Source organism: Moschus berezovskii, chromosome 20 (genome assembly GCF_049115385.1).
Source record: "Moschus berezovskii isolate FMDL1 chromosome 20, NW_MosBer_1.0, whole genome shotgun sequence".
In the NCBI taxonomy this organism is placed as follows: Eukaryota; Metazoa; Chordata; class Mammalia; order Artiodactyla; family Moschidae; genus Moschus; species Moschus berezovskii.
Window position 1 is genome coordinate 56405791 of NC_142479.1, and position 128840 is coordinate 56534630.

A 128840-nucleotide genomic window follows, 5' to 3' on the forward strand; every position below is an offset into this window, starting at 1 on the left:
AAAGATCTTGCATGCTGCAACTAAAAGAGATGTTGCATGCTCCAACTAAGACCTTGTGCAGCCAAATAAATAATTTTATTTTTAATTTTTTGAAAAAGAATCAAAGATTGGTGTATATAAGGGAGACAGAGTCTTGAGCAAGGGCGGTGGGGGGGGGCATTCCAGGTAAAATTGAAAGCACCCAGGCCCTGAGGAAGAAATGTAAAATCATGTGAGGGAGCCTTGTGAAGGCAAGAGGGTGCCAAGATGAGGTTGGAGAAGCAGAACAACTCTACCATCACACCCTTGTATATCATGTTCAGAACTGGAGCTTGATCCTAACTTAAGGAGAAGCCAGTTTAAGCAGGGGAGTTATATGATTCAGCTGATTTCTCAGAAAGTTCATTCTGGGATTTTGTATGGAACAGGATTAAAGTGGCCAGGATGGAGCAAATTGCAATTGTCTTAGAAGGCTGGTGACAATTTGGTTGGGGCTGGAAATGTGCCTTCCCTGGAGGGCATGACAGCCCATTCCACTATTCCTGCATGGAGAATCCCCATGGACGGAGGAGCTGGGCGGGCTGCAGTCCATGGGGTTGCACAGAATCAGACACAACTGAATCGACTTAGCACGAAAGCACACAGAAATGTTTCTTAGGAGTAGCAGTGTGAGGTCAGTCTTGATGACGAATTGGCTGTGAGAAGGGTGAGGAGAACATGTTGTCAAGGTTGACAGGAAATGTCATTTCTAAAGTGGAAGAACTGAAGGAGGCGGAGATTTGGGGCAGCAGGGGATAGATCGGGGTTGACAGCAATGTGGGCCCAGAGAAGACTATAATGTCAATTTACTTTGAGACTGTTCAATCCTGCTATGAAAGATAAGTGTGTAGTATGTAAAACACGAGTGAAATATCTTAAGGTGTTTTAAGGATAGATAGTTAGCTAGTAAGCAAAATGTTTGTTAGAGAGAAGGCAATGGCAACCCAGTCCAGTACTCTTACCTGGAAACTCCCATGGAAGGAGGAGCCTGGTGGGCTGCAGTCCATGGGGTCGCGAAAAGTCAGACACGACTGAGTAACTTCACTTTCACTTTTCACTTTCATGCATTGGAGAAGGAAATGGCAACCCACTCCAGCATTCTTGCCTGGAGAATCCCAAGGATGGAGGAGCCTGGTAGGCTGCCGTCTATGGGGTCACACAGAGTCGGACACGACTGAAGCGACTTAGCAGCAGCAGCAGCAGACATCATCATTAGCGCTTAGTTAAACAGCAAGTAAAACATGTGTGTGTGCGTGCGTGTGCAATGTAGATAGGAAGTAGTTCATATTCATTTATTCTTTCTTTGAATTACTAGACTATAAGAACCTGAGGGCAGAATCATGTCCCTTTAGAGTGTCAGTTTTTTAGACTTTTGAAAACCATAACCCAGACTTCCCTGACAGTCCAGTGGTTAAGACTCCATGCTTCCATTGCAGGGGGTGTGGGTTCAATCCCTGGTTGGAGAACTAAGATCCCACGTGCTGCATGGCAAGGCAAAAAATAAATAAATGGATAAACAAAAGCCGTAACCCACAGCAAGAAATATGTCTTATGTATGTCCCGGGTAACATATATTTATAAAAATATGTAAGTGCATTGGGCTTCCCTGGTGGCTCAGACAGTAAAAATCTATAAGTGCGTCAAAAGTTTCTCAAGGCAATATGTACTTATTCTTCCTACTGGTTATGCACTCTGATCTTTCCTATTTGATTCTGTTCTTTTTTCCCAACAAAAGATCTCACGTATTTATTACTGAGCCAAAGTGCTAGTGCAGAAACACTAACAAAAAGAAAAATCATTTTCCAATAAAACATGTCCAGCTGTTCAGAAAGTAGTGATGTTCTTGGAGTAATATGGTAAGATCTAAGTGACCTTGTGTGTGCTCACGCAGTCGTGTCCGACTCTTTGCAGCCCTCTGGACTGTAGCCCACCAGACTCCTCTGTCCATGGGATTTCCCAGGCAAGAATACTAGAGTGAGTTCCAATGTCTTCCTCCAGGGGATCTTCCCAACCCAGGGATCAAACCCACGTCTCTTACCTCTCCTGCACAGGCAGGCAGATTCTTTACCACTAGTGCCACCTGGGAAGCCCCAAGTGACCTTGACACAAGCATAAATATGTGTTCCACCTCATGTGCAAGGCTCCTTAGAGACACAGCTTGGTTCTTCTCCAATGTCTTCCCTTGGAGTTGTACCTGATTCTGTTACCAGTTTTGATTCCAATTCATTGGGGAAAGCGACGACTCTGCTTTTGTTTCTTGGCCAGGAATCACTTGATCCTGAAAGTCTTGTGAGAAGACATGGTGAGGAGCAAATTCAACCATACACAGGATGGGAAGGAAGAGAGGAGGAAGCAGGTAGGGGGACGTGTGTAGAACCTATTCTTTTTCAGCGCTGATTACATCTCTAACCGATTCTGCGACTCACCGGGTTGTAGAATGGGTTGTAACTTGCAGTCTGGGAAACTGCTAACAAGTGTGTGGGGCTTCCCTCATGGCTCAGTGGTAAAGAATCCGCCTGCCAATGTAGGAGATGAAGCTTTGATCCCTGGGTTGGGAAGATCCCCTGGAGAAGGAAATGACAACCCACTCCAGTATTCTTGCCTGGGAAATCCCAGAGTCAGAGGAATCTGGCAGGTTGTAGTCCATGGGGTCGCAAAACAGTCAGATGCAACGTAGCAACTGAACAATAACAAGTGTGTGAAAAGAATGAAAAGCTGAGTCTGAATCCTACTTCAGCCATTTGCTGTATGACCTCAGGCAAATTACTTTGTCTCTCTGGGCTTCATTTTTCTGACCTGGAAAATAAGAAAATTGGACTTAATGATTTTTTATCTTCCTTCCAGCATTAAGGTCTTTCAGCTCGTTACTACTCCCAATACTACACACATACTCCCACCCACCAAGTACACTCACGCATAGCCCCCAGGATTGGGTTCCTGTTATTATTGACGGAGTATGTCACCTAGGAGGCCAGTATGAAGGGTCATCTAATAAACATAGTTATTGAAATTAGTGTTTATCTAAATTCTCCATGAAAAAAAAATCTTATAGCCATTTTACAAATTGTCAGCGCGTTTTTTTCTTATTTTTTGGCCATGCTGCTTCCCTGACCAGGGATTGAATCCATGCTCTCTGCAATGGAAGTGTGATTGGTGTCTTAACCAATGGACCATCAGGGAAGCCTCAAATTGTCAGTGCATTTGACCAAATTTGGTCATTATCGTTACTCATTATCTCTCCAAAGTCTTTATCATGCAGCTAAATAATACTGACTTAATAATTTACAGCAAATTATAACCTTTGCCGACAGAGATCCATCTCGTCAAAGCTATGGCTTTTCCAGTAGTCATGTATGGATGTGAGAGTTGGACTATAAGAAAGCTGAGCGCTGAAGAATTGATGTTTTTGAACTGTAGTGTTGGAGAAGTCTCTTGAGAGTCCCTGGGACTGCAAGATCAAACTAGTCAATCCTAAAGAAAATCAATTGGAAGGACTGATGCTGAAGCTGAAACTCCAATACTTTGGCCACCTGATTCGAACAACTGACTCACTGGAGTAGACCCTGATCCTGGGAAAGACTGAAGGCAGGAGGAGGAGGGGATGACAGAGTAGGAGATGGTTGGATGGCATCACTGATGCAATGGACATGAGTTTGAGCAAGCTCCAGGATTTGGTGATGGACAGGGAAGCCTGGCGTGCTGCAGTCCATGATGTGGCAAAGAGTAGGCCACGACTGAGCAACTAAACTGAACTGTAACCATGATGTCATAAAAAACTTCATCAAGTAAGAAAGATCCTATCATCATAAGCCTCCTCTTTGTTTAACAGACAAGGAAATGTACTAGGACCAGGTGTAGTGCAGGTCATAAAGGTCACATGGGGTTCTAAGTGGTGTCACTGCACCATGAACCCACACCTCCTGCTTTCACATCTGGGGCCTCTGTCTCCTGAGAACACGGACCCAGGACCATACCAGCCCAGAAGTGGGCTTTCTTTCTGTCCCTGTGGGGGTGGGGGGCCAGGGCTGTGTGATTAGGATTTGCTGATGTACTATAACCCTGCCTTGCAATACTCCAAGCCCAGCTGATTGTTGTCCCATTTATTTTTCTTTCCACTTTAAAATGTGAATTTCTTCTGAGGGAAGCCAGTCCACATGTTTCTGATTTGTTTACACTTAATTTCTCCAAATAGTGCTCTCTGACATCCCTGAGCTTCACACCTTTCCTAGAGGATGCTGGGTGAGCAGATTGAGAATGATGGCACTCCCAAACATCCCCTTTGGCAAATGATTTCTCCCAGGCTTGCAGTTGAGGCTGTACCTGGCTTCAGCTGCAGATAGCAGCTCCAGCTCTAGCCAAAGAGACAGTTAAAACATCTGGCCAGGGACTTTCTGGTGGTGCAGTGGCTAAGACTCTGTGCTCCCAATGCAGGGGCCTGAGTTCCAACCCTGGTGAGGGAAGTAGATCCCACATGCTGTAACCAAGGTCCGCCATGCCACAACCAAGACCCAGCACAGCCAAAGAAATAGAAAAGAAAGCAAGCAAACAAAAAACCACTGGGTCAGCCAGCACGGGACTCCATTCAGAACACAGAATATTATGAAGCAAGGGTGACATTGATCCCTGATAGCTTGGTCAGGGCATGAGGTAAAGTCCTGTATGAGGAAAGAGGTGTTTCTTTGGTACTCCCTGGGTGTCCTAATCATATACCTCAGGAGGAGTGCTTAGATACAGTGGAAGTGAACTGGGATGGGTAGCCATTCCCCTGAAGGAGGGTTGATCTGTGGGGACAACACAGCATGCTAGAAAGTGCTAGATAGACAGGGGAACCTGACATCCAAGCTTGACTCTGACATTCAGCCCAGGGACTTGAGGTAAGTTGCTTTACCTCTGTGGATATATATCATCAGTAACCCCCCACTGCAGATTGTTGTAAAGATTAAATGAGACAATGTGTACGACAGGAGAGTAAATAGGCACTTAATAAATTGCAGCTAATGGTTTCATATTATCTGAAAGTAAAAGACTGTATGTTTAATTCCCTCTTGATTCTCATTTAAATCATGCTCCAGACAGCCTCCAGGCACCCTGCTGAGTTCAATATGGACAATTTTATAACAATCAATCAACAATAATTTAATGAGAATGTGGCTGTAAATCCAGGGCTGGATTCTCTGAGGGTGGACTGGAGAAGAGAAAAACAGTGGGTTTACAAGGTTATTGAGGAGTTGCTTGAGAAAAATGTCACAGATGCTTGAGAAAAATCACAAAGCAGTTTAATAGATCAACAGAATCCAAGTTGAGTTTGGGAGGCTGGGGATGAAAGAAGCAAGCTGGGGGGATGCAGAGGCATGCTGGAGTAAGGCCTTAGTCAGGGAAGTTTTCTCCATGATCCTGAACTTGGGCTTGAATTTTAAGCTTCCTTAATACACAGTAGACAGGAAATCTGAGGTTGTATAATAAAAGATCAATTTTTTGTGTTAAGAATTTATGGATGGGGGAAGGAGGGAAAACTGCTTAGTAGGATGGGGTTTCCTTTTAGGGTGATGAAAATGTTTGGGAACTATTTAGAAGTGGTGTTTACTCAACAATGGAAATCTACTAAATGCCACTGAATTTTTCACTTTAAACTGATTAATTTTATATCATATGAATTTCACTTCAATTAAAAACTTATGAAGTTATAACCTAAATGAGAAAAGAATTTGAAAAAGGATACATGTGTATATATATAGCTGAATCACTCTACTGTACATCTAAAACTAACACAACATTGTAAATCAACTATACTCCAACATAAAATAAATTTTTTTAAACTTGCGGAAATAAAAACTAGTATTTTTAAAGGAGTAGCCCTACCAGATGCTAGATTTTTTTTTTAACCACACCACACAGCTTGTGACATCTTATTCCCCCTACCAAGGATTGAACCTATGCTCCTGGAAGTGGAAGCCTGGAGACCTAACCACTGGACTGCCTGGAAATCCCCTAGAAAATATTGTTAAGCTACAGAAATTAAAACAGTGTGTTATTGGCACAGGAATTAAACAGTAGATAAAACAAGGGAACAGAACGGAGTCCAAAGTAGACTCAAATGGCTCTCCTGTCCATGGAGTTCTCCAGGCAAGAATACTGGAGTGGGTTCCCATTTCCTTCTCCAGGGGATCTTCCCAACCCAGGGATCAAAACTGGGTCTCCTATTTTGCAGGCAGATTCTTTACCATTTGAGCCACCAGCAAAGCCTATTTGGGAAATTAGTATTTGCTAAATAAGACAGTAAAAATCAGGGCAGAAAATATGAATTATTCAACTGTTCAATAAATGTTGGGACAAGTGCTAACCATTTGGGAAAAAATTAAAGCTAGACTCATACCTCACAGTTTATACCAAAATTAATTCCGGATGGATTAAAAGATTAAATGCAGAAGAATGGAAGTGTGAGAGTTCTGGAAGGAAAATATGGTAGCACTTTGTATAATCCTGGGGTGAGGGGTCTCTTTTTATAGGCTTGACATGAAGCCCTGGAACAACAACAAAAAAGGATTGGTCAATTTGACCAAACACAAAAAAACACAGAAATGAAGGCAATTTCTGTGTGTTCTATATGGCAAAAATTACTATAAACAGGTTTGAAAGACAAATGACAAATTGGAAGAACATTTGCAGCTCATATGATAAGTAACTAATTTCTCCGATATAGAAAGAACTTTTACAATAAGAGAAAGACAATCATTTCTAGTGAAATGAGTGTAAGAAAAACTGAATGGTCACGACATATGAGAATATGTTTAACCTTATTAGTAATCACAGAAATAGAAATAAAATCAACAAGGAAAGTATATTTATTGCTGACCAAATTGATGAAAAAAAAATTATTCCCAGACAATAGATCCTCTCTGCATTTTTGTAAAGATATGAAATAGTACATAGAACTTTCCCGGAGGGCATTTTGGCTTGTTTATCAGTATATTAAATGAACTTGCTCTTCAATCCAGAAATTCAACTATTATGACTTTATCATTGAGTTAATAAGTCAAGTGAACAAAAATAAAATGTGAAAATTGGAGGGAAAACCTAAATGTTAAGTCAATAGAAGGCTGACCCATACTACTGAAATACTATGAAGTCATTTAAAAAGACTATGTACCCTGATATAAATTGTACCATGATATTGGCTGGATAAAGTAAGCTGCAGAATCATCTTACACCTTCAGCTCAGTCGTGTCCGACTCTTTGCAACCCCATGAACCACAGCACTCCAGGCCTCCCTGTCCATCACCAACTCCCGGAGTTCACTCAAACTCACGTCCATCGAGTCGGTGATGCCATCCAGCCATCTCATCCTCTGTCGTCCCCGTCTCCTCCCACCCCCAATCCCTCCCAGCATCAGAGTCTTTTCCAGTGAGTCAACTCTTCATATGAGGTGGCCAAAGTATTGGAGTTTCAGCTTTAGCATCAGTCCTTCCAATGAACACCCAGGACTCCTTTAGAATGGACTGGTTGGATCTCCTTGCAGTCCAAGGGACTCTCAAGAGTCTTCTCCAGCACCACACAATGGCCTTATTTTTGTAAAAATAAATTAAAAACTGTATATTACTTGCTTTTTTTTGTATCAAAAGTAAAAAGTCTGGAAGGATACATACCAAACTATTAACAGTGGCTACTCCTAGAAGGGAGTGGAGAAGATTGGGGGAAGAAACTTACCTTGTATATTTCTGTAGTGTCTCAAAATGTTTTACTTTTATAATCAAACAAATTTGAGGGTTAATTATAAATTATAGAACCCTTGGGTAAGGGAATGCTTCAGAGGACTATAGATCTCTACAGGTAGCTAGATATAGACATAGGAAGATAGATAGAAATCCTTCTAAGTCTATAGATAGAAAGATAACTATAAAATATTGTCTGGTGAAAATGGGATGCATGCTCAGTCACTAAGTCATGTCTGACTCTTTTTGATCCCACGGATTATAGCCCACCAGGCTCCTCTGTCCATGAGATTTTCCAGGCAAGAATACTGAAGTGGGTTGTCATTTAGATCACAATGTGTCCTGATCTCTTATAATATTTTTCGAAGAAACAATGTAGTAACCAAAATCCCCAAAGGGAGGATAAAATTTTTATAAATTCTGAATCTAATGAAACACACGTACACAAAGATGTACATGAATGTGATAGCATATGAACTCGCCTACATAAATTGTGAATTGTAATTTCACAATTGTCAAAACAGAAACTAAAAATAATCTTTAAGCACCATCTCATGGAGATAGTACCACTACCATTTTCAAATATGCCCCAGTGTTTCTATTTTTGTGATCTGGGGAAGAAAATTAGCATGCATGCTTATGTGTGTGTGTGTGTGTGTGTGTGTGTGTGTACACATATCCATAGAAGAGAGAGATTGACAGCTTTGATAGTATGATGGAATTTCTGGGGATATTTTTCCTTTTCTTTCACCTATTTGGCTAACTGCTTTACACCAAGCAGTGTTATCTTTGTAAACCAAAAATAAACATTTTAAAGAAAGAAGTGAAAATTAGGGTTAAATGTATATATTTCATCAGTTTTTTTAGTAACTACTCCCAGCATGGGCAATTCCTGAAAATGTTTTCTAGTAGTGCACTGGTCAACGAATACATCAAGGTCATGATCCATACAACTCCCTTCTCCCTGCCCAGTGTTTGATATTTCCCTAGAGCCAAAAAGAAAGCTCAACAAACAAATAATCAAGATGGGGGGTATGTGAGGCTGGGCGTACTGGGTAAACAAAAGCAGTTGAACTCTCCAGGCGCAGTTTGATCTTAATATCCAGTGGGGGTGACCTGCAAACCACATCATCACAATCCCCTTAATTCCCTTTGAAGATCATTGAGCAGCGCTCACTAGTACAGAAAATAGCTTCCCACCGGGGCTAATCACCAGGAGCCTTCCTTTCTCCTAAATCAGAACAGATGACCAGACAAAACCACATCATACGTGGGCAAGTACTACCCAAGTACTGTTAATTTGAGGATTTTATCTGTCTACCAAGACTGCTCCAAAATTGGTGGAATTTACTCCACTCACAAAAATAAAGTTAGTTAGGCATAAAGTTAGTAAGTAAAATATCAAGATGATCCATTAAAAAGTAAGAAATTTTCAGGAACAATGGAGAGGGGAAAAGAGAATTTTTTTTAAGGTAGAATTTTTTTTTTAGTTTAACATTTTTAAAAAATTTAACATTTATTTGGCTGTGTCGAGTCTCAGTTGTGGCATGCAGGCTCTTCTTTTCATCTTGCAACACATTGACTCTAGTTGTGGCACACAGGTTTAGCTGCTGTGAGGCATGTGGGATCTTAGTTCCCTGACCAGGAATTGAACTCGTGTTCCCTGCATTGCAAGACAGATTCTTAACTACTCTACCACTAAGGAAGTCCCTAAGGTAGAAATTTTTTTTACCAGAGTCTTGATTTTTTTTTTAAGGTGGAAAAAATTTTTAAGGTGGAAATCTTTTATACCAGAGTCTTGATTTACTCTGAAGTGAAGTGAAGCCACTCAGTCGTGTCTGACTCTGCGACCCTGTGGATTGTAGCCCACCAGGCTCCCTTGTCCATGGGATTCTCCAGGCAAGAATACTGGAGTGGGTTGCGATTTCCTTCTCCAGGGGATCTTCCTGACCCAGGGATCGAACCCAGGTCTCCTGCATTGAAGGCAGACGCTTTAACCTCTGAGCCACCAGGGAAGCCCATAATAATTGACTTTGATTTTCAGTTCAAGAGATCATTACTTCTCTTTTCTTCTAGTAACTATTACTAGGTTTCCTAAATCAATCAGCTGTTTTTATATTGTATGCACATTAATTTAGTGGGCAAAAAAGCCCCCCAGAAATATAGTTTGTAGGAAAAATTATTGTCTCAGAGTCATACTTACGTTAGCAATTGCAACTGGCTCTTGTGAGCATTGATGTAAAATCCCCACCATTGATCTGTACCACATTAAAAATTATGATCTTCAGTAAATAATTTTTTAAAATAATTTATTCATTTATCTGGGGCTTCCCAGGTGGCGCTAGTGGTAAAGAATCTGCCTGCCAAAGCAGGAGATGCATGAGACATGGGTTCGATCCCTGTGTCAGGAAGATTCCCTGGAGGAGGTCATGGCAATCCACTCCAGTATTCTCGCCTGGAGAATCCCATGGACAGAGGAGCCTGATGGGCTACAGTCCAGAGGGTGGAAAACAGTCAGACATAACTGAAGTGACTTAACACTCACACCTTCCCTTACTTATCTTAGGTTGCTGTTCGTGGGCTCTCTCCAGCTGGGGCTAGTTGGGGGTTACTCTTCACTGCAGTGCACAGGTTTCTCACTGTGGTAGCGCCTCCTGGTGTGGAGCACAAGCTCCAGGGAGTGCTGGGCTCAGCAGTTGCCTCCCAGGGGTTCCCTAATTGTGGCTCGCAGGCCCTAGAGCACAGGCTCAGCAGTTGTGGCCCTTGGACTTTAGTTGCCCACAGCATGTGGAATCCTGTTGCATCAGGGACCAAACCCGTGTCCTCCATTTTAGCAGGCAAACTCTTATCCAAGGTGCCACCAGGGAAGTCCAAACCTTTTTGTAAAAAAATTTATTTTTGTTTGTTTATTTGGCTGTGTCAGGTCTTAGCTGCAGTTGTGGTAAGTGGGATCTAGTTCCCCGTTCATAGATCAAATGCAGGTCCCCTGCACTGGAAGCCAGGAGTCATAATCACTGGACCACCAGTGATTTGGAAGTCCCTCCAGGAAATCTTTAAGAAAAAAAACCCGTGGAAGATTTCATTCTTAACCACATTGTCTCTACATATGAAGTCTTTACTTTCCATCCTTATTTCATACCCAGTTTCATGCAGCCTCAAAGCTATGCCATCTTTTTTCAGGAGTGGAGAAATTGAAGAAAGGGCTGCTAAAACATTTATTTCACAGGACAGTTATTATGAGTTAGTTAAGTTTCTGGTTATATAGTTACCATGACTACTGTGAGAATGGCCATGATCTCTCCCTGTTACTTGAAAGGTTTCAGGAAGCCAGGCTTGTCTGTCTTTAAGATGCAGAAGCTAAGAAGTATGGGGTTTTATTTCCAACTAGGAATCTTACAAAGCTGAAGTGAAATCTGTGGTGGGATCAGAGTCATAATTATCTCAACTATTAGGTGAGAAGCTTCCATCAGGATATTTCCTAGTTTTTCATCCTTAGACCAGAAGAGGTAAAATTGCATAATAGTTAACCTTTTGTATATGATGATAGTGTTTAAATGCAATAGACACTTGTTTTCTAAAAGTGTAGACAGACTTGCATTGCTCTGTCCACATTCTCTCATCTACTAACACTTTGAATATATTTGAAAAAGAGCTGGCTGGCATTATGAGGACATGTTGTGGTTGAAGAGCAGTGATGTTAAGGGAAAGTTCTAGTCCTCTCAGCCAAATGAACACTGAAGAATATTCATCGTTTGAAATCAAGCAGACTTTTGCTGAGAAGATTGTTCTAAGAGCAAGAAGGATACATTCACTAGCAAACCATGTTGATTTCATTGTCATGGAAAGCATTGGGAGGCTGGAAGTCAAAGTTCTGGTCCTGGGACTGCTGTTAACAGCTATGTGGTCATGGACAAAGGAAATCACCTCTCTGAGCCTTGGAATAAGAGGAGAATAATACCTTTTCTGATCTCAAAATTCCCTGTCCAAAGCTCTGGGAAGCCCTGGTCTCAGCTGAGGTAGTGTTTACTGTGATAATAGGATGGCGAAATTCTTGATCTGGCTTACAGGGAGCAAAAATAACAGCAATCAAATACATCCCATCAGTAAAGAAAAGGGAACTCTCTTACACTGCTGGTAGGAATGTAAGTTGGTGCAGCCACTATGGAAAACAGTATGGCGGTTTCTCAGAAAACTAAAAAAAGAACTACCATATGATCCAGCAATCCCACTCCTGAGCATATATCCAGGGAGGAAAATGTACCCTTATGTTCAGAGCAGCACTATTCTCAATAGCCAAGATGTGGAAACAATCTAAATGTCCATCAACAGATGAATGGATAAAGAAGATGTGGTACATATATAAAATGGAATATTTCTCAGCCATAAAAAAGAACAAAATAATGCCATTTGCAGCAACATGGATGGACCAAGAGATTATCACACTAAGGGAAGTAAGTCAGAAAGAGAAAAACAAATACCATATGATATCATTTATATGTGAAATCTAAAATATTACCCAGGGACTTTCTTGGCGGTCCAGTGGTTAAGATTCCATGCTTCCACTACAAAGGGCACAGGTTCCATCCCTGGGCAGGGAACTTAGATCCTGCACACTATCAGTGTGGTTAATAAATAAATAAATAAAATATGACACAAATGAACTTATCTATGATACAGAATCAGACTTTTGGTTGTGGGAGAATGGTAGGGATGGACTGGGAACTTGAGGTTAATAGATGCAAACTTTTGCATATAGAATGAATAAACAATAAAGTCCTACTATATAGCACGGGCAAGGACTGATGCTAAAGCTGAAACTCCAATACTTTGGCCACCTCATGCGACGAGTTGACTCACTGGAAAAGAGTCTGATGCTAGGAAGGATTGGGGGTGGGACGAGATGGGGACGACAGAGAATGAGATGGCTGGATGGCATCACCGACTCGATGGACATGAGTTTGAGTGAACTCCGGGAGTTGGTGATGGACAGGGAGGCCTGGTGTGCTGTGATTCATGGGGTTGCAAAGAGTCGGACACGACTGAGAGACTGAACTGAACTGAACTGAATATAGCATGGGGGACTATATTCAATATCCTGGGATAAACCATAATGGAAAGGGATCTACATGATGCTAAAACATCTAGGTAAAAGATGAAATTGTATGCAAATGAAATATTTGGTACCCTGTATGTTTTAAAATTTTGGTTTCAAAAACTTAAATTTTATCTCTTAAAACAAAAAAAAAGTACTGTGAATTCCCTGGTCGTCTAGTGATTAAGGTTCCGGGCTTTCACTCCTGTGGCCCAGATTCAAGTTCTGTCTGGTCAGGGAACTGAGATCTTGCAAGCCTTGAGGCACAGTCAACTAAATAAATACATTTCAAAAAATAAAAATAACAACAACAACAAAAAAAAAACTGCACTAATGTAGTCCCATCTGACCCACATTTTACTAATGACTTCCAAAAAGATAGCAGCACTCTGCTTCATCAGTTCAGTTCAGTAGCTCTCTGCGACCCCATGGACTGCAGTATGCCAGGCCTCCCTGTCCATCACCAACTCCCGGAGTTTACTCAAATTCATGTCCATTGAGTTGGTGATGCCATCCAACCATCTCGTCCTCTGTCATCCCCTTCTCCTCCTGCCTTCAATCTTTCTCAGCATCAGGGTCTTATTTCAAATGAGTCAGTTCTTCACATCAGGTGACCAAAGTATTGGCGTTTCAGCTTCAACATCAGTCCTTCCAATGAATATTCAGGACTGATTTCCTTTAGAGGAAAACTACATTGCATAGTAGGAAATTATCTCAGGGATCTATGATGATGATTACATGAATAGATAATTATGAGATTATTAAGAGGCTTAACTACAGACTGAGAGTTAAAAACAAAGTGACTGTGATCTTATAAACATCCCTTTCTCCAGGAGGCAATCTTTGTGGGAAACGTGAGTTTTGTCTTTTGGGTTTTTTTGTCTCCCTCCACCCCACGCCCACCACACATGTGGGATTTTACCCTGACCAAGGATCAAACGCATGCCCCTGCTGCAGAAACATGGCATCTTAACCACTACACCACCAGGGAAGTTCAAATAAACGTGAGCTCTAGAGGCAGCTCTGGTACCACTCGCTCTGTGATTTGGACTTCTCACCCATATATTTGCTGCTGGAGAAGGCTCTTGAGAGTCCCCTGGACTGCAAGGAGATCAAACCAGTCAACCCTAAAGGAAATCAACCCTGAATATTCATTGGAAGGTCTGATGCTGAAGCTGAAGCTCCGATACTTTGGCCACCTGATGTGAAGAGCCAACTTATTGGAAAAGACCCTGATGTTGGGAAAGTTTGAAGGCAGAAGTAGAAGGGGATGACAGAGGATGAGATGGTTGGATGACATCACTGACTCAATGGACGTGAATTTGTGAAAGCTCCAGGAGTTGGTGATGGACAGGGAAGCCTGGTGTGCTGCAGTCCATGGGGGTGGCAAAGAGTTGGACATGACTGAGTGACTGAACAACCTATACATTTGAGGATTTAGTGAAATGATCTTCAAGGGCCTTTACAGATCTAAAATTCTGTGATTCTATGGTTCTAGTAACTTGAATTGTTCTATATTCTAATTTTGTGAAAAATAAAAATTGTTAACAAAGCTTTCAAGAAGTAATTTTAATTATATATTCTTAACTCTCCCCAATCTTATCTATAACTCCAGTGCTGTACAATGATTATAAGAATTTGGAATCTATTCTGAAGGCATTATAAGAGGGCAAACCAAAACCTTATTTTATGGTTGGGCATTCTAATTGCATAAATATTTGCTAATGCATAAATGGTATATAACTATTTCCATTTAACTACCATATGGAAAATAAGTATAATACTCCATTACCTACTCTGATTAAATGAATCTCTCCTGGGGAACTCAACAAGTTTTTATTTCTGGCAGTTCATTAACATTACTCAATCTTTGAATGACAAGGACAGAGATTATTGTTTCTAGGTTAAAGAGGGGGATGTGGAGGCAGGATAACTCAAGAGTTGGAAGGAAGCTTAAAGGTTATCTAACTAGACCCTTTTTTTACAGATGAGAAAAGTGAAACCAAGAGAATGTAAAAGCCAGAAATTTGGTGATCATCTTGGACAAGAGCTGGAATAAAACACTAGGCTAGGAACTTCCCTGGTGATCTGGTAGTTAAGAATCCACCTTGCGATGCAGGGGATGTGGGTTCCATCCTTTGTCAGGGAACTAACATCCCATGTGTTGTGGAACAACTAAGTCCAAGCACCACAACTAAAGAATCCATGCACCACAACGAAAGATCCCAAGTCCCACACCTAAGACCAGACACAGCCAGATAAATAATAAATAAATAAAAGCAAAAACTAAACCACTTGATCCCCCGGCTTATTTTCCAGCAGAAACCCTTGATAGATTTCTCTCTTGATGCCCAATATTTAAGGTGAGTTAAATAAGAAAAGCCAGGATTTTTTAGGGTTCATCTCACATGCTAGTAAAGTAAAGCTCAAAATTCTCCAAGCCAGGCTTCAACAATATGTGAACCGTGAACTTCTAGATGTTCAAGCTGGTTTCAGAAAAGGCAGAGGAACCACAGATCAAATTGCCAACATCCGCTGGATCATTGAAAAGCAAGAGAGTTCCAGAAAAACATCTATTTCTGCTTTATTGACTATGCCAACACAATAGACTGTGAAAAATTCTGAAAGAGATGGGAATACCAGACCACCTGACCTGCCTCTTGAGAAACCTATATGCAGGTCAGGAAGCAACAGTTAGAACTGGACATGGAACAACAGACTGGTTCCAAATAAGAAAAGGAGTACGTCAAGGCTGTATATTGTCACCCTGCTTATTTAACTTATATGCAGAGTACATCATGAGGAACGCTGGGCTGGAGGAAGCACAAGCTGGAATCAAGATTGCCGGGAGAAATATCAATAATCTCAGATATGCAGATGACACCATCCTCATGGCAGAAAGTGAAGAACAAAAGAGGCTCTTGATGAAAGTGAAAGAAGAGAGTGAAAAAGTTGACTTAAAGCTCAACATTCAGAAAACAAAGATCATGGCATCCGGTCCCATCACTTCATGGGAAATAGATGGGGAAACAGTGGAAACAGTGGCTGACTTTATTTTTCTGGGCTCCAAAATCACTGCAGATGGTGATTGCAGCCATGAAATTAAAAGACGCTTGCTCCTTGGAAGGAAAGTTATGACCAACCTAGATAGCACATTAAAAAGCAGAGACATTACTTTGCCAACAAAGTTCTGTCTAGTCAAGGCTATGGTTTTTCCAGTAGTCATGTGTAGATGTGAGAGCTGGACTATAAAGGAAGCTGAGCGCCGAAGAATTGGTGCTTTTAAACTGTGGTGTTGGAGAAGACTCTTGAGAGTCCCTTGGACTGCAAGGAGATCCAACCAGTCCATCCTAAAGGAGATCAGTCCTGGGTGTTCATTGGAGGGATTGATGTTGAAGCTGAAACTCCAATACTTTGGCCACCTGATGCAGAGAGCTGACTCATTTGAAAAGACACTGATGCTGGGAAAGATTGAGGGCAGGAGGAGAAGGGGACGACAGAGGATGACATTGGTTGGATGACATCACCGACACAATGGACATGGGTTTGGGTGGACTCCGGGAGTTGGTGATGGACAGGGAGGACTTTTGTTCTGTGGTTCATGGGGTCACAAAGAGTCGGACACGACTGAGCGACTGAACTGAAGTGAATATGGGAAAGGATTCCTACCTCTTCTTATCCACATCCAAGGGCCTCAATTCAGCTCAACTACAGAATCTAAGACACTTGTCTAGAAGAGAGATTTCTTTTTTTTTTTTTTTTAATTTTTTTTTTTAGATGTGGACCATTTTTTGAAAAGTCTTTATTGAATTTATTATGATATTGCTTCTGATTTATATTTTGTTTTTTTCCCCCAAGGCACATGGAATCTTAGCTCCTTGACCAGGGATAAACCTGCATCCCCTGCATTGGAAGGCAAAGTCTTAACCACTGGACCACCACAGAAGTCCTGAGAGAGTTCTTAAGTAAACAAAGATACAAGACCCCTTCTTAACTTTGACAATGACCTGTGGTTGAAATGGGGAGCAGTACCTCTCAGTGAGTCCCCTTTTAGTCGTTGATATTCACTTCATTACAATGTCCAGGGAGCTTGCTTAGAAACCAACTCATATTGAAAAGTTAAAAGGTCATAGGTGTAATCCGTAGAGCAAAGAAAAAAGGAATGAAGGACGAGTGAGGGAGAGACATACACAGAAAGAGATACATGGCGTTATATATTTGTCAAAACCCATAGGATGCACAACACCAAGGATGAACCCTCATGTAAACTGTGGACTTCGGTTGACAGTGATGTGTCAGTGTAGGCTCATTGATTGTAACAAATGTTCCACTTTGGTACGGATGCTGATAGGGAGAACATTGTGCATGTATGGGGGCAGGGAATATTTGGGAACTCTCTATACCTTACATGCAATTTTGCTGTGAACCTCAAAATGTTTTGTTTTTTTTTTTTAACAATATCTAGGACCTCCCTGGTGGTCCAGTGGTTAAGAATCTGCCTGTCAGTGCAGGGGGCACAGGTTTGATCTCCAGTCCCAGAAGATCCCACATGTGGCAGGGCAACTAAGTCCAAGCACCACAGCTACTGAATCCAAGGGCCTTAGAGCAACAAGAGAAGCCACCATGAGAAGCCCGAGTACTGCAACTGAAGAATGCCCCCCACTTGCCGCACCTAGAGAAAAGCTTGTGTGCAGCAATGAAAACCCAGCACAGCAATAAATAAATAAATAAAAATTTAAAAAATAATGTCTATGAAAAAGAGAGAGGAAGAGAGAGAATCAAACCATCAAGCCAGACAAGCAGTGGGACTACAGATCAGAGGTAAAAACCTTGAAACAGAGGTAGAGCCTTACACGTGGGGAACCTCCCTTACTCCACTTTCCAAAGCAGGAGTCAAGGAAGTAGCTTTTCTAGGTTTTAATTTTGTAGGTGCCCTAGGAAACGACAGGCTGGAGAACTCTGCCTACTTAGGGATCAGTTCAGAACCTGAGTAGAATTTAAAAGCTTTCGCAATAAAACAACGATTGAATATTTCCAGCCTCTGACAGATTTTGATAAGGACCCTCAACTTCATTATTTAACACAATGGTTTGCAAAACATCCAGCTTTCAGGCTGACCTGTTAGTAAGTATGTCCTGTCATAGTATTTTAGACTGCACAGATAGAAGGCAAGACAGATAAAATAATATAGGAAAATAACCTGCTGAAAAATTGCAACAAGGAGGTGGGCTGTGTGTTTTCAGGAAGATTCTATATATTCAGAATCTATTTCCCACCTCAACGGTACATAATCATTCAACTTGAAAACCACGTCTTTCAGGAATGTTCTTTTAATTTTTTACCTTTTGGAAGGAAGCTTGCTTGCAGCAGTATATCACAACACAAAGCTTTAATGGATCTTTAAGTGCCCAGATTAAGAGAGAATGACCTGGAACCCTAACTGAAAGGGGAAAGGCAGAAACAACGAAATCTTTTTAAAGTTCTCAAACTCTGTGGTCTAAAACTGCGGATCCTAATTTAAAAAGAAGAAGCTGTTTTCCAGTCCATTGGTGTCAAGAGATCCTTCATTCTATATCTCGGGATCCCTCAAATTTGGGATTTTCCATGTTCCAGAAAAACAAATACATCTGCTTTATTGACTACACCAAAGCCTTTGACTGTGTGGATCACAACAAACTGTGAAAGCAGAGAAGACATAAAACAATTATTTGAGTATTTCCAACTTCTTACTGTAGTCTGAGGTTTGTGTCTATCTTTAGGCAGTTGTGAAAACAATCCCATCTGCCTCTCAACATACCCATTCAGAATGAGATCTTCCAAAAAAGAAATGCAAGAGATGAAAGAAAGAACTAACTATACACTAAATACTTGTTTCTACTCCATAACCAAAATGATCCCTTTTCTAATGTATTCACTTGAGTTCAATGGGGTGTTCCATTTTCCTGTAACCTCCATTTCCAAAACAAACCATATCAATACTAAACAAGACAATACAATCTCAAAAAAAAATGAGCAAAGGATTTAAAAAAATTTTTTTCGAAAGAACATACACAAATGGTCAATAAGCACATGAAAAGATGCTTAACATCGTTAGTCTTAAGGGAAATGAAAATCAAAACCACAGTGATATACCATATCATAATTTCTTGAAAGGCTATTAAAAAAAAAGGAAAGAAAAATAACAACTGTTGGCAAGGATGTGAATAAACTGGAACCCTGGTGTATTGCTGTCGGGATGCAAAATGGTGCAGCTTCAGTAGGACAGTTTGGTGTGGAAAATGTTGAACAGAATTACCATATGACAGCAATTCTACTCTTAGTTAAACATATATCCAAAAGAATTGAAAAGGGAAATCAAATAGACATTTGTACACTAATGCTCATTACACCATCCTTCATTACAGAGAAAAGGTGAACACAAGCCAAGTGTCCATCAACTGACTAATATTATTCAGCCATAAAATGGAGTGAAGTTCTGACATGCACAACATGAATCTTGACATTATGTTAATGAAATGAGTCACGGAAAGGACCAGTATTGTATGATTCCACTTATATGAAATACCTAGAATAGGTGAGTTCACAGTAACATAAAGTATAATAGAGGTTCCCAGAGAGTGGAAGAAAGCGGAAATGGGAGTTTATTTCTTTTATTGGGTACAAAATTTGTTTGGGGTAATGAAATATTTCTAGATATGGATAGTGGTGATGGTTGCATAACACTGAGTATAATGTCATTGAATTATACATTGGAAGGTGCTTAAAATGGCAAATCTTATGTATATCTTACTACAATAAAAAAGATACATAAGAGGACTCATAGTTTTGCAAAATCATTCTGGGTGTTATGGGAGAGAGACAAAACAGTATGCTCTAAACGTAAGGAGGGAGTAAACTCCAGGTTAGCAACTTTAACGGTGAGGTAGGGAAATAAATATAACGAATTGGTGAAGAAGTGAAGTCGCTCAGGTGTGGCCGACTCTTTGCGACGCCAAGGACTGTAGCCTACTAGGTTCCTCTCTCCATGGGATTTTCCAGGCAAGAATACTGGAGTGGGTTTCCATTTCCTTCTCCAGATCTTCCCGACCCAGGGATTGAACCTGGATCTCCTACGTTGTAGGCAGACGCTTTACCGTCTGAGCCAGCAGGGAAGTGAATTGGTACAGCCAGGTCAACTAACAAGCTTTCTTAACTCAAAGCTGAGTTGGGATCCAAAATATCCATCAGGGCAATATGGGCCAAAAAGACATGTCCTCCTATCCTATTTCCATTTATGCTTGAGTTAAAAAAAACACCTCCTACTTTATTGCTTCTCAAATTTTAAATACACATGCCCTAAAGGTGGTAACTGTGTTTACTTTGATCGTCTTCAATATTTCAGTGCATACAAAATTGTTTAGCATTTTCTGGGGACAAAATCTTGAGATATCACATCCTCGAATGGGACCATCTATGTGAATGGCCTGTTTGGTACAGGTCAGAGTGAAATTTGTTCAGGGGTTCCATAAGCACCAAAATGCCTTCACCCCCACCGGAGCGTGGGGCCTAGGACAGACAACAGCTCTCTTCCTTCTCGGAAGGGACTTTCCCAACAACCCCCAACTCTTTAACGGGTTCCTCACGCTCCGTAAGCGAGCCCAAGTCTATCATTCTCTGAGGCAGCTCCAAAGGATTCTGGGAGTTAGGGGCAGGACCAAGTGCAAAAAGAAATGTTGGAGCAAGGTGAACAGCCGGTAAGTTTAGGATCATCCGCCGGTTGCTGAGCGACTTCTCAAATCCTCCTGACCACTTCCAACACTTCTCCCACCTGGTAGGCTCGAGCTCCTAATCTTCCTTCCACACCCCGCCCCTCAGCTGCTCTACTAGCCAATCATCAGGCGGGTGCTTGACGGACTGGGCCAATCCGGAACACGTTCACTTTGAGCGGGAAAGGCTCAGAAACGCAGAGAGAGCGAGGTCGCCTTAACGGCTGGCTCTTGGCCTTGTCTCTAGTGGGTAACAGGCCTCGGAGGCCGCCGCCCATTGGCCGGGCAGCGGGCCAATGAGGGGTGCGAAGTTGGAGCCGGGCCTCCCAGGAGGGGGCGGGGCGGGCCCGTGCCGGGTCGTGTGCCGGGTCGCGAGCCCCTGGTGGGCAATGTAACGGCCTCTCCCCTGCCTCTCCCTCCCAGCTCCTGCCCCCGCACCCACAGACCGGCTCCAGGCAGCGCCCGGAGCAGAGGCAGCAGCGGCGGGGTGCGGGTTGAGGGAGCTGGGCCTCGACGCCCCTCCTCATCCCCGTACCCCAGGAGCGGTGCCTAGTCCGGGAGGGGCTGGGAGGCCCATGGAGGTGAGCTGCGGAGACCCGCGTCCGCCCCCTCACCCCCCAGGCCTGAGGGAGGGACTTGAGGTAACTGGCGGGGACTGTCGGGGCCTGGGTGGCGGCCGGGCTAGGAAGACGGCGACCGTGAGGAGAGACAGAATGGGCGCGTCCCTGGACGCGGTTCTTTGAAGCGGGAGAGGCCGGGTCGCCAGCGAGGAGCCCCGACGGGGCGCCCGGGCTGCGCCGCGGGGGTGAGCCTGGGGCTCGGCGGCCGGTGGGGTCGGGCCCTGGGGACGCGCCGTGGGCTGACAGAACTGGCGGCGGGGCGGAGCAGGTGCCTGGCCGCGACGCGCAGGCTGCCGCTGCCTCCCCAACGGCGGGCCGCGGAGGCAGGCAGGGAGGGCCCGTCAGGCGTGCCTCGGGGTCCGGCCGGAAAAAGGAGCGGGAACCCCGGGGACGGAAGCGCGGGGTCCCCAAATGAGTGTTCTGGGAACGGATTCCGGGTAGAGCTAGGCGCATAGCCGACGTAGAACCGTAGAAGCCGTCGTCTGGCCGTATCGGTCCGACTCTGCCCTGCGTGACGTGTCTCTCCTGTTTCCTATCCCCGTTTCGTGCAGCCGAAAGTCGCGTTCCGTGGAGGTGCGAATCGCTGCTGGAACCTTAGTGCGGACGCCAGCAGTCGACTAACAGATGTCTTCAACAGCGTGATGCTGACTGGCTCCCCTTCCTTCTATGATTGCTACAAATCGCAGGTCCGTTTCTCCGCTCTGCCCTTTGTTAGAGGATTTATTCTCCTTCAAATCCGACCCTAACCCCAGCAGCCAGCCCATTCACGTTGCCGTTTAAATTGCTCCACGTTTAGGACCAGACAATATTTTAAATACAGAGTTTGCAGAATACAAACTGGTTTTGAAAGCAAGTTAAGAAATAAGATTTTTCATTAATTCTTGCTTTTGCTTTGTCCTCAGCGTGACATGATGCCAGAAATGTAAGAAAATCCGTATTTGCTTATACTGTAAGATAATTTTCCCTTCCAGCCTTTATTGGAAGTCGGTACAAACATACGTTTGATCATTTAAAGGGGAAATTTTTCTGTACTTTTTATTCTCTGGCTCTAACAATGTCTTAGATGACGTGGTACCTTTTACCTCACCTAAAACATTTAGTTTTGTTAATCGTGTTAAATTAGCTTAGGATAATATGTCATTTCCATTTGAAATTATTTAACCAGCACATCGCTGTTGACATTGTTATATTTTGAATTATAACAATGTCCTGAAGTAATTTTATTTAATTCGCATAACAGCCTTGTATAGTATTATACCCATTGTACAGATAGAGAAACTGAGGCCCAAAGAATTTGACTTGTGCTGTAAGTGACAAAACTCAAGTTGACTCCAGGTCTTTTCACTGCCAAGACCAGCATTCCCCTGCTCTATATAATGTTTACCTGACTACTGAAATTTACTTGGATTTAATTTCAGTTGATTAAGCATAACAAGAGTAAAGTGAGACATTTTGCAATTATCTAGACTAATTAGTGTACCAACCCTAAGCATTCACATATTTAACTTCCAGAAATGTTTTGACTGAAAAGGATCTAGATAGCCACCATATTACTTTAGTTGCTTGTATTATCCTAGAATATTAAATTTAAATCAATCTTTTAAAAGGATTTAATTTTTCTAGTACTCAAATATTTAAAATATAAAATATACTTGAAATAATACTTATATATTTTGTTTCAAATACTGTTTACCTCATTTGGTATTATATAATCTGAAAATGCTCATTTTGTTTGAGCAACTCTTTCAAAAAGATGAACAATTATTTGTATCACTTTGGATACTTCACACCCAAAAGAGAGTTAGGTTGGGCCTTTTTGTGAAAGGTTCTAACCATAACAGCTTCTGTAAAAGTTACTGCTAACTAACAGAAATTTTGGAAAGACAGTTTTTAGTGGCACTTTTAGCAAAATCTCTCCTGTGCCTCAGTTTCTCCAACTTCAGAATAGTCAACAAAATAATAAGCTATAAACAAGAAAATTATAATATGTAGGTTTCAAATAGTATTCATAACTAGAATTTAACCAAATGGCTATAAAATTTGTGAAGATTTGTGATTAGATGATATTAATTTTCATATGTTATTGGTATAAACTCAGTGAATGTTTAAAATGTTACTTTTCGGTTATCATGTCCATGAACAAAAATTTAGGAATGTTTTGATCTAAACATGTTTTATCTCTTTTCACATCAATTTTGATTGAGAATAAAAGCAATTAGAAAATATTTTTAACCAGGCTTATATACTTTCTGGGGCTTCCCTGGTGGCTCAGACAGTAAAGCATCTGCCTGCAATTCGGGAGACCGGGGTTCAATCCCTGGGTTGGGAAGATCCTCTGGAGAAGGAAATGGCAGCCCACTCCAGTACTCTTGCCTGGAAAATTCCATGGATGAAGGAGCCTGGTAGGCTACAGTCCATGGGGTCGCAAAGAGTCAGACACGACTGAGCGACTTCACTATATACCTCCCTTCTATAAGAAAATACCCTTTCTACTCTGTTTATGTCTGGATATTTATAGGTTTTAGTAGCTCCTTATTTGGAAAGTTAAAAATTGTGAATCTATATTTTCAGACTATTTTAAGTATTTAAAATTTGAGGTGTAGTATTTTCATTGTACTTCAGTCGCTTTTTTGGAAGGAGACAGGACTTCAAATAATTCATTAAAATCTTAAAATTCAACCCTTTTACCTTCTTTACTCAAAATTCATTATAGAAGTATAAAGAAAAAAAATGAACTCATCTTTTCTTCTAACTATAATATCTTTAAATTTCTTAAAATATTTTATGTATTGTCTCATTTTTATACTTCCTCTTGGAAGTAAACTAAGCTGAAAATTAAAGATACTGTTTTAAAAGACCCTAGTGTAGGAGTAAGACAGCCTTGAGTTTGGGTTTTAGTTTTGTCACCTCTTAGCTCAATAATTTGTAGCCTCATTTTTAAACCCATTATAAGACACCCATTTCCTCATTTTTAAAATACAGAGAATATCCATGTCATAAGGTGACTGAATACAATGTGTGGAATTTCTTTGAAAATTCAATGTAAATGTACATTCACTTGTTTTTCACCGATTGGGGGCATTAAGACTGAATTTTTTAAATGATTTATTAAAAATAATACTAAAAATAACACAGCTATGGTCCACATAGTGCTCATCTGTTCAAAAAATTAAAACAGCAATAATTGTAGGTGTTCGTGTCCTATCTCAGGGATAAGCAACAGCTATTGGACAGGGGCCAAATCTGCTGAGTGGCTGTTTTTGTAAACAAAATTTTATTGGAATAGCCGAAGCCTCTAATTTACACATTATCTATAGTTGCTTTGGTGCTAGGAGTTTCAACAGAGACCTTAACACAGCAAACCATAAAATATTTATTATCTGACCCTTTACAGAAAAAAATTGCCAACTCCTACTGTTAAAGTAAGCTTAAGTGGCTAAGTCTAGATTTGTCTCCCAACTTTTATGCATGTGTTATTTCCTCAAATTTCTTATTATTTCACTAATATTCTGTAATAAATGTAGTTTTGATTGTATCTGATATACAAACATGTCTTTAAAATTTCAGAATGAAGACAGTGTTGACCTAAGGCAGACCTATGCTCCACTTTCTTCATCAACGGAATATGCAAGTTCTGTAGATTCTTCACTTTTCTATGCACCATGGTCTATATATGGAGATGATATTAAACAGCCCTCTAGTTCTCAGATCAATGTAAAGAACAGGTAAATTAATAAATTAGATTTCTCAGGCTAAACAAAGTGTTCTTAAGTTTGATTACGTGGGAACCTAGTTATGTTAGCTCTTTGTTCCCTATGTCAGTATTTTTATGTTATGACACTGTAATTTTATTTATTAAACTTCTAGGAAATCTTAAAAGTTATGTGTCTATAATTTTTTTCTTGCTACTTTCATTAATTAGAAGCAACCCTAAGTGAGTACATCTTAAGTTCCTCTTTCTAAAGATAGAATATGAATGAGTTATAATTTTTCAATCTATTTTTCAATCAAGTTCTAAATTTTCAGTAATTCTTCCCTTACAGGATTATATAAAATATAAGATACTTATTTTCTATTCAGTTCCACTAATAATGAGGGCTAACTCTATGTCAGATTCTCTCCTATTGGGGATATTAAAATTAACATGGCAAATATTATCCCTGCCTTTATAGATCTTACAGTTGCCATTTCCTTCTCCATTTAACAGTTTAGTATATATTACATTGAATATTTTTCTAGATATGTGCTAACATATTATTATATAAAAAGTTTATATCGAATCTTTTTGAAATAACAAGATGTAGTGAGAAAAGTATTAGACTTGTAGGTAAACCATTTATTCAACAAGTGTATAGTAAAGCATGGCAAATGATAAACCTTTGCAAAATTCACGTTTTTTTAATATCATGATCATTTATTCAGTTTAATGATTACTAATACCTCCTTTTCCTGTGTTATGAAGATCAATGAAATATTTGAATGTTATGCAAGTATAAGGTATTTTTATTTCTAAAATGTCCTAACACTATGAAATGTTAGACATAAAATATTAAAAAACAAGAAGTTACAATTTAAAAACAACATACTACTTCTAGGAACAAATTACCCAAAATCCATAAGAGGTAAAAAGGGACCAGTATATTCCATCTCATTGTCGTTTTTTACATTTTGTATTGTTTAGATAGTGTTGGTCATTTAGGTGGGATTTCATCTACATGGAGCACCAGTCACTTCTTTGGCAAAGACTTAGGGATAGCCCCCAAATCTTTCACATTTAAGGGACAACTGCCACATTCTTGTGATATTTAGGATGACCATATCACTGTACTTTTTAATCCAACTTTTAGTGTAAGAGTCACAAAAATAAGAGTAACAGGTTCATATGGTTTTCAAATCACAAATGAAAAAACTTAGCAAGTGTCGATGTAATGATGTATAATAGGACTAGACATGCTTTCAGAAGCAGCCATGGTACTAATCATGTCTATAACATCATAGATTAGAGATTTATATCTTGGTCACCTAAAATTAATAGCCTGTGTTTTGGAGAAATAAGAGGTAAGCATTCATTGAGAACTAGACATAAGATTTGGAATGAAGGAGAAATATTTATGTAGGAATAATACTATGCTAAAGTAGAAAATATTCTTGATTTCCTATTCCCTCTTTATTTGAAATGAAGGTATAGAGTTAATCCAAATATTTTATAGAAAAATAAGTCAGAATAAGTCTGGAAAAAGAAATATATTATGTTTCAATACGAGCAAAAGAATTTACATGTGATATTCGTTTATTTTTAGGATTCAAACAGAAAGAAATGACTATGGTAGTGAAACAGACTTATATGGACTTGTCTCTAACATTTTGGAAGAACAAGATAAATCACAGCCATACTTTGCTGAGGGGTTAGTATATTACATAACTTATATAGTGTGTAATAAACTTTTAAATTCCCAGGTACTAGATTGTTAACTTTTATTTTTACTTAATAGAGGATCATCTGACATTCGACATCGTAATTCAGATATTTGTTTCTAGGAGCCTTGATTTTCCTGAGGTGCTTGCCATACAATTGAAAGTTTAATTTGCTGTTAAGAACTTTCATTTGAAAAATTATTCTTCCATAACTCAAAGCTATTTACGTTGAGTTCATGAGCTAAAATTTGGCTTAAAGAGTATAAATTCAAATGACTTTTATACTTATACCTCCAAAAATAAAACTGTCATTGCTTCTGACTAGAAATATGTATGGATTTTATTCATATAGTAAAAACTTTTGAAGTATGCATTAATTGTTTTACTTGGGTGTAGAAGCCATATTATCCAGATTTCCTATTTCATAAATAGGGAAATACGTAGCATACATCTAACCAATGAAAATGTTTTCATTTCAATGAGAGTACATCTTTTTTAATTAAAAAAATTGTGGTCAACAACACTTTTGTATTAATCTTACATAATAACGTAAGAAAAAACTTACCTGGTTTCTACTTACTACATGTAAACAGTTCATGTAAGACCATGTAATCACCAGCCTCAGGCTTTAGTTTATGTCTCCTTGAAAAGTATACTGAAGACATATTAAGACAAAATGCATATTTATGCAGCATATAGCACATTTTAAGTGGCAGAAAGTTATTTGGATGTAATGGCAGCTTATAAGGCAAAGTTGGAAAGGATTAGAGAATGGTGAAATGGGGCAATATAAATGTTTTGAAAGCCTTTTCTCTCTTCTCCACTAAGGAAATAAAGACTTTTAAAATCTAAATTGTAATTAAATATATTTGCTTGTTCCAGGACCTGTTCCTCCAATTTAAAGTCAGTTTGGCCAATGAACACAAGCAGGTTTGCAGATCACCATGACCTCTTAACAGAAACCAAAAGGCCAGTAGATACAGCCATCTCTCAGCAAGCTTTTTATACTGGTGAATCTGTGTCAGCAGTGGAAAAGCAGTACCTACATAACAGTAATCTCATACCACAACAAAAAATAGATGAACTTTATCATGGATTTACTGGTTTAGACCTTGAAGAACAATGGATGTACCCCTCACGAAGTGATCATTCTAACTGTTACAATATTCAGACAAATGATACAGCTAAGACAGCATTTCAAGAATATCCATTTATCAAAAATTGTTTTACACCACAGACTGGTCTGTCTGACATCATGAAAGAATCAGGAGTTGATACTTACTCTTACGGAAGAGAGAAAATATGTGCTAAAGGTCTTGAAGCACCATTGCAGCAAAAGAGGGCAGAGATATTTCTTTCCCAATTTAATAGGTACAATGAAAATCCAGATTATTGTAGATACCCAGAATATGCTCATCCCAATAAGGCTAAGCTGAGTAAATGTTTGAATTTTAGTGTCCAAGATAATAAAAAATTAGCTAGTGCCACACCTGAAACACCAACTGTAGAAGCAGACACCTACACAAAGTTATTTCAGGTAAAACCAGCAAATCAGAAAAAAATGGAGGAGACAATTCCTGACCAGCAGAATTTCACATTTCCAAAAACTACACCACATCTGACAGAAAAACAGTTTGGAAAGGAAGCAGCATTTACTGCTGATTTTGGCTTAAAATCAGAATACGGAATAAAACCTCATACGACTTGTCCAGCTAATAATGATTTTGCTAATGTCACAGAAAAACAACAGTTTACTAAACCTGATCCCCCAAATTCTGAGTACTTTAAATCAGTGAATTTACTAGCAAATTCAGCAACATCTTCAGGGGGTATCAACTTAAACAGACCAACATGGATGAATGTCCAAACAAAAAATAACACTCCTATTCTTTATCGAAATCAAGGTAACTTGATGAAATTAAATTCTCATTTAAGTGCAGCTTCAAAAGGTTCTAACCATTCTTCAGATTTCCCCCAGCTATCATCTACAAATTTAACCCCAAATAGCAATTTATTTCAGAAGTATTGCCAAGAAAACCCTTCAGCATTTTCTAGTTTTGATTTTGGTTACAATGGTGCAGAAAGAATCCAATCTGTCAATCACATGGAAGGACTGACAAAGACTGGAGAAGAAAATCTCTTTGAGTCTATTACCGATAAAAAAATAAAGCAGCCAAATGGATTTTGTGATAATTATTCAGCTCAGCAGTATGGGATCATTGAAAGTGTAAACAAACATAATTTTCAAGCTAAGCCCCAAAGTGGACATTATGATCCTGAGGAAGGGCCAAAGCATTTAGATGGCTTATCTCAAAATACATATCAAGATCTGTTGGAGTCACAGGGTCATTTTAATAGCCACAGACAGGGAAGTGGAGACAACAATATTAATAGCCGTGTGAATCGCACACAGGCGTCATGCTTTTCTAATAATTATATGATGGGAGATTTAAGGCATAATCAGAGTTTTCAACAACTTGGGTCAAGTGGGTTTCCGCTAAGATCCACTCATCCATTTGGCCATTCAGTTGTTCCACTGTTGGATTCCTATGATTTGTTTTCTTATGATGACTTAAGCCATTTATACCCATATTTTAATGATATGATGTATGGTGATAATTCCTTTCCTGGTTTCGTGCCAACTTTTGGATTTCAAAGACCAATTAAAACCCGCAGTGGACCAGCCAGTGAACTTCATATTCGTCTAGAAGAGTGCTATGAACAATGGAGAGCATTAGAAAAGGAGAGAAAAAAGGTAATACAAAACTAACCATTTGGGCATAACTTAGTATATCCCCTTTGCCTATTTTCATTTTGTTTACCCTAGTGTAGTTTAAGAAAGAGTACTTAAGTTGAATTCTTCTATAATGTGTAGTATTTGTTAAGTCCATGACTATACAGAATTAATTAGGTTACTTAAGAGACTAAAAATGCTTGGGGCTTAAAAAATTTTTTAAGTTTATTTTGCCTGTTAGATAGACTTTCCTTAATGGGTTGAAAGTTTATTTATTTGAATTTTCTAAGTATTAAACTATTGGAGTGTTCAGGCATTTTATGCAGTAAGTGTGACAGAAAAGTACATGGTACTGTGGTTTGTATTTATTTTCTTTTGATACCAAAACACTTTTTATCTAAAGGAGTAATTTTCAATTTTCTTTTTAGGCCTATGAGAAATATTATTCATGATTGAATCATATTTAGAAAATTTAGTATTTAAAAGTTATATAATTTTTTTACAGACTGAATTGGCCCTTGCGAAGAATTATCCAGGGAAAAAAGTTTCCAGTACTAACAATACTCCAATTCCACGGTTGACCTCCAATCCATCTAGAGTTGATCGGTTAATTGTGGATGAACTTCGAGAACAAGCCAGAGTAAGCTGTGAAAATATCTAATAGATTTTTTTAACTGTTCCATAAAATTTTTAAATGCCTCAGCAAGTTAGAGTTCTGAAGGATTCTTAAATCACATTTATGTGTAACTCTCTGAAATGTATTCTTTCCCATGTTTGGACCTAGAACTATTAGTTATTTAGGAAAGGGAAAATAGCCCCACTCAGTCATTAAAATAGTAAGTTTAGTAATCTAAGAGATTCCTCTTCAAGAAGTCTAGATTAGTAATGGAACTAATCCACAGAAGAAAAAATTTTAAAGCAAAACCATTTTGAATATTATTTATAGGGAAAGTTCCATTTCTTAATCACAAACATTTGTTTTCTAGCTTCATTTAAAGCTTTGCTTATATTATACAAGGTAGTAAATTAATAGGAAATTACCTTATTTCATTTTCTTGGCCCTGTTCTCTTGAGTTATTTAACAAACATTAAGTATATCTAGCAATGTATTTGGAGAAGGCAGTGGCAACACACTCCAGTACTCTTGCCTGGAAAGTCCCATGGATGGAGGAGCCTGGTGGGCTGCAGTCCATGGGATCACTAAGAGTCAGACATGACTGAGCCGCTTCACTTTCACTTTTCACTTTCACGCATTGGAGAAGGAAATGGCAACCCACTCCAGTGTTCTTGCCTGGAGAATCCTAGGGACGGGGGAGCCTGGTGGGCTGCCGTCTATGGGGTCACACAGGGTCGGACATGACTGAAGCGACTTAGCAGCAGCAGCAGTAGCAGTAATGTATTAATTACTAATAAACTGAAGTTTGTAGGTATATGCATAATTCTATAAAATAGCCTTATTTTGGAAAAGTAGTATATCACTTCAGATCAAATGTAAAGAATCCTGATGTTAATTTAAAATTATTTTCCTATTAATCTCCTTTGTAATTTCAGAATTTTCTAAGCAACTGTAATAGAATAGGGTAGTTTTTTCTTTCTGACCTTCCTCTTTTAAAAACTTCTGTTTTCTGGGACTTCCCTGTGGTCCAGTGGCTAAGACTCCATGTTCCCAATGTAGGGGGTCCTGATTCCATCCCTGGTCAGGGAACTAGATCCCACATGCTGCAACTAAGAGTTCTCATGCTGCTATGAAGATTCAATATGCCAAGTGCTGCAACCATGACCTGGTGCAGCCAAATAAATAAACAAAATAATTTTTAAAAACTTCTGTTTTCCAAATAAAATTTGATAACGATTCCTAGGAAAAGTGAAACAGATTGCAGTGAAACAGTGAAACAGATTGCATCTATGATTGAATAAAAGCCATTTAAGGAATTAAAAATCAGCACAACAGTGTCTTATTTTATTGATCATTAGTTTCTTACCTATACCATGCTGTCTTTAAAATGCAGATATGAAATACTTCAGTGGAAAAATATTGATTTTTACCTAGCTTTCAGCCTTGATCAGTTGTAAATTTTAATCAAATTCATAAATTTGTACAATGGAATTTATCAGTGGTGTGGTCATATATAGCCAAATGTTATAAAAACTTAAGTCTTTTTTTTAAAACTTCCAAGTTAAAATTTTTCTCAGTAATGCATTTCTAGGCAATAAATCAAATAATTGCTAATGTGAATGTTAAGAAATATACTTTTTCCAGCCTTATTTAGGCTTCACCTTAGTTTAGCATATTTATAGCTGTTATAATAATTTTGTTTATATTTAGCAACATTAGACTAGTAATATACAAAGGGCAAAAATATTTTTATGTGTACTCCTTCTAGTTTGCTGGTTTTATAGAATTCTGAAAAAAACTTTTAAAAGTTTACTAAAAATCACTTGTGTAAATTTTTTCTTTACACTTATTCAAAATAACTATCTTATTTTAAATATATATAATTTATAGTTCACTGGAGTTTTTACTGTGGTATTTTTTTCTTGTGTTGTCTTATTTTCCCCCTCAAGAATCTGGCTGGTTGTACAGTTGGGAGGAAAATATTTAATACCTGTGTACTTGTGTTTTCTCCATGGGCTTGAACTGACCTGGACTTATACCAAAGAAATTTGGTAGGAGTGTGAGGTTAAAGGCATTCATTCAGGTGCTTATTAATTGAGAGGTATTTTTCTGTTCTTTCCAGTCACTGCATTATGTGAGTTTTAAATCATTTGGCTCCCAAAGGCAGTTACTGTATTTATTAAATGTTCAAATCCTATCTACTCAAAAGTTCTCCTTCCTTACTCCTTCCAAGTGTAGAATTTGAAACTTTAGGCATACAATATGAAACATACTCCCCTTACTGATCTAAGATATATCGTGCCCTTTTTTAAGCTTAATTAACCAGAAGATTCTTCTAGCACCAGAAGATTCAGTTCAGTTCAGTTCAGTTGCTCAGTCATGTCCAACTCTTTGCAACCCCATGAATCCCTAGCAGTTTTGACACTTATAGGATTTATTTTGTTACTTTAGCATAAATTTAAGTCAGTATTTTCTGGATTATGGACTCCTTAAAACTAACACTAGCCAATATTATTTCTGACTTCCAAAAGGGAGAACATTGAAGGCCCAGAAAGGAATTGCTGAGGTCAAGATTAATCAGATCTAGAGACTGATTAACCCTTTTTAGCTCAATTTTTTTCTTTTAAATACAGTAATTCTTAATAATGCTCTTTTGGCAGGCTATTCTCTTATTTACCAAAAATAATGTCAGATTTTATATTTGCACTTACTGTTAATAATATGGATATATTTGAATGTTTGGCTTTTTCATTGTCACTTATTCTCAGTAACTGACTACTTTTAAACCGTCTAGAATTAACATATGTACAAAATACAGACCTTCCACCTTTGTTTCCCCCAGCATGGTGTCAGGATATAGTAAGCTAGTGAAGTGAAAGTTGCTCAGTTGCATCCAACTCTTTGCAACCCTATGGACCATACAGTCCATGGGATTTTTCAAGGCAGAATAATGGGATGGGTAGCCTTTCCCTTCTCCAGGGGATCTTCCAACCTAGGGATGGAACGGTAGTCTCCTGCACATTGCAGGCAGATTGTTTACCAACTGAGCTATGAGGGAAGCCTAAACATTTACTTATTACTGAATGAACATTATTCCTCTCATCTCTATTCTGCTTCACTGAAAATTTGTTTTAAATTAATGACAGGACAATGTAGTTAAATTTTAAATGCCTCATCAAAATTTAAAATGTTTCCCTCAGGTTGTGACTCTACTGGGCAAAATGGAACGTCTTCGAAGCTCTCCCCTTCATGCCAATATCTCTACAGCTCTTGATAGACACTTGGAGTCCATTCACATTGTACAGTCACGTAGAAAGGATGAAATTGTTAATGCTTCAAATCGGCAAAGGCAAGGAGTTCCTAGATGCCAAGATGACAGAGGTACAAACATTAATACATATCCTTTTGATAAGGCAGAATTAATTTGAATGTTAATAAAATCAGATTCTGAAGTTAAAATGGTTGGATTTCTAACATTTACACTTATCCAAAGAATAAATTGTTAAATGGTGCCTACATAATTTACTGTGAAAGTGAAAATACTTTTATTTTGCTAATTTTACCCATTTAATTGTAATAACTCTGTCAAAATCTGTGTTCTACCCAAAGCATAGTCATGGTCATACAAGTCAGAAATAAAATACAAGTGTAACACTATTTTTTACATTAGTATTTATATTTAAGGTATAACACTTTTAAATATTAAGTCAAGTACTTTGACTAGCTCAGTCAATAGACATCTTTCTTTTATAAAAAATAACGATGTTTGATCATTTAGTAGCACAGATTGGGTTTTGTAAGAGTTAAGTAGCACTTAAATGATATTTAATTTGAACTGACCACAAATGTTTCTTTTACAGATGTTTTTGCGCTTGCTTCAGCAATTAAAGAGATGTGTGTAGCTACTCGGAAAGCGCGTACTACCCTGTGGTGTGCACTGCAGATGACCTTGCCAAAAACAGCCAGTACAGCTGGCCAAACAGATGTAGAGAAGGCTTTACAAGATATAATAAACTGTGAAGATAAAGTCCATGAAAGCCTAAATAGTAGCAATCCAATGAACCAGAGAGGTGAAGCAAACAAACATTAAGGAAATGGCAGCAGAAAGAAGAATAAAAAGCTGATAAGTAAATGTATCAAGACATGCTGAAAAATTTTAATGAACTTGTCAAACTTGAAAATTTCATTACATTAATTGTCTTTCAGATTTAAAGTTAATAATACCTTAATGAAGTCTAACTTCTATTTAAAAATCTATTTGGAATGAATCAGATGTAGTTGAAAGTGAGTCGAATGTAAAGTTGACTATTCTAGGGCAACTAGGAATTCCCAGGTAGTCAAAGATAACAAGTTTAAATTAAATTTTTCCTAACAGCTGAAATATTGCTGAAACTCATTCTGCAGTGCAGGGAAATGCAAATATGAAATTCCTCTGGAAGATAAGTTTCATTTAGGTCTGCCTTAGTAAGTGTAATTCCAAATAATGAATCTTAAGTGACTGTAACCCAATTATGGCTACAGTCTAGTAACCAAAACAAGTTTTGATTGTGATATAAGAATGTTTTCCTTACAAAACTGGATAATACCTAGGGAACAAAGGAAAGAAGGGTGAACCCAATATTAATGTAAAAATTTAATATTTAAAATACTACCATAAATTTGAAATCTTAGTGCCTAAGTATTTGGAGGGAAGTGCATCTGATTCTCCTAAATTAGTGATAAAAGTGCCAGTGTAAAAACCATGCAAGTTACTGAATATAAAACCTGTTCAAATCATTTGTGTATATTATTTAAATTTTAATTACACTATCAATTATTAAATATTTCCAGTTTTAAAGTATTTTAATTGAATCAAAAAACAAAACATTTTCTTTACCTGGATCTTTTAGACTTGATGCATAACTAAAATAATGACTATTGTTTTAATACCCTTAGTTTGCTGCCTTTTTGAGGGTATCACGAAGTTCTAAAATGTATTTTTTTAAGGTTAATCTTTTACTAGTTTAGTTTGCAACTGGTTAGTGTATATTTTGTGTAGTTATGTTCATTAGTTTGCTTCTGAATTTTTTTAAAAGAGCTCTTGAAAGCTTGGCTTTTTCTGTTTCTCATCACTTAATATCTTTGTATGGAACCCAAGTAATTTATTCAGTAATATGAAATGTTGGTATTATGTGACTCAGAAGATCTTGGGTTTTAACATTAGCATGAGTTAAACTATAATATAATGTACTGATGAAATTTAATTGAACTACCCTTGACTAGAAACACTAATGTTTTAAATGTTGGTGTTTTTCTTAGTTTTAGAAATCCTGGTATTAAAAAAAAAAAGAGTGTAATCACACCACATAAATTTTCTTTAGATGATGTGCGGAAGAAACTGATTGAAAATGCAGGAGTAACTGTAGGGAGAAACATTTTGATCACTGAAATGCCTTAAAACTACCCAAATGAATTACATTGAGGGTAGTCAGATAAAATAGATCATCCACCACAGTCACTGCATAGAAAGTGGTTAAGCTTGATATAAGACATGTTGGATGTTATGGAAACAAATATTGTACTGAACTTAGTCTCTCAAGAAAAGTAAATAAATTGCTTTGTTGAAAATAGTTTTTTTTATGAGTTTGTATTAGCAACCCACTCCAGTACCCTTGCCTGGAAAATCCCATGGACAGAGAAGCCTGGTAGGCTACAGTCTATGGGGTCACAAAGAGTCGGACACGACTGAGTGACTTCACTCACTTCACTATTAGTTTCTAACATTGAGTCACTCGTCAGAAAACCAATTAAATTTCATTTAACTGATAAGAATGGGTGCTAAGTTTTAAACTTCATTCAGTTCAGTTAAATTCAGTCGCTCAGTCATGTCCGACTCTTTGCGACCCCATGAATCGCAGCACACCAGGCCTCCCTGTCCATCACCACATAAATAAAGTTGGTAGATAATAAACCAACACCATTCAGATTTCCTTGGATTTAACCTGACCTCCTTCAAATATGAAAATTTTCTTCTGCCTTTGTGCTAATCCAGGAAAACCATAATAAAACTTCCAGGGAAACTTTTACATACAGTGGTCAGAAATGAAACACTATTAAAAAACACACAAAAATTATTACAAATTTTGTTAATCAAGTCACGCAGCAGATAACTCTCAAATTAGTTGGTTGTCACTTTCTATTAAATACCCTCTAATGGACGGTTCTTATGTATTATACTTCTGAATTACAACTTATGAAAGTGTTATAAAAGTTATGATAAGATTTAGTCTGATCAAACTGATGCTTCCATCACTTCTAATCCAAAAGAATTTGGAATACTCAATTTTTTTTAAAATAGAAAAAGCAGTTTTTTATAAAGGTGGTTGAAAATTAGGTACTTTGAATTATATCAGTGTCTTTCCCACTTGAATAGTCTGGTACTGTAAGGTTTTAGAAGGTTGAGGAATTAATGACTGAAATTCCAAATTTGGCTAAAATGTCCATCATATCGTAGAAAACATAGTTGTTTAAAATTTGCCTTTTCCAGTACTGAGTATTTTAGACATAAAAGGTTTATTAGCACCTGAGTTATGTGGATAACCTTACTCAAAGCCTAATAAGTTGATCCTTTTCTTCTGTTTAAACATTAGTTCAGGTGTACATTTAACTGTGACCTGGCTAATAGAGTCCTGGAAGAATGAACTGACTACTCGTAAAACAGACTGAAACTACTACCCTTCAGGGGTCTATGGATGTAACCTGACTCTGCTTCAGAGACCAAAATCAAGGTGAAAACAAACCAAAAATCCAAAATAAGGGTTATTAAAACAGGCTCTCTCACATGCCAACAGTAGCCACAGCCCCATATAAAACTAAAATGCCAGCAGTACTCGAGAGATTTCAAAGCCAACCTACTGTCCAAAAAAGAAGGTAATCTTTCTGATCTCCTAATATCCAACCTCACAGAAAGGAAAACTGAGGCAGAGAACTTATGGATTCCAGGAAGAGGGTCTACTAGCAGAAGAGATTATTGGGCTAATCAAAATGTAAGTAAAATTCAAACACATTCCTAAGGGACTATCCACACAGAACTCACTTCCAGCTGGAAGGAATCAGAATAAATCAAGATACTGATTTAAATAGTTTATTTTTTAAAAAGGTGGTTATTTTTAAAAAAATTTTACAATGACACGGCTGTAGGGTGTATAGAGGCGACACATCATTTCCTTAGCCATGCTTTTACCGTCTGTGGAACAGTGAGAATTTTTTTGTTAATCTCATAGTTAATGGTATAAAACAGGTCAGCAGACATTTTCTCTGAAGGGCCAGGTAGTATTTTATGCTTTATAGGTCACATAAGGTCTCTGTCACATGTTCCTTCTTTTATAACCCTTTAAAAATGTGCAATCCATTGTTAGCTCGAACCATACAAAAACAAACTACCAAATTTGGCAGTAGTTTGCCCACCCCTGGTATAATGTATCTACTTTCTGTCTTGACAGAGAAATTGCTCTCTTCAGACTTCTTGACAGTCTGCTTCCTGAAGTAGAGAAAGGGCTGCTTACAACCAAATGTGGTTTGTGACAAAAGTAGAAATGGAGGAGAGTTCCTACTCACTTTCAACTCTCCCAAGCAGTTTTTCCACTCACTCACTCATTCAATAAATTTGCTGAGCACCTACTATGTACACTCTTAAATATCTTTCTGTTAGCAGAGATTTTCAGTGTTTTTCCTTAAAAGGGTTTCTCTAAACCTGTAATTATCAGGTCCTTGTATGTTTTAGGGCAGATCAGGGTTAAAATCTCTACTAGGGCTCAAGAGGATTCATGATTATAAAAAAATGAATCTAGCTAATGATGATTCCCTGCACTCAATACTGACACATTCTTAAAATCACAGCCTAGATGAGGAAAAATATATAACTATCTTTTACTAAAAGAAACTTTGTTTCCTATCATAGGCTGAAACTTTTTAAAAAAAATCTCAAATGCAGAACATCCACCAAATAACCTTTTCTTATTTTCCTATTTTGTCGCCATGTAACATAAAAGTCTGGATCCGGGTAGGGCTCTTCATTAGCTTCCTATTTCAGCCATAAAACCATTTATTTAGATGTGAATAATACTTCTGAAGCAATTGACACTCCTACAATTCATCTCAGGGAAGGAGTGGTCATGATTCAGCTCCTTCAGGACAAAAACTCAGTTTTCTGAATATTCCTGCCATTTATCCAAGGTAAGGGAAGACTTTAAAGTGGTCAAAAGGAGTACAGAACTTCAATATTAAAATATAAAGGCTGTCCCCATCCCAGATCTTTGGTTCAGACATCAGCTACAATAATCCGATTACCCACACCAGAGAGACATGGCACATTTTGTAATTAGAATTGTTTGTGATTTTCCTTGTGACCATGTAAACAAAAGGGGAAATGCCTTGGGAAACTACCTGGCAATGTTCTCTCATTTCTCTTAAATATACAAATGCACAACCAGGTCTCCCTTTGACCAAGTTCATTAGGAGAAACAGAGTGGACCAAGGTTATCGCTTTCGCTCCCCTCTTTGTGTCCTTTTCTTTTCCTTTTCCTTGCGTTCCTGCTTGGCTAGTTTGTCTCTCTCCCTCTGCAGCTTGTCCTGTTCCTTCTTCCTCTGGGACTCATCCCGAAGCGTGTCTCGCTCTAGTTTTCGGGCATTTAGGACATCTTCCACATTGGTGTTTCGGAACAGAGCTATAGGTGAGTTAAGGGATAAGGGTCCAGGTCACACAGGTCTCACTCCTGCTCTCCTCATTCAAGCCAAGTTTCAAATACTCTCTATCTCTCATTTTTAAAAACAAACAAACCAACTTTATGTTTAGTCCAATGGAAAATCCTACAACTGCCATTAGTTAAAAAAAAGAATAAAAATTTCATTCAGACTTGCCTAAATCTGAGTGTAAATATTTTATGAAAATGAAATCTCATTCTAGAATAAGTACTCATATCATTCACTGGCAGAATATTGTTGGGAGTATCCAGGCTAGTTTTAGTGACTAGAGTATTAATGTAACTGGCAAAATTTTCCTGTACTCAGCACTATTAAAATGCTTGAAAAGAGTTTAAAAAAGTTGTTTAACCTTACTAAACTTTATCAATTTGCTTCTTTTCCTAGACCGCTAAAGCTTAAGTGAAAATCATGTTCTAAAGAAATAACTTTAACCACAGGTAAAAAATAGGTAGCCAAAAAATTTACCCCTCATTTATGACTTTAAAACATAACCTGTTACTACCAGACAAACTCCTTTTTACTCTTTCCACATAATTTTTTTCTGCTTTAGTACTTTAAAATGAAGTAAGTTTCCCTGAAATAACCCCCCTTTCTCAGAAAATAACCTCCCTTTCAGAAAATCCACCTTACTCCTCACCTTTAAGAAGGTGGATTTCTAAATCCACCTTCTCTATAAGCTTCTCATAAGTGATTTTGTTGGTAGGGACTTTCTACAGCACATATGTTTCAATTTGTCCATATTTTCACTTAAAGTATTCAGCGCTTTTATTCTCTTTCCAATGAGTTCCCCAGGTCTTTGAGGACAAGGACCAAAACTGCAATATTATTCTAATTGCTTCCACATTGCTAGGAAACCCAACACTATACACAAGGAGTACAGATTCTCATTTTCCCTTAGAAATCCTTTTTCTAAACTAACCCCTTCTCAGTTCATGTCAGTGTATTTTCTTTGGGGGGAAATTCTTGCTAAATTAACTATTTAGCAGTCCAAGGACTGGGGCTCACAATGTTGACCTAACATGTGTTCTTGGATGTAGAGGGAGCCCCCAACAATGACAGTGAAATACAAACTGACCCACAAGAAGATCCTATGGAGCAACACCTGGAGATGGACACAGAGAAGGATACATTTGTCAGAACCAATGCTCATCGTGGTGGTGCCCGAGTCGTCCTTCTCATCCGCTTCGGTGAGTGGCGTTAAGGAAAGTCACATGTAAAACAAAGGTTAGCACATCCCATCACAACATCAGAAAACAGTGATTAAGCTGATGGGAAGGAAAAGCAGACTTCATGGAAGGACTCTGACAGGGATGTGATGGTAAATCCAGGAATGTCACCTTTAGAAGTCTCAACTTGGGGAAGACTGCTCAGAGCTCCTGTAGGATCCTTATCTGTTAGGGTCTGAAAAGAAACTGAAGCTGGTCTGGGTGGACTGCCACATTATCTGAGAGCCAGGGGATGGTGAGATGACCTCTGAAACAGTGGTTCTCTATCTGTGGTGCCCAGAACTCCCTAAGAGCTTTTGAGAAATACACACCATTGGGCCCCCCTCTGTATCTACAAAATCCAAAACTCTGTGTCACAGGGCCCAACAATTTGTGTTTTAACAAGTCCTCCAGGAGAACTACTGTTTAAAATGTTTTTTTCTAGCGCAGGAAACGAGATTTTTGTAATTGGAACCCGAGTTCTGCCAAACCTAGCAAGAAAAATCATGACAGAAAACAAGAAGTTGACCCCAAAGAGCCTAAGAATTCTTTCCTAACCTAGTGATTAGATAGCAAACATTTCTGATACAACAGCCACTCCATTCAAGCAGGCTCAGTAAGCTAAGTATTCCCTAAACAAATTTCAGATCCAGGTTTGGAACCAAACCTGGTTTCAGGGAACCAAACCTGTTCCGACCAGCAACACTTTCTTTTTACATAGTCCTCACTCAAATTCCAGGTTTATTTTGGTGTCACTTTTATTAATTATGTAGTCACTGGAATATTACTCATTCATCTCTTATTTCCTCCATTCCCTTATCAACTATGATAAAAATTACAAAGATGTATTAATACACATAACACTACTTCACAGAAAGGTATTATACAAATATGAAGAATCATAATTGTAAATCAACTATTTCAATTTTTTAAAAAAAGAATCATAGCTAGATCTTATTTTCCTAAAACACAATAAGAAATGGTCCATTCAGGCATTATTTGTTTCACACTGAAGTTTTCAAGAACATATACATTGCAATAGTCCAGTATCAACCATTCCAGCATCATTCCTCATGTCCACAAAGGGCTACAATCTCTGCCATTTTAGAGGAGAATATTAAGCTCTGGTGGGGTGGGGGTGGAGGGTGCGCTTCCCTGGTGGTCCAGTGGCCAACATTACGTGTTACCGTTGCAAGGGGCTGGGGTTCAATGCCTGGTCAGAGAACTAGATCCCACATGCTTTAACCAAGAGTTCGCATGGTGCAACTAAACAAATCCCACATGCAGCAACTAAGACCTGATGTAGGCAAAGAAATAATTTTTTTTTAAATAATAAAGCTATAGAGGGGGACTGGCAACTTCCCAGAGTTCAGTGAAAACCAGCAAAGGCTTTTGACTTTCTTGAGCCTCAGGGAATGGCGCCAAGACTCCAGAAAGGATATTCCTCTTCATCTGTCACATCAGCATACTGGGCCAGGAGGGCAGCTTTCCTCTGCTTCTCCTCTTCTGACACCATTCTGGGCTTCACCACGATCTGCGCCTGCTTCTCAATGAGGGTGGCAATGGCCTGGACCTCATCTGGGAGGTGGTGGGAGAGAATGGGGGGACAACAAGGTTGTATTTGAAAGGAAACATGCTTCCAAACCACCAGTCCACCCCGGCAGTGCTTGGAGCAAAGGCAACGGCAACTGCTGACTCCTGAGAGCCCTGGGGTGCAAAGGAGGTGCCTTGGGGGCCAATGAGAAAGGCAAGGAAAGGTCATGCAGGCCAGGATTTAGGTCTCATATCCATCTTCAATCAGCCCTGCTTTTACTTTTATGATATACTGAAGTTCTGCTGCTTTAAGAAAAAAAAAGTTGAAAAGTACTGCATTAGAACCAGAGAAAATCAAGCTTCCAAACATGCAACTTTCTCTAGTCTCAAACCAGAAGCCTAAGAAGGAATCTAGCATTAACTTAGGCTGGTCTATCCCATGTTGATAATTATGCCAGGTGAAACTTAGATTATTTTAAAAATAAAATTATCTTTTGACTTCTCTATGCTCAAAGAAAGGAGGCAATGATGTCAAGCAGTGACTCTCATGCCTGGTTGCATATTAGAATCATCTGGGGGAGTTTTTGAAAAAATAACAGTGCCTGGGTCCGCACCCCAAAGAGGTTTATATAATTGGCCCATGGTGTGGCCTGGGCACTGGCACTTTTAAACATACAGCAAGCAATTCCAGTGTACAGCCACGACTGAGAACCAGCATGTGAACAGCTCAGAATAGATTCTATTCAAGTTTGGTTTTCTGTTTTGAGCTGTCTGTAGCTGATTTTTCATCCTAATGGGATCTCTCTTTTATTTGAAAGGATGGAGGGTTTAGCTGAATGAAGCAAAAGACCAATCACAGTCTGTGTTATGAAATGAGATTATGAAAAGGGTGGGAAAATATAGTTGACCCCATACCTGCAGAGCAAATATACACGGGGGAGGGTAAAAAGGAAAGAGAAAGAAAAAAGCAAGAACCACAGTGAATATAGATATGGTCAGCTGAAGTGGTAAAATGTAAAAGAAAAGAAAACCAACCTTCAGTTAAAAGTTAAAATAAGCTGCCAGGTGTTTACAGGTTTAGCACACCTGAGTGAGGAAAACTAAAGACTCTTAACAGCTGTACAGAAAAAGTGGTTGGAGGTTAGACATAAAAACTCCAACTCTACCTTCTTTTTTCACTTTGGTGACAACATTCTGAGTTTCTGACCATCGTTCCACAATCTCCTTGCAGATATTAAGGAGGGAATCTTCTTCCTGGTTGAAAAAGTAGACCAATTAATTTCCTGAGAGCCCTCAACCTAATGCAGAAGGAAATGGCAACTCACTTCAGTACCCTTGCCTGGACAATCCCATGGACGGGGAACCTGGTAGGCTACAGTCTATGGGGTGCAAAGAGTCCAACACGACTGAGGGACTTCACTTGCACTTTCTCAACTTCATCAAATCTACGCAAAGGGCAGAGCTCCCCCTGCTGGTGATGGGAAGAAATCACAGGGCGGGTTTGGGACCCACAGAATAGAAATGATGATTCTCTTCTGAGGCTCCCAACACAGAGGGAATCCTATGTGAGTCACAGAAGCCTACCTGCTAGAGCACCCACTCCATCCTGCCAAGCTCCAAAGGAGAGGATTCCCACCAACTCAGGGCAGTCCTTCTTTTGGAGCAAAAACTTATTGAGTCAAAATGCTCCTCTATGAAATCTTCCTTGGCCAGTATTCTCAATTCAGTACATTCTCCAATGTACTCACTGATCCATAATAAAGAGAAGTTAAGTGAGTAGATGGTTTCCTATCCAGCCATCCCTCTGTCCATTTTACATAAGCAGACATATTCTGCACACCAACCAATCTTCCTCTTTAGCATGGTATGACCAAAAGGATGTTGGCTTTGGTGTCAGACTTCGTTAAATTCAAATCCAGATCTACAAGCAAGTTTCTTTTCGTAGAAAAAGGCTGGTATATGAACAGCTGCCACAAAATGTAATATCCTGCTCACTAAACTCATTGTGATAATAATTTCATGATGTATGTAAGTCAAATCATTATACTGTACACCTTAAACTTATGTAGTGCTGTATGTCAATTATATCTCAATACAACTGGAAGAAAAAAATGTAACATCCTACTTAATGTAATGACCCTACTTAAAATTGCTCGCCCTCCATTCCACTCCCAATTCTCTCACAGTGCTTCTTTTTCTCCTAGCACTATCATTTTCATAAATACCCTAGATAATTTACTGATTATGTTTTTCTTTACTGGAATATAACCCCTCGAGGACAGGGATTTCTGTCTGTGTTGTTCCCTGAAGTACCCCCCAAGCAGTTAGGGCAGTGCCTGGCAGAAGAGTAATCCATCAATAAAAATTTGAAGAATCAATCAATCAGCATAAGTGGAATCAGAAGGAATAAAGAATATGACAGGAAGCTTTTGTTTACTGTCATTTTCCCCCAACCATACATACTGTTCTTAAGTCTTACCTCAAATTGTTGCTGATAAGCTTCTAAATTCCTAGTAATGAATCCTAGCCCAATATGGCGACTAATTTGGCTATCTTTTGTTTTTCCTAAAATGGGATTCAGTATAATAGTTGGGAGCTTTTATACCCAGCCCAACTGACTAACAGTAAGTAGTGCTATAAGTGATGTTTGGTGTCTACCATATTCATTGGCCTTGCTGCTCTATAAGGTTGCTCCCAAGTTGTTTCATGGACAGGACCCCTGCCTCACCATATTGTTCCTGGCCAGTTTTTTTCAAAGTTATTTTCTACACAGAAGGAGCTGGGAAAATTACAAGAAAGTTAAGTAGGGTTTGTGAACTGGGCAGGGGGAGGAAGGAAAGTCACCTTAAAAGTGAGTTTGTCTTGGAACTTCCCTGGTGGTCCAGTGGCTAAGACTCTGTGCTCCCAATGCAGGGGGCTTAGGTTCTGTCCCTGGCCAGAGAACTAGATCCCACAAGCTTCAACTAAGAGTTTACGTGCCATAATTAAAATGATTCCCAAGCCTCAACTAAAGGTCCCACATGCTGCAATGAAGATCAAAGATTCTGTGTGCCCCAGTTAAGACCCAGAGCAGCCAAATAAAATGACTCGATTATTAAAAGTGAATTTGTCTCTGCAGTTTATGCAAATAAGAGATACAAAAAACAAAAACAAATCTGGTCTAGATAACTCTTCTACTAAGAGACTGTTAACAGTCTTGGGCAAAATTCAGGTCTACCTTTATCAGCAGACATACAGTTCTAAATAATGATACAATGAAAAGAACAAGTCAAGGATCTATAGCAATGAGTACCCAAGTTACCTGAACTTCTTTTTCACGGACTGTTTAGTAACTTCCCAGTGGGAAATTTTTTTAAGGTAACTTAAATTGTGTGCCTCCTATTCTTTCCAATTACAACCTGCAATGTAAGGATTCAGGAAAAGAATTTATTTCTCTGTGTTGTATTTCCAGCAAACTTATGAGCTGCATCACAAGCTGTGTTAAGGCTTTCCCATTTATAGATCAATCTCACCAGAGCAGGTTCTGGAATTAAAAAGGGGGCCCTTGCCAGGAGGCCCTGGGACAGCTGCACTAGTGTTAGATTTCAACCATGCTGAAATCAATGAACTGCATTTTCACCAAATAAGTGTAAGTAGAGATGAAGGCAGCAGAAATGGTCAGGTTGGAAAAGTGTGGACATCTTGGTGACTTACTACTTAAACACAGTTTAAAGCACACATTTCTGAAAGCTTGGATCTGCTTCTCGGAGGCTAAGTATCATGTTTATTTCTCTTAATTAAAACTCTGATCTCTCATATTCCTCCACCCACTCCCACCAATGATTACTGCATTTCTAAACACAGTAAAGGATCGAGCCCAAATTTGCTTCCATTCTGCCTAGGCGTGAAAAGACCTCTACTGCCTAAACTGATCTTTTTTGGAATCCTACCTCCAAAATAGGAAACCAAGAGGGTACTTCTGCGGGCTTTTGTCAGGGGCTCTGCCTCCTAAGGGGCACAGACATCCCAGAGCACTTAATTTCCCCCTCTCATCACTGTCAACGGACAGGAATGAAATTGGTTGTTAAACGTTTATGATAAAACTCACTGCAATGCCTTTGGAAGAATACTCACCCAGCTGACCTACAGGCACCTAAGAGGGCCTTGTCCTCATAAATAAGAGAAAGCCTTTCCTCTCTCTGCACCTGCAACCTTCTCGCTCCCAAAACCCTGGATGAAAAGTAGCTCCCTGTCCCCGAGGCCCAGGGCTCAGAAAATTATTTCTCTTCCAGGTGAGACCACTAATCCTCTGGGACACTACGTAGGGGAAAGGTGATATGAAGTACTAACAGGAAACGGCTGAAGAGGCTAAAGGAATGTGTCTGGGCTTCTCACCAGGAAAGCAGAGAGAATACCCTGCAGAGCATCCAGCTTCTCTTCTTCCTCCTCCTCCTGCAGGACACCCAAGATGTAGGCGCCATAAACGGCTCGGTCCACTCCCAGCGCCTCCAACCGTCCATCTAGCCACGATTCAAAGCCGCTGCCCCCTCCATCTCTCTTGCTGGAGGCAGCAGTAGCCACTGCGCTGGGCGCCGCCATCTTGGGGCCAGGGACCTGCCAGCCCCCAGGGCGCCTACCGCAGTGCCTGACGGGCCGCGCCGCGGGCCCACTGCGCATGCTCAGAGAGGAAATCCACGCCCCCGGCGCACCGGGCTTAGAGCCCAGTAGACCCCTGGTAACCTGCCGGTGCGTTTTTGTACCTTCTAAATAGAGCGCATCCTGGCTTATGCACGGTCATGCGGTCTCTCTGGAATCCTGGCCGGTGAGTATTCTTAACAGACTCTTTTTTACAGTTGGGGAAGTTCAGTGACTTGGCCAAAGTCACGCGGCTACTAACTAAACAGGACTGGAACTCACCTTCGATTCCAGCGCTTTGACAGGCCTCACCAAGCCGCCCTTTCTCGCCAGTCGTAGAAGGCTAAGCCACCCGCTCCCACACAGCTTTCAAGGAGGAAACCGCCGGCTCTGTGGAATATGCACTATGGCTATCAACTGCCACCTGCGCCTTTCCAAGCTCCCCCCGCCGCCCCTCCCCCCATCCAAACTCAAGCTCCAGAAACCTTCCCTGATTCCCTGCAATCTGTGTTAAATTAAGGCCTCTCCAAAGTGCTGCGGTTGCTTCTCTGCACCTAGCATACTTGCTTAACGCAGTACCGGACACATAGTGGGCGCTCAATAAATAAGCAACCTCCAGTCGTTTCCTTTATTCACCGAGTCAACACTTACATAGAAATATCTTCGAAGAGCCTTCTTTACACGTTTCCAAGCGTTATCTAAGCGCTTTTGAGGCATTGCTGCTGCTGCTGCTAAGTCGCGTCAGTCGTGTCCGACTCTGTGCAACCCCATAGACGGCAGCCCACCAGGCTCCTCTGTCCCTGAGATTCTCCAATCAAGAATACTGCAGTGGGTTGCCATTGCCTTCTCCAATGTATGCATACATGCATACTAAGTCGCTTCAGTCGTGTCCGACTCTGTGCGACTCTATAGACAGCAGCCCACCAGGCTGCTCTGTCCACGGGATTCTCTCGGCAAGAATACTGGAATGGGTTGCCGTTTCCTTCTCCATTTGAGGCATTATCTCTTATAATCCTTCTAACAACCATGTGAGGAGATGCTTTTATTGTCCACATAGTAAAAATAAGGAAAAAACACACTCACACATTTACAGGGAGCCTAACCAGAAGCAAGTGCTGGTTTACATCAGGAAGCCTCTCAGGTGATTCTCAAAACACCTGGCTCTGGGCTGAAATGAATTACCCAAGAACCCAGGTTGGCTTTCCCTGAACTGCAGAGGAGGCTGGCAAGTCAGTAAATATTTATTGGCATTGCTGCTGGGCACTAAAAGACAAAGATTAATGTCACAAAATCTCTTCCTTCAAAGGATCTTCAGTGGGTTGAACAGACATGTTTAAACTAATAATGGCAATACAGTGAGAGAAATGTTTCGGTGTCTAATGGAAATTGCGGTAGGATGACTGGAAGAAGATTAGGTTAACCTTGCCTGTTGGATTGAAGTTGGAAACTGGAGATGAGAGATGGAGGAAGGCTTCCTAGTGGAAGTGAGGCTTTCTCTTTTTTGAAGACCAAGTGAGAATCCTTTAGGCAGAAAGACTGAAAGAGAAAAGGAGCAGACCCAGATGCAAGGAGCTGTGGGGGGCCCTCCAGAGAATTATGGATGGATTGAACCACAGAGTTTGGATAGAAGATATTCAGGGGGTGACAACAAAAGGAAAGGAAGGGTCTGGTATAACTGGCAAAGGGCCTCTTGAGAGAATTCTCTACCTTTATTATCGTTGGGGTAATGTAAATGGATGGACATGGAACACTGTAAAGCTCAGTAGAAATACAGGTTATGTGCCTGTTAGCCTCATGGCTTCTGTGTGCTCCCTGAGTTAGAATGTGACAATAATGGAGTCAGAGGCCAGAGTCAACCCCCAAAGACTTGTCCCAGTTTCGGGTTCTTAGATGTACATTTTAATCCAGTGGCTGTCTTGCAGGTGGAGTTTGTTAGGTAACAGACTTGGGAGCCATCATGACTCAGCGATCACAGTTTGATGTCAGAGCCCCCACAATCAGAAAAGGAGCACAAAATTTTGTTCTTTCTGAAATTTTTAATTTGAAATTATTCCAGACTCACAGGGAGTTGCATAAGTAATACATAGAGACCTGTACACCTTTACTCAGTTTGCTCCCATGGTAACATCTTGTATAGCTATAATATTAGTATCAGTTCAGTCAGTTCAGTTCAGTCGCTCAGTCGTGTCTGACTCTTTGCAACCCCATGAATCACAGCACGCCAGGCCTCCCTGTCCATCACCAACTCCCGGAGTTCACTCAAACTCATGTCCATTGAGTCGGTGATGCCATCCAGCCATCTCATTCTCTGTCGTCCCCTTCTCAGGAAACCACTATTAGCACAATGCAACAAAGGCTTTTTGAAGACATACAAGCTTCTCACAAAACTGAGGGAAGGCTCTACAGATTCTGCAATTAAAAGAATCCTTGCTGGCTGTTTTCTTACAAAAGTAATTAGCTCATAGTTCAAAAAACCAATTCATACCACTGGACAAATGACAGAAAACTTACAGAAAAAAAAATCAAGATGGCTTTTTACACTATAAAAAATAGCATCATATTTATAATGTTTTAAATGTGCCAACAGTGACTTCCCTGGTGGTCCAGTGACTAAGCCTCGGAGTTCCCAATACAGGGGGTCCTGATTCGGTCCCTGGTCAGGAAACTAGATCACACGTGCCACAACTGAGAAGTTGCATGCCACAGCTAAAGAACCCACATGCTGCAACTAAAGAACTCTTACGCCACAATGAAGACTGAAGATCCCACGTGCTGGAACTAAGACCTGGTGCAGCCAAATAAACATCCTTTAAAAAATAAAATACGGAAATTAAACCTGTAATGAGATACCATGTTTTCTTCTCAAAGTCTGATAATACACAGCATTGGTCTATGACTGGGTGATATAGGCACTAGGGAATGTTGCTGCAGCAGATAAACTGGTAGAGTCTTGCTGGAGGGCAGTTTGAAAAAGGCCCAACATTGCTCCTTCTGGGAATTGATTATAATACGTGCATGTGTGCAGAATGACATTTATAATAGGATATGCATTGCAGTGACATTTATTGTAGTGAAAGAAAGAGTTTACATTCTGTATACAGAAGACTGTCTCAAGCCACAGAAACACGGATTGTGCAGCCATAAAGGTGGAGGAAGCTCTTGATGTACTGACAACAAACTTCAGGATACATTGTTAAAGAAAAAAAGTGAGGCCAGAATAATATGTAATGTTTGCTACCATCTGTGTTTAAAAAGAGGAAGGATGGGGAGAAATACACATATGTGACCTGGCATGTGCATAAAATATCTGGGAAGATACACACGGGAATGTGAAGATGGTTGTCGCTGAGGAGAAGAACTCAGGGAGACTCGTTCTACAAGTATGATCTATTGGGATTTCCCTGGTGGTTCAGTGGTTAAGACTCCATGCTCCCAATGCATGGGACACAGGTTTTATGCCTGGTCAGGGAACTGCAAACCCACATGCTGCCCAATGTGGCTGAAAATAAGTAAAAAATAAAGTAATTTAAAAAATAATGTTATTTCTTACATTAATTTACCTTGCATCTTTTGTTTTAAATCTCCTTTGCTTCCTTCCCTACCCAGAGGTAACTTCTGTTCCTGAACTTTGTATCTGTCTTCCTCTTGAATGTTTTTAAACATAGTATATATTGCTGCATATCCATATGTAATATGTGGGTATCAATGGGTATATATCCATAAACAATATATCACATTGTTTTACATGTTGGACATTTGCTTTTTTCACTTAAGATCTTGAAAATGTTTTCCTGTGTTGATACATGTAGCTCTTATCCATTCATTTAAACCACTGTGTAATATTCCATTGCTTGAATGTAGCCCAGCTGATTCATTCCTCTGCTGATGGGCATTTAGATTATTTCCCAGTTCTTCAAACAGTGTTTCAAGTCCCATTCTTAAATGTATCTTCTTGCCCACCTATGAAAAAATTTCTCTGTGCCAATGAGCATCAAACATTTTTGCTACATACTTTTAGCAGAAAAAATATTTTTGCTTTGCATTCCTAACATATTAGTATGTATTTATGAATTACATAATAGTGTAAACCACTATACAAAATTAGTATGTCCATCATAAGATATATAAAAAGGTAACTTAGAAAGGGTGGTTAATGGACTTCCCTAGCAGTCCAATGATGAAGACTCCACGCTTCCAATGCAGGCGGCCAGGTTAGATCCCTGGTCAGGGAATTAAGATCCCACATGTCACACGGCACAACCAAAAAGTAAATAACAAAAAGTTGATTTAAAAGGTAAATAATATGTTATAAATATTTATTTGTTTGTAGTACCAAAATACTTAGTGAAAATAATGTGGCTGAATATGCTTCATTCCTTTGCTGCTGCTACTGCTGCTGCTGCTAAGTCACTTCAGTCGTGTCCGACTCTGTGTGACCCCATAGACGGAAGCCCACCAGGCTCCCCCGTCCCTGGGATTCTCCAGGCAAGAACACTGGGGTGGGTTGCCATTTCCTTCTCCAATGTGTGAAAGTGGAAAGTGAAAAGTGAAAGTGAAGTCACTCAGTCGTGTCCGACCCTTAGCGACCCCACGGACTGCAGCCTACCAGGCTCCTCCATCCATGGGATTTTCTAGGCAATAGTACTGGAGTGGCTTGCCATTGCCTTCTCCGTCATTCCTTTGCTACCTTACTACTATTTAAATTTTTTGATTGTAAATGCTCATAGCATAAAATTTAGCCTCTGAGCCACTTTCAAGTGTACAGTTGATTAGGGCAAAGGATTCATTACTGGCAAGAGTTCCTCTTGAACTTCAGTGATTTTTCTCAACCATTGGCCAGCTGACTCCTCACTGAACCTGAGAGTTTGTACCTGGAGTGTTCACTTGTGTGTGTCATTCGGATTATTTGTAATTTTAACTTTGCTTCTTTGGACAAATCTTATTAAGCCTCTTGTTCACTTCTGGGAGTTAGGAAAATCCAGATAGCATAATCTGTAAATTTATCTGGGGATATGTAAATTGTGGAGAACAGTGTAAAACCAACTCACGCCGAACTCTGCAGAGAAAACACAGACAACCTGTCTAGATAGGAAGCTCCCTTACCCTTTACCCAGATAGCTCAGTTGCTTTACTGTGTAAGCCAGGATCTCTGACAGGAGCACGGCAAGGACACCAGCGTTAGCCTGCTTACTAAAGATTGTTAAGCTTACTTGTTTTTTTCTTAAATAAAAAAATATATTTAGGATTTCCTTGGTGGTACAATGGATAAGACTCCACCTACCAACACAGGGGACACAACTTCGATCCCTGGTCCAGTTAGATTGTGGCTAGGTCTTGTCTGATTCTTGTGACCCCATGGACAGTAGCCCTCCAGGCTCCTTGGTCCGTGGGATTTCCCAGGCAAGAATACTGGAATGGGTAACCATTTCCTTCTTCAGGGGATCTTCCCAACCCAGGGCTCGAACCTGCATCTCCTCCTTTGCAGGCAGATTTTTTCCCACTGAGCCAGCCGGGAAGTCCAGATGCCATAGGCGACTAAAGCCTGAGAGCCACAGCTACAGAGTCCATGCTCTAGGGCCCAAGAGCCAAAACTACTGAAGCCTGAGCGCCTAGAGCCTGTGCTATGCAACGAGAGGCCACTGCAATGAAGCCCGTGCATAGCAACCGAGACCCAGCACAGCCAAAAGTAAATATTAAATACGAATGCTTTATTTTGGAACCTCTGTGAATATCTTGTGTCTGAGAGGTGCACACCTCTCTTTAGAGACCAGGATGTATCAAGAAACAGAATTGCTGGGTTGAAGGGCATGAGCCTTGCTGGCTATCACCATATTGCTCTCCCAAGCACTTGTTCCAGTTTACAGTCCCTTGCCTTCATGTTTTTACTAAAACTTGCTTTTAATATACTTTAATTTTTGCCAGTGAAAAGTGTGTTAAAGAGCTTCTAATTGTTTAATTTGCATTACTAGCTTGGGCTTAATTTGCATTTAATTACAATTGAGTCTGAGCACTTTTTATATACTTATCAGCCATTAAAATTTCCTCATTTTTTTGTAAGTGTTTCTTTTATCTGTTTGTTGGCTGCACCAGGTAGCATTCGGGATCTTAGTGACTAGGGATCAAACCTGTGTCGCCTGCATTGGGAGCTCAGAGTCTTAACCACCGTACTACCAGGGAAGTCCAAAATTACCTCATCTTTGAATTGCCTGTTTATATCCCTTGTGGGTTTTTCTGTTATATTATTTGTCTTTGTCATGCTCATTTGTAGGAATCTACTTTTTCTTTCCTTTTTTCTTAATTTTTTCATTGATCTTATTAATTTCTCTTAATTTCATTCATTTCTATCTTTTATTATTTCTGACTATCCATAATCTTTGGGCGTACTTTTCATTTTCTGACCTCTCAAGGTGAACACTTAGCTAATTCATTTTCAGTCTGTCTGATTTTCTAATATAGCATCCACATTTAAGGTCATACTTTCTCTCTAGTTACTTTAGCTGAATTTTGCAGCTTTTAAAAAAGTATTTAACAGCTTTTGATCTATAGTTCTTCATTGGTGAGGTTCTAAATATGCTGTAATTTCCATTGTTTTATTCTTCTATCATGAATTATTTAGAAATGTGGTTTTTAAAATTCCAGAGTAATGTGTTTTGTTTTACTCTTTAAAAAAAACTTAACTTTTTGTTATTGGTTTCTAACTTCATTTTGTGGTCATAGGATGTATTCCGTATGATATTGGTATTTTGGCATTGGTTTATACTATAGTGGCATAGTTCAAGTCAATTTTTTAACGTTCCAGTATTTTCTAATATTTATATATTAAAATTTATTACTTATATCATTGAATCTTTATTTATTTATTTTTTGGGTCCTCCTGGACAGCGCATGGGATCTTAGTTCCTCAACCAGGGATCGAACCCTGAATTGGAAGATGAAGTCTTTACCACTGGACCACCAGGGAATTCTCATTGAATCTTTTATATGTTACTAGTCTTATATTATTTTTGTTTCATCTATCATCTACTTTTAGGAGAAAAGTATCTTAAAATTTCCTTGTATATTGTAGATTTTATAGTTTTCCCTTCCCTTTCTGGCTTATTTTGATGTTGTTAGAGTTATATAAGGATTAGGTTATTTAGTCCCTGGTAAACTGTTTATCATCAAAAATGACATGTTTTCCTAATAATCCTTTATCTCAAAATCTATTCTGTCAGATTTTAATATCACTGTATCAGATTTCCATTTACCCTACATTGAGAAGCAACAGAAAACAACATTAAGAGCATGGATTCTGAAGTCAGGCTGCTGGGGTTCAAATTCCAGCACTAACACCTTTTAGGCATGTGACCTCAAGCCAATTTTTAACCTCATTATGAAATGGGTTTAGTTACCACCTACCTCAGAGGATTGTGATGAAGATTAATTCCTATTTTTAAAGCACTTTGAACATTATAGTATGCATTCCATATGTATTTGTAGCATTAAATAAATAGATACATGTGCCTCCCTTTTCTGTGTCATTATTTTATAGATATTTGTCTAATAAACATCATATAGCTGCTAAATATGGTCATGCTTCAGTAAATACCTTTATTACAGATTCATATCCCATATGTATGAGTGTATCTGTAGAAGAACTCCTAGACACAGTACTGCTGGGTGGAAAGATACGTGCGTTTATAATTTTCCTAGAGCTTGCCAAATTGCCTTACACAGGAGTCTGGTACAAACCCTACGTAAGGTAATTTGGCAGTCTCTCGAAAAACTGATCTTTGCCAGTCTGTTAAGTGAAAAACGGTATTTCAATATAGATGTCATTTGCATTTATCTTAAGTGAGGTTGAGCATATTTGAATGCTCTTTGTATTTCCTTTACTGTGACTGTTCCCATACTCATTTTTCAATTGGGTGGTTGATCTTTTCTGAATCTATCTGTACAAGTTTTTTAGATATTGAAAAATCAATCCTTGCTCTATGGTATAAGCTGATTTTTTTCCTAAGCACTTCCCCTCAGGAATCAAAAATAACCAGAAAGAACAATTTGAATTATTATCTCAAAATATTTTCTGCCAAGTAGTAAATGTTCGTTCCTGGTGGCTCTGATGGGAAAGAGTCTGCTTGCAATTCAGGAGACCCAGGTTCAATCCCTGGGTGGGGAACATCCTCTAGAGAAGAGAATGGCAACCCACTCCAGTATTCTTGCCTGAAGAATCCATGGACAGAGGAGCCTGGCAGGCTATAGTCCATGGGGGTCACAAAAAATCGGACACAACTGAGTGACTAACACACACAGTAAAAGCTACCTTTTTCTGTTCACAGACTTTGCTAAGCACATCTTTAATCTTTAAAACCTCACTGCCTGGTAGTTCATATCATCTTCACTTTACAAATGAAAAAAAAAATGAAGATCAGAGAAATTAATTGTTTTTTCACTAATTTAACAACATTCATTAAAATGTACTACATTCTTGGGACTTCCCTGTTCATCTACTGGCTAAGACCCCATGCTCCCAATGCAGCAGGACAGAGTTCAATTCCTGGTCAGGGAACTAGCTCCCATATGCCACAGATAAAGACCCTGAAGATCTTGTGTACTGTAATTAAAACCTGGCACAGCCAGATAAATAAGTTTAAAAAAGAATCTACTACATTCTTACTTTGGGGATATAGCAGTGAGTAAAACAGAAAAGGTCCTTGTTCTATAAACTTAACCTTCTAGGGCGGAAATATAGACCACAAACAAGTAAACTACCGTTAGGTTGGGCAGTCTCAGAAGTCCTATCTGAAAAAAATGAGATTTGATCTGATGCCTAAAAGGCAAGAGAAGATCTGGGAAATGGAACCATTAGTGCAAAGGTCCTAAGGTGGGAATGAGCTAGGTTTGTTCAAGACTCAGAGAAATTCAGTCTGAGGAGCAAAGTGGGGAAGCCGCTGGCTACTGGGAGTTCTTGAAAAGAGGAATTTGATCTGATTTTGTTAGTGAGGATAAGGTAAGTTCTGGTTTTACGTCCTTTTCGTTTTGTTTTTTGGCCGCACAGCTTTTGAGATCGGAACCTGGGCAGTGGGAGGCTGGAATTCTAACTACTGGACGGCCAGGGAATTCCGTCCCTTTTACATTGTTTAAAATGGAGAATCCCAAACAGCTTTTTTGTTTATGTGTATATTTGTTAATCTATTGCTGTGTAACAAATCACCTCAAAATTTAGGAACTTAAAACGACATTAATCATTTATTTTCTCAGTTTCTGTGGGCCTGCAACTTAGGAGCAGCTTGGCTGGAATTTTTCTGACTTGGGGTCTCTTGTGAGGTTGCAGTCATCTGAAAGCTAAACTGAGACTGAAGGATCTACCTGCCAGATGGTTCGGTCACAGATGGGGAAGTCAGGACCAGCTGTTGGCAGGAAGCCTCAGTTCCTCTCCACAAGGAGCCTCTCCACAGGCATACTAGAGTGCCCTCATGTTATGGCAGCTGGCTTCCCCCACAGCAGGCGTCCCAGAAAGAGCAATGAAGATACTGAGATGTCTTTTATGACCTAGCCTCCAGAGTCACACGTTGTCATTTCCTCAATTCTCTGTTGGTACAGGGGCTCCCCAGTGGTCCAGTGGTTAGGAATCCATCTGCCAGTGCAGGGTAGATGGGCTCTATCGCTGGTCTGGAAAGATTCCACTTGCCGCAGGGCAACTAGGCCTGACTGCCACGACCACTGAGCCTGTGCTCTAGAGCTTGTGCTTCACAATCAACAAGCCTCCGCAGTGAGGAGCCTGCACACCAGAACTAGTGAGTAGCCCCTACTCACTGCAACTTGAGAAAGCCTGTGCAACAATGAAGATCCAAGCACAGCCGAACATAAATATTTTTTAAAATACTCTATTGGTATATAGCCTTACTGGATGTGAGTATGACTATCAGGGGTGCTTTCCTGGTGGTTCAGTGGTAAAGAATCCACCTGCCAATGCAGGAGACTTGCAAGAGACTTGAGTTGGATCCTTGGGTCAGGAAGATCCCCTGGAGAAGGAAATGGCAACCCACTCAAGTATTCTTGCCTGGGAGATCCCATGGACAGAGGAGCCTGGGGGGCTACATTCCATGGGGTCGCAAAAGAATTAGACAAAATTTAGCAGCTAAACAAAGACTATCAGGAGTCAAGGATAGTCATTGCAGGCCATCTTTGAGACCAACTACCACCACGTGGGTATCTTTCAATTTGTACTAATAAATATATTTTATGTATTTGTGTATATACTTATAAAATCATACTTAATATTTACCATATTAGAAATTAAAACAAGTTTAAAATGCATTTATTCATTTAAAAATAAGCCCACTGTGTGTTACGATAAAGGATGCATTTTCTTAAGCACTTAAAATTTTTTTGACAGGTACACACTACGATATTTTTAAATTTATTTTTGGCTGTGCCGGATCTTTGTTGTTGCATGTTAGCCTTCTCTAGTTGTGGAGAGTGGTGACTACTCTAGTTTTAGTGCACGGGCTTCTCACTGAGGTGGCTCCTCTTATGGAGCACGGGCTTTAGGCACACGGTTTCAGCAGTTGCGGCGCCCAGGCTCAGCAGTTGTGGTGCAAGGAATTAGTTGCTCTGAGGCATGTGGGATCTTCCCGGATCAGGGATCAAACCCACATCCTCTGCCTTGGCAGGCGGATTCTTATCCACTGCACCACCAGGGAAGTCCTAATGATGCATTTTTAATGGAATTAAAAGAGTGGCATTATTTTACATTTCTGCAAATCTTTTAAATATCTGGTATAATGAAAAAGTGCTAGATTCTCATTTTTGCTTTTGCATACTCTACTGAATATTCATGACACAATGAGAGCAAAAATGAATAATGATGTTAGTATCATCATTATTAACATCATCAATGTTAGTATCATTGTAAAAACAGTTTCAACCTCATGGAACCTTCTGAAAGGGCTGAACCACACTTTAAGAAACTTGAGCTACATTTTGGTTGTTGTTGTTTAGTCACTAAGTTGTGTCTGACTCTTTGCGACCCCATGAACTGTAGCCTGCCAGGCTCCTCCATGGGAATTCTCAGGCAAGAAATAACTGGAGTAGATTGCCATCTCCTGCAGGGGATCTTCCCGACACAGGGATCAAACCCTGCATGTCTACTGCAATGTCTACTGCATTGGCAGGCAGATTCTTTACCACTGAACCACCTGGGAAGCCCCAGGTAATAAATGATGCCCAAATCTCAGTAGCTTACAACAACAAAGGTTTATTTCTTGCTCATGCTACCTGGAGAAGGAAATGGCAACCCACTCCAGTACTCTTGCCTGGAGAATTCCATGGAGCCTGACGGGCTACAGTTTATGGGGTCGCAAAGAGTCGGACATGACTGAGTGACTGTCACTCATGCTACATGTCAGTTATGGCTTGCTCACGGTTCTGTTGCAAGTCTTCTTTACCAAGGAACCCATGTTGACAGGGTACCCTCTGGCTGGACATTGCTAGATAAGGGAAAAGAGAACTTGATAAACCAGCCTGACTTTTAAACTTATTCTGGAAGTGACAAGTCACTTGTTTTCTTTTTTTTCCATCAGCCAAAGCAAGTCACATGGCCAAGTTTGGGTTCCCTAGGAACTCAAATCTTCTGGCCCCACTGGAATGGATACAAAGTGTTTGTGGTATATACACTTCTGCCGCTGCTAAGTCGCTTCGGTCCTGTCTGACTCTGTGCGACCCCATAGACAGCAGCCCACCAGACTCCCCCCATCCCTGGGATTCTCCAGGCAAGAACACTGGAGTGGGTTGCCATTTCCTTCTCCAATGTATGAAAGTGAAAAGGGAACGTGAAGTCGCTCAGTTGTGTCTGACTCTTAGCGACCCCATGGACTGCAGCCTACCAGGCTCCTCCATCTATGGGATTTTCCAGGCCAGAGTACTGGAGTGGGGTGCCATTGCCTTCTCCATATACAATTCTACCATGGGTTTAATGAATAATGGTGGTTGCTCATGGAAAATGGATTATATTGGGAAGAGGTAGAAAGCTATTTAAGTATATAAATCTGTTAGGAATTAACTGCAGTACTTTGGGCAAGAAATTAGTGGCTGGGTACGATTCAAGAGGTACTTTGGAACTGGTAGAATTTGTTTTGGGAGCAGGGTGGGGATAAGGGAAAGTTCTGAAAGATAACTTGAAGTTTTAATTTTTTAAATATAACATAGGTTTGAACTGAGTGGATAATGAGATGGGATAAGGATAGGTGAGGAGGTTTCTTTTTGGGGGGGATAGTGGAACAAATGTTGAACTTGTTAAGCCTGAGGTGTGTAGTCTTCACCTAAATGGAAATGTCCAGGAGATACTTGACCATATATCTGGAGATCTGGGGAGAAGTCAGAACTCAGGTGTTAACACAGAGCTGAATTTTAAAGTTATGGAGTTGGAAGAGATCTCCTGGGGAGAAAGTGTTAATAGGGAAGAGAAGAGGGCTAAAAGCTAAAGCCTTGGTGCACACCAACATTTATAAATGGAAGTGGCATTGGATCCAGCAAGACGGAGAAGGAGCCCATTGAGGTGCGGTGGAAATGGGTAGAAATGGAAGCAAAAGGAAGACAGTGTCTCAAGAAGGAGGAAGTAGTCTGTTTCAACGTTCTGGAAGTCAGCTAGGGGAAAATGGAAGTCACAGTCGGCTGGGGAAGAACGGTCTTGATGCGAGAGGTGAGAATCAAGCTCTCATCAGGTGAACTGGAGAGACCATGGAAGTGAGGGCTGGAGACACCGCTTTTGAGATTTTTTTTTTTTTTTTGGTTGGGTGGATAAGTGGGAAATGAGGGGAGACAAAAGATGTGAAGGTGAAATTCTATGTATGTGAAATCTTTATGTAACCTGTAAACGCTCTATCCATAAGCGTTGGGTTTATTTTGTTATTATTGAACCCCTAGGAATTTCAAACTAGTTCAGTGTGAAGAATCACTAAGACGCTACTGCTAGTCCCCAGCTCGCTGGCTATTAAACCTCCAAAGATCTCAAGCCTGTGAAAAGTGGACAGATGAAGAGACAGAAAGAGCAGAATGAAAAATGAAGGGGAAGAGAGAGGTTGGCCTAGCTAATATTGTCCTCCGAGGGCCTCCGTAGGCAGTCTCACAGCTCTTACGTAATTTTAGGGGCGGGGCCAACAGGAAATTTAAACCGAACCCGCGGCTGAGGGCGCCTGGAGAGTATGCTGTATTTGCGGAGAAGCCCTCGGTGCACCAGAGCTTGAAAGAGCCCATGGAGTCCGCTATTGGGGTACGGCGGCCTTGAAGGAGCACGGAGACCGGGAAAGAGAAGAGAATTGGAGGAGGGATCCGGGAAAGGGTACGGATGCCGAAAAGGGGAAGGAGGGATAAGAAGGAAGGTGGAAAGGGTCAAAGGAGTTAAAGAGGGCTTCGGGGTTGGGAAGTGGGCACATGAATTGGGAAGCAGATAGGTTACGGGAGCTGGGAGGGTAGAGGGACCGGGGAGGGGTCGTAGGAATTGAGGAGACAGAGGTCTAAAGGGGCGGAGGGACTGGGGGAAAAAGAGCCTGGAAGGAGGCGCGGGAGTTGAGAGGGGTTGTGGGTTGGGATGGAGATGAGTCTTGGGGTTCCCGGGAGCCTCGATGGAAATTGTGCAGGATTTGGGAGGTTGGAGGAGGGGATGATGGAAGGTCGAAGATTAGTGGAGGTGGTTCACCTGATGTTTTGTCCTTTTTCAGGCAACGATCGCCTTCAACCTGAGAGTTCAATGGATGAGAGTAGGCTACGGGCTCCGGACCCAGGTAGGTAACAGGGCCGAAATGAGGGTTTCGAGGTCACAGTTTGTACTCCTGCCCCAGAGTCCCTTGTAAGAAAAGGCCGAGAAATGTTAGCTCCCTTGGGGTTTTTTAGTTACTCTGTGTGTGTGTGTGTGTGTGTGTGTGTGTGTTGGGAGGTGGTTGTTTGTGTTGAGGGATGTCATGGATCATTAAGGAATTCATGATAAAGGTCAAACAAGAGTTTTCCCTCAAATATTATGAGCAGATGAAGAGTCAGGATGGAGTAACTTATTAAACCTATATTCATGGTTACTTTTACCATAAAATTCTTAAATTTATTGATAAAGAGCCCCACCCAATTAGATAAGTATTTCAGCACTAGTCACTTCCTTCAATGCTCCCTTCTGCCCTCTTAGGGTCATCTAGTTTGAGTTCTGGATTTTTACAGATATGCCATTTCATTGTTGCCTTTTAAACAGTGATATATTTCGCTAAATTATTTACTCTCCCTTTCCAAACTATGTTGCTTTCTTCTGACTCTAGTTCCGTTTTTGCTGATGAACTTCCTCCAAGCATATTTGCAAAAGGGGGCTTTATGTGATAAACTTTTTGAGGCTTGTATGCCTGAGAACATCTTTATTTCACCCTTGTATTAAAGTTCTTGAGTCAGTTTTTTTTTCCCTTCAACACATTGACAGTGGTCTCTTCTTGCTAAAAAGTAGATGCTGTTGAGAACTGATGTCAATTTGATTCTTGTTCCTTAGTGTATGATCTGCTTTTCCCTGTAGAAGATTTTAGATTATTCTCTTTGTATTTGTTCTTAAAATCAACAATAACATAACTGTGTTAATTTCGGAGGGTTTTAGTTTTCATAAAAATGAAAATACAAGAATTGAAAACATGTGGGTCAAGAAGCAACAGTTAGAACCAGACATGGAACAACTGACTGGTTCCAAATTGGGAAAGGAATATGACAGGGCTGTATATACAGAGAACATCGTGCAAGATGCCAGACTAGATGAATCACAAGCTGGAATCAAAATTGCCAGGAGAAATATCAACCTCAGATATGCAGATGGTAACACTCTAATGGCAGAAAATGAAGAGGAACTAAAGAATCTCTTGATGATGGTGAAAGAGGAGAGTGAAAAAGATGGCTTTAAAACTCAGCATTCAAAATACTAAGATCATGGCATCTGGTCCTTTACTTCATGCCAAATAGAAGGAGAAAAAGTGGAAACAATGACAAATTTTATTTTCTTGGGCTCCAATATCACTATGGATAGTGACTACAGACATGAAATTAAAAGATGCTTGCTCCTTGGAAGAAAAGCTATAACAAACCTAGAGAGCATGTTAAAAAGCAGAGACATTACTTTGCTGACAAAGGTCTGCATAGTAAAAGCTATGGTTTTTCCAGTAGTCATGTAAAGTTTATGGGGCTGCAGAGTCAGACACGACTTAGCAACTGAGCATCAACCATGCATCTGCAAATGATTGTGCACATTGCTCTGTTTTTAAAAAATTCTTATTTATTCATTTTTTATTGCACCGGGTCTTCTTTTCTACTCAGCCTCTTTCTAGTTACATCCAGGAGGGTCACTCTCGTTGTCGTGCACTCGCTTCTCATTGAAGTGGTCTCTCCTGTTGCAGAGCACGATCTCTAGGGCAGGCAGCCTCTAGAGCACAGGCTCAATAATTAAGTCTTGGGTTCAGCTGCTCCAAGGCATGTGGGATCTTCCCAGATCAGGGGTCGAACCCATGTCTCCCACATTGGCAGGTGGATTCTTTACCACTGAGCCACCAGGGAAACCCTAGCTGGGATTACTTTTTAATGTTAATCTCTGTTGGGTGATGGGGGTAGTGGGTTCTTAATCCACATGACTAGTATAAATTTGAACTCCAGTCTCTTGAGAGGCTTGTACTTTGGATTCTCAGTGAAGATTTTCCTTTCATGTGGAGCCCAGGCTAAGGTAGGCAGTATTCCTTTTTTGTCTTTTCCAGTGGATGGATTATTTTCTGGCTTCCCTTTTCTCCTAGATTCATGCAGGAGTTCCCAATCCTCACTACCCACTTTAGGCTTGCACACGACCTCATCTCCAGGTCTCACATGGCTCTTCAGTCCCAAGCCCTTTGTTTTAAGTCCACAGACTCCCTCAGGGCAGTCAGCATTCTCTTTCACCACTGTGGTTTTCAACTTGCTCATCATGTGGGGCATTTTTGTTGTCTTCTTACTAATTTTGTGGACTTAGCAGTTAGATAGGATTGGTATTTCTATTTCAGCTGGTAGTTTTAGATATTTGTGTTAGGAGGGCTTTTAGGTAACCTGCTCTCCAATATTACCTGAAATGAAGCCCAAATCCTCTCTTTCTCTTCAACACCCTGAAACTCCATGAATAGTGTGCCATGGGACTTTTTTCACTCATGGAGCTAGCACTTGGTGGAAACTTTCAATCTGGAGACTCATGTTCTTTAGTGCCTTTGTGTGGATTACCACATTTTATCCGTTCATTAGTTGATGGACATAAGAGTTTTCTGTTTCCTGACTATGATGAATAATACTGTTATAAACATTTGTTTCCAGGTTATCATTTTTTTCTTTGAATGTATACCTAGAAGGATAATTGCTGGGTCCTATGGTAAGTCTCTGTTGAACTTTTTGAGGAACTGGCAGACTTTCCCCATTGGCTACACCATTTACATTCCCATCAACAAAGTATGAGGATTCCAGTTCTGTAGGTCCTCACTGATACTTGTTATTATCTGTCATTTTTTTGTTAAAGCCATCCTAGTGGGTTTGGCATGAGACCTTATAGCTCAGGGTTTAGAGCACTGGTCTTATAAACCAGATGTCGGGAGTTCATATTTCGCTGGGGCCTGCTAAGCAATTCTCTTATTGGACTTCCCTCATGGCTCAGACGGTAAAGAATCTGCCTGCAATGCAGGAGACCTGGGTGCAATCCCTGGGTTGGGAAGATCCCCTAGAGGAGGGCATGGCAACCCGCTCCAGTATGCTTGCCTGGAGAATCCCCTTGGACAGAGGAACCTGGCAGGCTAAAGTCCACGGAGTCACAAAGAGATGGACACGACTGAGGGACTCAGCACACAGACAGTGGGATTGAAGTGGTATCTCTTTGTGGTTTCAATTTACATTTTCCTAACAAGGCTAATGGGAGAAGGCAATGGCACCCCACTCGAGTACTCTTGCCTGGAAAACCCCATGGATGGAGGAGCCTGGTGGGCTGCAGTCCATGGGGTCGCGAAGAGTCGGACATGACTGAGTGGCTTCACTTTCACTTTTCACTTTCATGCACTGGAGAAGGAAATGGCAACCCACTGCAGTGTTCTTGCCTGGAGAATCCCAGGGACGGGGGAGCCTGGTGGGCTGCCGTCTATGGGGTCGCACAGAGTCGGACATGACTGAAGTGACTTAGCAGCAGCAGCAGCAACAAGGCTAATGCCCTTGTGTATCTTTTCATGTGCTTATTGGTCATTTGTATACCTTTGGAGAAATAGCTATCTGTTGCTCATTTTTAAACTGGATTTTTAAAAATTATTTGAGGTGTTTTTTAACTATTGTATCTTTTTATATCCCATATCTTCAATTATTTTATTTACCTGCTGTTCTTTTATGTTTCTAGTATGCTCCTTGCCTTCTTGAGATATTGATTATGCTTTAAAATTCTTCTTTCTGTCTGGTCCATTACTTATGACAGAAGGACAACCTATGCCAGAGAAAGCTTCTTTTATAGTACTTGGCTTTCTTCGGTTGCCTCATATTTTCTTAGAAGCTAATGTTCCCTTGAGACTGCTAGCCACGCTAACTGATAATGTGCTCCTGGAAGGAAGATGCAAAAGCTTAGGTTCTATGCTATACTCCTCCTTGGAGGGCAGGGGTTGGGGTTTGGTTAGAGGAGGAGAACTGCCCTAAGGTGGGAAGTGCTTAGTTCCAATGTGGGCTCAATCACCACCGCCGTGTAATACATGTTGCCTTGTACTGCTCATTTGCAAGAGCTGCGGTTTCCCTTGAGTTGTAATTTCCTAATTCACCAAATGAATGGTGAGGAGGGAGGGAAGCTCATTTGTGCCAGCCAGCTCACTGACCTCCTTGACTTCACAACTCCCCTTGACCCTGACCTTTTGTTAACTGCTTCACACACACTCACACTCCACCACTGCCCTGATGTTACCCTCCTGTCTCTGGTTGGTGCTGGACTGCTTACCTGGCACTGGCTACAGGCAGGCAGGGACCCACTGAGCACAACTAGAAGCCATTCTCCAGTCTCACCCTCCTGCGAGCCCTGGCACTCTTGTGCTCTCGGCTTGCTGTTCACCCAGCGCGGCACCGCCCACACCCACACGCCGGTGTCTGACTCTGCCATTCATCTCATCTCACTCCTTCTTCCTTCAGAGGTCTCCCTAGGATTAGGTCCTGTGGAGAAAGTTGTAGGCCTGTGTGAATGTCAGAAGGGCTTGCTCTGAGAAAGCCTTCTGTGCAAATATTGAATCATCATGTTGTATCATGTCAGTTAGACTGCTCAATAAAAGGTGGTTCCCTGGTGGTTCAGTGGTTTAGACTTCACCTCCCAGTGCAGGGGTTACCGGTTCAGTCCCTGGTTGGGGAGCTATGACCCCACATGGCTCACCTTCTGGAGAAGATGGCCTTAGGGAGGGACCCAGAATGGCTACAGTTAGAATAATGCCCTGGCCTGACATCCAGCTGGTATTCCTGGTATGGCTGGATCAGATGTTTCTGGCCAGTCTCCATCCTGAGTGCTTATTAAGTATTTGAATAGCTCCTAAATACCATTACCTGACACCATTTATGATATTTTACGTATCCCATATGGACTGCCCATGAGAGTGGGTGTTTTTTATTACCACTATTTCAGAAGTGAGGAAATCGAGACTGAAACATCCTAAGTAAGATTAGGCTTACTCAGGGTTGCACAGCTAGTAAGAGATGGAGGCAGGGCTCAGAACAAAGGGCTTTTCTGTTAAATGCCAAGCTGACTTTCCAGTTTTCGGTCTCTATATACCTAGGACTTTCAGGAAAAGGGAGGCTTACAGGACCAGAGGGTGAATGCTTGAAGGTCAGATGCTAGCTGAGGATGGGAAAGCAGGATCTAGTTTAAGCGTTATGGGAATGGTAATCACATGTAAGTCAAACATCTCTTCCCAGGGACTTTCTTGGTGGTCACGTGGCTAATACTCCAAGCTCCCAATGCAGGGGGCCTGAGTTCAATCAGTGGTCGGGGAACTAGATCCCACATGCTACAGCTAAAGATACCACCTGACGAAACTAAGACCCAGTGCAGCCAAATTAAAAAAAAAAATCTCTTCCCCAAATAGTTTTTGGTCTAATGGAGACCCAAAGGAGTGAGTAAACAAGAATATGAAGCTGAAGATACTACAAGGACAAATAAGTAATTTGTAACTCAGAAAAAGGAAAATAGTATCTCATCAGTGCAAGCAGGGTTTAACTGAGGAGGTCCGATTAAAAATCTGACTGGATGGTAGATAGGAGAGTTGCAGGAATTTATAGAATCAAAGAGTTTTAGGAAATTTTTTAAAATATGAGGTCCAGGGGCTTCCCTGGTGGCTCAGTGGTAAAGAATCCACCTGCCGATACAGGAGACACAAGTTCGATCCCTGATCTGGGAAGATCTCACACGCCTTGGAGCAACTATGTCCATGCCGCGCAACTGTTGAGCCTGTACTCTGGAGCCCGGGAACCGCAACTACTGAGCCTGTGTCCCGCAACTACTGAAGTCCACATGCCCTGGAGCCCGTGCTCCACAGGAGAAGCCACCGCAGTCAGTATCTGCCCTCTTAGTTTTGTCAGTCTCATATTCTTGTTTACTCTCTCCTTTGCGTCCACCTCTGACTTCATTAGACCAGGAACTATTTTGGGAAGATATTTTTTTTCATTCAGTTCAGTTCAGTCGCTCAGTCATGTCCGACTCTTTTCGACCCCATGGACTGCAGCACGCCAGGCTTCCCTGTCCATCACGCACTCCCGGAGCTTGCTCAAACTCATGTCCATCAAGTCAGTGATACCATCCAGCCATCTCATCCTCTCTCTCCCCCTTCTCCTGCCTTCAGTCTTTCTCAGCATCAGGGTCTTTTCCAATGAGTCAGTTCTTCGCATCAGGTGGCCAAAGTATTGGAGCTTCAGCTTCAGCATCAGTCCTTCCAATGAATATTCAGGACTGATTTCTTTCAGGATTGACTGGTTTGATCTCCTTGCAGTCCAAGAGACTCTCAAGAGTCTTCTCCAACACCACAGTTCAAGGTTCAAAAGCATCAATTCTTTGGCGCTCAACTTTCTTTATGGTCCAAATCTCATGTCCATACATAACTACTGGAAAAACCATAGCTTCGACTAGACAGACCTTTGCTGGCAAGGTAATGTCTCTGCTTTTTAATATGCTGTCCAGGTTAGTCATAGCTTTTCTTCCAAGAAGCAAGCATTTAATTTCACGTCTGCAGTCACCATCTGCAGTGATTTTGAAGCCCAAGAAAATAAAGTCTGTGACTGTTTCCATTATTTCCCCATCTATTTGCCGAGAAGTGATGGGACCAGATTCTATGACATTAGTTTTTTGAATGTTGAGTTTTAAGCCAGCTTTTTCATTCTCTTTCACGCTCAAGAGTCTCTCTAGTTCTTTGTTTTCTGCCATAAGAGTGGTGTCATCTCTATACCTGAGGTTATTGTTATTTCTCCCTGCCATCTTGATTCCAGCTTGTGCTTCATCTAGCCCAGCATTTCTCATGATGTACTCTGCATGTAAGTTAAATAAGCAGGGTGACAATATACAGCCTTGACGTACTCCTTTCCCAATTTGGAACCAGTCCATTGTTCCATGTCTGGTCTTAACTGTTGCTTCTTGACCTGCATACAGATTTCTCAGGAGGCAGGTCAGGTGGTCTGGTATTCCCATCTCTTTATGGATTTTCTACAGTTTGTTGTGATCCACACAATCAGTGAAGGAGAAGTAGATATTTTTCTGGAACTCTCTTGCTTTTTCTACTATCCAGTGGATGTTGGCAATTTGATCTCTGGTTCCTCTGCCTTTTCTAAATCCAGCTTGAACATCTGAAAGTTCTCGGTTCACATACTGTTGAAGCCTGGCTTGGAGAATTTTAAGCATTACTTTGTTAGTGTGTGAGATGAGTGCAATTGTGCGTTAGTTTGAACATTCTTTGGTGTTGCCTTTCTTTGGGATGAAAACTGACCTTTTCCAGTCCTGTGGCCACTGCTGAGTTTTCCAAATTTGCTGGCATATTGAGTGCAGCTATCAGGGCTTCCCCGATAGCTCAGTTGGTAAAGAATCTGCCTACAATGCAGGAGACCCTGGTTTGATTCTTGGGTTGGGAAGATGCGCTGGAGAAGGGATAGGCTACCCACTCCAGTATTCTGGCCTGGACAATTCCATGGACTGCAAAGAGTAGGACACAACTGAGTGGCTTTCACTTTCACTTTTTTCATTAATTAATTAATTTCGCTGCCACTGGATCCCTGTGGCATGTAGGATCTTAGTTCCCCAACCAGGGATTGAACTGGTTTCCCTTGCATTGGCAGGCAGACTCTTAATTACAGGACCACCAGGGAAGTCCTGATAGTTCATTGATTTTTATTGCCAAATAGTATTCCATCATATGAATATACTGCATTTTGCTTACTGTTTTATTCATGTTTGAATTGTTTCCACTTTGGGGCTACAGTGAATAATGCTGCTATGAACTTTATCTGGATGTAGGTTTTCATTTCTCCTGGGAGTATGCCTAAGAATTGGATTGCTGAGTCTTATGTTAACTCTATACTTAACCTTTTGAGAAACAGCTGCACTGTTGTCTAAAGTGGCTGCACCATTTTACATTCCCAACATCCATGTATGAGGATTGGGTTTCTCTGCACCTGGGCTTCCCAAGGGCAGGAACAGGAGTCTCGTGTCCATCTTGGTGCCCAGGGCCTGGCCAGGAACCACACAGGGGCTGTTGGCCACGAAGGCTCCTTGACCCCCGGGGCTCTCTCTTACCTCAAGCTTTTCACTATCTTCCCCTTTATTATTGTTTTCTAGGAGCTCAGCTTGGAGTTTCCAGTTGTCTGGGAAAATGCCAGAAGAGCTCACCAGATGCCAGGAGGCAGCCCTTTTCTGGAAAGTCCTTCTACTTGGATCTGCCTGCCGGCAAGAACCTCCAGTTTTTGACGGGGGCCATTCAGCAGCTGGGTGGGGTAGGTAACCTGCTTCTCCCCTGTGGTGCCACGTGCCTTCATGAATTATAGGGCAGGAGCTAGAGAGGGGTTCTGCCTGTGACTTCCAGGTATTTTCAGGGGTATCACTGCATTTTCCAAAGTAGTTTAAATGTAAACCATTTTTTAAAAGTAAAGTTAATTTTTTTTTCTAATTAGAAAAGTAATTTCTGTTTATTCTAGAATTCTGGAGAACTGGAACAGCAGAGTGGCATTGCTAAGAAGTGGATGTGTTGGGATAGGAGAAATGTGTGGCCATGAAATCATTTATCTTTTTGCCATATTACAGAAGATAGACAGACATACTCCTTAAACAGTAGCTTTAAAGATTTTTTAAAATTGTGATAAAACTTATATGACATAAAATATGCTTTTGTAACTGTTTATAGGTTCATTCTTCTTAATTTAAAAAAAAATTATTTTTTTAAAATTTTGGCTGCCAGGGTCTTAATTGTGGCACACAGGCTCAGTAATTGCAGCGTATGGACTTAGTTCCCCAACCAGAGATGGAACCCATATCTCCTGCATTGGAAGCTGGATTCTTAATCACTGGACTACCAGAGAAGTCCCTGTAAATTAATTAGTTTTAAATTCATGGACATTAATTACATTCACCCTGTTGTATAACCATCACTGTCTGTTTCCCAAACTTTTTTCACCCCAAACAGAAGCTCTGTAACCTTTAAGCAAGAACTTCCCATTTCACCTCCCCCTACCTCCCCAGAGTTCACATCTACATTCTGTTTCTGAATTTGCCCATTCTAGACACCTCATATGAGCAGGATCACTGATGTGGGTCCTTTTGTTTCTGGTTTGTTACACTTTAACGTAAAGGTTTCAAGGCTCACGCATGCTCTAGAGTAGATCAGAGTTCATTTCTCTCTCAGGACTGAATAGTGCCCCACTTTATGGACAGACCACAGTTTGCTTATCCACTCATACGATAATGGACGCTCAGTTTGTTTCTACTGTTTAGCTATTGTGAATAATGCTGCTGTGAGCATGGGTGGACAGTGTCCATTCGAGTCCCTGTTTTCAGTTCTGTTGGACGTATACCTCAGAGAGGAACTGCTGAGTCAGGTGGTAATCCATGGTTAGCTTTTTGAGGGACCTTCCCTTCTTTTTTAAACCTCAGCGCCAGGTTTCTGCAGTCACACTTCAGAGAGACCATCCTTCCTTCCTTTCACAGGTGTGCTGGGGCTGGCTGGTCCTGGCTCGTGAGAACCAGTCGTCAGCATCTCTTTCCAGTTCCACATTCAGGGATCTCATGTGGCTACTTTGAAATTGGCCCCAGTAGTATTTTACCCCACAGAAACCAGCAAATGCTACAAAGCAGAGTTTTTGTTTTTTTTTCTTTCACCCCAAGAGTCCTGCATTAAGCATTTGCCAGCTCACTACTGCTTATTTCCATCTTTTCTTCTTCCCCCAGACATGAGTTGTGTCATTGTGTCTCCAGCACTCTTTGGGGTTTCTTAGGATGAGTCAGACCCTCTCAGTGTCATGAAGGGCTTGCAGGTAAGATGAGTGGATTCTTAAATGCAGCTGAGTGATCTCCAGAACCCAGTTTCATTTCAGGCTCCTCCTGGTAGTGTGATCAGGATGACAGTTGCAGCCTCTGGATGGCCCGGGGTGTCTTCACAGTGAAATCATGGCTCAGCTGAGGTCTCAATCCTTCAGTCCCATCAGCGTGCTCTCACTCTGGGCAAACCCCAACTAGTCAGATACTCAGAGCCCACAAGGTTCTGCTGGGAGGAGCTACAGTTCTGGAGTCAAGAACCTCTGTCTTGTCCATAAACCTTATTATATTTGGGGATGATGTCTTCTCAGGGGCCCAGCACAGGATTGCATTCTGGTCTATTTAAGGACATTGATTCTGGAGCTTCTGTGAGCCAACCTGATTTCCTTCCTCGACCTGTCAATATTGATGATTCTACTTCTGCCTTTTGGGTTTCAGCCACCTCTGTGATCTGGTTTCAGGTAATTGAGGGTTTTCTGAGCAAAGAAGTAAGTTACATCGTATCCAGCCGCAGGGAGGCGAAGGCCGAGAGCAGCAGGACAAGTCACAGAGGCTGCCCCAGCCCCAGCGAGGTCACAGTGGATACACCGCCCATGGCCAACCCAAAAGGCAGCCGTGCCAGGCCCGCACAGAAAGCCATGGACCCAGTAAGAACCTCGTGGGGCGGGAAGGGTGTGTCTAGTAAACGAAGGAAGTAGGCCTTTGTGAGCCCGCTTCAACAGTTTCTGGTTTTAGTTTCATCTGGTTTGTTTTAATCTCTCATTTGAATTCAGGGGCTGAAACTATCTTATCACAGCTCTGGATCCACACACCTCAGCGACATGCCGTCCCGATGCCCTCCCTTCTGTGATAAATATTCACTTTTCCTGGGACATCAGAGTCTGAGATTCAGAAATAGTAGGGGAGGACTTTCCTGGTGGTTCAGTGGTTAAGAATCCATCTGCCATTGCAGGGGACTTGGATTTGATCCCTGGTCCAGGAAGATCCCACGTACCATGGGGCAACTAAGCCCATGCACCGCAACTATTGAATCTGTTTTCTCTAGAGCTTGCGCTGTGCAACAAGAAAAGCTCACACACCGCATCTCGAGTAGCCCCTGCTTACCACAACTAGAAAAAGTCCATATGCAGCACTGAAGACCAGCGCAGCCAAAAATAAATAAACATTTTTTAAAAAATAAGGAAAAGAAAGAAACAGTAGGGGAATAAACCAGAGAGGGCTTGTTAGGATTGACCGACACATGTCTGCTGGGGAATGTGAGCTTTTAAAGAGAGGTCTAAAAAAATAACAAGAAGAGAGGTCTCGGGACCTTTGTAACACTTGACCTCAGGTGAATTCAAAATGCCCCTCCCCAGGCTCCAGGCCGCCCAGGCTGCAGCTCCCTGTGAGTGACCTAAACCTGAGGATGGCTTTACCTTTACCTCTGGAAGGTTCTCCCAACTTTCACTTCTGTCCCTGCTCCCAGCTTTTCAAGGGACATGACTCCCAGACGTCCTGGCCAGCCCCTGTGGAAACGTGTGTTTGTGCGCAGGTGGTCTCCACAGCTCCCCCATTGCTCCTTTCTTCCGCCAGGTGCCTCTGAGCAGAGGGAAGGAGCTCCTGCAGAAGGCCATCAGAAACCAGGTGAGCCGAGGGGGCCGGGCTGGAGGTGGGTGTGTCTGGCGCAGGGAGAGAATGAGCCCCGCCTCCGAAGGTTCTTCTGAACCTCTGACACAAAAGGCACGCCCAGCCAGACTTGTAGCACTGTCGTGGTTTCCTCCTTTCTGACGAGGAAGTGGGGCTCAGAGGAGTTCAGTCATCTGTCCAGAGTCACCCGGGCTGGAGGTGGAAGAACCAGGTTTTGACTCCATGATCTTAATAAGAACCTGGGAGAAACGCGGTGGGTCGTCTTTCGCATGTAGCTATTTATCCCTTCTGTGAGGCCCCAGGGCCATTGCAGTTGAGTGGCAGCAGGAGGAGTTAATGTGATCTTGCAGAGGAGTGGTTCAAGTGCCTTCAGGCGGGTGCCCCGGCCTTGGGCTGTGACACAGGAGGGTGATGTGGCCAGTCTAGCTTCCTGCACGATGAGGCTTCTTGCACCATGAGGGTGACTGTCACTGGTGTTTATTGTGTCCCTCCTGTGGGCTCAGAGCATTCCTGACAGAGGCTTTCCCGACAAGCCGACAAGGGACATGAACACACATGTCCCTTCCTGGTCCCACGGTGGCTGGAGCAGAGCCGCCAGCCAGATCGGCCGGCCAAGGTGGCCAGCCCGTGCGGAGGACAGGGTCCTGCCAGTGTTTGGAGTCGACTCTCCAGGCTCTGTGCTTCCTCCCCTGCCCACCTTCTCGCAACAGCTCTGCACATGGATGACCCGGAGCTCCCAGAAGCCAGGCCAGCCTGTCCCCAGGTGGTTGAGCCTCAGGCGGGGGTCTCGTGCTCCTGCCTGACTCTGCTTGTCTTTCCAGGGCAGCAGCAGCGGAGGCGGCAGTGGGCACAGCAGCAGCCTCCTGAGCAACGCCCGCTCCTGGGGGGTGCAGATTCTCCACGTGGACGGTACCGTTCCTGCCCGGGGCTGCAGATGGGAGGGTTGCAACTTTGCCTAGGAACCTGGGCTGTGAGAGGGGTCCGAGTCATGTACTGGCTGAAGCCAGGTGCACTCAGTCACTTCCTGTGTTGGTCCGCAGAGGTGGAGAGCAGCCGCAGCAATAGAGCGCAGGTGCTGGGAAGGGCTGCTTCCTTTAACCCCGGTGCCAGCTTTACTCAGCAGGATTGAATAAGAACTGATCCTAATATCCATTACCCCTTATCAGGTATTTACTCTGCGCTAGGAAGCACCTCCAGAGAAGGCAATGGCAAGCCACTCCAGTACTCTTGCCTAGAAAATCCCATGGATGGAGGAGCCTGGTAGCCTGCAGTCCATGGGGTCGCTAAGGGTCGGACACGACTGAGCGACTTCACTTTCACTTTTCACTTTCACACATTGGAGAAGGAAATGGCAACCCACTCCAGTGTTCTTGCCTGGAGAATCCCAGGGACGGGGGAGCCTGGTGGGCTTCCGTCTATGGGGTCACACAGAGTCGGACACGACTGAAGTGACTTAGCAGCAGCAGCAGCAGGAAGCACCTCATTTAATCCTCACCACAGTCTCTGCCCATTGTACAGATGAGGAAGTTGAGCCTCAGAGAATAGATTGAGTAAATTACCCATAGTCTCACCAGGCCCACATTCCCCCCCTAGTTTGGCTCAACTACATTTCCTTTCTTTCATCTAGGGTTTGCCACACATTATAACCACCTGTGTGCAGGCTGTAATACATTTACATGAGAGTATTCCCTCTTTAATACTCCATATACACACAGTCCATCTCTGCAGACACCAGTGAAGGCTATTCTGTGCACACTCCTCCCTTTTCTTCTAATATTAAAGCACCAATTGGAGAATGCAATGGCACCCCACTCCAGTACTCTTGCCTGGAAAATCCCAGGGACGGGGGAGCCTGGTGGGCTGCCGTCTATGGGGTCGCACAGTCGGACACGACTGAAGTGACTTAGCAGCAGCAGCAGCAGCAGCAGCTGTCTTGAATCTGCTGACAGTGGCCAGCCCTCCCACCCAGCTCCACTTTGAGTCTGGCGTTTTCTCTGACCTTTAATAAGGGGGCAGGTCTAGATCCAGCCTGAGATCTGCCAGAGGGGCAGGGAGCTGTGCTAGGGCAGGTCCTGGTCTGGGATGGTGGAAGGTTCCATCGTCTCTGGAAAACCAGCCATTTCTGACTTGATCTAATTTCCTGCTTTTCTGTGTATTAGAGAAGCTCCAGCATGTATAGCTCCTGCTGGGTCTCCCACCTAAGGATATAACTGAGTAAATGCCATGGCTTGGTCTCCCCCACAAAACTGCTCTTCAGTAGCACCTTAAAGCCCTTTATGGATCATCAGGCACCTCCTGTTCAAGACTTGTATTCAGTGCTTCAAAGGAGCATGCAGCCAGCATAGGTACTTTTCCAGGGATGGAGGACCCTGCGCTCTCTTTTATTATCAGCAGGTGCAGGGATGACATGTAGCCAGAAGGTGGCAGGCAAGGCTGGTGTGATCCAGTGAGCCAGGCCAGGCGGGGCCTTCAGTCTCCTGGCCCCAGGACAGGGCTGTGTTGGGGAAACAAGAAGAGGAAGCCTTGGGCCACAGCCCTCTGTTTCCTCCCCAGAAATGCTGATACGGGTGCAGCAACTGTCTCTTGATGCTCCACATGTGAAGAAACAAGGGCTGAAGAAGTCAGAGGTGGGTCATCCCCTCCCAAACCGAAGGGAAACAGGAAAGTCTGTGACAGCGTTGGTAAATCTGTGACCTGCCCCAGCCACCTCCTCCTGGCCTTGCTGGGAAAGGTGAGAGGAACACAGCCTCTCAGCTCAGCCCTGGTGCCTGCAACCCTGTGTGGGGCCAAGGACTGTGGCCTGCTGGCCAGGCTGCCATTCTGGGGATAGTTCTTGGCCTGGAAATGAGCCTACAGACTGCATGGGTGGTGGCAGCGGGGTGGTGGCATTTGAAATAGCTGCTATATTCCAAATTCTTGTTTGGCTTTTCCTTCTTTTGCTGGGGTTAGAACTGTGTACTACCTCAAGAGAGCCCAGGGTGATTTAAAGCCGCAGGGTCTTCACCCAGCCCTGAATTCAAGGAAGAATCAGGCCCTACAAGTCCATCCAGGGCCTGGCACCCAGGAGAGGGACCACATCCAAACCAGGTGGAACGCTCAGCCTCACCACCCCTCACCCTGCTACTCTGGTCTGGGCATCTTTAAGGTTTTGCTGTAATGTATATGGGCTTCCCTGATGGCACAAGCATTAAAGAATCAGCCTGCAATGCAAGAGATCAGAGTTCGATCCCTGGGTTAGGAACATCACCTGGAGGAGGAAATGGCAACCCTCTACAGTATCCTTGCCTGGGAAATCCCATAGACAGAGGAGCCCAGCGGGCTACAGTCCATGGGGTCACATACATTGAAAGTCTCTTTCCCCTCCGACTTCTGCTCCCCAACCACCAAACTCCCTCCCTGAGGTCAACAGTGTGAACAGTTGTGCAAATGTCCTTCCAGGACTCCCAAGCATCTACAAGCAAATGCATCGAAATTCCCCCACTTTTACGCAAATGTGTGGTATTATTATTTTGCTTTGCTCGCTTAATAATCTCTTTTGTAGCTACTTGGGACTCTTTTGGGGCAAGTTTTGGGTGCAGTCTGCTGATGGGGGAGGGCCTGTTGAAGGCTTCTTTGGGTTGTGTTGGCCCTGGAGGCGTGGCCTGGAAGAGAATCTGGAATCCCCTTGGGCCCAGAGGCCCAGACAGTTACAGAGGCACTGGATCTCTCATTCTGTCCACGCCCTCCCAACTCTTTAGCTGATTTTTTTTAAATTTGTTTCATTTGGTTTATAACATTAGCTTTGTTTGACCTTGGCCTGAAAGCCGGTTTTGACAAACAGTCAGGGTGTGTAAGATAGGGTACCGAAAACCAAAAGGCATTGTCTTCGCCCTCATCCTGTCGGCTGCCCTGGAATGCCAGCCGTGCCCAAAATATATGGGCTGCCATCAGTGAGCCCCTCCTCTGCGTCAGGTGTGTCACCTGCTGCAGTTTCATCTGTGCCACATCCGAGGTGTTAGGTGGGAACCCTGAACATCATGGGCGGCATGGGCCCTGTTCCCACGGCAGTGGGGGTTGCTCCCCAGCCCTTGTTTGCTCTTTGCTCTGCCCTGCATTCCCTGCACAAAGTCAGGGCCCTTGAGATTCACGCACAAAGCTCACCATGCAGGGAGCATGGTGCTCAGGTCTGCTCCAGCTCAGGGTCCAGCCGTGGGCAGAAAGCTAAAGTGGGGCAGACGAGCAGCAGCTCAGCTCACCGGGCCCAGTTCCTTAACCCCCCTAGCTCCCTCACATCCTTAACCTATTTTTCCTTTCCATTCAGGGAACATGTCCAGCAGAGTCAAGAACACGGAAAGGTCAGTGCAAGAGCTCTTCCTCATTTAATTGCCATCCCTCCCTCCCTAAACGCTTCCCCACGACTCCCTCTGTGGCAGCATCTGCTCACTTTTCTGCGGCAGGAAGCAAGTCCAGGTTGTGTACAGCCTCGTCCTGTTGCCAGGGCCCGAGCTTCAGAGAGGAGGGCAGCAGGAGAGGGACGTCTGTGAGCAAGTCCAGGGCTGCTGGACTGGACCTTCTCTGTAGAGCCAAGATCTCCTGTGGTTGCTCTGGCTCCTGCAGCCTCTGGCTGTTCCTGGGCATCGATGGAAGTTCAGCATCCTTTTATTCCTGATTCAGGAGCAGTTTGGGGTGGGCAGTTTGACAGCTGCCTACTACTTTCAGAAATGCCAAACTCCCTGAAATTGACAAATAGGCAGATTGACGGGCCCAGCTCCCGGCTCCTCTTGGACAGCAGGGAAGTTTCTCCCCCTGGATGTTTCTCCCAAAGATGCTCTGTCGGTGGCATTTATTCGTGCACAAGCGGGAACTAATAAGGAAAGTCACTTGGCACCTCTTACGCTTGCAAATCAAGGAAGTCTGTGGGAGAATTGATTTTAATCACTGTGTCAGTTAATTAGAAAGGCGAGGAGTCACCCCAAAAAAAGTAATTAAGGAAGAAAGGCTGCTTCTGCTCGGGCACTGGGAGCTGAGAAGCGCCAGGCTCTTGGGGATTCGGTGGCAGCAGCTGTGCCCAGCCTCTCAGTGCCTCCGCTGCCCCTTTGACAGGACTTCTGGTCGTCGTGGGAGGGCAGAAGGGATTTATAATGCCCCAGAGAATCTGTAAACTGTGCAGATAGCCAGCTAGTAGGGGACAAATCTCTTGATTCAGTCAGTTCAGTTCAGTTCAGTCGCTCAGTCGTGTCCGACTCTCCGCGACCCCATGAATCACAGCACGCCAGGCCTCCCTGTCCATCACCAACTCCCGGAGTACACTCAAACTCATGTCCACAGAGTCGGTGATGCCATCCAGCCATCTCATTCTCCGTCGTCCCCTTCTCCTCCCGCCCCCAACCTTTCCCAGCATCAGAGTCTTTTCCAGTGAGTCAGCTCGTCTCATGAGGTGGCCAAAGTATTGGAGTTTCAGCTTTAGCATCAGTCCCTCCAATGAACATCCAGGATTGATCTCCTCTAGAATGGACTGGTTGGATCTCCTTGCAGTATAAGGGACTCTCAAGAGTCTTCTCCAACACCACAGTTCAAAAGCATCGATTCTTCGGCGATCAGCTTTCTTCACAGTCCAACTCTCACATCCATACATGACCACGGGAAAAACCATTGCCTTGACTAGACGGACCTTGGTCGGCAAAGTAATGTCTCTGCTTTTTAATATACTATCAAGGTTGGTCATAACTTTCCTTCCAAGGAGCAAGCGTCTTTTAATTTCATGGCTGCAATCAGCATCTGCAGTGATTTTGATTAACTGACTCCAAATCTGTTTTCCCAGCACCCCTTTGCCCTATTTTTTTCAAGAACCAGATTTCACTTTTGGTTTTTTTTAAACTATCCTTCTGCCAAGACCTCAAAACACTCTTGAGTTCTCCTCCTTGCTGTCCCACCCCCCCCGCAAAACCCCAGACTCCTCGTGGACAATTCTGTCTGAGAACCATCCTCAGGCCCCCTTGGGATTCTGAGACACCAGGAGTTAAGTTCTGGGAAGGAGCTGAGGCTCTTAGCAGAAACCAGCAGGGGCCGGGTTTCTCTTACCCAGCCAGGTTCCTGACTCTCAGGGTTGACAGGCTTCAGCACCCACATACAGGAGGCTGAGGGTGGGCGCATCTAGGACCCTGGGCCACCCTGTAGCCTCTCCCCGCAAGAGTGGTAGAGCCTGGAGGAGATGGGAGCAGGGGCCTCACTCAGTCAAAGGAAAGGCACACCTTGGGGCTGTGAGGGCTCTGGCTCTGAGAGCCTCTTGGGCTTTTTGGCAGAGCCTCGTCTCTCTGAGCATTTCCTGCGGGCGGAGCTCAGGCTCTGCACCAGGGCAGACAGATGACTGACGGGCGCCCTCTTCCTTCCAGTGGCCAGACTGAAGGCTCCGTTCCTCAAAGTCGAAGATGACAGCAGGTGAGTGGACCGCCAGACCTACATGGAGGAGAGGTACTCAGGGGCCCCAGGCTGCCATGGGGAGGTCTCATATAGATCAGAGGAGCCATGCCCAGCTGGCACTCCTCTTGGTCATGCGTCAGAGGTTAATAATCCTGTGTGTGAACTCCTTCCTTATTTTTTTTAATATTTATTTAGCTGTGCCAGGTCTTAGTTGCAGCACGTTGGATCCAGTCCCCTGCCCAGGGATCAAACCTGGGCTCCCTGCACTGGGAGCTCAGAGTCTTAGCCACTGGACCACCAAGGAAGTCCCTGAATTCCTTCCTTTCAAAGCTCTGCTTTTTTGAGTCTGTGATGTTGCATCCAGGCTGTTTGACTCCCCATTGCCCCCATGTGTACGCTGACACTCAGTACCAAATCATTGCTGGTGCAGTCTTTGCTAAAGTGAGGATCTCTGCGGTGCTCTTGGGGTTCCCTTGTCAGACCACCTCGTATCAACACTTGACCAAGCCTTTCCGTTTGCTGTGCAAAACCCTTTCCTGGTATGTGTTATCTCCTCATAGCCGTGGGTAAAACCACCATGAGAAGAGTCCATCCTCTTCCCAGTGGGGAAACTGAGACATTAAGGGACATGAACACAGTCACTTTGCTAGTGAATCTTAGTCTGAGACTAGAGTCCAAATCCAGCCTGGGGCCCTCTCCCCTCTGCCCTGTCTGTCCCCGTGAGGGCCCTTTCTTATCTACAACAGGAGGGTCACATCAAGGATAACCTGATGAGCTGTTAGCCACCTGGGTTGTCATTGACTCTTTGGTAAGTACCAGATTAAAAGTCTGTGAAAATCTAGAATTAACCCCAAAAGTTTTTTAAAGGCCAGGTGTCCCCAGAAGAGACCCCTGGGTCAGAATGCTCTGTGTCCCTCAGCTTTGGGCTGGCCATCGAAAGACCCAGCCCCAGGAGCCTGGCAGGCCTGCCCATCCTTCACATGACAGTGGCACACAGGACAGAGTGGCTCAAAAGCCAGTAGAAAGAATCCAGGGCTGGAAGGAGGCCCTCTCATCTCCCCTTCCAGGCGGGTGGGGGGAGGGGGCATGTCCTTCACAGTCTGCCCCTTCAAAACCAGCGGAGTACAAGTGGTCATCACTAGAACGCTGTGGCCAAGACACCACTAGGGCCTTAGTATCTCTGCACGTGGAGCTGAGCCTTCTCTCAATCCTTCTTTACGTGTTGTTCTAAAGCAGGCGCTCTTTAAAGCCCAACATAGCCGCACCAACCTCAACTTTTCAACCTCCTCAGCAGAAACAAAACAACATGGAGGAGGGCGAAAGGCGGGGTACCAGGGCTGTGAAGGGTGCCTCCTTCTCCTTCAGGATCCAAGAAGACTTTTTATTTTGGCTGTGCCATGTACCCTGCAGGATCTTAGCTCCCCAGCCAGGAATTGAACTTGGGCCCCCTGCAGTGGATGCTCGGAGTCCTAGCCACTGGACTGGCAGATAAGTCCCCAAGAAGACTCATTGGTTAATTTACCCCTGAGGCTACAGGGTCTCAATATGCCCCTGGAACCGAGGGCCTGCTTTCCCCTGGAACACCGTCCACTGCACCCCAACATGGTGTGGTCAGGGGCTGCCTAGTACCCACAGATCACCATGTCTGGCTCCGAAAGTCTCCTGAATGTGAGCTACTTAAGGCAAATGACTCAGTGTATGTCTGACTGCCCAGAACCTTCATTGCGCCTCTCTTTTCCATTCAGAGTACCACCCCTTAGATAGTACAAAGGCCCAGCCCATAGCAAAAATATTCCTCTTCATGGAACAGGAAGATCACTGCTCTGGTCTTAACATCCTTGCATTTAGATTCTGCCAGGTTAGAGTTCTCAGAGGTCACTTGAGGGTCGAGAAACAAAATGGAAACATGGGAGGAACTAGATCAGGAGTTGGGAGACGTGGCTTCCCGTCTGGACTTGGCCGCCTATAGGTCATGAGCTTTTGGGCAAGCCACAGAACCTTTAGGGCTGCGTTTCCTCTTCTATGATATAAAACATGAAAACACTGTTGTTCTGCTCAGCTCAGAGGTTGCAGGATATGGGGGAGGCAGTGATTGTAAACAGGCTTGGAAAATAGACAGGAAGAGTGTTAATTTAAAATATTAATCTAACCCAGTAAGGCAGATAAGAATGTTGTTCTAGTATTTAAAAGCTGGGCAAGTGAGGGACTTCCCTGGTGGTCCAGTGGTTGAGATTCTGAGCTTCTAATACAGGGGGCACGAGTTTGATCCCTGGTCAGGGAAATAAGATCCCACATGCTGTGCGACATGGCCCACAAAAGATGGGCAGATGAGAGTCTGCTTTATCAAGATGGGCATTATCAGGAGTTGGGCTGGCCCCTCTTCCTCGCCTTTTCCCTTCCCCACTGGAGTCAAAATGGAAGTTTTATGTGTTTCAGGAAGTTTCGTCCTTTCCACCTTCAGTTTAAATCCTTTCCTGAAATTTCTTTTCTGGGACCCAAAGCCGCCAGTCCTTTTGAAGCCCCGATGACTCGGAGCAGCTCGCACCATACCAGGTGGGTCTTTCTGGTTCCTGAGTACAAGGGCTGGTTCCAGGCCAAAGTCCTCCCACCTGGGGCTTGCTGGTCAGACTGGGGAATGGCCATGTGTTAGCTCCTTAGGCAAAGTCTATTCTGGGAACTTAGCCCAGAGAAGAGGGACACCGGGAGTGTTCATCCGTTTTATCTGGTGTTCTCCATCCATACTGAAGAACTTGACTTGTGTCCAGAGGGCACGAGGCTGGTTTCTGAACCTCGGATTATAGACCTCCTTTCTTAGAGTCTCCTTGTGAAAGTGAAGTCGCTCAGTCATGTCTGACTCTTTGCAGCCCCATGGACTGTAGCTTAAGGGAGTCTCCTTGGGGGCCCGTTAAAAATGCAGGTTCCTGGACCCCACCCCTGGGGAATCGCAGTCTCTGGTGATGGAGCCCCCAGAGCTCCCTGTTCCCAGGCTCCCCATGTGGTTTCAGTGCGTGTCCAAATTTGAGACCTTTGAAGCTAAACATAGCAGGCAGAGGGTCTGGGGGACCTGCCACACTGTGTGGCCTGAAGTGACTTGTAGGCTGCTTGTACTCCTGCTCTGCAGATAGGTGAGTTTGACCCTTCACTGACCAACATGCAGAAGGCATGCGGTTCAGGTGATGACCTGGACACCTTCCCAGACCTTTCTAACTCACGGGCCAGGAGACTAGAGGGCAGATGCCCAGCCCGAGGGTCCCCAGTGCCAGGGAGGACCTGTGGTTTCCACCAGCAGACAGGGGCTAAGGGGTCAGGAAGTAGTGCGAATGGGAGGGAAAACAGAAAGGGACGATGGCAGTAGATAAAAGAGCGGAGGAAGGCGAGAGCAAGCCGGGGTGAGGCCCAGGGGCCCTTCATCCCTCCCCGAGACACAAGGGACACGAGAGGCGCAGCCCGGGGGCTGCCTGCGCTGGGGCTGCGGTGGGTGCTCAGCCTGGAAAGGCCTGGGGATGGCACAGGAGCTGATAAAGGGAAGATGAAGGGTTTACAGTGAAACGTCTGTATTCTTTGCCCATCCTCCAGTCTCTAGACCATGAGTCTCTCCAGAGAGTTTATAGACAGTACATCGTGTACCCTTTGTTCTGTCTTCTCACAAAGAGTAGCAAGATATTCACTGTGCTGGATCTTGCTTTTTTCCCCACTGAATATTTCTTAATTTCCTATTAGTACCTGAAGAGCGTCTTCATTACCTTTAATGACTGCAGGGTATTCCATGGTATGGATTTACCGTATTTTATTTAACATATGCGTGGATGATTTCCAGTCTTTTGCGGTGAATAGTCTTATTCAGAGTAAATTTATGATTATTCAGGTATATTTGCAGGACAAATTCCTAAAAGTGGAAATGCCGGGTCAAAGGGTGCTTACATTTATAATTTTGAGAAGTGCAGCCAAATTGCTTTTCATGGAGGTAATGCCAGGGTACACTTTCACTCACAGTGGACCAGAGCCCATTTTTCCCATCCCCATGGCTAAGATAGTGAGCTGTCAGACTTGTGACGTCAGCCAGTCTAGTAGATCAAAAACCATATCTCAGTGTAATGTAATTTTCATTTTTCTCTTTATGAATGAGCTTAAGTATGTTTTCCTATGTTGGATCATTTGAATCTCTCTTTTTTTAAATCTCTTTTTGTGTGAACCTTTTTCATAGCCTTTGCCAGTTTTTCTATTCAGTTATTGATCACTTATTGATTTGTAAGGAGCCCTTTGCTATGTTATTAGTTATAAATATCCTCCCCAGTTCCTGGTGTGTTTTTCTGAGTTTGCTTATATTTTCTACCATGCATATATATTTTTTTAATTGTTTGTCGTTGAACTTATCAGCTTCTTTACCATTTCCTCGGTTTTGTGTCATACTTAGAAAGACCTTAGGGGAATAGTTTGGACCCACTGAATTTGCTCAGTCAAATACCAGTACGCTACAGGCCGTTTAAAGTTGCAGGACTGACTACAAATAATAAATGCTGGAGAGGATGTGGAGGAAAGGGAACCCTCCTCCACTGTTGGTGGGAATGTAAATTGGTGTAGCCACTGTGGAAAACAGTATGGAGTTTCCTTAGAAAATTAAAAATAGAGTTGCCATATGACCCAGCAATCCCACTCATGGGCATATATCTGGAGAAAATGCTAATTCAAAAAAATACTTGCACCTCAATGTTCATAGCAGCAATATTTACAATAGCCAAGACACAGAACCAAATTAAATGTCCATCAGCAGATAAAGGGATAAAGACGTGGTGTATATATACATACATATATATATGTATACACACACACAGTGAAACACTGCTCTGCTCAGCCATAAGCAAGACTGAAACAATGCCATTTGTAGCAACACGGGTGGATTTAGTAGAGATTATGAGTGAAGCAAATCAGAGAAAGAAAGATATCACATGATATCACTTATATGTGAAATCTAAAAAATAATACAAATGAATTTATTTACAAAATAGACTCACAGACATAGAAAACAAATTTATGGTTACCAAAGGGGAAAGCAGATGAAGGAGGGATCAGTTCAGTTCAGTTCAGTCGCTCAGTCATGTCCGGCTCTTTGTGACCCCATGGACTGCAGCACGCCAGGCTTCCCTGTCCATCACCCACTCCCGGAGCTTGTTCAAACTCATGTCCATTAAGTCGGTGATGCCATCCAACCATCTCATTCTCTGTGTCCCCTTTCCTGCCTTCAATCCTTCCGAGCATCAGGGTGTTTTCCAGTGAGTCAGTTCTTCGTATCAGGTGGCCAAAGTATTGGAGCTTCAACTTCAGCACAAGTCCTTCCAATGAATATTCAGGACTGATTTCTTTCAGGATTGACTGGTTTGATCTCCTTGCAGTCCAAGGGACTCTCAAGAGTCTTCTTCAACGCCTCAGTTCAAAAGCATCAATTCTTCGGTGATCAGCTTTCGTTATCGTCCAACTCTCACATCCATACATGACTACTGGAAAAACCATAGCTTTGACTAGACAAATCCTTGTCAGCAAAGTTATGTCTCTGCTTTTTAATATGCTGACCAGGTTGGTCATAGCTTTTCTTCTAAGGAGCAGCATCTTTTAATTTCATGGCTGCAGTCACCATCTGCAGTGATTTTGGAGCCCAAGAAAATAAAGTCTATCACTGTTTCCATCTATTTGCCACGAAGTGATGGGACCAGATGCCATGATCTTAGTTTTCTGAATGTTGAGTTTTAAGCCAGCTTTTTCACTCTCCTCTTTCACTTTCATCAAGAGGCTCTTTAGTTCCTCTTCACTTTATGCCATAAGGGTGGCATCATCTGTGTATGTGAGGTTACTGATATTTCTCCCTGCCATCTTGATTCCAGCTTGTGCTTCATCTAGCCTGGCATTTCTCATGATGTACTCTGCATATAAGTTAAATAAACTGGTGATAATATATACCCTTGATATACTCCTTTCCCAATTTGGAACCAGTCCATTGTTCCGTGTCCTGTTCTAACTGTTGCTTCTTGACCTGCATACAGGTTTCTCAGGAGGCAGGTCAGGTGGTCTGGCATTCCCATCTCTTTAAGAATTTCCCACAGTTTGTTGTGATCCACACAGTCAAAGGCTTCGGTGTAGTCAATGAAGCACATGTTTTTCTGGACTTCTCTTACTTTTTCTATAATCCAAGAGATGTTGGCAATATGATCTCTGGTTCCTCTGCCTTTTCTAAATCCAGCTTGAACATCTGGAAGTTCATGGTTCATGTACTGTTGAAGCCTAGCTTGGAGAATTTTGAGCATTATTTTGCTAGCGTGTGAGGTGAGTACAATTGTGCAGCAGTTTGAACATTGCTTTTCTTTGGGATTGGAATGAAAACTGACCTTTTCCAGTCCTGTGGCCACTGCTGAGTTTTCCAAATTTGCTAGAATATTGAGTGCAGCACTTTGACAGCATCATCTTTTAGGATTTGAAATAGCTTAGCTGGAATTCCATCACGTCCACTAGCTTTGTTCATAGTGATGCTTCCTAAGGCCCACTTGACTTCCTACTTCAGGATGTCTGGCTCTAGATGAGTGATCACACCATCGTGGTTATCCGGGTCATTAAGATCTTTTTTGTACAGTTCTTCTGTGTATTCTTGCCACCTCTTAATATCTTCTGCTGCTTTTAGGTCGATACCGTTTCTGTCTTTTATTGTGCCCATCTTCATCTTTGCATGAAGTGTTCCCTTGGTATCCAGTTTTCTTGTAGGGATCTCTAGTCTTTCCCATTCTGTTGTTTTCCTCTATTTCTTTGCATTGATCACTTAGGAAGGCTTTCTTATTTCTCCTTGCTATATCAGATGGAGGAAGGATAAATCAGGATTAACAGGTTGGGATTAACAGATACAAACTACTAAATATAAAATAAACAAGAAGGTCCTACTGGATAGCACAGGGAAGCATATTCACTATTCTGTAATAAACCATAATGGAAAGAATATGAGAAAGAAAAAAGAACTAAATCACTTTGCTGCATACCAGAAACTAATACAACATTGCAAATCAACCATACTTCAGTTAACAAATCAAAACTCAAATGCAGGACTGAAATTCAAAGAAGTCAGGCTTGAGAAAGATGTGAAAGTCCTCAGAGAAGGTACAGCTTTGTGGGTCAGATGACCCTGGGTTTGGGTATGAGCATGGAGCTGGAACATCGTCAGGGATTCTTGCCTGTGGTTTGAGGTGTGTGGGTGGGGTCAGGATGGAGCTAAGATGGGGTGCTTACAGAGAGGCCTCACCTTCCTTGCTGCCTCTCCTGCCCCGCTTGTACGAGTGATACCAACTGTAGGCAGGCCAGCTCGTGCCTGCCCTACTCTGGCCATTTTGGTCCCTCCTCCCCCACTGGCCTGGACTCCAAGTCACAGGGCTGCAGTTCACTCTAAGGGCTCCAACAGTGACCACTTTCCCCTACCCTGTATTCTCCTCAGAGAAGCCAGGGACCAGGAGCCAAGCCGGCGATCGGCCGCCTGCACTGTGCCCAGGAGGAGGAAAGGGTACTGTGAGTGCTGCCAAGAAGCCTTCGAGGAGCTGCACAGGGTGAGCTCTTTCCCCGCCACACAGCTGCTCCCAGACGGCCTCTCCACCCTCGTGAGGTTGGGTGGTCTGCTTGTGTCCCGCCCCAGCCTAGTCTAACGCCCCCCCTGCCTCCTCCCATCCCGAGCAGCATCTCCAGAGCCCCCAGCACCAGGGCTTTGGCCTGAAAGCCCATCTGTACGCTGAAGTCGATCGGATCATCGCCCAGCTGAGCCACAGCTTTGCAGACCTCCCCTTCCAGGCCAGCCTCCCCGGGTAAGCACCGCTGTGCCACCCTGCCGCGGGTGGCGGGCACGACTGCCTTCTCACCTCTTCTGCTGCTGCCCTGAGGTGGAGAGGAACCCTCTGTGTGGCAACAGCAGAGACCAGCCTGTGGCCCCTCACCTTTCTTACTCCTTCCTTCCCTTTCTTTCCTGACATCTTCTGTTCTGTTCTTTAGGGGGCGGTCAAGGGAAGGCCTCTATTTGGGGCTTCAGCCCGTCAGATCAGGACGGACCCCGACCAGAGCTCCCTTCCTAACTCCACAGTTGGGAGCTCAGGGGGAACAATTCAGCTGTCGCTGCTGCTTCTGGCATGTGTCTGGTCATGTGCCTGTCTGACCTTCTAGAAGTAGGGTGGGGAATTCCTGGGTCTTTCCTGTGTAGGTGAAGGGGAGGATCTTCCTGCTTCTCTAGAAGTTTACCCCAGAAAGGATGGCAGAGGATTTGGCAGAATCCCAGGGCCCTCTGAGCACCAGCCCCTGCCGCCCACCAAGGAGCTGTGGCTTCATCCCCCGTACCCCCAGGTCTCCACCTCAGGCAGCCTTCCTGGACTCAGGGTGGACAGCCAGGACCTGCGCTGCTTTCTCTAGTCACCAAAGGGCAGCCTCCTCCATGACTGCCTTATTAAACAGAGCAGCCTCTAACCTGCTCCTCTGGCCAGCCCCGACCACAGACCGCAGAGCCAAGAATAGGCCTTTCACCTGGGACCCAGAATGGCAGCTCTTTTCTGAGCACCAAACCCCAGAAGGGTAGTGCCATACGGGCCTCCACTGTGCCCCCAGCCCGGGAGGCCCCCCACTTGCTCTGGAGTTGAACTCTGACCCACTGGGTGTTTCTGTCCCCATAGGCAGCCAGGCTCCTTGGCTTCCGACTGCGACCCTCTGTGTCCTGAGCCTCCGCCTCTCCACTGGCCCTCCCCTCTCAGGGCAGCATCTCCCTGGAGGAGGAAAGGCGATCATCAGCAGGCCCCAGGTGCCACCGAGCATGGTGGGAGCATGGGCGGCATGAAGGCAGCGGCAGAACCTGTGGAGGCTGGCGAGATTCCTGGACCAACTGCAAGCTGCCGGGAGCTGAAGGGGTCAGCTGACAGCTTTGTGGACCCCCCAGAGACCCCAGGGTCTGGGAGCCCTGCTTACCAGGGCCTCCTAACCAGCTCAGGCCTTGCTGAACTCTCCTCTGGCCCAGACCTGCCTCATTTTGGCCACAAGCGGAAGGTTCAGTTCCCCAGTGGCAGTGCTGAGAAGAGGCCAGGCGCATCCTGGCCACAAGCCTCACTCTTTCTCCCGAGGGCGCCCAGCCCCTGTGGTACCCCCAGCTCCTGTGGCATCAGGACAGCCAGCAGCAAGCACCTTCCCCTTCCAGGCCATGAGCCCAGGTCTCTGGCCTCCCTCCAGGCTGTGCGCCACCCACAGGGAGAGACCTGCCTCTCCCCCCCAGGCAGCCCCCCAATAGGTTGGCAGAGTGCTGGGCCACACAGGTCCCCTGGCCTGGGGGAGGAAGGCCCCCAGGACCTAAGCGTTCTGAGGGTGCTGCCCCTGGCCCAGTCTCCCAGCAGGCTGAGCAGCTCCGGGCCAGCTGCCAGCCCACCTGCCCTCAGCTGCAGGCACGGAGCCCCCAGGAGGACCTGCAGAGAGCCCGGCTGCCTCTCCCCGCCACCCTCTGCCAGCCAGCGGGGGGACCAGCTGCTCCCGATGGTTCTGGACCTCCCAGTCTCTTCCAGGCCCCTGACTCCCAACCCCAGCCCACCGCCAACAGAGAACTACTTCTGTGAGTCCCTGCCTAGCCCTGGGCATGCAGCTCTGGGGCCAGACAGCTCCCAACTCGAGGGCAAGTTATATGTCAGCTGAGGGCTGCACACCCAGCCCAGGCTGACCAGACACACAATGGGGAGCCGACCCGGAGTCTGGCCCTGGACGATCATGGCTGAGCTCTAGGTCCGTTAGATGGAACCAGTCCTCCCGGCCACCAGGTCTTCAGGACTGGGGAGCTGCCCTCTCCAGCCATGGATTGTGCAGCCACAGCCAGCTGCTCAGGCCAGGAGGCAGGGGCAAGGTTGGCATAGGGTGGGCCCACAGGGAAGCCAGAGCAGCAGGAGCCCTGGCCTGGCTTCCTGTCCCTCTGCAGGCACTTGCTCAGCCAAGGTTAGTGTCAGTGTTCCCCACCCCCACCCCAGCCTCCTCTCCGCCAAGCGTGTGGCTCTCCTGCTTTCCGAGATGCCTGCGTGTTGTCCCCTCCCCCAGCCCCCCACGCTGGTGCACACAGATCCTCAGGAGCATATGAAGCAGAGGAGGGGCTCGGCTGCACCATTTCCAAAGCTCCCTCCCCGCCACACTTACTGGGGGCCCAGCACTGACCCCTCCCCTGAGCCCAGGACGTGGCCTGAGCCCCCTCTGGGGACCCCTCTCAGCTCTTCCCTGCCGCCTCAGCTCTGGTTGCCCACCCAGAGTTCTGTTCCAGGGTCAGTAGCTCACCTGCCAACTTCCGCATCCCCCTCCTTCCCCGAGGACCTCCCCCCATTTCTTTCAGCTGAGCCATTAATCTGGAGACAGAGATGAGTTTGTTATCGATTCTTTGGCCACTTTTTTTTTATTATTATTATTACATCTTGTTCTGTGGTTCTTCTCACCCTTCTCTGCCTCTGTGTTTGTCTCTTTAAATGTTGAAGCTGCCAGAAGCCTGGTGCTATTCTGTATCTCATTTTGGAGGAAGAAATTGGGGGGGTGCCTAGATGCAGGTGAGGACCTGAGTTGTTAGTTTGGAAATAGAACGGCTGTGTGTACAATGCTCACAGAAATCAGGTTTGGCCTTTTCATGCCATCCCGTTAAATTTCACAATTAATCTTGGTTCAGGAGATGTAAAATAAATTTATTAATAACAAATAGCAAAGAGATGGGGCTGGAGTGTGGTGTGTCTTGATCTGCCTTTCAGGGCCTTGATCTGCCCTCCAGGGACCCATGCAGGTTGACAGCCCAGCAGATACAGACAGAACAATGGGGTAGCAAGCTGGTACCACCTGCAAGTGGGAGAGCATGTGTGGGTGGCACCACCCTCCGAGGGCTCAGGGGAGGTGGGGGTATGCCTGTCCAGTCTGCTCAAGTCACTCACCGGCCCTGCTGCCCACCTCGTAGTTCCCTGAAGGGGGCGCACTTGCCACCCACTCCCAAGGAAAACGCTTTTGCTCTAATGAACCAGGGCTCCAGGTCCTCCTCCCCGCCTGGAGCCCAGACAGTAGCTTCTTTCCAGGCCTCATGGGTGCATCTCTTCTACAATGCAGGGACATGCCTCATCCCCCACTGCCTTTCCCGTGACACTTCCACGAGTAGGGAGCTCCCCCGCCCCTTTCTCAGACTTCTGAGAGCCTCACTTGCTATTCACTCAAAGACCGACTCACCAGGTCCTTGACGCCCTTGTCACTGTCTTTCCCACCACCTCGCATCCAACTGTATGGCCTTCCCCTCCCATTTCAACAACTTGATGTGACATCTGGACATCACTTCGCTGCCAGGTCAACCCCAACGTTACATCTCCCTGCCTCCAGGTCTCTGTTCCGGCTTCTAGGATGTCAGTTGAGAGAGGAACCCAGGCCACCTGAGCCCAGAGCCAGGACAGCGAGGTGCTGCTTGACACAAGCCCCTCGGTGGCTCTTCCACACGGGGACTATTCACACCTCCTTCCCCTCCCTTCATCTCAGCAGACGACCTTGACTCAGACTCAGCAGGACAGCCTCAGCCTGCCCTGTGTCCCCCTTCAGTCTGACTCTCAGAGGATGCAGTGTGCCACTGTCTGCTCTCCGGCCCACCCCACCAGCCTTGGCAGTGTCCTCCTCTGGCTCGTCACCTCTCCTTCCTTCTGCCCGAAAACTCCAGCCTGGAGAACACTTGCATTGATTCAGCGGCTTAAAGAGAGCTCCCTTCTGTTCTCTGGCTACATCTTGCGGTCTACAGCCACTGCCTCCGTGCCCGAACCTCCTGCCCTTTTCCAGACCTCCACGGTGGCTCTACCTGAAGCACTCCACCAGGATCGTCCCTTCCAAGGTCACCGGAGAACCTGATAATGACCAAAATTGGCGTCCTTTTCTTTTTCTCCACCTTGCTGGAACCTGGCTCCCCTGCTCCCGCTGACCTCAGGTTCCCCACCCTCCCCCAGCCTCTGCCCTCTCTGCCACGGGCACTGATTCCCTCAGCAGACCCCCAGCCCTCACTGCCTCTCCAGATGTGAGTCTGGGCCCTTGTTCTCACCTCCCAGCTCTGGTTCTTTCTTAATTGCTGGCTCCACCCCGACTCCCTTCTGAGTTCCAGTCTTCACCCACGCTGGGTGAGAAGGCGAGAGATTCAGCCGCACTCAGCACAAGTCCCTTTACTACCCTGGGTCTTGGTTTCCTCGTCTCTAAGTGAGGGGCTCGTGTGAGATGATTTCAGGGTCCTTCCTCCAATAATAAACCACCACCTCCTGTGAATCCCGTGTATGCCCCCTGCCCTACTTGCCTCAGAGGGACTCACCCAGAGCTCAGTCCCTGTGCGAGAACCACTCCCCTGCCGCCCTCTTGCGCCTCTCCCTCTCTCTCTAGCAGCCCCAGGCCCTCCTCCCCTTAACCCACCTTGCCTCCCTGTCCTTTCCGCCACCTCCTGCCAGACCACCCTGGGCCATCTGGCCCCCGTGTGCTTGCTCTTGGGCCCTGACCTGACCCTTGACAACAGCCAGAATGCTCTTTAAGGCACAGCCTCCATATTCTCCATGAATCCTGTAGACTTCAAGTCACACAGGCCTGAGTTCAAATCCAGGTCCTGCCACTCTATGACCCTGGGAAAACTCCTGAAAGTCAGCTTTCTAAATCTAAAGAATGGAAGTAAGAGTCATTGCCACCTTACCAGGGAATCAGAATGAAATCTTGGTCTTGCCCTGGTGGCTCAATGGTCAAGACGCTACCTGCCAGTACAGGAGACATGGGAAGATGTCACATTCCTCGGAGCAACTAAGCCCGTGGGCCACGACTGCTGAGCACATGCTCTGTCACCCGGGAGCTGCAACCACCGAGCCCACGGCTCATAACGACTGAAACCCGCGTGCCCTTGAGTCTGTGCTGCGACAGGAGAAGCCACCGCAACGAAAAGACTGCACACCACAACCAGAGGGTAGCCCCCGCTCGCTGCAACGAGAGAAAGCCCACGCAGCAACAAAGACCCAAGCACAGTCAAAAGTCAATAAATACAAATATATTTAAAAAGAAATACGTTGGCGAGGTGCATGGCACATTGTAAACACTCAACAAACTATTATTTCAACCCCCACCAACACACACACCTGCGAGTCCTCTCTTCTAGAAATTTCAGTGGAGCTGATCTTCACTCATTTCCCTCCTTGTTAATGGCTTGCTGACCCAAAGCCCCAACTCCAGTGTGAATTTGTGGATGAAGCCGCTAAAGGATTGTATGAGGCGCTCCATCCCTGAGCTCCCCCACTTTCCAACACCTGGCTCTCCACAACTCCAGGAGGATCCCTTGAATTGGACAGAAGTGGCAGTGGGGCACTGTGCTTTTGGGCCTTTGGGTGCACGATCGCAATGCATGACTCCAATGCAAGAGATACTGGTTTAATCCCCGGTCCAGGAAGATTCCACATGCCTCAGAGCAGCTAGGTCCATGGGCCACAACTATTGAGCCTGTGCTCTAGAGCCCAGGAGCCGCGACTACTGAAACCCGAGTACCCGAGGGCCTGTGCTTCACAAGAGAAGCCACCACGATGAGAAGTCCAAGCACCACAACTAGAGAGGAGCTCCCACTCATAGCAACTAGAGAAAAGCCCACGCAGCAACCCAAGACTCAGTGCAGCCATAAATAAATAAATAAGTAAATAAAAAGGAGGAGGCCATCCAGACAGCCAGGAGGGAGGAGACTGAGGCTTCCCTCCAAGAGATACTCGAATGACAATAGCAGTCCTCTCCTGGTTGAAAAGGAAGGTGCTGGATGAGACGTGGGAGGCAGGCGGCAGAAGCAACTCCTTGTTCAAGTGCCGTGGGCATTTCCCTACTCCCCAACCCCTCAGTATGTCATCAGTCTCCCTGCGTGCTTGGTTGAGGGAACACTGAGGCCCCCAAGCCATAAAGGAGTCCCTTGGGTTTTGGACAACGGCCAGGAGCTAGTTTCTTCCTTGGCACTGTAAGGGCGACATGAACAGTGCGAGCTCAGGGTGAGTGAACCCTTCTGTGGCCAGGCACTGTTCTGAGCTCCAGAGGCTCGTCCACACATTTATCCCTCTGCAGCACTGTTGGGGAGCACTTTTGAAGCCCCATTTCCCAGGTGAAGAAACAGAGGCTCAGGCAGATTGGGGGACTTGCTCAAGGTCACACAGCTGTTAACCAGGATTGGGACCCAGTGGGTTTCCTGGAGCCCTTTCCCACCTCGCACCCTGCCTCCTTGCCTGGCACAGCCTCTGCTGCAGGCCTCTCAGACTAGGTAGGGGTCTGGGGGGCCTCTGTCAGCAGGATCCCTGCCCACTGAGCCACGCCAGGGCAGCAGACTCCCCTCCGTTACCTGCAGCTGCTGCTGGGGGCGGGGAACCAGGTCTTCGCCCCGCATCAGCCCAGCTTGGCCCCTGTGCAGAAAAATTTTAAGGAAAAATTGGCTGAAAGGCAGGAGGAACTGCACAGGGGAAGGAGGCCCCAGCCTCCTGACGGTAGGGGGCTCCTGAGGGAGGGATCCGGTGGGGACCAGAGCCTAACAGCTCCCCCAGAGGGTGGCCCAAGAGTGGTGTCAAGATGACAGTGGCCACCAACCTCTGGTTTCTTCCGAGTGGGGGAAACAAGCGATGGGCAGAGGGTCCAAAGGAGCTGCCACAGCTGTGAGGTTGTGGGTGGGGGGGGACACTCCCCCAGGAAAACTAACCTCTCTTTGAGGGGGAGGAACAAGCCCTGCCCTCAGGGCCCCCAGTCTAAGGTGAGAACCCGTCCTTGGCGACAATCCCCACCCCACCTCTCCTTTCCCAGTCTGAGGAAAGGCCGCCTACAGCCCCTGACCTCAGCAGGGAAGCTGGGTGAGGGATCTGAAACAAGCCTTCTGATTGAGTGAGGTGCGCAGCGGGCAGCAGAGCTAACCCTGAGGACAAAATTCAGGGAGGGGCCTCAGGGCAGGGAGTGGGATATGGTCAGGGAAGGTCAAGATGTCCAGATGGGCTCTTCAGAGCTGGGAACCCAGGGAGATAAGGGGCTATAGGAGGCCAACAGGCCATACACTTGAGCACCAGTGGAGCTGGTCCAGAAAGCTACCAGAGACGTGTCATTCAGGGTCAGCAAGTTCTCCCCAACAAGCAGCCCCAGGAACCACGGCCACGGAGTTAAGAATGTGCCTCAGCCTGGGGGGTCAGGGCCATAGACAGGTCTCTGTGTGGTCTTGGGGAGAGAGATCCAGACTGTGAAATGACAAGTGCCACCTCTCCTGGGAGGCCCTGTAGTATGGCGAGGGTAGGGTACTACAGGCTCACCCGGGTGGGTGGGAGTGAAGGGTGGGCTAGATGGAGTAGACGGGCCAGTCCCTTCTAAGTCCCAGACAGAAGGCAGAGGTGAGGATGCGGGGAGGAGGGGGACCTTGGAAAATGGGATTTGTCTCTCACCACCCAGCTGTTTGGGAAACTCTCGTAGCCTCTTGGAGCCTTAGTTTCCCCACCTGTAAAGTAAGAAGCATGGTCTCCCCGTCCTGGATAATTGTAAGTTTCCAGGGAATATCACACAGTAGGTCCTAATTCCCCAGAGCCCCTACATCCTGGAGGAGGTTTCCAAGATGTCTCCAGGATGAAGGAACAATCAACTCAGGCTTGCTGAGCATCTGGGTCTGGAATGGCAGGTGGTTGGATGGGGGGAAGGGGAGTCGCCATGTTCCCAGCATTGATGTCAGAGCCTCCTGGGAAATCGCCTTCTCACTTCCCCTGGGCCTAAAATAGAGCTGGGGGGGGGGGTGCTGTCACAAGCTAAAGGCAGCACCCTCCCTGACAGAGGCCCTGGATCCCCAGGGAAGCAGAAGACCCAGCAAGGGCTCCACTCCTGTTCCTTCCTCAGTGACCTGTGGGTGCCCACTGTGGGTGCAAGGATTCTCTGGCCTGGGGCACAAAGTCAAGGCGAGGCCTCACCAGCGGACCTCATGTCTTACCTCACCTTACCCCATCTTTGGCTCCTGGAACCCCGTAGCAGGGGTCAGACATCCCGGGCCCCAGTGGGAACCCATCTTGCTTGGGAGTCTGGGAGCTGAGCTGGGGGCCCAGCTGGGGAGGTAGGCACAGAGGCCAGATGGTCTGTAGCCAGGGCAACCTAGTCTGGCAGAGAGGGGAGGCTGTGTGCTCTAAAGGTATCTTCTGCTCCTCAAAGATGTGGACTGCCCAAAAGGAGGGACAGAAATGGGACACGCTACCCTCTTGTAAATTACGTGGCTAGTTGATGTATTTGGGGGAAGGAGAAAATATCAGGGCACCCTGTGTGAGGCACTCAGCCCAGAGAGGGAAAGCCAGCCTCCTCGGAGGACCGCAGCAAGGCCAGGAGACCCCGGGTATCATCCACCCAGAGAAGGAAACTGCTGGATAGAAAGGGGTCTGGTTTGAAAGGACCCCCAGTGCCCTGCTCGGCCACGGGAGATCCCAAAGGCCCGAGCCGACTGTGGGCCACAAAAGCCCCTGCCCCTCACTCCTGTCCCTGGCTCCCCAGCCTTCGGTGGAGGGGGGCGCTTGGGGCTGGTTGCAAGGAAGCCCCTTCCTGGGTTCGAAGCCAGAGCGGGGAGCACCCAGGCGGGGCAGCCATGGATCTGCCCCACAGGGGCCATCTCCGGCTCAGAGCCCGGGGGTCCCTCTGTACCCCGCCTCCCGCCCCCTACGGGCCGACGGGTCCTCGCAGCTCCCCGGGCAAGGGCGGCTGAGGAGGGGCCCGCGAGGTGGACACCGGCGCGCCCCGCCCCGCACCTGCCGAGGGGGCCGGGGAGGCGCGGGAAGGCGGGTCCCGGGCGGGCGGCGCCTCTTTTGTCCTCGCGCCGCGGCGGCCCGGGCCCTGCCCGGCTGGGGGGGCCCGCGGGGGCCGGGGGCGGGCCCTCGGCTCACGTGCTCGCCGCTCGGCTCTTAACCCGGCCCGCCGCCCCGCGGGATGGCCGCGGCCGGAGCGCGCTGAGCCGGGCGCCCTCCCCGCCGCCCGCCGCCGGCCCGCGCCCCCCGCCCGGCCGCCCGGCGCCCCCGCCCGGCCGCCCGCAGCCCGCGCCTCCCCGCCCTGCGCTCCGCCCGCCCGCGCGCCGCCGCAGCCCCCGGACCCCGAGGATTATGAGCGAGCCATGAGGCGGCTGCGGCGCTGGGCGTTCGCGGCGCTGCTGCTGCTGCTGCTGCCGCCGCTCCCCTCGCCGGGTGAGTGACCCCCGCCCGGCCCGGCCCCGGCGCCCCCTCCCTGCCCCCGCCCCGGGTTTTGCGGCAGTTTCTGCTGCAGCCGCCTTTTCTGCAGTGCTCGGGGTGACAGCCGGTCCCGAGCGCGGGGGCCGGGGGGCGGGGGAGGAGGGAGGGTGCAGGCACCCACCTGTCCCCATCTGGCCCCCACCGCGGCCAGCCCCCTGTCGCCGGCCGTGGAGCCTGCAGGTCTCTGCGGCTTTGCGGGGAGATGGGGTTGGGGGGGCAGTCGTGACGGCCGGGCTGGAGGGCAGCAGCTCCTGGCCCCTGTCCCCTTCTGCAGGGCAGCAGATCTTCCCTCCCAGAAGCCACCCCCCACCCCGGGCTCCAAGGGCCACAGCAGAGTGGGGGAGGGGCGTGCCGTACCCACCCCGTGCCCTGGTCACTTGCTCCACCGGTGGGCATCCGTCTGCAGCCACGGCCTTCTCTCCCCAGGTGTGGGGACCTGGGGTCCAGCTGGAGCTCTGCGCTGGAGGGTCTCTCCACACTTGGGGGGCCCGGAAGCCCCGGAGGTCACTGAGCCCAGCCGTCTGGTGGGGGAGAGCTCCGGGGGAGAGGTCCGAAAGCAGCAGTTGGATACCAGGGTCCGCCAGGAGCCTCCGGGCGGCCCGGTGAGTGGGGCCGGCGGTGAGGCCAGGGGGCTGGAGCAGGACTTAGAGCTCAGGGGCGACCACGGGGCAGCCTGGGCTTGGGCGCCTCCCCTTCCGTGCAATGGGCTACCCAGAGGGTGCTGGAACCCGCTAGTGGGAGCACCCGCCTGACCCTCTCCAGGCCTCCTCCCATCAGGGTGGGGATTCCCTGCCTTCAGAGGACCCAGAAGGCCCAGGGCTCAGTCCAGCCTTGGTCAGCCTTCCACCAGCCCCGTCTCCTGTCCAAAGAAAAGGTCCTACACCACATGGAGCTTGGGGAGGGCAGTGAGAGGCAGGAAGAAGCAGCTAAGAACCAAGTCAGGGGTCAGGGCTCCTGGGTTTCTGCCACAGCCACTCTCAATGGGCTTTTGGAGGGACCAACTTAGTGCTTGCTTCTGCCTCAGTTTCCCCCCGTGCACTGATAGAACCGATGTTCTCCTTCCCTTTCTTGATGTGGGTGGGGCCTTGGGATAATGTTCGAGGCCCCAGGCTCACTCACAAATGCCAACTCCACTCACCCCCTGTCCCTTTCAGCTGCCAGGCCCCTCCTGCCTCCCTGAGGAAGGTTAGAAATGAAGGAGATTAATTGCAATTAATAATTAATTAATATCATGTGAATAATAATCACCCAGATGGAATATTCATTCAGCACGCCTCGGCTATCCAGGAGCTCGAAGCTGAAAGTTAGCCAGGCCAAGGGGGTGGCGAGGGCGGGATGGCGAGGCCTGGCAGAAACAGGAAGAGTGGAGAGACTCAGGGGAAGGGTACCACCAAGGTCTGGGAAGTTTTGGCAGCTGGGAGTGGTGGGAGGTGAATCGAGCTGGGCAGAGAGAGGAAGGAGGGAAACGGAGGCTAGCATTATGGACATCTGTCAGACTGGCATCTGGCCCTGCCTAATGTACTTGGTTAAAAGCCCTTAGGGGGGGTGGAGGGGGCCGTGGGGGTGCAGGGGGAGCTACTCGGGAAATGGAACGGAGCAGGAAGGCAGCATGCATAATAGATGGACCATCACTCAGGGCAGTGCCTGAGAGAGCAGGGGAGGGGGTGTTTAATGGTCCTGAGCAGGGAGGCCTGGGGGAGGGGGAGAGGGGAGGGGGAGAGGAAGGTGGGCTAGAAGGAAGGGTAAGGGGATGGAGGCCGCCCAGGCTCCCTGGCAGGTGGTAGATGGGCAGTAGGGATGGTCCCGGGGCCAGGGATGGGGTCATCCCAGCCTGGCTGGGTTTGGTCCTCAGTCCGACTTTCTCCCCTGGTGCCCTGCTGCCTGTGAACCATGGCTGGGAGCTGACTTCTGTTGCAGGCTTCTGGGTCTCCTGATTGGTATCCTAGGGGATGTCCAGATTGTAGGAGGGGCTGTCGCCACAGTGGGATCAGAGGACAGGGATGAGGGAAAGCTGGGGGCCAGGGAGGAATGAAAAGTGGGTGCTCCTTCAGCTTAGTGCTTCCTGAAGAGAGAGTCACGGGCAGGATTCCGAGGTGTGGTGGTGCCTGTGATGGAGGGGCGATCAGGATGGGTGCAGCCAGACTGGATGGGATGCCCAGAGGACAGGGGACTCTCTTTGGGTGTTGCTCTGCTGGGTGAATGGCTGGCGTGTGTGTGTGACCAAGTCTGAATAAGCCAAACAGGGTGTCTGGAGGGCAGGAGTGGAGGGTTCTGTGGCTCTGTGGGGCAGTGGTCACAGTCACCTCCAGTGGGGATCACCCTCCCTTCCCTTGGACCTCACCTCAGCCTCCCCAGGAGACTGACTCATTGCCCTGCCTTGTGTATACTTGTTTCCCCTGAGGTGGACTTCTCACAACTCTGTAAGGCGGGGAATTTTTGTCTACCCATTTTGCAGATGCGCAAACTGTGGCTCAGAGATGTTAAGTAACTTGCCCAAAGTCAATGAGATCTTTAAATATATGTATATATATATATTGATCTATATATATTGATCTGGCTACACCAGATCTTAGTTGCAGCATGAGAACTCTTAGTGCCAGCATGTGGGATCCAGTTCCCTGATCAGGGATCGAACCCAGGACCCTCTGCTTTAGGAGCACAGAGTCTTGGCCACTAGACCACCAGGGAGGTCAGTCAATGATACCTTTATCAGTGAAGTGATTTTCTCCAAGACCAGGGCTCTTCCCATGGTGCCATTCTGTACTCTGGATTTAGGCACAGGTGGCACTTTCCAACCCCACCCAGCACAAGGGAGACAAGATGAGATGTCTAGAATATTCCCTCCTCACTGGAATGCCTACTGCTCCTGCTGGGCATTTCTCCCTGGAACTTTTGGCCTCAGAACCTCCAGGGCTCTTGGTGGAGCCTGTGCAGCCCTGAGCCCAGTGTCCCAAAGGAAGTGCCCCCCAACCCCCGCCACTGTGTGGTTTCGTCCAAAGTTCTTACACCCATTTGGGACCTCAAGCCAAGCAAGTTGTGGGGACAGCAGTAAGATCTCCATCTGCTATGGGTCACATGGTGAGTTTGGGGACACATGCTGGCTGGCAGGGTGGGATAGAGGGATCCGGGGTGCTCACCTGCTCGCACCTTTCTGAGCCCTAGCTTCTGGATCCCTCAAATCAAGATGATGAGAACATTCATCGCAGACCCACCCACTGCCAGGGGGTGGTGATGGGGAAAGACTCCTGACTTTTGTGAGTGGGGTCCAGGGAGAGGGAAGCTGACCAGGGAGAGGGAAGCTGTCCAGGAAGGAATTAGAAGCTAGAGAAATTAAAGCTTAAATTTACTGGGCCCTTGGTGGGACAGACACTGTTCTGCCTTTGTGTCTTATTAATTTATTACACCCTCAACCCAGGTCCAGGAGGTGAGGATATTATTATTCCCATTTCACAGACGAGGAAGCAGGCAGAGAGGTGGCGTGCTCCAGGTCACACAGCACTTAGGGAGCATGGTCCAAACTGATTTCCAGGGCAGCCCTCTTAGCCAGTGCATGCTGGCCTCTCGCTCAGGGGTACAGCAAAGTGGGGGCCAGGGGACTCTGCCCTCTTTGCCACAGCTCTCTTCAACACCTCACTTCTGTCCAGTTTGCAAGCAGGCTGGGCCTAGGGCCAAGAGGTGGGGGAGCTTCTGGAAGTGCAGAAACTTGTGATCAGCGGGAAGCTGCAGCTGGGAGTGAGGTGGAAGAGTGAGCTGGGCCACAGTGTACAGTCGAGCTGGTTATTCACTGCACAAGGGTACTTGGGTCAGTGGGCTGAATGGATTGGAGGCTATCTTGTTCTGAAGGGATCAAGCTGCTATGTGGGCTGTGCCTCCCCCTGGAAAAAACCCAGCCTCCTTCAGAACAAAATGGAGGGCAGGATGTGAGTTAGTGAACAGAGGGTCCCAGGTCCAGGAGTCGGCAGAAGGAGGGAACCTCAGTCACTGGGTTGCGCTCCTGTGAGGGCTTGCCCGACCATCAGTTGCCACCTGGAAGCCCTTGACCAAGGGTGTGTGTTGCAGTGTTCATGCTGTCTTGCTGCAGAGGGTTGGGGGGCGTTTAGGCAAGCGTTAGTTTCCCTGCCCTTGCAAGATGGCAGTCACGGGCAGGGAGCCACAGGATCTGTGCCTGGAGCCCTAGTACCCTCCCTGGGCCAAGACTGTGCTGTGGTTTCTGCGGCCAAGGTCACAGCTCTGCCCTGGGGTCAGAGGCAGGAGGGGGTTCCTGGAGGAGGCTGGTGGCTGGAAGCCAGGGCTAGAATCTGCTCTGAGTCCAGCTTGCTCCAGGGAGGGCCATGAACCAGCCCTGCCTTGAGGTTGGGCAGAGAGAGAATTCATTCAGGAAGCTCAGTTTCCCTTTGAAAGGCTGCGCCTGTGGCTTGAGGCAGGACAGCTTCCGTGGGTCCTGGCTCCCCTGCTTCTGACTGAGTGACCTGGGCAAGCCTTCTTAACCCTGACTTCCGTATCCATGAGATGGAGGTAACAGTGGTCCCTACTTTGCCAGACTGCTGGGAGGATTAGAGATGATGGGTGTCAGGTGTCCTGCCTGGGATCCAGCAAGAGCAGATGTTCAATGTCTGTCAGGCCTGCCCTCCCTCCAGGGCCAGGGGTGGCAGGAGCGCTAGGTGTCAGAAACTGGAGCTAGGCCATTTAGGGTTACCTGTCAGACTCCGGGCAGGTTTGCCAGACTAGCCTGTGGACTTGGCCTCACCTAAGCACCCCTCCTGATTGCCTAGAGGGACCCAGCTGCCCAGACCCTGTCCCCAGAGAGACTAATGACCCTGTAAGGAAGTGACTCTGTCTTCAAGCATTTAGGTCAAATTCCATTATTGGAAATTGCTCACTCCCCGGGACTCCCATGGTCCTGCTGAAAAGTGGAGCCTCATTGCATCTTGAGGGACCAGGGCAGGGAACGGGGGGTATTTTTCCCAGGTCGGGGCTCCTGCCTCTCTGGCTCCTCTCCATCTGCCACCACCAGCCCACATGGTTTATCCAGTTCCTCAAAGCTCAGTTCTGCTGGAACATTTCCACTTCTTTCTTCATTTATTATTACTAACCCTTGTGAGGTGGCTCAGATGGTAAAGAGTCCACCTGCAATGCGGGAGACCTGGGTTTCATCCCTGGGTTGGGAAGATCCTCTGGAGAAGGGAACAGCTACCCACTCCAGTATTCTTGCCTGGAGAATCCCATGGAAAGAGGAGCCTGGAGGGCTGCAGTCCATGGAGTCGCAAAGAGCTGGACATGACTGAGCGACTAAGCAAAACCTTTGTGAGAATAACATGTTAAAGAGGGCTTTCCTTTAGTCCTCACGGCAGCATCAGTTTACCAGTGGAGAGACTGCGGCTCGAGGGGGGAAGCAGCTCACTCATTCTTTCTGATGCCTTTCCTACAACATAAGTGTAGGGGCTCCTAGGCAGGAAAAAGCGTGGGTGCAGCTGGAGCCCCAGGGGCCTGTGCGCCACCCCTGTGAAAAGTTGAATCCGTGACCAAAGAAATCAGTGTGCCCAAGGGCCCAGAAATAGAGGGGAGCCAGAGCCCTGTCAGGAAGATCCACTGGGGAAGGGCTAGGCTACCCACTGCAAAATTCTTGGGCTTCCCTGGTGGCCCATCTTTACCCAGATGGTAAAGAATCCACCTATAATGTGGGAGACCTGGGTTCAATCCCTGGGTTGGGAAGATCCCCTGGAGAAGGGAAAGGCTACCCACTCCAGTATTCTGGCCTGGAGAATTCCATGGAGTGTATAGTCCATGAGGTCACAAACAGTCGACACAACTGAGCCACTTTCACGTCACTTCAGAGCCCTGTTGGGTGGGTGGGTGGAGACTTGTGGTCGCAGACGAGGGTGAGGAAGAGGAGATCCTGGAAGAGAAGGAGGTTTGGAGGGAGGGGTTCAGGTTGCTGTGTGAGGAGTAGCACCTGAATGTTTGAATTTGGGGGCATTTGGGAACCAGAAAGGTCTTTAACCTCCTCCCGTAGGTGTAGAGAGGAGCCCTGGCACCCATACTGTCATTCTAGAACTTCAGCAGGGTCTTTACCTCCTGACCTCTGCATCCTATCTGGTGGTGGGCAAGCAGATGCCTGGAGAGTGGACCAACTGGCGACAGGGAAACCTCGGGGTGGGCAAGGTCACCGCAGCCAGGTGGGCACAGTGGCTGTGAGCGACAGGAACGCCAGCCTGAGGGTGAGCCTTGACCCAGCGCCTTCCCAGTGTGGCCCCGGGCCAGTCACCTCCAAGTGTCCCTCCCTGGCACTTATAAAATGAGCACCAGACGGCCTGGGCGGGTTGAGATCAAATGAGCCTGAGCACATGGGAGCCGGTGGCCGGCAAGCAAGAGGCAAGCTCAAGGCACGGGGTGGAGGCTGTCACCAACAGCCCTGAGCCGTGTGTGGGTGAGGACGGCAGTCAGGGGCCCTAGGGGCTCCCAAGGGAGGGAGAGGGATCACAGGAGAGGTCAGGGCCGGGCCGGGCCGGGGCAGGAGGCCAGCGGGCCAGGAGCAGTTGGGTTAATAGAACATGAGCTGAAAGCTTGACTGGGGGTGGGGTGGGGGTTTAGGACTCTGGTGCCAGCAGAAGCCCGCTTCCAGCCACCTTGGGTACAGAGGTCCTGGGGACTGAGGTGGGTTTGCTTGATCTTTCCCTTCCTGCAGACAAGGGGTGTCTCCATCATGTCCCCCACATCGGGCCAGGTCAGGCAGACCTGCACAGCTATGCACTTTCCTTCCCCTTTCTCCTGGGCCTGCCTCCCAGCCCCCACAGCAGCCCCTGCACTGTCCCAGGACCCCTCCTGCTGGGACACAAGACACAAGCTGCCGGGGAGGCGCCCAGTCCCCAGTTAGGCCCTGCCAGGTAGGGAGGGAGCCAAGGCCTCGGCAGGCTGCAGAAGGGCTGGGGACGAAGAGAACCTGGGGTCTGCTCCCACACTGATCTGGCTTTCTCCAGAGGGGGTGGTCAGCTTGGTCCTCGCAGAGAGCGGGGAGCCTAGTGGGTTAGCTCACCGACTTCCTAAGTAGGGGAAATTCTGCAAGCACCAGGGTCACCCCTTCCAGAATCCTCCAAGCCCAGACAGCCTCTGCCACACAAGCCAACCTCACAGGCTTGCATCTAGGCTCCTCTTACCATTTTCAGGGGGAAAAAAATCTGAACTCAGAGAGGTTGCTGGATTATCTCTGAGGCCACCAGCTTCCGAGAGTGGAATCAAGCCAAGGGGCCTGGACAGGTTGCTCACCTGGCTGGCCAGCATAGGGGCAGGGACAGAGGCTTGTCCCTGGGGCCAGAATGAACAAATAGAAACAAACCTAAGGGAAGGAGAGAAAAGAGGCGGTCCAGACAGGGATGGGTGGGGAAGGCAGAGATAGTCTAAGTCCCACAAGGGGAGAGGGAGGGCAAGGATGGGCCAGACCAAGGAGGTAGGGTACTGGGGACAGAGCTGGCCAGGGCCCAGGGGCAGGGGGAAAGCAGAGATGATCCAGGCCAAGGTGGGGAGGAGGAAGCAGTGACTCCTTGTCCTTGACTTTCTATTTCAAGTCTAATCGATGCTCTAGGGGCTCAGGATGAGGCTTGGAGCTTCAGTCAACCTGGGATGGGGTGAGTCTGTGTCCTTGGGGCTCAGAGGGCTGCCGACCCAGGCTCTGGCCCTTCTGTACTCTCACCCTGCTTCCCAGGGCCTCTCATGGACACTGGGCCACTTCCACCTTACCTCACCTTCCAGGTAGAAAGGCCCCAGAAGCTGATTCCTGAGGCTTGAGTCCCAGCTCTTCCACTTCTTAGTCTTATGACCATGGGCGAGTTAGTTAGCCTCTCTGTGCCTCAGTTTCCCCATATGTCAGATAAGGATAACAGTAGCATCTATTCCATTGGGTTGTTTGTTGAGAAGATCGAATATGATGATACTTAAAGTAGTTTAGGCTTCCCAGGTGGTGAAGGGGTAAAGAATCTGTCTGCCAATCCAGGAGATGCAGGAGGTGCAGGTTTGATCTCTGGGTCGGGGAGATCCCTTGGAGGAGGAAATGACAACCCACTCCAGTGTTCTTGCCTGGAAAATTCCACGAACAGGAGACTGGTGGGCTACAGTCTGTGGGGCTGCAAAGAGTTGGACATGACTTAACGACTGAGCGCACACACACGTAAAGTATTTAGAACAGTGCCTGGCCCATACGAAGGGCTCATGAAGAGTATAGTCTAGGCAGTTGACCGGGAAGCTGCCTCGCTCCAGGCTACGGGATTTTGTGACATTGTGGCTCCCCTCCTTCTTGTAACCTACTCCCCCCAGAAAAGACAGCCAAAAACTTCCTCACACCTGTACAGCTTGGTGGTGGGCCCCTCATCCGGGGATCTGGATTTTAGCCTTCTTGAATGGACGGGCATGAGAAGAAGGCTCCAGCTTCGCATAGTCCCTTCTCCTGCTTCCAGATCTCTTGTTAAGACCTAAGGCTTGCAGTGGGCATGGGAGCTGAGAAGGCTGACTCCCACTCAGCCCAGACTCTCCTGCCCTTTCTTATCTCAGGGTCGGTTTCCTTCCAGGCTCACTAGCTTCAGCTCTGGAGTCTCCACCCCCCACAGTAGCTGGGCGCCCAGGCCTGGGAGGGCAGCCATCTTGCTCAGGCCTGGTACATTGCCATGACAACCTGGAGCCTCCCAGCCCCGCTGCAAAGGCCCCTCTGAAAAATTTATCGGGAAAACTTCCGTGTTTAAAAATTAACCATGGGATTGAAATATTAAAGATGAGCTGCTTTGGGCGAGGCAGAGGGCAATGGACTTGAGGGTAGAGGAGCCAAGTTCTTTCCTCCTGACGGACTGGTATTTACCCATTACCCCAGCTTCCAGGGGCCCTCCGATCAATTCTAACCCTGTCTGGAGCATCCAAGGCCTCCTCCATAAATTGAGGCTGGGGCCAATGTAGGGAGGGGGACACAGGGAGGAAGTGAGGGACCTGCTTCAGTGGGGCCCCGGGGTCATACTGCACCCCATCGCCTGTTTGCCTCTTTCCAATGATACTTCTAGGGGCCTCCCTTTAGTCCACCTGGGAGTGGGGATGGCCCTGCCGACAGCAGGGAGGGTCTGGTGTGAGGCAGTGGGCAGGCTGAGCTGCCTTGGTCCTTCCCTGCTGCTCCTGTAGACTGGCCCCAGGGAGGCACCTACACCAGAAAGCGTGGCTGGCATCTCGAGAGCAGGGAAGTCAGTGCCTCGGGATGTCCATGTCTGCCCCTCCACCTCAGGAAAGGAACAGGGTCTTGAAGGAAGATGAGCTTGGAGGAAAGCATCTTCCTTCCAAATCAGTGGTCCCCACAGCTGCTGGAGCTGGGCCATCCCGTCCCCAGGGCTTCTCCCTGTACCCGGGTTTCCCTGGCCCCCCAGTTCCCACCTCCAGGCCTCCCCAGGTCGACTCCCCTTCTGCCTTCCCTCCTTTCTCCCAGCCTGTCCATCTGGCCCAGGTGAGCTTCGTCATCCCAGCCTTCAACTCCAACTTCACTCTGGATCTGGAGTTGAACCAGTGAGTATGGCCTGGAGTCCAGGGGCTGAGCACTCCACGGGCGGGCAAGGCATGGCCTGGGCTTGTCTGGCGGTGGGGGCTGGGGGCTGGGCTGGGGCAGGGGGCCTGGATCTGAGCAGGGTTGGGTCCCAAGCAGGACCCAGCCCCACCTTGACCCCCTTCTTCCTCCTGCCCGCTCTGTCTGTTCCAGTCACCTTCTCTCTTCACAATACGTGGAGCGCCACTTCAGCAGGGAGGGGCCGACCCAGCACAGCACCGTGAGTGCCTTTGGAGGGGGCCAGGGAGGTGGAATGATGGGGTAGGTGGTTGATGGAGGTGGGCTTGGGGGTATACTCTGCACTGGGGATGGGCCTGGGCCCTCCAGGATCAGAGTCCAGGTGGCCTGTCAAATGGTGTGAAGCTCTGAGCTCCCCTTGCCCAATTCCAGGGGACAGACCCCAGCCAACCTGTCTGCCAGCCTGGAGACATTTCAGGACCCCCCAGTGCTCCATGGCCAGAATCTTGCTCAGCACCAAGGCCCCAGGAATTCCTGGCTCCCTGGGACCCCAGGGTCCCAGGCCTGAAGGCCCAGGGGTGTGAGCAAAGATGAATGAGTGTCTATAAATAGCCTCAGCCCTCCCCCTCCAGCTTGTTCAGTAACTGGAGCACAAGTAATTCTGCAGGAAGCAGAGGCGAGGGGTTGTCAATCCCCTCTGACCCGCGAGCCGGGCCGGGAGGACACGTGCTGCTCACTTCCTTAGCCACAGACCACGTGACCAGGGGTGGTCCACGGAGGCTGTGGCATCTGTGAACACACTGTGTGTGAAATGGTGTGTGCGTGTTGAGGGTGAGCCCATAGCTCTCATCTGATTAAGCAAGCTGATCCATGGTAAGCACTTAGAACACTGCCTGGCACACAGTAGGTGCTATGTGAATGTCATTTAGTCTTCTCAAAGAAGTCTGTGACCCCTGTATCAGCCCCAGTTCAGGGTTAAGAGACACTGATGTGCTCCAGGGTCCTCATGTTGTAGATGAGGTAAGGGAGGACCAGAAAGGGCTAGGAACTTGCCCAGGGTGAAACAGCCAATTAGGAGAACAGCCAGAGCAGAGCCAGGCTCCAGGTCCCCAGATTTCCAGATACCCCGGGATTTCCAGGTCCCCAGAATTCCAGCCACCTGCACCCCACACAGGGCAGCTTCAGTAGCCCTCACGCATTTTCCTGCCTTCATGCTGGGAAGGAGGCATGTCCATCACCCTCTCTGCCCCTCTAGGGTGCTGGAGACCACTGCTACTACCAGGGGAAGCTCCGAGGGAACCCCCACTCCTTTGCTGCCCTCTCCACCTGCCAGGGGCTGCAGTGAGTGTGGGGAGGGGCTGGGTGGTGGGAGGATCCTCCAGGCCTGGGGTCGGTGGGGACGGTGGGGAGCTGCGTTTCTGTCACTGCAGTGGGGTCTTCTCTGACGGGACCTTCACCTACATCGTGGAGCCCCGAGAGATGGCTGGGCCTCGGGAAAACACCCAGGTGAGCCCCTCCCTGCTCGTCGTCCCAGTGGCTGTCATCCCAGTGGCTGCGGCTGCCTCCTTCCCCCCTCCCACCCTCCTCCGCCTTGGTAACTTCAGCCTCACTGCCCTCTGCAGCGACCCCAGCTCTGGTTCCCTCCTCCTATGCCCCCCAGCTCCAATGTCCCCTCTGTCCTCCAAGTAACCTCCCACCAGGCTCCAGTGTCCTTTGCCCCTGTCTCTCAGGGCACTCCCAGGTCTTGACCCCGGAATCTGAGCATCTGGGAGACCAGATCCGACATGGGAGCTCCGGCCAGTGCTGGGTCACCCTGGGGTAGGGTGGGGGGAAGGGCTGGAGATGTCCCCCCACAATGGGGCTCAGAGCAGACTTGGCCGGCCCCCCCAAGAACTCATTTCCCCTCATTGCAGGGACCCCTTCCCCACCTCATTTACCGGACCCCTCTCCTCCCAGCCCCCCTCGGATGCAGGGAACCAGGTAAGGGAGGGAAAGCGGGGCTAGGGAGGGGGCCGGCTGTGCCCCCCTCACCGGCACTCTCCTCCCAGGCTGCCTGTTTGCTGCCCTGGACCATCCTGCTCCTCCGAACAGGCCGAGGCTGAGAAGGAAAAGGCAGGTACGGGGGCCCGTACAGACCTCCCACTGCAGGGACCTCGGGCAGTGGTCCAGGCAGGATACCCCCGTCTGTAGCCGGGGCAAAGGAGGGCTCTGACTGATGTGGTTGGAGATCAGAGAACACCCCTGGGAGGAAGCCCCCCACCCCACTCCCTAAGGCTAGTGCCTACACACAGCTCCACCCTGGGCAAACCGAGGCTGCCTGCCTCACACCAAGGTTGGATGGGACCCCCACCCGTGGGGAGCTGGAACTGTTCCTGGCTGGAGCCCAGCCCCTCGAGAGCCTGTCTAGGGCTTGACCAGACGTGGAGGGAACTGATTCCCAGTGCCCACCCACCCGCTAGGTCCGCCGGGGCAACCCTACAGTGCACAGTGAGACCAAGTATGTGGAGCTGATTGTGATCAACGACCACCAGCTGGTACGTCCCGGGCAGGGTGGGCGGTGACTTTGGGAGGAGGGACCGGAAGCAGCCTGGCCCTCTGCGCACTCCCTTCCCTCCCAGTTTGAGCAGATGCGGCAGTCGGTGGTCCTCACCAGCAACTTTGCTAAGTCGGTGGTGAATCTGGCAGATGTGGTGAGCAGCCTCCCTCCCCGTCCCTCTCCTCCCACGCCCCGCACTAATGCACACATCCTCGGGGTGAGCGCTCAGCGGCGTGGTCAGCCTCCGACCCCCACTTCCTGGAGGGACAGGTTGACCTCCAGCCCCCTCCTCATCTTCTCCCTTCCTGGCACAGATGTACAAGGAGCAGCTCAATACCCGCATCGTGCTGGTTGCCATGGAAACGTGGGCAGATGGGGACAAGATCCAGGTGCAGGATGACCTCCTGGAGACCCTGGCCAGGCTCATGGTCTACCGGCGGGAGGGCCTGCCTGAGCCCAGCGATGCCACCCACCTCTTCTCGTGAGTCCCCCACTCCATGGACCCTGCCAGCCTCTGTTGGTCATTGCAGATCACAGAGTTACTGAACATGGCTCTGGGCCAGGTGCTCTTGCAGGGTGAGGGGACTGGGATCCCCTTGTACCTGCCGTTGCAACAGTGGCTGGTCATCTTCCCCTGCCTCTTACGCTGAGGCCCCTTTTCCCTACCCTGGTGACCTTCCTCCGACCATTTCAAATGGTCCCAGCATCCCTTTCTCAGGGACCCAATGCCCTAGTAATGGAGAAAAATCTGATAAAAGGTCCCTGCAATTAGAGATGACCTATTAGAAATCCTACATTTGGCTTATGGGCAAATGAACCCAAAAGGGGAAAGGGGCTTGCCTGAGTCACACAGGCTGACATGGAGGGCACTGCTCATCACCTCCCCATGGAGGGGCTCTGGTATGGGCTTTCAACTGTCACCCCTCACAGCCCAGGCTAGCCACCAGGGAGAACAGGCTAACCAGTTCTCCTGGCAACCCTCTCTCTTCCAGGGGCAGAACTTTCCAGAGCACCAGCAGTGGGGCTGCCTACGTGGGGGGCATCTGCTCGCTGTCCAGGGGAGGGGGCGTGAACGAGGTAAGCTGGGTGGGGGCGTGGCTGGGGTGGGGGGTTGGAGGGAGGGGGCTGCAAAGGGCATGAGCATTGTGCCTTTTGGAAGGATGTAGACAACTTTGGGTTCCATCTTCTTCACCCCAAGTATGACAACATGGGGGCCATGGCGGTGACCTTGGCCCAGACGCTGGGGCAGAACCTGGGCATGATGTGGAATAAACACCGGAGCTCGGCAGGTATCAGTATTACCCCCAGCCCAGACCTACATTCTAGAAGTGAAGAGGGTGTCCACACAAGGGGGACCGTCTTTCACCGTCGCTTATATTCACCTGGCTCAACTTACAGGGGACTGCAAATGTCCGGACAACTGGCTGGGTTGCATCATGGAGGACACTGGGTGAGTTCCTGGGCAAAGAGAACCGCAGGGTGAGCATTGGGTGACATTCTGAACCTGGCTGCCTCAAGAAACCCCGCTTTCGGGACCACTCAGAATTCCAAGAAACGCAGTTGTCTGTGGACACTGTACAGGGAGACAGACACACATTCCCTAGCCGGACGCCAGAATTTTCCAGGCTGCAAGGCGCATAGTCGCCACTGAGCGCCGCCAAAGCCTCGTTTGGAGGCCCCGTCCCTCCTCGGCTCACAAACCTCCCTCCGACTCTCTCCGAGTCCTGGGGTTTCCGGGAGTCGGCGTCCCCCGCCCACTGCCCTTTGATGGGCAGGCGGGAGGATTTTCGTGCAGTGTCCAGGCACATAGATCTTCAGCCTCCTCGAGACAGTGACCGAGTCCTCCGGTGCACCCCATCCCAATCTTGAGAAGGGGCGAGAGAGTGCGCCGGCGGGCACTCAGCAGCACGGTCCCGTCACCCCTGCCCAGGTTCTACCTGCCCCGCAAGTTCTCGCGCTGCAGCATCGACGAGTACAACCAGTTTCTTCAGGAGGGCGGCGGGAGCTGCCTCTTCAACAAGCCCCTCAAGGTATAATACCAGCCGCAGGGCGAGGAACGTGGGAGCGGGGCTTGGGCAGGGTCCCGGCCAGACTCGCGAAACGACACCCCTTCCCCGCAGCTCCTGGACCCGCCTGAGTGCGGGAACGGCTTCGTGGAGGCGGGGGAGGAGTGCGACTGCGGCTCGGTGCAGGTGCGAGACGGGTGCGGGCGCCAGATGGGAGGCGGGGGACGCGGGGGTGGGTGCGAGGGAGGGTCAGGGCTCGCCTTCTCTCTGTGTCCCTCAGGAGTGCAGCCGCGCGGGAGGGAACTGTTGCAAGAAATGCACCCTGACTCACGACGCCATGTGTAGCGACGGTCTCTGCTGTCGCCGCTGCAAGGTGAGCGGTGAAGCGCAGGGCGGAAAGGGGGCGGGACCGGGAGGGACTGGGCAGAGGACGTGTAGGGGGCGGGGCTTAGGGAGGTGGGGCCGTAGGGGCGGCGGGGCTTAACGCGAAGAAAGCGCCAATGGGAAAGGAGAGGGGCGGAGCACCCTACGTTCTACTGAGGGCGGGGCTACGGGAAGTGGGGCGGAGCACCTGCTGATAGGTGGTGGGGTGGGCGGAACCCTGAGCGGGCCTGAGGGCCGTGCGGGTGGGCAGGAAGAGGTCCGGGGCGGAGCCGAGGAGAGGGTGCGGCCGAGGAGGCGGGAATACGCGGGAGTGCGTGGCTCTTGCTTGAACCCCGCAATGCTTACCTCCTCTAGTACGAGCCGCGGGGTGTGTCCTGTCGAGAGGCTGTGAACGAGTGCGACATCGCGGAGACCTGCACCGGGGACTCGAGCCAGGTCCGCCCGTCCCGGCTGCCCTGCGGACCCCCGAGCGAGGCGGCCACTATCCCTCTCCCCGCCCCTCCTCTCGGCTGCTGCCGTCGCCACCGCTGATCAGGCTGTTTCTCATCTGAGGAGTTTTTCATGCCTCCTGACTTTGCTCTTCCAATCATTCGACCAGTAGTCTGGCTAGGTGCTGGTGTGTAATAGGGATAACAGTGGATAATAATATTATTTAATGTCTAAATCCTTATCACATGCCAGTCATCAAGTACTCCCAGTCCTGTGAAGTAGGTGCAGAAAACTGATGGAGACTGGAGAGGCTTTGGGACCTGCTAAGCCATGTGATCTGAGTTCTCTGCTCTTGTTTTTGACATGGAGGGGCCCTGGGGCCAGAGACCCCACCTGGCAGGCCTTTATTCTTCCCTGGAGCCGAACTTAGCTCCCAGTCCTGGGGCAGCTTTATTCAGTCTAGTGCCTCTCTCCACAGTGTCCACCTAATCTGCACAAGCTGGACGGTTACTACTGTGATCACGAACAGGTACGAAGGGGTGGAGGCTCCGCCTCGTCTGGGTCTCTAGCTCAGTCCAGTGTCCTGTCTTGTCCTCAGTGTCTCTGTCCCTTGTCTCCTGATTGTCCCTCAGGGCCGCTGCTACGGAGGTCGCTGCAAAACCCGGGACCGGCAGTGCCAGGCCCTTTGGGGCCATGGTGAGTCTTTGGTTGGAGATGGGAGAAGGTATCTGGAAGACTGGAATTGAGAGGCTGGAGAGGGGGCAGGCTCTGGCTGAAAACCCCTCCAACAGATATGCAGTTCCCCAGGATCTCAGTGACTCAGCTGGACTTGGAGTCAGGCCATTGTTGGAGATGCAGGCCTGAGGTCCAAGGTGGGTTCTGGAGTGGGTAGGGTGATGCTGGCCTCTTCTCCCTACAGCGGCTGCTGATCGCTTCTGCTATGAGAAGCTGAATGTGGAGGGGACAGAACGTGGCAACTGTGGGCGCAAGGGGTCAGGCTGGGTCCAATGCAATAAACAGTGAGTTGTCAAAACTTCTGGTTGGGCCATCCCAGTTTGGAGGCTGGGGCTCTGGGGCTGGGCAGGGTTTTTTCAGAGATGGGGCAGGCTGTTGAGTCCTAATGGGAGACTCTGAAAAATTGGGGGATGGGGAGAGGGCAGACACGAGGTCTGTAGTTGGGTCTGAGGTCAGATTTGGGGCCCACTGTCTCCACACGAACAGGGATGTGCTGTGTGGTTTCCTCCTCTGTGTCAACATCTCTGGAGCTCCCCGGCTGGGGGATCTAGGGGGAGACATCAGCAGCGTCACTTTCTACCACCAGGGCAAGGAGCTGGACTGCAGGTGTGGCTGGGACCATGGCTGGGGAAGGGGAGGTTGCAGCTGTGTGAGGGGTGGAGGGCAAGGGCAGAGGTTGGCTGTGCCGTCTCCCCAGGGGCGGTCATGTGCAGCTGGCTGATGGCTCAGACCTGAGCTATGTGGAGGATGGCACAGCCTGCGGGCCCAACATGTTGTGCCTGGACCATCGCTGCCTGCCAGCCTCTGCCTTCAACTTCAGCACCTGCCCGGGCAGTGGCGAGCGCCGGATCTGCTCCCACCATGGGGTGGGTGTCTGGAGGCCAGGGATCGCGGGAGGGGCTTATAAGAGGGGACTGTACTCTGCTCACCTGTACCGGCACCACTCTACCTCTAGGTCTGCAGCAACGAAGGGAAGTGCATCTGTCAGCCAGACTGGACGGGCAAAGACTGCAGTATCCACAACCCCCTGCCCACGTCTCCGCCCACGGGGGAGACAGAGAGATATAAGGGTGAGGCTGGAGCTGGCCAGGGTGGGGTTCTGTCTTTCCCCTTCTCCATGCCTGCCCCTGCCAACCCCACCCTGCTCTCCTCCCCAGGTCCCAGTGGCACCAACATCATCATTGGCTCCATCGCCGGGGCTGTTCTGGTTGCAGCCATCGTCCTGGGCGGCACGGGCTGGGGATTTAAGTAAGACGCGAACACGCCCCCTACACCCCCTGCATCCCCCAGGGTTATAAGAACCCCAGGCTGTTGGAGCTGAGGGGACCTCCCTGAGAGGTTAGCTAAACCAGAACTCACACATCGCAAGCCAAGTCAGCCCACAGGGTCTTGTTTTTATATTTTAACAAATCAGTTACTCAGACTTTTAAAACCCAGGGATTTTATGTTAAGAATCTAGATTTCCAGCTTCTCTTGAAAAATGAGAAGATTGGGTCCTCCCTGTTCTTCAGTGCCTCCCAGCTTGGCCACAGAGTGGAGCTGAGCAGGGGCTGCCTGAGTCCCTAGTCCCCAGGCCCTACCCAGCCGAGGCTGTTCTGTGGGCACCCACATTGGAGGCCCTCAAGCTGGTGTAACCCTTCACTGTACAGATGACGGATCCAAGGCCTAGGGTCAGGCGGTGAGTTAGTTGCAGTCAGTCAGGGCTCAAATGCAGGACTCCACTTCGGTAGGTTTTCCTGGACCTGCTCTTCTTTTGTTTCCTCTGAACATGAGACAAACATCCCTGGGCTTGTCATTAGCATCTAGGGACAAAGGAATGTCTAGCATCTCTGGGGCAAGGTGTCTCCTGGGAGCCAGAGGCCCCTCCCTGGGAGAAGGGGAGGGTCACAGAAGGCTTCTTTTTCCTTTCTCTGCCTCGCCTTGCTTTGGCTCCTGAAGAAACATCCGCCGAGGAAGGTACGACCCGACCCAGCAGGGGGCAGTGTGACGCCGGCCACGTCCTCCCTCCCGCTGTCCTTGTCTCCATCTCATTCGTCAGTCACCTCGCATTCTGTCGATGGGGAGCTGGGGCCGGCTCCCCCGCCCTTGCGGTCACGGCTGTCACGCCCGGGGTGGGAGAACCCCGCTCCAGGAAGAGTCCTCAACGTGCCCTGTGCCCGCTTCTCCAGCCCACTCACCCCCTCAGGCCTTGGTCCTTTAACTCCTGCCCTTCCAGTGGTCAGCCCACCTCTGGCCCCGTGGACCTGGAGCTGTGCGAGCCCCCCCACCAGGCCTCCCCAGGGAAGGGAGCCTACCTCTGCGTCCCATCCGTTTTGTCTTTCATGTCGCCACTGTCTGACCTCCCGCCAGACCCCCTTCCCTGGCCAGCCTGTGACTCGCTGCCTCCAGGGCCCAGCACTGACCTCCCGGGGCCGGCTGAGGTGGGGGTGCTCTCCCTCTGGGCCCTGCCTCATATCCTCCCCTGATGCCCCCTCTCCGTTCCAGGTCTGGAGGGGCCTAAGTGCCACCCCCCCTCCCTCCGAGTCTGGCGCCCACCATCTTCACCCAGAACCAGGAGGCTGCCCCCGCCCAGCCACGGAGGGAGGCACCATGCAAATGTCTTCCGGGCCCAGCCCTTCAACTCCTGGCCCCACAGGGGCTTGGGGCCGGGTCGTGGCCTTGCCCTCACACCACCAGGGTGGACCAGGCCTGGAGGGCATTTCCCTCATGGTCCCCCACCCCACCTCATGCGGCTTTGGCCTTGCACACCAACTCTCCTCCTGTGAATGTAGCCTCCATCATCACAGATTGCCACAGCTCAAGTTGGGGGTGGGGGGAAGGCACGCACCCAGCGATGGGCGTGGCCTGGGATGGCCCCGCCTCAAAACCAGGCAGCTGGGACCTCAAAACCAGGCAACTGGGACCAGGGAGGGTCTAACCTCTCTGGAACCTAGCGAGAGGGAGCTGACATCAACCTTTTATTTTTTTCCTTTTTTTTTTTGGCTTTACTGAATCTCAACTGATGAATGTAACTTTGGGGGTGCTTGGGCCAGGCAGCTGTGGGGATATTTTGACATTTGCAGGAGGGACTGAAGGAGCTGAGGCCTGGCCATCCCTCTGGCCCTCCCCACAGGGGTGGTCACACCTGGCATGTTCTCACTGAACGTGGAAATCCCCAAGCCAGGCAGAGGCCTGGCAACCCTGCGCACCCGCTCCGCCCAGCCCTGCTGAGCTTGGAGACAAGTCCGAGTGCTGAATCAAACCAAAGCTGCCTGTTCCGTGCCCGAGGCCTAGGTTATGGGTACGGTGACCACACATCCCAGATTGTCTTCAGTTCCAAAACAGTCGTCCTGCTGTCTCTGCCAGGACGCATGTATTTAGGAGGAGGGTAGGGTCCTAGAATATATAGTCCCTGAAATAACATGGCACCTTCCCACTTTCAAGAATGGTGATGCTGGGACTGACTCAGGGTTTAGGTGCCCCTTGGCATGGCCTGGAGGTCCCAGGCCATCTACTGGGAGAGCACTCTCCCAAGGAGGGAAGGCCAGGGGTGGCCCAGTGCCTGGAGGGTTAGGGGCTCTGCCTGTGATGTGCGAGAGGAAGTAGGAAAAGGCAAGTCTTACGTTTGATCCTCAGCTTCCAGAAATGTCCTTAAGGCCCTGTCAAACCCATTCTGCTCCTTAAACCCATTCCAGGGCCGAGTAGTAAGTTTACAGTCATTTTCCCCGTTAGTCCTCCAATCTCATCCCCACTGCAGCCGAACCTGAGGCCGAGGCTGGGCAGAATTCCTCAGTCCCCCCACAAACAGTCCTGCCCATGGCCTTTCCTCATGACCCTCACTTGGGACATAGGAGCTCTGGCTCCTTGACTGCTAAAAACCAGCCGGCAGGGGAAAACTGGGGATCAAGCTACCTTCTGGATGAAAGCCACAAATGAATGGAGCTCCTCTGCCCAGGGATACCCCCAAGCCTCCCCAGGGGTTTCTGAACACCCCCAGGGTCTTTGAGCTGCCTGTCTTAGCTCCTCCGGGGCATCTGTGAGGAGGAATCATGGAAGAAATGGCTCCCTGTTACCACCCCTCAGGGCAAACTGGGGACCGAGGCCCACTGACACCCTTTAAGGTGGCCGAATGCGGCTGCAGTGGGGTCCTCGATACTGAGCTCCAGCTGGCACTGCCCAAGCAAGGGAGTGGGTGGGGTACCCCTCTGGCCAATTCTGCCCCACCAGCCAGCCACACAACCTGAGGCAGGGGCGGGAAGCTAAGGGCTGGGTTTTGCACTATTGCGGCGGTACCTTAAGGGATCCTCTTGTACACACACGCACACAGGTGGCGATGCATCTGGCACAAGCATTTGGATCCACATCTCCCCACAAGCGTGAATACCTCTGCACACACGGGCACGTCTGTGTGTGCGTGCACATGGGGTGGGGGTGGGGTGTGGAGAACCCAAGACTTCCTGTGACCAGTCCACCTGGCTCCCAGCTGTCCCATCCTCCTGCCCCACCCTGGCAGCCCCCACCCTGGTGGCGCCCAGGGAGGGGTGGAGGCACACTGACATGGGCCTGGAACTGGCTCCAAACAGCATCCTGTAAATATGTCATCTGGGGCTCGGGGTGGGAAGGCAGGGACAGGAAGGTCCATTAAAGATCACGCGTCCCAGGGCTTCCATGGAACTCACACCAGCCTGTGTCTCCTTTCTGTGAATGACCACACTGTGGCCCAGGACCCTCCCCTGTGCTCCGTGGCCCTGGAGGGAGTGTGATGGCTGCACACCAAAAGCGGGAAGGGAGCACCCAGGACTGGGTGCTGGGAGACTGGGAAGAAGGGGCATAGTTTTCCATTCACGGCCAGGAAACAGGGACCGACTGGGTGGAGGGCCTGGCCCTTCCGCTTCCTCACTCTCCCAACAAAGAGAACTGTCCTTTCCGGTTTCAGCAAAGTAGATGGGAGGTGAGCAGGAAAGCATCTCAGCAAGAGGCAGAAGACTCAACTTCCTTTTATGGTTGAAGCCAGACTCTCCTCACCTCCCAAGAGAGTCCAGAAAGCTGGATCAAACCGCTCTCCGGTCCCAAGGGTGCTGTGCTTTTAGGCCTTCAGAGAATTGGCTCTTGCCTCACTGTGCCTGGGGCAGGAAGGGGCTGAGCACAGCCAAGGCCAAGAGCCTTCCCCACACTGGGGGCGAAGTTTGAGCCAAGGACCTAGTCTTCCCATCCTGGCCTCCGGATGCTTTGGGCCTGGAGATAGCTGGCTCTGAAAGTCCTGCTTGTTCAGGGGAAAGATAAGATGAGAGAGGTTGGGGTGAGGAGGAAGGAAGGGAATGGGAGAGAGGAGATAACGGGAGCAGAAATAGCAGCAGCAGAGGCCTGGGAAGAGCGAGCAGCAAGCTGCTCACCAGGACAGGAGCCCCCAGGACCCCTTTGGTCACGTGCAGAGAGAGCAGGACTCGACCCGGGCAAGGCTGGCCTGGATTCCTGGTCCCCACCCTGTTCTGGCATCTCAGTCCCCCAGCACATCTGGAACCTCTGCCCCCAGACTCCCCCACTGCAGAAGGTCAGCTTTTCCCCCAGTGGGTTCACAGGCGAGGCAGCCCAACAAGAATCCATCTCCAACCTCAGTCATGACCTGAAGTCTAGGCTTGCCCTCTCTTCTCTCTTCTGGGCTGCAAACCCTATTTACAGCGTCATCACTTCCGCCTCTCAACTCTGCCATCCCTGTCTGTACCCCTTATCAATTTCCGATCCGTGGTGACCTTCAAACTTGGTCTGATGTGTATACAGCTGACACTTCAGATAGTAAAAAGTGTGGCTGTCTGACTTCCCTGGTGGTCCAGTGGTTGGGAATCCACCTGCCGATGCAAGGGACACAGGTTTGATCCTTGGTCTGGAAAGATCCCACATGCCAAGGGGCAACTAAGCCTGTGCGCCATGACTACTGAAACCACGCTCAAGAGCCCCTATTCCTCAATAAGAGAAGCTGCCGCAATGAGAAGCCCACTCACCAGAGAGTAGCCCCCATTCACTGCAACTGGAGAAAGCCTGCGCACAGCAACGGAGATACAGTGCAGCCAAAAATAAATTAAAAATAAATAAAGTGTGGCTGTTGGCAGACAGTGGTGGGGGCTCAGGGTAGGCTCGGCACTTGGCTCTTGCAGGTCAGCGCTCCACCACTCATAGCTGCCTCTCAACCCCAGGAGCCCCCAGAGCTGCCTGTTGTTTACATGGGTGCACAGTGATGCAGGAGGTTGCAGAGGGGAGCAGGTGCAAGGGGTTGCAGCAGGAATGCCAGGGAGACAGCACCTCTGATGCCAGCACCCCCGCATCTGCCCAGGTGTCAGACTCTGTAGGCTGGCATGGGACAATCAGACCTGGCCCAGACAGGTGACTGGAAAACTAAAGGCAGCCCTCGTTTAGTGAAAGTTCACTTTATGCCTTTTTGCTTTTACAAGAGACCTGTATTAGTACCTGTTTTCCTAACTGAAAGAAATTTGGAGAGGATTTTTTATTTAATGAAATAGCATTCAGCATCTGTTTGCAGTAGCTCTTACAGAGGCCTCGAGCACCCCGAGGAGTGAGAGTGACACCAGAAGTAACCACACTCAGCATCTAACGGCCATAGCTTTTTCTGTTCACTTGGGTTTTTCTTTTTTGGCCATGATGCATGGCAGGAGGAATCGTAATTCCCCTGACAAGAGATCAAACCCATGCCACCTGCAGTGGAAGCGCAGTGTCCTAAGCACTGGACCACCAGGGAAGTCCTTTTTCTTTTTTTAAACCACCATAGCTTTGAACTGTGAACATCTGCACTTTATCTCAATTTATTTTGTGCATCTGTTAGCAAGACGTTTCCGTTTCCTAAGGTAATTGCTTCTTCGCTTTACACCATTTTGGCTTATGAAAGGTCTCCTAGGAATGCTCTAATTTGGACAGTGGGGAAACCTGTGCTTACTTTGGCTTAGAACATGTCAGGCAGTTCTGACAGAGTGGTGCCTAAAAAGTGTGATGTGGAACCAGAAATTAAACTTGCTCTGAAGACCACCTATTGAAGGGACGCCTGGGTATCTGGTTTTTCAAAAGTAGAAACAAAAAAGTAGATTAAATGATTCCCAGTGTGCGTCTGTCTCCTTCTCTAAACCAGGACCTGCTTGCTGAGGATTTATTATTTATTTATTTTGGCTACACCACTGGGCATGTAAGATCTTAGTTCCTCTGCCAGGGATGAAACCCATGCCCCCTGTAGTGGAAGAAGGGAGCCCTAACCACTGAACTGCCAGGGAAGTCCCTGTTGAGGATTTCTGCGTGGATCATGGGTGCAGGTTTCAATTCCCAGTGCTATTTGTTTGGGCTAATGTGTGGGTCCCCTTGGTGTCTTCATGAGTTGGAGGTGACCAAGATTCAAAGCTGGGGACATTGGCACCTTGTGGTTGTTTAGAGCCTACTTGTGGAGTTGAAGGAAAGATTGAAATTCATTCTGCCTCATCCCAGTGTCTAGACCAACAGAACTGAATTCAGTCCAACAGAGTTGAATGCAGCCTACACAGACAAGCTATGTATGCATTAAAAAATTTTCTGGACTTTCCTGGTGGCACAGTGGATAAAAATCCACCTGCCAGTATAGGGGACACAGGTTCGATCCCTGGCCTGGGAAGATCTCACATGCTGTGGAGCAACTACACCCCTCTGCCTCAGCTATTGAACCTGGGCTCTAGAGCCCGGGAACTGCAACTACTGCAGCCTCTGTGTCCCAGAGCCGGGGCTCTGCAACAAGAGAAGCCACGGCAGTGAGAAGCCCACACGCCACAGTGACGAGTAGCCCTGCTTGCCGCAACTAGAGAAAGCCCAAGTACAGCAATGAAAACACAGCACAGAGAAAAAATTCAATAAAATTTAAAAATAAAAATTTCTAGTAGGTGAAGTTAATACATTTTACTAAATCCAATGTGGACTTTCCAGGTGACACTAGTGGTAAAGAACCCTTCTGCCAAATGCAGGAGATGTACCCTGGAAGATCACCTGGAGTAGGAAGTGGCAACCCACTACAGGACTCTTGCCTGGGAAATACTATGGACAGAGGAGCCTGGCAGGATACAGTCCATGGAGTCAAAAACAGACACAACTGAAGTGACTTAGCACGCAAAGACACTATATCCATAATAATTTCATTTCAACATGCAATCAACATAATCATTGAGATGTTACATTGGTCTCTTTGGGTTTTTTGGAGGTTTGTTTTCTGCACTCTGTTTTTGACGTCAGGAATGTATTTTCACTTAAAGCACATCTCAGTTTGGGTGAGCCATGTTTCAAGCACTTGATGTGTGGCCAGTAGCCACCAGAATGAATGGCTTAGGTTCAGACAATAACTAATGCTACTAAGTTGCAGTATCAAACCCAGGCAACTTGGAAATCAGGCAAGGACCTGAGAGATGAAACAAAGTACTGCAAGAAAGATTTGAACCAGCTGCCAGGGGCAAGACCTTATAGAAGGTCAGAGGGATCTTGGGTGTACCTTTCTAGAAGGCAAAAGAAGGGCTAGGAGGACTTTGATAGGATTGGGGAATTTTAACTTAATCTAGACTGAGAGTTCAGGATGTGTCCTGCCCTCTGAGCAGCTCTGGCCCCCGGGAACTTGCTGTAAATAGAGAGTCCAACTTCTATCAACATTTTCAGAAGGTCAGCGGGAGAGAGGCAACCCTGGGCCTGAGGCTTGGTGTTGAGGACACCTCTTCTTGCCGAAAGGAGTTCATAGGCTGTCAGTAACAGCTTCAGCTTTAGCATTTGGCCTTTGAAGATGAAGATTTAGTCTCATTTCTTTAAAAAATATGTATTTTTCTTTAACTACCCTGGGTCTTAGTTGTGGTATGCTGGATCCAGTTCCCTGACTAGGGGTCGAACCTGGGCCCCCTGCATTGGGAGTGTGGAATCTTAGCCACCAGACCACCGGGGAAGTCTCATTTCTTGAGGTGCCACAGATACATTTAAGGGACTGAGGTCTGCTCAGGCCCCCAGGAGTTCCCACCCAGTCCAGAGACCCTCTGAAACCTGACCTTAGCTCTACATTCATGGGGGCTCTTCAGGCCTCCTGATGTCGAAAGCAAGGTGGGAAATAAATGTCGGTCAGCACTGTGACTCAAGTTGTCATTGTCCTTTTTTGATATTACGACCTGGACGCCATTCCCCTGGCGACAGCTCCGGAAACGAGCACTGGCAGCCCTCGGGGCAGGAGTCGTCCAGAGGGCTCACTGTCACCTGAACTTGGCAGAAACCTCTCCTTGCTTCCTGAGGTTGATGAGGCTGCAAAGCCCTGGCCACCTCTGCAGTCCAGATGAGCTGTAAAGGCACAAGACACACTTGGTCCTCCTGAGTGCCGACAGAACAGCCCTGATGCTTGACTGCCCTCTGCTCTTGCAAAAAGATATTCATATGATCCATCTGACCATGAATCGAGATTTCCCCTGTGACCTCTCCACCCCACCCCGGAGGGATGCCGGGAGTGTTCAGTACATTGATGGTCCCAGGGCAGCCCCAGGATCCCTGGGCTCGGGCCTCGAGTCCCCACTGCCTTCCTGGGCTCCAAAGTGTTAACTGCTGCTCCCCTTACCCCTCCCACCGCATGACCTCTCAGGCAGAGTCCTGGCCTTCAGCCACCTGAACCCCTGCCCACTTGGCAGCCTGCAGCACTCCTGACAAGTGTCTGACCAGCTGCCAGTCTCTATTCTCCCCAAGAGCTGTCTGCTCCTCCCTGGCAGCTGGAGTGCCCACTTGGGTTTAAAAATAAACTCCCGCTCTGCTTTTCTTCAGCCTGACCCCTGCAACTTCCTCCAGGTTGAGCCGCCAATCCTGGCTGCCGCTGAAAGTAAGGGCCACCATCATCCCAGAGGCCACATCAGGAAAGTGTTCTGGCATCTTCACTGAGGACAGACTGTATGAAGTTGACCCCAGAAAACTCTTGTTTCTTCATGAGATGATTGTCACTTCTCTGGGGGTCATTCCTGGGTTGAGGTGTGGTTGAGGGTACATGTGTAGGATGGTGGGAGGCAGAACTAATCTCAGGGGGAGAGAGACTCCCAGGCTTGTCGAAGTTGACCTCATTACAAAACCATAGTCTCGAAACAACCTAAATGTCCATCAACAGATGAATGGATAAAGAAGATGTGGTACATATATATACAATGGAATACTACTCAGTCGTAAAAAATGCCATTTGCAGCAACACGGATGCAACTAGAGAGCATCGTACTAAGTGAAGTAAGTCAGAAAGGGAAAGACAAACACCTTATGATATCCCTTATACATGGAATCTAAAATATGACAAAATAGAAATGGACATAGACAGCAGACCGGTGGTTGCCAAAGAGGAGGGGGTTGGGGAAGAGATAGGGTAGGAGGTTGGGGTTAGCAGAAGTCAGTTCGGTTCAGTCACTCAGTTTGCGACCCCATGGACTGCAACACGTCAGGCTTCCTTGTCCATCACCCACTCCCAGAGCTTGCTCAAACTCATGTCCATCAAGTCCGTGAAGCCATCCAACCATCTCATCCTCTGTCGTCCCCTTCTCCTCCTGCCTTCAATCTTTCCCAGCGTCGGAGTCTTTTCCAATGAGTCAGTTCTTTGCATCAGGTGGCCAAAGTATTGGGGTTTCAGCTTCAGCATCAGCATCAGTCCTTCCAATGAATATTCGGGACTGATTTCCCTTTAGGATTGACTGGTTTGATCTCCTTGCAGTCCAAGGGACACTCAAGCGTCTTCTACAATACCACAGTTCAATAGCATCAATTCTTCAGCGCTCAGCTTTCTTTATGGTCCAACTCTCACATCCATACATGACTACTGAAAAAAACATCGCTTCGACTAGGTGGACTTTTGTCAGCAGAGTGATGTCTCTGCTTTTGAATATGCTGTCTAGGTTGGTCATGGCTTTTCTTCCAAAGAGTAAGCGTCTTTTAATTTCATGGCTGCAGTCACCATCTGCAGTGATTTTGGAGCCCCCCAAAATAGTCTATCACTGTTTCACCATCTATTTGCCATGAAGTGATGAGACCAGATACAGTTAGCAGGTGTAAGCTATTATAAATGGAATAGATAAGCAACGAAGTCCTACCGTATAGCACAGAGAACCATATTCGTTGTCCCATGATAAACTGTATTTAAAAAACAGAATGTACATATGATTAAATCACTTTGCTGTACAACACAAATTAACACATTATAAATCAACTATACTTCAATTTAAAAATAAATTAATAAACGAAAACCAAAATAAAACAAAAAAGCGACCTGTGGCCTCTAACCTCAGCTGGGCACTCAAGAAAACAGCACAAACACACCTGCATTTGGCCGGTCAGTGCTCATCCCTCCCCATTATTTAATCCCGCCTCCTTTGCTCCCTACAAAACTCACCCATCCTGCCTCTGCTCCCCTCCTACTGTACAGTCTGAAATCTTCTCTTAAGACCCTGCCAGAGTCTCACCTGCATTCTTCCCAGTGCTCTTGGGTCCTCCCCTCAGGGGTCAATCCCTCTTTGCTTTGAACACCAACCCATCCTACCTCCTCAGGCCATTATTCTGCTACTCCCTAACCCTCTCCCCTGATATCTTCTAGTTCTTCCCAAACTCAAGACCTTTCTATCTTTGAAAACAAAACCACCACCACCAGAAGATCCCTGGCCACCAACCCTGCATCTTCACAGCCACACTTCTTTTCTACCCTCCACCACCCTCCCCAACCCTCCCCAGCCCTCCCCGCATCTCCCAGGATGCAAAACCTTAGTTTCCTGACCAGTGATTGAACCCCTCCCCAACCCTCCCCAGCCCTCCCCGCATCTCCCAGGATGCAAAACCTTAGCTTCCTGACCAGTGATCGAACCCATGTCCCCTACAGTGGGAGTGCAGACGCTTAACCACTAGACCGCCAGGGAGAATTGGCTGATCCTACCATCACGCTTCCTCATCAATCATTCAGTCCTTGGAGCAAACGCTGGAGGTTGTCAATTATAAATTCATCTCCTTCTCCATCCCATCATCTGAATTCTGGTGATGGCCAGCTACACTCCTCCAGCCATGCCCTCTCCAGTCCCCCCTCAACCCAGAGTTCTGGCTCACCTGTCCATCCCTTACCTGCCTCTCCAGCTCATTTTGGGTCCACCTTCCCCCAGACTCCAACCTTGGGAATCTCTTTCAGTTCCTTGAAGTTTATCCTGGGAACTTCTCCCTATTGTCTTGACCCTCATTTTATCCAGCCAATGCCTATTTATCCTTGAGGTCTCAAAGTGTGTGGCTTCCTCCAGAAAGCCAGCCTGGGTTGGGTGTCTTCCCAACATGTTTGTGAAGTATTTTAAAGTTCTCCTCTCCTAGGTCAGAGCATGCAGCACACGCCATCATGAAGCTTGTCCTGCTCCCCCAGACAGCATCAGCTCCCTGATGGGTGGGTGGAACCTGCCTTTTACAATGTCATATTCCCAGCATGTAATTTAGTATCTGCAACATTCATGGTACTGTTTGTCAAGTGTAAAAAAAAGCAGTGCCATCCAAAGGCTGGATTGGATGGTTGCATGTTGGGTAGGGGGCAAAAAATAGAAAATAGGGAAACATAAAATTGGACCTGAAAATCCAGACTGGCTCACAACTGTCCTGTTTGTTAGTCGATCAGTTGTGTCTGACTCTTTTCGAATCCATAGACAGAAGCCCACCTGGCTCCTCTGATCATGGAACTCTCCAATCAAGAATACTGCAGTGGGTGGCCATTCCCTTCTCCAAGAGATCTTTCCTACCCAGGGATCAAACCCAGGTCTCCTGCATTGCAGATTCTTTACCATCTGAGCCACCAGGGAAGCCCATATTGGCTCACAACTGTCCTCTTTAACTGAAGTTTAATCTGGAATTTGAGTGATCTTTGGGGTGTGGAAGCAAAACGGTTTCATTTGAGACATAACCCACGGGATGTGCTCATTCTGGAAATTTCTTTTCCAACATACAACACAAAGAATAACTGACTTGTTACTGTTGGACTATAGTCGTAATTTCACAGCCTCTCCCTCAACCAGGTTTCCTCTGAGCCTTTCCAGATTTATTGGTGGAAACACCAGTCTTCCCATCAAGCACCCTCACGTATGAAGCCTGAGAGCTCACAGCCCCTAGCTGGTGTTTAATGTGGACCGGGCACCAGAGTGGCATCTCAGCAGGTATGCACGCTCACCAAATGCAGCAGGGCTATTTTAGCCCCCACCTGATAGACACGGAAAGCCAGGCTTAGAGGACACATCCACTTGAACCCACTATGTTACCTTCCCTGATATGCCTTCAATAATTTGTTGGGCTTCCTTGCTAGCTCAGTTGGTAAAGAATCTGCCCACAATGGGGGAGACCTGGGTTCGATCCCTGGGCTGGGAAGATCCCCTGGAGAAGGGAAAGGCTACCCACTTCAGTATTCTGGCCTGGAGAATCCCATGGACTGTATAGTCTATGGAGTCGCAAAGAGTTGGACATGACTGAATGACTTTCACTCACTATGTTGCCTGTAACACTCTTCTGTCACTGTTTTTGGGTTTTTTTAATTTTTGTTTATTTATTTGGCTGCATCGAGTATTAGCTGTGGCATGTGGGATCTAGCTCCCCCGCAAGGATCGAACCCCACCCCCCTGCATTAGGAGCACAGAGTCTTAGCCACTGCATCATCAGGGAAATCCCTGTTAACTTTGATGTAAAGGTCGTTTTCTGCAGTTTTGTGATGGCACCCAGGGTCTCATTTTCCCTCTTTTTGCATCTTCCAGTTTTTATGTGGGGCCACCTCACATCCTTGGAGGTGAGGACTCTAGCACATGACACCCTGTGCCATTCCTGAGGCGCAGGACAGAGCTGTGGAGCTGAGAGGCAGGACAGGCCTGCTGCTCCAACACAAGAGCCAGCCACTTGCTTCAAAGGCCTTCTGCGTGTTCTTCCCTCTTCTGAACAATTCATAAACTTCAAAGATTTATAGTGTTTACTTACTAAAATACTTTCCAGCCTTTCCAGGAGCTTCAGAGGAAAAAAGAAACAAACCCTAACAATCAGTGTTGTTGAAAAGGGGATGGAGACTAAAATCCTGTTTATTCAGACAGAATTGTAGAATGTGGAGATGAGAGGGACCTGAGAAAGCATCTGTCCAAATTCCTGCTCAATTCCTCCTGTACAACCCCCAATTTAGCCTTTGTGTGAATTCCTACAATGATGGGAAACACACCACCTCAAAACCCTAGAGAAAATTTATCAGAAAAATTGAAACCACATTCTGCCTCTCTGGTTTCTCCCGACTAGTGTCCTCTTCCTAGGACAGTCTTTTTTTTTTTGCCATGAGATCTGTGGGATCTTAGTTCCCCGACCAGGTATTGAACCTGTGCCCCCTACAGTAGAAGCACAGAGTCCTAACCACTGGATCACCAAGGAATCCCCAGGACAGTCTTTTAACTGTGAAGACCACTGCTATTTCCCCAGTACAAGTCTCCTCTCCCTCAGGCTAAAGATCCTTTTGGATTCAGGAAATGTCCTTCAAAGGCCAGGGACCCAGGTCCTGCCCTGTCCTATTACTCTCCTCTGGACACCCTTCAGCCTACCTATGTTCCTCCTAAAGCATGTTGCCTAGGAACAGAATACTGTAGCATGTCATGACCAGGAGAGCTGAAGCAGCGGGCACATTCCCATCCTTGATGAGGAAACCTCACATCTACAGAAGCAGTAACTGTGCTCTGAGCAGACCACACTAGGAATGTGTTTACTGGCCTTCATCCTGCCATGATTTGGCTTAAATCTATAGACATTAAATCTGATAAAGTGATGTGGGCTAACTTTAATACAGCTTGTAGTTTTTAGGAAGGGGCCAAACCTACATGTGAGTCCTTGTTCAGAGAATGTATTACACAAAGATGTTAAGGCATTACACTTGGAGAGATAGCTGAAGACACTCCCCCCTCCGCCATCAAGCACCTGCAATGTCCTCTATTTTGGTAAGCACTACAGATTCACTTCTGGGAAGTGATCTCTCCTGTGGAGAGAACACGGTGTTGAAGGTTGCTGGAAGCAGAAAGTAGGAAGCTGAAGGCATCCATCCACGGTTGTGCTGAGTAGAGTGGTCATTAGAACACCGAAGCAAGTCTACAAATGATGTGCAAAGAACTCTAAGATGTAGGACTTGAAAAAATAAGACATGGAGGTTGTCTGTAGGATGACACCTCATATGTAAGCGGACATATGCACAGGAGAAACCAGTGGTAATTTCACAAAAAAGGGCCAGATCTTACAGCTGCGAAGAAAAACTTGAGAAAGAGATATTGACTCTTCATTCACTTAATACGTTTTAGTACTTTGAATTTTTAAGACTCATTCATGGATGCTGTGCTTAGTCATTCAGTCATGTCTGACTCTTTACGACCCCATGAACTGCAGCACACCAGGCTCCTCTGTCCATGGGGATTCTTCAGGCAAGGATATTGGAGTGGATATCCAGGGGATCTTCCCAACCCAGGGATCAAACCCAGGTCTCCCACATTGCAGGCGGATTCTTTACTGGCTAAGCCACCAGGGAAACCCAAAAATACTGGACTGGGCAGCCTATCCCTTCTCCAAGGGATCTTCCCAACTCAGGAATTGAACCAGAGTCTCCTGCATTGCAGATGGGTTCTTTACCAACTGAGCTACCAGGGAAGCCCACAAGCATCTGTATTCCTTTTTAAATACCAGCAAGGAAAATCTAAGTGTGGAAGCTATGGACTATTCTTATTTCCTTTATACTTTTCTGTGTTTCAAGATGAATAAGTGCCTGCCTGCTTTTGAAGAGAGACAATGATAATGGTTTTTTAGGGACAGGCAACAATCAATGTTTTTCATTTTCTCTATTTCTAATTTTCCAAGTTTTTTATAAGGAGTGTGTAAATACACTTTTATAACCGGGAAAAATGTCATTAAAACAGAGTAACCAGGGACTTCCCTGGTGGTCCAGGTTTGATCCCTGGTTGGGGAACTAGATCTCACAGGCCACAACTAAGACCCAGAGCTGACAAATGAATAAATACGTATTTTTTAAAAACCCAGAGTAACCAAAAACACCAGGCAATGGTATTTGCAATAAAAAAAAGACACAAGTCATTGAAAACAGGCATATTTATTGTCTGTTAATTATGCTCCATAATTTTAAGAGCTTAAAAAATCTTTAGAGCTCTTTCATTTCAAAGTCTGTATTATAGTACATAAGTTATCATCTTCATGGAAGATTAATTCATGTACACTAGCAGATGTTCCTGTTAAATTCCAGTGTTCCCTTTCCAGACAATTAATTAAAGTTCTCTAATTTTGGTGCCACCAATTTTAGATTTGAGGTCCAGTAGTCTATTAATAAAGACAATTGTAATTCTGTTGAATAAACGGTTTGCTAAACAAAGAATGCACATGTATATGCCTGTATGTGCAAAAACACTTCTGGAAGGAAATGCTAAACAGTGATTACCTCTGAGGAAGGTGAATAGGATATGAGGGAGCATCTGACTTTAAAAAAATATGTATATATTCACTTGGCTGCACTAGGTCTTCGTTGCAGCACGTGGGACTTAGTTCCCTGACTGGGGATCGAACCCAGGCTCCCTGCATTGGGAGCGTGAAGTCTTAGCCACTGAACCACCAGGGAAGTCTTGACATTTTACTTTTTTAGATCCTTTAGTACTGGTCACGGAGAAGGCAATGGCAAGCCACTCCAGTACTCATGCCTAGAAAATCCCATGGATGGAGGAGCCTGGTGGGCTGCAGTCTGTGGGGTCACTAAGGGTCAGACGCGACTGAGTGACTTCACTTTCACTTTTCATTTTCACACATTGGAGAAGGAAATGGCAACCCACTCGTGTTCTTGCCTTGAGAATCCCAGGGACGGGGGAGCCTGGTGGGCTTCCGCCTATGGGGTCACACAGAGTCAGACACGACTGAAGTGACTCAGCAGCAGCAGTACTGGTCAAGATTCTTTTATTCAATAGGTTTATCCTTTTTAAATTGTGGTAGTTGCAAAACATTATCATGTAAAATTTACCTTCAGTGATTTTGAAGTGTACAGTTCAGTGGTGATGGCTATATTCACATTGTGTGACACATCTCTGCAACTTTTTTATCTCGCAAAACCGGAACTCTCAACATTTCCCAGCCCCTGGCAATCACTATTCTACTTTGTTTCCCTGATGTTGAGTACTTGAAATAGCACATATAAGTGGACTCATACAGTATTTGTCATTTTGTGACAAGCTTATTTCATTTAGCATATTGTCCTCAAGCCTCAACCGTGTGACAGGATCCTTTCCTTTTTTAAGGCTTAACTAGTCCATTATATATATGTACCATATTTTCTTTATCCACTTAACTGTTGATGGAGATTTGAATTGTTTTCATTTCCTGACTATTGTGAAAAATGCTGCAAGTTACATTGGTGTGTAAATATCTCTTCGATTCTGCTTTCAATTCTTGGGTATATACCCAGAAGTGGGATTGATAGATTAATAGGTTTATGTGTGTGTGTTTAAAGGTGGATGGTTGCTGACCTGAGCTTGAGTTGACATGGTTATTAAATTGTTACTAATAAAATTATAAATCCCCCAAATGTTTTGCAGCAAGAGAATTGCTGTAAAGATGGAAGACCAAAAAGCACTCCTCGTTGGTCGTTTCTTACTTTCTATATGAAGTGGCTCACACTTAGCATATGGCTTTTGCTCAGTTTTTCTAAGAGTCGACTGAAGTCTTTTGCATCCTCTATTTTTTTTAATGTTTATTTTTATTTGGCTGCACCGAGTCTTAGTTTTGGCACACAGTGTCTTTAGCTGCAGCATGTAGGATCTAGTTCCCTGACCAGGGGTTGAACCTGGGCTCCCTGCCTTGGGAGCTCAGACTCTTAGCCACTGGACCACCAGGGAAACCTCTCCATCCTGTCATCAGGCCTCAGAACACGTCTGAATTGCATCAAGGTAGGTTTGCCAGTTTTAGCAAATAAAAATACAGGACACTCAGTTACATCTGAATTTCAGATAAACAACAAATAATTTTTAAAATATCAGCATGTCCCATGTATATACTATTGACCTGAAATTCAAATGTAATCAGGCATCTGTGTTTTATCTGGCAATCCTAAATCAAAGGTGATGGACTCCAGGACATTTATTCCAGGTCAATCTACACCGACCTTCTCTGGGAGTACCCAGCTGTGCTATGGTGGGCGTTCTTCTTACCACACAACTGCCCCGCCCCCTGCCTTGCTCCCCCACCCCTCCATGCCCTTAGCTCGGGTCTCTGCTAAATGCTGTACCCTTCTTTCCTGCAGCTATTTCCTGGGATCATAGCTGACAACTCAAAGAGCTGGCTTGGGCCGCTGCTCACTACCTAGGGTCAATTAACACAAAGGAAAAGCAGTCCCCACTTTGTCTCTTCGAGGT

At 46.7% G+C, this 128840-nt stretch overlaps 4 protein-coding genes and 1 pseudogene across 6 annotated transcripts; 3 read left to right on the forward strand and 2 right to left on the reverse strand.

Annotated features, from left to right (window-relative positions):
• Positions 1-2163: 2163 nt before the first annotated feature.
• On the reverse strand, positions 2164-2319 carry LOC148774759 (large ribosomal subunit protein eL39-like; annotated as a pseudogene).
• An 18820-nt stretch (positions 2320-21139) lies between these two features.
• On the forward strand, positions 21140-34039 carry MEIOC (meiosis specific with coiled-coil domain). Of its 2 annotated transcripts, none has more exons than XM_088829165.1 (8): positions 21140-21262; positions 21736-21870; positions 24752-24909; positions 26485-26589; positions 27482-29354; positions 29839-29973; positions 33150-33330; positions 33810-34039. In XM_088829165.1, exons 1-8 carry the CDS (start codon positions 21140-21142, stop codon positions 34037-34039), a joined length of 2940 nt encoding a protein of 979 aa, XP_088685291.1. The 2 variants fall into 2 exon arrangements, with proteins under 2 accessions (XP_088685291.1, XP_055264029.2); XM_055408054.2 differs by having other exon boundaries at positions 21140-21205.
• A 3019-nt stretch (positions 34040-37058) lies between these two features.
• Positions 37059-46047, reverse strand: CCDC43 (coiled-coil domain containing 43). Its single transcript, XM_055408055.2, has 5 exons — positions 45804-46047; positions 42596-42683; positions 41339-41474; positions 39820-39878; positions 37059-38654 (listed from the first exon to the last, which is right to left on the reverse strand). Exons 1-5 carry the CDS (start codon positions 46005-46007, stop codon positions 38467-38469), a joined length of 675 nt encoding a protein of 224 aa, XP_055264030.2. The 5' UTR covers positions 46008-46047; the 3' UTR covers positions 37059-38466.
• Positions 46048-46093: 46 nt separating this feature from the next.
• On the forward strand, positions 46094-88302 carry DBF4B (DBF4B-CDC7 kinase regulatory subunit). Its single transcript, XM_055398751.2, has 14 exons — positions 46094-46230; positions 59172-59364; positions 59744-59806; positions 67867-68021; positions 70017-70202; positions 71128-71178; positions 72003-72090; positions 73735-73808; positions 75482-75515; positions 77553-77598; positions 80017-80133; positions 85046-85154; positions 85282-85406; positions 86259-88302. Exons 3-14 carry the CDS (start codon positions 59773-59775, stop codon positions 87256-87258), a joined length of 2019 nt encoding a protein of 672 aa, XP_055254726.2. The 5' UTR covers positions 46094-46230; positions 59172-59364; positions 59744-59772; the 3' UTR covers positions 87259-88302.
• A 6272-nt stretch (positions 88303-94574) lies between these two features.
• ADAM11 (ADAM metallopeptidase domain 11) lies at positions 94575-118299 on the forward strand. Of its 2 annotated transcripts, XM_055408058.2 has the most exons (26): positions 94575-94778; positions 95250-95425; positions 104275-104351; positions 104542-104608; positions 105602-105687; positions 105777-105852; positions 106260-106326; positions 106395-106462; positions 106806-106880; positions 106965-107036; positions 107197-107363; positions 107875-107959; positions 108081-108171; positions 108281-108332; positions 108813-108912; positions 109003-109074; positions 109169-109261; positions 109627-109707; positions 110180-110230; positions 110334-110397; positions 110621-110720; positions 110923-111042; positions 111134-111302; positions 111392-111506; positions 111594-111684; positions 112375-118299. In XM_055408058.2, the coding sequence occupies exons 1-26, from the start codon at positions 94709-94711 to the stop codon at positions 112421-112423; spliced, it is 2334 nt and encodes a 777-aa protein (XP_055264033.1). In that variant the 5' UTR covers positions 94575-94708; the 3' UTR covers positions 112424-118299. The 2 variants fall into 2 exon arrangements, with proteins under 2 accessions (XP_055264033.1, XP_088685292.1); XM_088829166.1 differs by lacking the exons at positions 94575-94778; positions 95250-95425 and adding an exon at positions 100781-101041.
• The last annotated feature ends 10541 nt before the right edge of the window (positions 118300-128840 follow it).

Excerpts from the sequence above, each read along its gene's own strand:
- MEIOC (XM_088829165.1), top strand. The coding sequence starts at position 21,140 with ATGGAGGTGAGCTGCGGAGACCCGCGTCCGCCCCCTCACCCCCCAGGC. Across the intron at positions 21,871-24,751 it reads ATGATTGCTACAAATCGCAG|AATGAAGACAGTGTTGACCT; the intron begins GTCCGTTTCTCC and ends TTAAAATTTCAG. Across the intron at positions 29,974-33,149 it reads AACTTCGAGAACAAGCCAGA|GTTGTGACTCTACTGGGCAA; the intron begins GTAAGCTGTGAA and ends TGTTTCCCTCAG.
- CCDC43 (XM_055408055.2), bottom strand. The coding sequence starts at position 46,007 with ATGGCGGCGCCCAGCGCAGTGGCTACTGCTGCCTCCAGCAAGAGAGAT. Across the intron at positions 39,879-41,338 it reads GATGTGACAGATGAAGAGGA|CGAAGCGGATGAGAAGGACG; the intron begins ATATCCTTTCTG and ends AACGCCACTCAC. Across the intron at positions 38,655-39,819 it reads GAGCATTGGTTCTGACAAAT|CTCTGTTCCGAAACACCAAT; the intron begins GTATCCTTCTCT and ends ACTCACCTATAG.
- DBF4B (XM_055398751.2), top strand. The coding sequence starts at position 59,773 with ATGGATGAGAGTAGGCTACGGGCTCCGGACCCAG. Across the intron at positions 80,134-85,045 it reads AGCAGCTCGCACCATACCAG|AGAAGCCAGGGACCAGGAGC; the intron begins GTGGGTCTTTCT and ends TATTCTCCTCAG. Across the intron at positions 85,155-85,281 it reads CCTTCGAGGAGCTGCACAGG|CATCTCCAGAGCCCCCAGCA; the intron begins GTGAGCTCTTTC and ends CATCCCGAGCAG.
- ADAM11 (XM_088829166.1), top strand. The coding sequence starts at position 100,781 with ATGTTTGAATTTGGGGGCATTTGGGAACCAGAAAGGTCTTTAACCTCC. Across the intron at positions 106,881-106,964 it reads TGATCAACGACCACCAGCTG|TTTGAGCAGATGCGGCAGTC; the intron begins GTACGTCCCGGG and ends CTTCCCTCCCAG. Across the intron at positions 108,333-108,812 it reads TGCATCATGGAGGACACTGG|GTTCTACCTGCCCCGCAAGT; the intron begins GTGAGTTCCTGG and ends ACCCCTGCCCAG.